General features: G+C 39.4%; 1 protein-coding gene across 1 annotated transcript; it reads right to left on the bottom strand.

Moving 5' to 3' along the window:
- Positions 1–34,022: 34,022 nt before the first annotated feature.
- On the bottom strand, positions 34,023–113,136 carry LOC149139908 (2-alkenal reductase (NADP(+)-dependent)-like). The gene is made up of 5 exons (XM_089446564.1): positions 112,627–113,136; positions 88,926–89,103; positions 66,812–66,978; positions 66,476–66,558; positions 34,023–34,730 (listed from the first exon to the last, which is right to left on the bottom strand). The coding sequence occupies exons 1-5, from the start codon at positions 112,876–112,878 to the stop codon at positions 34,352–34,354; spliced, it is 1,059 nt and encodes a 352-aa protein (XP_089302690.1). The 5' UTR covers positions 112,879–113,136; the 3' UTR covers positions 34,023–34,351.
- Between the last annotated feature and the right edge of the window lie 31,043 nt (positions 113,137–144,179).

Here is a 144,179-nt window from a genome sequence, read left to right as displayed (position 1 = left end):
GTGTGGCATGAGGGAAAGATAGATCACATGAACTATAAACATGTAAATATAAATATCTTCAATCATGCATAATGCATCATAACATATATCTAAGATCAATTTAAAAAAAAATCTAACGATTTTATTTGATATTATTAATAATGGGCAATGTTTAATTAAATATCATGATTGTGACTTAGAATGCTAACTGAAATAAAAGTAAAATCAGAGTATATAACAACAATAAAATTCACATATTTATATGTGTTAAGCATGCACATTTATCATTAAATGTACCTTGAGAATATATATTGTTCCCTATTGGTTGTGGAATATAACAAGAATTGAATTTAACTTAAAATGTCCAATTATGATCCATATTTATGTGCATAAAGTATTACTATGTTTATAAATTTCACACCATAAAAAAAATATGAAATTCAACACGTTAATTTGAATAAAATCAGCAATAATTGTTATAGTATTGTAATAAATTGACAGAATTTAAAAATAACCATTTTATTCCATATTATTCACATTTGGCCATTAAAATTATACTTTGTTATTCAAATCCATGCGTAATCATTATTTTTTTTGTTCTTTTTACTGGGAAAACAAAGAAAAACTCGATTCTAAGTTAATTTTAAGAAACCATCAACATTGTTGGGACAATTTGGAACCATCATTAAGTCACATAACATCCACTTAAATTTACCCATGAAGTGTGGAGCAATTGGTTTGTGCGGGGTTTAGTCCCCACCAAGTTTCAAGTTCAAACCTCATGTAGATGAGTTGAGGATGGGAGCCACCTTTGGGGAAATCAAACTATCCCTAGGGGCATCCAAACTCATTTGAGTTTTTCACAATCCTTTGATAGCATCCCGCTAATGGGCAGACTATTCTTGCATCAAACATTAGGGTTGGCCCAAACTAGTTCTGAATAAAAACAAAAAAAATCCACTTAACGATATTTATGAATTTTGAATTAATTATATTCTCCAAAATGTGAGTTTTAACAAGTTCAAGTTAGTTGATCTATCTTCAAAAATTTACCAAGGATAAAACTTTACATCAAGTTGATTTAATCTTTCAAGTAAAACAAAATGTAATTAAAATTTAAGAATGATTAATTTGAAATATATGTCTAAACTATATTAAAATTTAAAACCTTATTTTTACTACCTTAAATAAGCAATTTTATTTATGAAATTTGAAAAAATACATTAAACTTGCTCAAATAGAAATTCAAATGAAAACTTGAAAAAATAACTCAACTTTAAAATTTGATCTAAGATGCTTCCCTTCCCTGGATGGCTCCCTTACTCAAAGTTGAGTTACTTATTACCCTAATGCATACACAGTGTTTCAAGTTTGTTGATTCAACCACAACACGCACCACAAGAAGGTTTAAATCATAAACGGAAAATTAATCAATATTCACAACAAGAAATCAACAAATCATTGAATTAAAGAGCAAAACCCTAAGGATATCTAGATCTAATAATTCAATAAATTTAAATCTAAATAAGAGGTAAAAGGTAGTAGTCAGGCCAACTCTTGAAGACCTTTACCTTCATGTCAAATTCCCGAGGGGTATACAAAAATATAAATCTTTAAGAAAATCCTTGAACAAAGAAAACTAAGAAAAAAATAAAATATATCTCAAAATTATTTGGCAAAAATTTCTTCAATTATCTCTCACAAATGAAATGGGTGAAATGGTCTTCCACGTATAAAAAGGGAGCCTCTGAACCACTAATTATAATACATGTGTTAATCGAAACTAGATATTAAATACAATTGGTAAATAACTAAGCATCATCCACATGAGGGAACATCTAGTGAAGGTCAAGATTCATGAGGTCAGAAGGAGTGGAACACGTGATCTTCAGAGACTAGGAAGAGGTCAAGGATGGGAGCACTCCACTATAAATGGGTCATGAGTGTGTGAGAGATTCAAATAAGTTTAGTACAGAGAAATATACTTACCCAAATGACCAAGTAGCAAAGTGATGTGTATGGAAGAAATAATGGTGGTCCGAGGTGGTTAAGGTGAGAAAAATACTTAGTCAAATGCTATAAAAATGAAATGAAAAATGAAGGAGAGAGAAATATGAGTAGAGCACTCTGGTAAATGAGGTCAATTAATATGAGAGGAGAGACTAAAATATGATCAATGATAGTTTGATGAGGTGACACATGTAGAAGCGAGAAGATAGAGCACTCTAGCGAATGGGAGGAGTTAAAAGGGTAAATCACTTTAGTAATGGAGGATTAAAATAATAATTGCAAGTGTGAGCTAAGTCATATAGGCAAGTAATAAATCAAATTAAATCCAATGTATGAGCTGACATTTGGAACGAGTGTCGCCTTCTAGAAGATGTGGAAACTTCTAGAAAACTACAATATCTCCATCAAGTATGAACATATACATCAAAGAGGGGATTCACCCCATACATGCATTGATATACAACATAAAATTATAATGATGTTGAGTGTACATAATTGTTGATGTATACCTTTGGTGATGATGTTGCAATGAAGTCATCATCACCGTGAGCATGACATGGGTCCCAATGCATGGACACACATCCCAATAAAATCTTACACATATCACAATGCGATCAAATATGGTTGTATAGGGTGACATCAATCCCAATGCTTGTACATGGATCATGAGGCACTATGTAAACACCTTGAGGCATGGTACATAGATCCCAATGCATGGATTTCAACCTATAACGACACACCATCTTCAACTAGTTGTTAGGCACTAATATGGATAATAGAATGTAGTACAAGTAACATAAAAAAAATGTAACCAATTTACTTAGAACAAACCAAGGGAGGCAACCTTACCCCCATTACATGTGTCTATGGCTAGGACATAAGACATTTCCCATGTCCTTTTGGTTAAAGTAGGTAAATGATGTTAACTTATGGAAAAGGGGACATAAGGGAAATCCATGGATTAACTTTCAAAATCAAATTATGATGTGGATGGTCTATATTTGGTCTAACAATATGATTAGACTATGGCTGAAAATCTTCATTTATTAGCAAAATCTTTTGAGGGGGACTTTTTCCCTACTTTGTCCTACACATGTTTCCCCTTTCTTTTCTTTTCCTTGTTTTTCCAAGTCATTTTTCTTTAGATAGGCTTTCTACTCTTAGGAATTTGAAAGGGGAGGGGGGCGGGGGGCGGGCATAGTGAAAAGTTGTACTTTATTTCTTTTTTTACATTGTTTTGGCTAGACTTAATTAAGGTTTGCAATTTTCTTTTTTTTTTTCATCATTTCTAACCCTTTTGATAATATTTGATAAGTTAATCACAAGTTAGGGTATTTATTTTTTTATGGATAAGATGAAAATGTAGAAGAAATTGATGGAAAATTTTAAACATGGGAAGGATGTGACTATGTTATCCACCTTAATTTCCTAGTAATACCTAGTGGCTAAATTAAGGCACACCTATCCAAAAGTAATTATGTCTTCACATGGTTAGATTTAAAAATTAGGTAACATATTTACTCAATTATAAGAATAAAATATCCATATAATGCTAACACTTCGCAAAAAATTAAAAACCTTAGCCCACTTCTAATCAAGGAACCCACACAATGAAAAATTCTACCAGCTACAAGTTGAAGCATCATGGGACTGTTGAGAAATAAATAGGCTTATAGATTAAGGTTGATTTCTCTGTCATGATAATTACTTGTGAATGTTTGTTGGATTTATTAAATTTTATGTTCTTCTTCTTCATCAAGCAATTACCAAAAGTATAAAACATAAATATCACAAGAGACAAAGAACACAAAGATGTAGGCTCCAAGCCAGATCAAAAACCCCAAAAGGGGGAAAACCCAAGAAAAACTATCTTATTATAGAATCAAATCAAAGTGATATTTCCAAGACCTAAGACCAAGACCAAAACTTCCACAGAGAGCCAAGCCATCCCTCCTCTAAGTTATCTTCATCAAAACACAGTCAATAAATGTCAACACCGGTTAATTCTATGAATTTTGGTCCATCCCTGAAAATTCAACCTCCCTGAAATCTCAAGCCCTAAAATTTCGGCCCTATAACAACCTTAGAAAACCACTAGAGAATCTCACACATGTGAACATAAACTAGGGCAGAAATCAATTCATTTTTCTCTCTCCTTTTTACCTTCTCTTCCCTCCCACTTCGTTGATTCTTCTTCTTTTTCTTGCACATAAATCGAGTGATTGGTTACCAAAATGTGGAGCACAGTTGCCAATATATATTTGTTTTACCATATGAAGAGACACACCTTATGGGCTAGCCGACTTGTCCATCTGGAGGGCCAACTTGGTCTTGTGGTGACAAAATTGTCTCTTTAACTCAAAATAAAAAAATTATTTTCTTACAAATAGTCCAAAGGGGACTTTGACTTATGACAAATTTTCTTATTGACTGAATAAACCCTAGAAGCATGAAGAACATGATTTGAATAGAAAATAATAATAATAATTTATTTTTATTCTTTTTGTTTTTACATGAAATACATATTGATACAAGTACAATGATAATTATGAAGACCAAACCTAGTTACACTTTTCAACAGAGACATCATCTAGCACATCAAAGATTGAGATAATAAGGCACATGAATTGATATATCTTTGAATATTAAGGATTAACGAGCACATAAATGCAATTGATGAATGGAGAATAATACATCCAAGTTGATGAGCAATAATTTCAACAAATCACACCCATATGAGTGTGTCTTTGAAGTATTTTCCTAAAGAAAAACATGATTGAAGCAATGGTTTCCAATAAAATTGTTGACTCTGAATCTAGTGATGCACCTAAGAATATTCCTCATGTAAATTATGTGATAAAATGATATGCTTGTCCTGATAAACATTGGAAAAAATGTTGGCCCATTGAATACATTGTTGATGATCAAATGAATTATCTGAAAACTAAGTATTATGTTGTTCAATAGAAACCTTTTGGTATTGATACCAAGCAAGTAAATCTTCACCGTCTGAAGTCTATTGAGTATCTTTGTGATCTAAGTGGATATTGGTGTCCACCTTCCTATTCCACCTAGACCTCTAGTGGGTTTAGTCTATTTCCTTGATTATAGCATCATTTACTATTTTTAGCATTTTCTCAGGTCCTGAATTCCCAGATTTGTTTTGACCCCTTAAACAGTGTTTTTTATGTCTGCAATCAAGGGCCTCTAACAAATCCTGCAGTACTTCGAGAGATCTTTCCAACGAGGCATCAACGCATCAAACGAAGAACGTAAGGCCAAGTTATGACCCAAGGAAGTTGGTTGCCCAACTAACCCCAACAAACCCCACAAACTCTTGGTGTTTCATCTTTTGGGGTTAGGGTTTTGTTTGTTTAGGATTTTCCTTTGTTGTTCAATAATAAAAATTCCATTGAGCCTCATTGTAACACATTTCAAAGGCATGTGGCTGCCTCATCTCTTCTTAGAGATAAGTTACCATCATATGATCTAGTTTATTTCCATTCTGTATGTAAGAATATTTCAGTTCTTTGATATTAATGAAATGAAGTTTTATTTCTACTGCATATCTATGTTTATGTTTATATCTATTTCTTTGTGTTCCTGCATAAGTCTGGATCAGTGGTATCAGAGTGGTTTTCTCTTTCTATGTTTTTCTTTGCATGTCCCCAACGAGGTCAAGGTACAAGGAGTTAGGGATCGAACTGTTTGAACCTTTGCAAGACCATCCTGGAAAAACCCAATGGCCTCCCATGGTGGAAGAAAAGAAAGACAAGGGAGTAAGAGATCCTTTCAAAATATTGCTTAAGTAATCCCTCGAGCGACAGAGGAACACGATGATGGATAATTTTGTCCACATCCTTCGACGGCTACACATAGACGACCCATCTTCATCCAGCAGCCACTCTGGAGGTGCCACTCCTTTTAAGGTACAAGTTAACTTTTAAATTCCCATATTTGAAGGCCAGATAGATGCAAACAGCATAGATAGATGGTTAAATCAGTTGGAAGGATATTTTCGATTCATGAATTTTCCAATTGGGAAAAGATTTCTTTTGTGCTCCTCAAAGTCACCCCTAATGTCAAGGACTGATGGGAAACCTACTGTGAACAAAAGGACAAGATGGAATCCTCATTGTTTTCAGCCATACCCACTTGGAATTATTTCAAAAAAGACGCCATCAAGGAACAATATTACCCTGTCGAGAGCTATGAAGATAAATACATAAAGTGGACCACATTGCGGCAAGGAAGGGACCAAGATGTGTCGGAGTTCACAAATATTTTTCATACCCTTCATACGAAGTTAAGTATCAATGATTCTAAGCAGCATTTGGTACTCAAGTATCGCAATTGTCTACACAAGTACATCCAGGACGAGATGGAGTTCCTAGACATCTCCTCGCTTGACACCTCCTATTGATACGCTGTCAAGATTGAGCATAAATTTAAACAAAAGAAGACATACTTTGGATCTGCAAATCAGAAGCAAGGGAAAGGCACCCCCAAACTGCAGAACAAAGGACAAATCCAAGGCGGGGAGACCCAGGACAACACGCCGATGCCACAAGAAAAGAACAACACCACAAATACAAAGAAGTACATAGGAAATGGTGTGAGTTCCATAAGAGCCCCACTCACAACAAAAGTGAGTGTTGAGCCAAGCAGTCACTAGTGGCTGAGCTGAAGGATTCTGAATCAGATGCATGTTCTAACTCTGAGTCAGAAACTAACAAGGGGAATGAAAAAGGGAAACATCTTATTGATGTGAAGCCTAGTGCCACCGTTGCCACGATCAAGATCCAGAAGGTTGAACCCGAAGATCCAGAGGAGGGGGAGCGGCCTTTCCACTCACATATGTGGGTGAAGGGTTCTCCGTTGTAGTTCATTGCCTACAACAGAATCCAAAAGAACCTCATTTCAGTAGAGGTCATCAATTGGTTGGGCCTACCGACCACACAACACCTGCAGTCATACACCATCAGGTGGCTTCACCAAGGGTGAGGTCTCCACGTCAGCCAATAGTATCGCCTTCCCTACAACATCAAGCCCTTCACATATGAGGTATTGTGTGATGTTTCTCCTCTTGAATTTTGTGATGTATTATTATTCCAACCATACTTGTGGAAGCGTCATGTTGTGTATGAGTCTAGGCCTCGCACTGTTATTATTTCTTTGGGAAATGAGTTATACAAGATATTGAAGGTAGCACCGCCTAATTTCATCTCTTTGATCTCTGCGAAGCAATGCAATAAGATCATTTCCCAGACTGGGAAATTTTTCTTCCTTATGATTCACCCTCAGAGAAAGAAGAATATTGTGGCCACATCCACAGCCTCCAGACAGGGCTCCTCTCCATGGTAGCAGCAGATGAACAAGGTTGTAGAAGAGTAAAAGGACATCTTCACCTCACCCACAAGGGTACCCCTACATTATCAGGTCAAGCACTCCATCGATCTAACCCCGGGCCACTAACCAACAGACCAATCTACCAATGCTCTGTTCTAGAGAACGATGAAATTAAGAGGCGGATTCAGGAGTTGTTGTAGAAAGGGCACATCAGGCCAAGTTCATCACCCTGTGGGAGCCCGATCGTGTTGGTACAGACAAAATATGACACCTGGAGACTTTGTATTAACTATCGAGCATTGAATAAGATCATCGTCTGGAATAGGAATAAGATCATCGGGCCACTAACCAACAGACCAATCTACCAATGCTCTGTTCTAGAGAACGATGAAATTAAGAGGCAGATTCAGGAGTTGTTGTAGAAAGGGCACATCAGGCCAAGTTCATCACCCTGTGGGAGCCCGATCGTGTTGGTACAGACGAAATATGACACCTGGAGACTTTGTATTAACTATCGGGCATTGAATAAGATCATCGTCTGGAATAGGTATCCAATCCCATGGATTGATGACCTTCTGGACCAGCTCAAGGGGCCCAAATATTTCAATAAGATTGACTTAAAGGCTAGTTATCACCAGATACCAATTGAACCCTCTGATGTGTGGAAGGTTTCCTTATAATCCAAGGAGGGCCTTTTCGAATGGTTGGTCATGCCTTTCGGGTTGACGAATTCCCCCCACAACCTTCATGCGGTGGATGGACAACATCTTGCGTCCCTTTACCAACTTGTTCGTGGTAGTGTATCTAGACGACATCTTGATCTTTAGCCAGAGTTGGGAAGAGCATATACACCATATCCGACAAGTCCTCCAAACCCCACGACAGCACAAATTGTGTACTAATTTGGAGAAATTCACTTTTGGTATGACTCGGGTTCAATATCTAGGGTACATCATTAATGTAGAAATTTGAATAATATAACACTTATTCACAGATATTATCCTGATTATACACTATTTGCGGAATGCATGCATAATACATAACCTCCTCTACCATTGATCATCAATTTGCATAATTAAAAAAACAATCGCATGCGCACATTGAAACATCAATCACACATATCAACACAGTATGTAATGGGGAAAGCATACAGCTGAAAACCCCCAACTATCTATATATTATAATGATAGAGAAAATGTAACAATACATAGTACAATACTCCTCACAAGTACTTAGTACTATCTCCACATGCTACACACAAACTAGCTTAGATCTGAACAAGTCACAAGTTCAAATCTCCTCCATTGTTTGCCTGCCTCTACTGCGCAATCCAAGTTGAGAATAGATCGGATCCAAGTTCGAATTCCCTTGGCTTGTACTACGCAATCCTCATTGGCAATCTCAATCAATGATTGTGCAAATCTCATGCACAACTATAGTCACAACTGATAGTAGTCTCACCCTTTCACCCACCTCTAACAATTGTCTCCACTGAACTGTCCATGCACTGAGTTAACTGATGTATTCTTTAGTTGATTTATGAGTTAATAATTAGTGAATTAATTAATAATTAATTCACATCACTCATCACTAGTGTATTTGGCAGTTAGACTAAATACAACTAGTTCAACTAAGTCAAATTGAACACAACTCCATCAACTCCTCAATTAACTCCACCAAACTCAATCACTTGAGTTCTAATTGAAGTCCATCATGCAATAGCTCAACTAACCCATAGGAAAAGCGTATTTCCTTCTGGCAGTTGCATGTGCCACATCCGTAGCTCGAACTGAAGTGTTGCAAGAGGATAAGATAATGTTTATAGTCCAAATATTATTAAGAGCTAATAATATTCCATTATTCTATTTTTTGACTGGCAATCTAAAAATAGACTCTGCCCATATGTCTAAAAATAGAGGTCCATCTATTTTTACCAACATGACCAATCATCCATAAATAGCATCCTGCAACTCATAGACCATGATCCATATGTCTAAAAATAGACTTTGCGCCAAAAATAGCATGTGGGCCCACTTAGTGAAGGCAACTTCTTTTCACTAAGCTCCATCATCTTGTTGCATTTTCAACAATTAATGAGTGGGGTGTGCATGTGGACCTAGCCAAGATACAAGTTATTCGAGATTGGCCAGCCCCAACCACTCAAACATAGCTCCGCAACTTTCTCGGTCTTGCCAATTTCTATCACAGGTTCATGCTGGGATTCTCTCATATCACTTGGCCTTTGAGTCAAGTCACCAAGGGCAGAGCGAAAGAAAAATTATTTTGGTCTAAATCCCAACAGAAGAATTTTATCGAGTTGAAGCATTACCTCTGTTCTACACCAATGCTCACATTACCAGACCCACAAAAACCATTTGAAATTGAGATAGACACCTCCGACTATGTTATTGGTGTAGTTCTTACCCAGCAGGAGAATCCAGTGGCATATCACAGTGAGACACTTTCAAATACAGTCTGAAAGTATCCCACTTACGACAAAGATATGTATTCTATTGTGCACACCACATATCTAAAAAAATTCCATTTGAACATCAAGTACAAGAAGGGTAACACCAATAATGTTGCAGATTGTCTCAGTCGACCACCTGTTATGGTGTTGACCACTGTGCTCGACTCTTTTGGACACGAGACTTCGGGTGGCCACATATTTACAATAGCGATCCATAATTCATCAACACATACCAGATGTTCTTGGAAGGCAAGTAAGTTCCAACTTTTCACCTCCAGGACGCACTGTTATGCCACCTGGGACACCTCTGTGTTCCTACAAGCAAGTGTGCCAAGATGATTTGGGAGGTGCACTACAGTCGAGTCACTGGACATTTCAAAGTAGAGAAAACAGTGTCAGTGTTGCAGAAATATTTTTATTAGCCAAACCTTCAACACAATGTTTGGAAGTACATCAAATCCTGCACCACCTACACCATTACCAAACCAATAATCAAGAAGCAAGGCATATATACTCCTCTGCCTACTCCTAGTCATCCTTGGGAATCCATCTCCATGGATTACACGTCGGGCATTCCTTCTATTAAATATGGCAACGAATGTGTGTTTATAGTCGTCGATAGATTCTCTAAGATGGCCATTATGGCGGCCTGCAAGAAGAGTATCATAGCAAAAGCCACTACTAAGCTCTTATTTGAACAAGTTTGGGTATATTTTGGGATCCCACAGTCCATTATCTAAGATCGGGACAACAAGTTCCTAAGTACATTTTGTTCAAGCCTCTAGTCGATGCTGGATACCAAGCTCACTAAGTCCATGACCTTCCACCCCCAAACGGATGGCTAAACAGAGGTCGTGAATAGGATGATCGTACACATTTTGTGCATGTACAACTTGAAGCATCCATGCACATGGGTTGAAAGCCTCCCCTATGTCTAGCACAACTACAACAGATCTCTCCATAGTTCAACTGACCACAACCCTTTTAGGTGGGGTTGGGATTCCAGCCACTATGTCCCATTGACGTGGCCATACCATTTGCAGCTACTCAAGCAGATTCTGCTCATGTCTAGTCTGAATTTGATTGAATCAACAGATTCATTTAGTGCATTCAACACATCCACCAGCAGGTCCATGACATATTGGACACAGCCAATGCTAAGTACAAGCAGCGTCATGATCAACATCGAGTGTCACACAAGTTTCAGGTGGGCGACAAAGTTTGGTTACATTTGCAGAAGGAAAGCCTCACTAGGCCCCACCACAAGCTTCACCCGCTCTGATATGGGCCATAAACCATCACCAAGGTTGTAGGGGAAAATTCCTTCGAGCTCACCATTCCACCATTCCTTGGTATGCACCCTGTATTCAAATTGGATTGTTGCACCCATACTTTCCTCCGTTGTTGGACGCATCCGACGTTGTTGAGTAGCTAACACCAACAGAGCTCAACCCAAGCTGCATTGAGCAAGCCACAACTGACAGGAACATGGACACATAGATCAAGAACACTCACCCGTAGAGGATACAACTATATGGAGCTGTCAAAGTAGGCCAATGCCTTCACTAGGGCAAGTGGTTCATGTTGAAGCCTCGAAAATCGCTGCAACAGCATTGGGGATAACCACCTAGTCCGGACCTTAGTACAGCTCCTTTTCCGTTTGGAATAGTGGCTCCGACTGGGGATAATGGGACCAGTTTCCCAAAAGTGGATAAACGGGATGAATGGATGATTTATTAACTAGGCTAGTGATGGGCGAATAACTAAATCTATTAACAGGAATACAAGAACTATAACCTATCCCCGGAACCTATTGAGCTTTAAAGTGTAGCGCTTGATGGTCTGTGTCTATAGATAGGCATATAGATGACTCCATCTAACAGACATGGATATTATTTCATTCAAGATTACTGTGCCTAAATAGTTAAGCAAAGCGGTTAAAGTGATATTACTACACTCATCATTTATATCATCGACACATACATGATTAAAAGAAAAGCATACCATAAAACATCCAATAGTGGAAGGAATATAGAACTGTTCTTAAAGCACATGCATATGATCAATAATAGCAAGGATAATCAAATAACAATTCACATGAAAGGAATGAATTCAGACATAGATAGAAATACCATATGAGCTGCTTTGACACTCCCAATATCAATCGCTACTTGTAATTCTTCCTTCAACGCAGAAACATTTTCCATACAAAGACAATAGTGCACAATTGCATAAAAAGCTTCCTTATCGAATTAAGAACAACTGGTCCAGTTTCATAAAAGAATATGACTGAAGCACAATAGTGCAACTTCAGCCTTTAAGTCAGGTACAAAACTTTACGACCCTTTCCAAAACAATGAAAGGGTCTATAAATACTTAATTAATCTACCTATCTATAAAACAGAAATCCTACTTAATTGGTATCAATAAATCTTGATCCTATTTTTCTTCAGCGATCTGGCAGTCGGCGGCATGATTCATCAAGTAGGTTGCTTGCCTTTAAATCTGAGCTGACTTATCGCAAGCATTGGCTCTACTTCAGGTGGTTTGTTGAGGCGCGAGCTGAGCTGGGCGGCATAGGTGGCATCCTGAATATCGGGAATAATATACCCGATTGCATCTGTTAGGCACTTGAGGGCGGCTCTCTGTGTGTGCGACTTTACCAGGAAGAACCAATATGTGTCCCAGGTTAAACTGTTAATCCCAGCAATTAACCTTCCCTTTTCTTCCAGATCTGGATAACATGATTGCTCCAACATTTTCATTGTTGTCAACTTTCCTGGTGTGCATTGGGAAATCACGTTTGATAAGTAGAGAGTGTTATTGACCAATTCAACTAAATTGCTAGAAGTTGATTTACATCTTGAAACCGCCCTCTCTGCTTTCATTAACTGGGACTGCCATTCAGTGAAGAGTATATCTTTGTGTGATTCTAAAATCCTGGGTAAATTGGCCGCTTGTCCTTGGTCAGAATCTTGCCAGTTGAGAAATGCAGCTATCGTTTCTTCAGCTTGATCCAATTCAGTCCTGGCCATGTCTACTTGCTTACTTATAGATGCTGTTAATTCACATAGTGGCTCTACCTGGGCTATTTGTTGACACAAAAGCTTAATTTGGGATATTAATGCAGTATTTATTTGTAATGCTTTTGCTCTAAATTCAGCCACTTGTGGAATTCCCTTTGTTTTCTCGAGCTGTGATGATAACTGAGCAAATTGCTCATCTTTTGTTTTCATCATTTGCTCGTTCGCTGCCTTCAATTGTGCCAATGCCTCTGATAATTCTTTCTGCTTCTGGATTGCGCTTTGGTCGATCCTTTGTTTTTCTGCCTGCAATTGTTGAGTTAGTTGACTGTTCACTTGATGTTGTGTCAACAATTGCTGCTCTGCCTACTCCGCTTTCTGCTTTGTTTCAGCTAACTGCGCCTGTAATGAGAAAATCTCTTGATCCTTGGTTTTCATTAAAAGGCTTACCTCTGATGCCTTATCTATTTTCGCTGCCGAATAAGCTCCTGCATACTGTGACATTTTTGTCAGGTCATCGGAGGGGTCAAATTCTTCCTTCCAAACTACATTGCCTGTAACAGTTTGCTCTAGGAAAAGGGAAGGTTGATCAGTCCTTCTTCTTTTCTTTTGTCGTTTAACCACCGCTTTATGCCTTGGGCTGTAGAAGACATCCAGAGGAGGAATATCTTCTACCTGAAAAATGATTTGGTCGGAGGGGTCCTTTGGTATTACCTCTACCTCTTTAGAAATGGGTGGGCCGTTGGTTCCACTTAGAACCTGTGGTGAAGTGATATCTTGTGTGTTCGTTACCTTAGAAGTGTCTGTGTCCTTTGAACATTCCAAACCACTGATAATGGAATCAAATTGCTTCCATTCCTGGAGAAATTTAGGGTCAATATGAGTATCTATATTGACATCAATGGTGGTTTGTTTTTCCTTTTCAGCTTGGGTCTCCTTCCGCACTTTTTCCTGCTCTCTCTTCTGCCTTTCCTCCTGCTCTCTCTTCTGCTTTTCCTCCTGTTCTTTCTTCTGCTTTTCCTCTTTTTCTCTTCTCTGCTTTTCTTCTTTCTCTCTTCTCTGCTTTTCCTCCTGTTCTTTCTTCCGATTTTCCTCCTGTGGCTTCTCTTGTTCTTTCGTTATAACTGGAGGTTCCTTTGACTGTTGCCGATCAGGCTCGCTTGACGATGTCGCTGGGGTTGTCGCTAGTAAATCTAGAGGCAGAGTTTGCAACCTCTGTTCTCTAAGTTTATTAAATTCAGTCAACCCTTCATCATTATATTTCACTTTGGCGAATGCTTTAACTTGATTTATTGTCTCAGCTGAAGAGAACAGGTCGTCAAACATATCTTCTTTATGATCAAATTTTGTCAATTTGGCCTGTTCTAGTGCAGTATAGGCAACTTTGTTTGGATCAAACTGCCTATTTGGGAGAGTCGCCAGAGTTAATGATTTAATCTTCGTGGCTTCCTTTTCTGCATGTTTGAGATCATGCAGAGTATAGACACCGCACCTCAAGGGAAAAGAGGGCCAGCCCTGCTTCTTATTTTTCTTGAGAGTCTGTGTAACACTCTCAGCCATAATCTGGTAAGAGATTTCTCTTGCCAATAGTTTATCTGGTATGTATAAAGGGAGAACATGAGGTTCGGCTTGGCTACCGAAAACTATTATATAAGTGAATTTCTCCTCTCCAAACCATCTCCCTACCGCTGTTAAATCAATCACAACTTGGTAGGAAATCTTGGGAATGGGTTTATCAAAAATAGAATAATAAATAGGCACCATAAAGCCATTGCAGACTTGGTACAGATGGTGCTTGGAAGAGGACTTCCATAATTTCTGATGGTATATGTGGATAGTCGTGGGGTCTTGTGGCGTCCACCTCTAGCCGAGCACGGGAAATTCAGAATTGAAACACAATGTATCTAAAATTTATGCACTGTAATAGAATGGGGGGATTATCCTTTCAGAGATGCGAGTCTTATTCCTAAACTCAAGAACAGCTTTGGCTAGTTTGTCTGAGAGAATAGTAGCCCAATCCATTATTACACTGTTGCATGCAGCTTCCATTAAAGGAACCATTTCTATAGTGAAATTAGAAGAGTCATGCAATCCCCACAATCTACACATCATTATTCCAGCGTAGCAATAAGGAGAAGCTAGGGAATCAACTGAGTACTTACCAGAAGACTCATGTTTGTGCTTTGCCGGATTTTGTCTCCAATCCCGGATGGGTTCGAATTCAACTTCGTTCTCGTTTGAGAATTTTTCCAGGAACGCCTTATTGTATATCTTCTTTGGCTCAGGAAAATGATACATTTTCCTCAAATCATCAGCTTTGAACGACCCGAAAATTCTCCCGTCTCTGGTGCTGAAGGTTCTATCCAGGATTGGGATTTCTTCGATTGCCCACCGCACTACATCTGTGTATGGGAGAATTTGTTCCCTGGCTGCTATCCGGTGAAGGAAGGAGTCAGCTAAATCCTTAAGAGTACCCTCAGATTTCCGAGTAGAATCTGCAGTAGCTTCTACTGTTGTCACTTTAGGTTCTTCGATTTCGATCAAGTTGTAGGTACTCTGCCAAGTAGTTTTGCCAAGACCAGAACATGTTGTATCTGAAATTAATCCTTTCTTTTTGTCAGCGACAGCTTGTCCTGCAGCTAGCGTAGTGGAAGCGCCTGTGGTCTTCTTGGACTTCTTCCCCATTTTGCTTGAGCTTTCTCCTTTGGATGAATTCTGCACAGAGGCGAAAATAAACGTAACACGGAGAAATGGCAATGAAAACTTCAAAGCGATGAGATATATTGACTGATGCGTAATAAGGGATTAGCTTTTAAAATGGGCGCAGATAAAATCCATGGGAGGATTTTAGGACTTACGATCACATTAAATGGTCGTTTAAAACCTGCCAATCTTAAATGCCCATTATATCATTAATCGGCCGAATGATTCATTTAAGCATGTTGTGGATGTTTTGGCGGTTGTGCGCAGGTGAATCATTGTTGGACGGATCAAGCCTTTAATATGAAATAAATCGTGATATCCCTTTATTCCAACGGTTTTTTGAAATCTGCGCTTTATCGCAATCGGCGATCGGGGCAAACTTAAACCTTTTATATTGCCATCTTTTGGAAATCCCGATAGCCGATAGCGATATCGCATCGCATCGGGAGTATTGGCATCATATGAGATATGTATTTTATATCGCCGATTACGCATCGCATCGGGGTCAATGGTATCATATGAAACACATATAATATATCGCCGATCGCTGATCGCCGATATCGCATCGCGTCGGGGCCAATGGCATGGGGCGCTTTAAAATATGCATAGAGTATTGCCGATAGCCGATAGCGATATCGCATCGGCGGAGACCAATGTGCCACTTATTTATGTACCTTATGTCATTGCGATATGCGATCTTGCGATCGCTTTATCGCAATGATAAAAGATTGATTTATTTGCATAAATGGGTTTTTCAAAAAGGTTTCTTATAGTGTTTTCTTTAGGTTTTCGGACCTTTCTAAATAATAGAATATTGATACCAATCAAAATCTAAAGGGACCCATTTCATAGGATAGTTTTGGGAATAAAATGATAAGAAATGGGGGGTTGTTGTAGAGCACAACAGTTCACTAGGGACCAAATTCAACATAAATTTCCTCACCTCATGGGGGCTATGCACGTAATGGGTACCATTGCTTCCTAAGGAGGGGGGGCTAATCTAAGTGTATATTGGTCGCAACCCACTTATTCCACCTAGACCTCCAATTGGTTTCGTCTGTTTCCTTGATTATAGCAAAATTTACTATTTTTAGCAGTTTTTTAGGTCATGAACTTCTGGAGTTGTTTTGACCTCTTAAACGACATTTTTTTGAGGTCTATATCAAACCCCTAGTTTTTGGCAAGGGCCTGCAGCAAATGTTGTAGTACTTGGAGAGATATTTCCAACGACGTATGGTACACACCAAACAAAGATCATATGACCAAGTTATGACCCCGGGAAGTTGGTTGCTTAACTAACCCCAATGGGGCCCACAAACTCTTGACGTTTAAGTTCTTGGGTTTAGGGTTTTGGTTGTTTAGGGTTTCCCTTTGTTGTTCAATAATAAAAAGGCCTTGGAGCCACATTCTAACATAGTTCAAAGGCACGTAGCCGCCACATCTTTTCTTAGAGATAAGCTACCATCGTCTGAGCTAGTTTATTTCCATTCTCTATGTAAGCATATTTCAGTTCTTTGATATTAATGAAATGAAGTTTTATTTCTGCAACATCTCTATGTTTATCTTTATCTCTATATTTTGTTGCATTCTTGCATAAGTCCGGATCACTTTGGAGTTTTTTCCTATTGATGAAACAAGATGATTATGGATTTTAGGAAGCGCACTCCATAGCACAATCCATTCGCTGGAATCTTGCATAGTTTGATCTAGGAGCTAAGGTATGTATCAAAATATTTAGGAGTGAATTACCTACTATGATTCTAGATATCCCCTAGTGCCTTGGACAAGGGTTTTGGAACACTAATCCCCATTCTCTTGCATGCTTTGAAAGATGGAACCTATTTCACTATGAATCAAAAGAACACTGGAATTAACAATGTTAATATTGATAAAACGTTTTTAACATGTGCTCTATATGCCACATAAAGAGGTAGGACCTACTTGGAAATCAGAATGGTACTCCTCCTTGGTTGGAGGTGCTTGAAAATTGAAATGGATCTATCAATGACGGTTATATGCACAATGAATTGACCTTTAGAGAAAACCTAGTGGCCAAAACAATAGACAATAATGATATTTATCCATCACCTATATTCTTCAATGCAAAATTGCCAAGAATATTGGGACAACAACAAGATTTTTGGTGGCTTATTAGTAGACACACTAAATATAGGTTTGAAAATTACGGGATAACCCCATGATGAACCTTCAACCATATCTTCAACAATAAAAAAGTTAAACAACACTTGGTACTTCATATAGCAGTCAAGGAGGATTTCTAAAGTTGTTTTAGGAAGATAGGGTATGGTTTAATAATCATTACTATAGCCCCATTCAAAATTGGATAGACGGGTCTTGAAACATCCTACACTAACCTTTGCATCTACTTAATGAAGTGTTTGGTAAGTAGATACCCCCATCTACTTTCATCCCAATAGTGACAAATATTCAAACCTATTGTCCCCTGAATTTTGGCACCTTTGTTTGTGCGATGACCAAACAAAGAGGGACATATCATTGTACTAGTAAGTGTTTAGATGGATGCATTAGCACACCATTTTCACCTCTTTCACATGCTACAGTAGAGTAGGAAAATGAAAAATCTCATTTGAGCAATAATGTAGCTTGAATAAGCTCCATTGAGCACCAGACTTGATTTCATGAATGATTCGTCTTTTTTCTTTCTAAAAACCAAATTTCATTGTGTTTGTTGGATGTGGAGGTGATTCTAATATGTAAATATGACAAAATTACGAGGATTTCATGCATTCCCAATAAAAATTCATGCCCCAAGTTGGAGCCTATGTTGCCCCTTGTTTTGGCATAAGGGTACCCCAATTAAATTTCTTCACTTGATGAGATTTTGATGAAATTGAAATTGAAATTTGAAGTAAATTTGGTTGCATGGAAATTTATGATATTTTGATGACAAGTTGATTGATCATGGGATGACACATAATTCCTTTTGGATTAGCCTAGGGTTTGAGCATGATAATGGCTTCATTCAAGTTGTAGAGCATATTCATAGTGTCCAATGTAGTCCAAAATTTCTAGGGCACCATCATGCATCTCAAGGTAGTTCATAGTTTCAGAGGCATTGCTTAAAATTATTTTGAGTTATCCTTCATGTATTAGAGCTTCCCATGCTATGTGATGTTCTTTATTTTGGATTTATTGCATGTCCATGGTTTTCATATTTTGAGGCATTAGTCACCCAATTTGAGGGGACATCCACCTTGGATATTACATTTGGGGTTCCATTTGACATATGTGGAATCTTCTGGGTCTCCCTTGACTTGGGGAAGTTTTGGCATGATTTTCATGGGATTATCCCACCTTGGAGACATCAATATGACTTCTTGGAGCTAATTTTGAGCGGTTTTCCATTCATGAGGGTTATATTCATTGCTTATGAGCATCTTTCACTATTAGAGATTTATGTCTACATTGGAGGAACCCTACAAGTATTGAATTGCATGCATTGGGGAAGCCTTTTGACCTTGCAAGTCTCACACATGGTCTTTTATATTAATTTGTTAGGACCATCCCTTTTTGAAGGAAATTGACTTATGAACTATGGGAAGGTTTCATCTTGGAGGACACACGTCCACATTTGGAGGAGACCTAGGTCAATGTACTTGCATGATTTGACGATCTAGGTGAGGAATACTCGTTTGATGCTTGTGGAGGCTACATGTGGGCACTTGACTCACTTTCCCCCCTCTTTATTGGAGATGTCCCTCTCTTGGGGATTATTTCACCTTGATCATTGTACATGTGGCTTGACCACTTTATTTTTATTTTTATTTTGACTAGTTAGTTGGAGGAAATTGTGTTTTACTACCCCATAAGCTATATTTGAGGATTTCACACAAGATAATATCATTTTATTATAAAGGAAGATGAGAAATACCATAAAATAAATTTATTTCCTCATTCATACTCATGTTTTCTGGAAACTTGACTATATTGAGAGGTGGGGGGGGTGAATCAATATAGTTCATTCATGGACATCACTTTTTGTTTAGTTTACTTTTCAATATTTATTTGACTTATTAAATGAGCAACATAACATCATATAAATAACATATTTAATATGTAAACAAAATTCCCTGACTTCATAAAAATTAGCACGCAATACTAACACATATGGACACCAGATATAAGTGGAAACCCATAAACGGAGAAAACCATGAATTTGTTGTTGTTGTGATGCAAAGGCAAGCTCCTACTTCCTCTATTACATCAGCTTTTGGAGGCTCCAACCCCTCTGCTATTTTGCAAGCTACAACTTGCAAGGTGTTGGCTTGTTGGGGCCTGACCTAGGTTCGGAGTTAATTAGCCAAACAAATCGTTGTACTACTGGCCCTTTCGGCAATAGTCTGCAGAGCGCAGATTGAGGTCTCACCCAAAGCAATATGGGGGGATTCTGGAACCAGGTTTCCGCACCCTTGAGATGTTCGAGGGGTTGATTTATTCCAACTGTGAATACCTTTGCGCAGGTTACTTCGCACACCTCCCTGACCTATGAGGCCTTCGCACCCTGTTATATTCGCCTTCGCGCAGCCCTAACCAAGGGCTGAGGAGCTTTCGCATCAATCTGCACTATTTCCCCGAGTCCCCCCGCGGATCTTACTTATCTTCTTATAACAGTTAGTTATCTTCACATAACCAGATACCTTATATTATATTCACTTATTCAACACATTCATATAAGTTCGCATAGTAAATAAATAGTAAACTTGCAATTCATACCCAATATACTTCAATGCATAAAACAAGAAAAGATACACAAAAATATGGTAAAAATTCTCTTTATTAATGCTTCCAACGGTTACAGACTCAACTTGCCTTGCGCACTCAGCTGCAGACTACTAGGCCTCTACGCACTCAGCTGCAGAGCCTTCTCCTACTCTACGACCCAAAGACATGACTCTACACTTAGACTCAATGCTCCCTCATTAGATCTTCTATCTTCGATTCCTTAGATCTCTCTTTATACTTAGAGCCTCGCTCTATTTATACAATCCCATGGTCCGCGGACCATGGGTAGATCTCTCAAACCAACATTACATTACAAAAGTAAGGGCGAACAACCCTATGACTCCATTACAACTTCGCGCTCTGCGCCCACAGATCGCGGAGTATTTACAATGGACTTAGTCAAAACTTGGGCTTTAAGCCCCAAAACTTGCCTTGTGGGGATCCCACACCCAACACAAGGAAGCTCCTACTCTCTCTTTTACATTAATTTTTTGCAGGCTACAACCTATAAGAGGATCCTACCTCAATTTGTTCTACAATGTACAACTTGCTTGGAAACTCCTACTTCCACTTCAACAGGACCCAACCTACTCTTTTCAGGCTACAACCTAAAAGAAGACCAAAATACCCTGATACATAAAAGAACCAATGTGATGGTTTACCTAGTCTTTATTTTTGCATACCTCCATCTCATTGTCTTTGCCTTCTCTTCCTCAAATCAACTTCACATAAGCTCCTCTTCTTCTTTCTCTTTCAACCAGGTAACTCTTTAACAATGTCTCACAACAACTCATTCAACTCATAATATCACCAACCACTTCTACCTTCCAAAAGCACATTAGTATTCCATGCAGGAATGTGAAGTGAAAAGTTTGCCTCTTTGCATTCCAAGGTTGTTTCTTCATTTTCAAACTCTTTCAACTTTTGAATATTAAAACACACAAAATAAATTTCGAAATATCCAAATCATGCATTAGCATAATCCAACTTTAATGATTACAAAATCCAAAGCATCACAGCTTTAACTTGCATCCTCTTGCATCACAACATTAACTTGCATCCACTACAACGGCTTTTTTCTATAACACCTTAACCAAATACTCCAATCACCAAGCATTTCCAAGGACATACCTATGTTCATCTGATCTCTATGGTTGCTCACAAGCAACTGGGTTGCAATAACATATGCACAACCTATGCAAGTATCACATATGCAACAGGCAAGCATACCTCTGAGCATCAAACTTACAACTTTGTAGGAGTATTGAAAATAATAAAAACACAACCATAACACAATAAATCAACAAGCATAACAAGCATAGCATCAAATTAAACTGTGGGGTGCATACATCAAATGACACCCTTTGCCATCAATGACAACTTCGCCAACAATGGTTGGATTTCTAGAGCTTCCACTCCTTGGAAATTAATTGACATATCTTTCTTGGAGCATATGGTTGAGTAAAGGGTTATTTCTTTATGCATAAGTGTTGTCAATTCTTGAAGCGTCTCTATCTTGGTTATTATTTTGTGCATAAGGATTAATGGTGAAATGCTCAAGACTACTACAAGCCTTCAAAAATTGATCCATTTGAGGGTGAGTTTACCACTTGGAAAAAATATGTTATAGGGTTTTTTTCCCTTCCTTCCTTTGTTGGTTTCGTGATTATTTCATGTCATGCTTTGTTCTTCCTTGTGGATCCTTAACAAAAGTATTAACTAAATATGTCAAACCTTAGTTTATCTTGGTGGAGGTTTTTTCATTAAGGTTCCCTTCTTATAGCCATTAAATATTCATTATTGATCTTGATTGGGTAAATGATTATTCCTTTGGTTCTGATCAGTGTTGCACTTATCATGATATTATTGAAATTATTGTGAAAATATCACCAAAACCTACCTAGGTAATAATATTATTAATATATAACACAATAATTCACCCTTTTGAAATTATTGCAATAATTTAAATTTATCGTGATAATTAAATAAATTACCATTGTCTTTGTCATTACCACATTATATTCAATTTCTTGGTCAATTAACTCTCATTTTTAAAAGTAATTTAGGGGATTGAGCTTCGAAGATATTGTGATCATTTTCCATCAAGTCAAAGTGATAACATTTTCCAACATATGCAATGATTTTTATGTTATGTAGCTATTTGTTGTAGCATATTTTTTTGGGGGCTCTATAAGCCATTTAGAGCCTCTTTGTTGATGTATTTTGATTAAAAAATGGATTGCACAATGTATAATGTTGGTTCTATGCACTCTAACTTGCTATATACATTAGAAACTTTGCATATTTGTGTAAAATCGTTTGGATTCATTTGGATGCACATGAATTATATGTTTTTTTTTTTTTTTTTAATTTCAATGTCTTATGTATTTTTCGGTCAACCAATCTTTTGGTCCAATTCTGATAACATTGCTAAGAATGTTGTGATCCTTTTCCATCAAGCAAATAAGAGGAAATTTGTCTAATGTATGAATTGACATCTTATACATCAATTTTATTTTCATATTAATGTAGCAATGTTTTTGTTTCATGTTGATGTTACTTTGGAAGTTAACAATTTTGAAAAGAGACAAAAAAAAATTAAGACTACCTTTCTTAATTTAACAATAATTTTTTATATTGGTAATAATTTAAATTTTGACCCCCAACAATAAATTGTCAATAATGATAAATGTAACATTGGTTCTAATATTAGGCCCGAATCCTTGAAAGAAATAAGCCAATTCTTCAAAGGGTTTCTTCTTCACCTCATAAGCCATTTGATTCACCTTGACTCCGTTGTCCTTCTTCAATTTGGCTAATCGCTACTTCCTTCCATCACTTATTAAAAGACCCTAAAGCCCCTAAAACTCTTTTACTAAGGCTACTCTCAATTTCACCTTGTGCCTCATTGTTAGACATTTTTGTGCCTTGCAGCTCCAAGCATGAAATGTCCATAAACCAAGGGCTCCTAAGTCCCTAAAAGTGTTGTTCTAACCCCTAAAGGAACAAGGTCAACAAATTACAGCTTCTCCCAGAAGTTCTCCACCAGAAACTGCTCAGAATAAGTCAAAACAGGATCATTTCAGCTGCTCCACTGGCTAGCTGCGTTGCATAGCACCTAAACACACTAGCTAGGTGCGTTGCAACGCACCTAAATGCACTATCAGGGTGCGTTGAGCGGGAAATGACAAATGGCAGTGTCATTCCGCGAGGTGGAGAGACAATGGAAGCTTCCAGAATCTTCTCCTATGACACTTGCCTCACTGAATTCGACCAAGGATGAGTAAGAGGCCTTCAGTCTCCAAGTGGAAGCAAGAACTGACAGAGAGAAGCCACTAATCAAATCACAAGATGACTCATCCTCCTTGCATACATATATATATGGATCCCTCATCCTAGAGATCCAGAGGCTGGAATTTTGTACATTGTAAGGAATTGTTGTTGGTTTTGAGATAGAGATCGGAGTATTAGGTGATTTATGCTTTGTTGGAGGTGAAGAGGGGCTTCTTTGCTGGGAGGTTGATGCTGGGTCAAGAATCATCGGTTGTAACTCCTCCTGGATCTTCTTGTTATATCAATAAAACTATTTGAGTTTTTCCTCCATTCTTGTGTATCATTGATGCTTGTTACATTTGTATGGTTAGCTTAAATCTGATCCTAAGCTGTTTATGAATATAGATCCATGTCTTTGTATAGTTTTCTTCTTCTATGATCTTACAGGTACTTGGTGAATCTGGGCAAGTACGAGAGCAAGTAGCTGGAAGCTGTCAAAGAAGAGAGGGATTGGATCAAAGGACTAGCGCAAGACACAGGTCGGTTCTTTCTATCCCCCTCTATCTTTAATTCATAAAGGAAATAAAAAAGTAGTTTTCTCTGTTTGTTTCTAAGGCAGCTGTCACACCTTAGTGGGATAGAGCAATTCTAAATAGACACTTTTCCCGGTAACAAAATGGCGACTCCGCTGGGGACGATTGTCTAGTTAGTTTGTTTGTGTATCTTTTTGTTGTTTGTTTCATAAACTTATAAGTAGCATTCGAACTGCATTTGCCATAACAAATGCAAAGTAGACATCTGCTGCTTCAATCCATTCACTGGATTTGTTTATGATTTGAACAGCTGATTCACAAATGATCTGATTGCCCCTTGTGATAGCTCTTAGACCCTCCTTAGATCTACCCCCTGATTGTGCATTACTGATTGCTTTTACTCGGCCAAAAACCAAAGACTAAACTGCAAACTGTGACCCAGAACCCGGATAGAATTCTCGTTTCTGCCCCAGCGCAGGTACTGTGAAGAGATCCTGCATTTCAGCGCACTTCCCGAAAGGGCAACCTGCGCTGCAATCCAGTTTCTCTGTGTTACAGGTGCGCTGATCAGACTAGCCCTGTGCAGCTGAGGTTCTTGTGCTTCATCCTTTCCTGTTTTGTCTCTGATTTTTGCAGCCTGTGATCAGTGTATGTGTCTATTTAAAAACCCCTTTTCCTTGTTGTTATTCTGCCTCCTTTGTACAAAAGAACTGTAGATGTTTTTGTGTGTTTGTTGAGTCGTTTACAGTTTTCCATTGCAAAAGTAGAATAGTCGTACTGTCGTCCTTTGATTTAGATCTGTCGCAAGTGTCGATTTCGATCATAGGGGAAAGTTTGATTACTGTTGATGGTCGATTTTACTTTCACTATTGCCTTTGGTCTGAATTTGTGACTTTCTAGTGTCAAAAACGAGTATTTATTTCAAAATCTTAAAGTGTCGTAATCGTCTTTATCTTTTGATTTCGAAAAGAAGCTTGTTTGTGTTTGTCGCTTGAAAGCAAATTCAGATTTGTACATCAACTTTCTTTTTAGCATCAATACTAAGAAAGTCGAAAACAAATACATGCACATGTGCATTTGCATATTGACAGTCTGTTTGGCTTGATTTAGGAAAGTGCATTTACAGTGTGCTCTTTGCTCTTTGTGAAAAGATTGTGTCTTTCTTTTCCCCTAGTAGCTAGGATTTTCATTGCAGAAAAGAGATAAAAGTTTGCTTATCATCTTTAGATTGCATTTTAGGAATTACATCTACATCTCGTGGTGAACCCAAAAGGCAAACTTCATAAGAAAGATCAACTTAAAATAAATTCAATGAATCTAACAACGCTTTGGAACTTAACGCACAACATTTAGAGGTCTAGGCTAGAGACGTATTCCAGCATCGTAAAGCCTGGTAACTGTTGTCCTCACTGATGGTTGGGTGATTCCTCCACTTTGAGACGATAAGTGCCAGTACGGACTTGTGCTCCCACGTACCGTCGAGTATATTTTGGGAGACCCCTATAGGCTTAAATCCTTTATCCATAGGAAGCCGTGTCTGTCGCCCTATCGATCGCAATGCACTGAACACAGCATTCGGGAAGATTGACTACCGTACTGTAAAAAGTATTCTGCAGTTTTGCGATTGGTTTGGTACTCCCTCTACCTAGATCTCCAGAGCAGTCCCTTTCGTTCCTTTTCAGACTCTTTAACGGAAAAGGTCCATCTGAGCACTTGTCACTTCAGGCTCATTAAAAATCGAAGGAGACTAGAGTCATCTTTTGTTTTTTCTCGACTCTTAAAAACTGAAAAAACAAGTTGTGTCAAAGCGTCTAAAATTTATTTTAAACGGAATATTCATTACCCTTTCCTACGTTGATCTTGGGTTGAGAAAATGGAGTCTACCAACCAAGGAATTCCCCTTGGAGGAAATCCTAGTCCCTTCTCCTCTTGGGGAGATGTTGGTGTGCCCCATATGGCCACATTGTCGCTTCCAGGATTGACAATTGGTTTGCCTGTATGGCTCTTCTCAACCTCTATCGTTCAGAACACCACTATTCCTGAACAATTGAATCAGCGATTAGACGAGTCCAGAGTTGCCCACCAACCTTCTACTTCCTCTAATTCTTCCTCTCCTCCTTCCTCTTCGCTTGATGGGGCTGATAAAGCCAAAAGTCAAGTTCCTAAGGAGAAGAAGGAAAAAAAGAAGAAAGAGAAGAAGAAGAAGGAGCCAAAGGGAATGGGGGAAAATGAGTGTCGTCTAACGAAAATCCACACACTGCACCGACCAGGCCTAAATCGCCATGCGTCATTTGCAAAGGAGACCACTTTCACAGAGATTGTCCTTGCATCCCTCGGATATTAAGGGACTGGTCTCCTAGATTGCACAACCCGGTGTCGTCAACCTCTGATAATCATGTTGAAAGCACACCATCGACTAGTGAAAGTGAAGTCCCAGGACAGAAAGGAAAATATAGATTTCCTTGTAAACTGTGCGAAGGCGACAATGCCGTCCACTGTTGTCCCTTCTTAGACGAAGCTAAAAGAGTTTTGGATGATTGTCCGGTTTCACCGTTACGACTTCCTCTTGGATATAAAAACTCTTGCCGAGTCCATCACTAGTTGAAAATCCAACTGGCCCGCTCAGGTGGTCAGCTGAAGCACCTATCATTGAAGATAAACCATTTGGATCCATACCAGACGAAAATCAAAAGGTCGAGGCGGCAGTTGACCCGGTCTTGCCTCCAGAGGTTTCATCTTCAGATGATACACTCACTGAGGAGAACAAGGATGACACCGTCCAAATTCTCTTCATAAGCACAGACTCCAACGAACATGGGGGCAATTTACCCGTTCCTTTACCGCAGGAAGGAAGTTCGTCAGAGTCGTACCCGGCCGTCTATTCGGTCCCACCTCCAAGCAACCTAGTTGTCTCCTTCGACTGGAATCAACTAGGCAAACCCCGTTTACCAGCTAGCATACCATTCCGAATTATCGTCCAAATATATAGAATGGTTATGGCTGGTACCATCATAGATGAGGGGGCTTCTGTGAGTATCCTTTCCTCGACTGCTTGGAAAGCGCTTGGTTTGCCATCGCTTTTGCCTGAGATGAGAAATCTAACAGACTTTGATAAAGGAACCAGTCGACCTTTAGGGATCCTTCCCGATGTGCCCATAACATTGAGAGGGAAAACCGTTCACCTGAACGTAATGGTAGTTCAAGGACCCCTAGATTACAATCTATTCCTTGGACGAGACTATATTTATTACATGGGAGCCATTGTCTCCTCACTCTTTAGAGTAATGTGTTTTCCGCACGAAGGAAGAGTGGTTAAGCTCGTGGACCAGCTTTCATTTCTTGGATCATATAGAGCAAATAGTCATATACCATCCCTGAATGGTCTTTTCACGCAAGAAATGTCTCAATCTCCAGTCCGTCCTCCCGGTGAGCGCGAGTAATTCGGAGGGATATGACTGAAACCCAGGGGGCATTCATCCTGGTCTGCTTCGGCAGGAAAACTTCGGGTATAGGGTAGGTTTCCGCAGGAGAATATGCCTAGTCTATACCCCCGTCCATGAGTGGAAGAGGGGGTTATTCTAGTACAGGATTCTCTTGTCAAAGTTATGAGAATTGGCGAGCGCCGCCACTCACCTTTGTTTATCTAGGTAGACATTGCCAAAGAAGTGTTTTGTTTGCGGGGTGAATAGAACAATCTTTGGGTAACCTGTAAGAGGTAGGCCTCTCTCGGTAAAACAAATGTTTTAGCGGAGTGAAGTAGAGGTAACCTTGAAACTCTTTTTTATACCTGGGGGCATGCAAACCTTTTGGAGTGCAAGCAAAGAGCGACTATTTATTTTTTTAAATTTTAAGGACCTCTATCCCTTTAAACTCGTAGGATTGATCGTCTCCTAACTTGCATAAAGAAAGGATGTGAGGCAAAACTCTAAAAGTTGTCGTTTTTATATGAGACATTCTTATCATATGACTGGATTAATCGAGCAATGTTACCGCGAGGTTCAAGCTCGTTAAAAAATAAACCCGAACAGAGCAAATGTTTCCACCCGCGTTTAAGCTCGTTAAAAAATGAACTATTCCCCAGTAAATAACCACCATGAATGTAGTACTTCAGCCATTAAAGCCTTGGTCGTGTTTGCACCGTCACCTCCACTTTTACATTGGCCGATCATTCACCTCCATTTGATTGTTTACCCATTTTGAGGAACAGCTGCGAAGAGTGATTTCACTAGCCATCCTTGTGACACTGTCGTGATTGGAAAATTCCAAACCTTACTGGAATCAGATGCTACCCATTTTATCACTCGTTCCTCAAAAGACGAGTCTCCTTTAAGCTCTTTTCAACTGACTCGTAAAATATGAAAAGATTGCCAAGCCATTGGCCTCTCCAGCTCGTTAAAGGGACAGGAAGTTCTATCCCTCCTCTAGATTTTAATCTTTTTGGACCTGAGGGATTATTACACAAAAAGATCGAGCGCTTGTTTTGTTCGGCTCGTTAAAACTATCGAAAATTCATCCCTTCTGTATTGTTTTATACTTTTTCGGACTTAAGGGATTAGATGACGAAAAAGGAATTTTGGAGTTACCTTTACGTACCTTTTCAGACTCTCTAAAAATGAAAAGAACCGAGTTATCTTTGTCGTTAAACTCATTAAAAAGATTAATAGCAACAAACTTGTCTTTAGACGAGAACGAGTTTCACTATCGCTAGGCTCGTTAAAACATAGCGATGGGTTTGCCCGAAGGGCAAATTATAGAACAAACATATGTTATCCTCCTCAAGCTTGACAAAAATAAAGAGGTACTGGTCAGCAATGACAGGGGAAAAATTGGGAAGAAAACTCAAAGAATCTTTATTGGTAGCAAGTCGCTCTTGAACATGACACTTCCACTCCGTGTCCGAGTCGGGTTGGGTTGTTTCATTCACCGGTCACATCGCCATGGTCACGCCATACCATCCACATTTGGGGTTAATGCTACCAATCCATCACATAAAGTGTCACCGACATGTTCAAGAGAAGTCATCCAAAGAAGTCACCTGTGTCCCACCCACTACCATACATTATACTCCATTCTTTCATGACCGCCATCCTGAACCGTATATCATCAGATTGTTTTCACCTCCATCAAAATCATTTGCTCCGTTCCGTGTCATTGATGTGGGATTCATTAAGGCCCTCCTTTGACAGATCACTTCTTGTCGACATCAGCTCATTATCCAAGAAGTTGGTCTAGGAACACCCCATTCAGTACTTTGAAGCTTGCATGCCTCAATGGCAAGTTTCTCACTTCCGGTGACAGGTTTACATCAATGGCCTTCGACCGAAAGGTTTTGCGTGGTGTTCGACGCCAAGTCCTTTATTCACACCACGTGAATTGTACTGCAGTACCTTGAGGGTCATTATCATTATCGGTGATTCCTCTCACGCTTGTTAACAGTTTACATCATTGACTGGTAATCAAGCGATGTCTTTCCATGTTCGACTTTAGAACATTTCTCACATGGATCGACTTGTACTTCGAGTGAAGATCGGACGAGATTGAAGACCCCGGATCTAGTTTCATCCATCCGGGCTGCGATATATATTCAGGAAAATAAAGACATTAAAATGTACAGCATTGCAGCACAGATAATCATCCTACCAAAAGGATGATGGCTCTATCAGAATCATCAGTCTACCATCAGACGATTGTTTGTCCTATGTACATGAAAATGAATTTATAAAGCTGAGCATGGGAATGCCCGCCTCAGCTAGATCATGAAAACAGTATGAAGATAATGTATTGTATTGTATCTTATTACAGGTCACCTCCCAGCATTGAAAGAACTTCGGATCCTCATAATAAAGCATTTCACCCGATTAACGGCCTCATACTTTAGGGGGCAACTGCTATAGACATTTTTGTGCCTTGTAGCTCCAAGCATGAAATGTCCATAAACCAAGGGCTCCTAAGTCCCTAAAAGTGTTGTTCTAACCCCTAAAGGAACAAGGTCAACAAATTACAGCTTCTCCCAGAAGTTCTCCACCAGAAACTGCTCGGAATAAGTCAAAACAGGATCATTTCAGCTGCTCCACTGGCTAGCTGCGTTGCATAGCACCTAAACACACTAACTAGGTGCGTTGCAACGCACCTAAATGCACTATCAAGGTGCATTGAGCGAGAAATGAGAAATGGCAGTGTCATTCCGCGAGGTGGAGAGACAATGGAAGCTTCCAGAATCTTCTCCTATGACACTTGCCTCACTGAATTCGACCAAGGATGAGTCAGAGGCCTTCAGTCTCCAAGTGGAAGCAAGAGCTGACAGAGAGAAGCCACTAATCAAATCACAAGCGGACTCATCTTCCTTGCATACATCTATATATGGATCCCTCATCCTAGAGATCCAGAGGCTGGAATTTTGTACATTTTAAGGAATTGTTGTTGGTTTTGAGATAGAGATCAGAGTATTGGGTGATTTATGCTTTGTTGGAGGTGAAGAGGGGCTTCTTTGCTGGGAGGTTGATGCTGGGTCAGGAATCATCGGTTGTAACTCCTCCTGGATCTTCTTGTTATATCAATAAAACTATTTGAGTTTTTCCTCCATTCTTGTGTATCATTGATGCTTGTTACATTTGTATGGTTAGCTTAAATCTGATCCTAAGTTGTTTATGAATATAGATCCATGTCTTTGTATAGTTTTCTTCTTTTGTGATCTTACAGGTACTTGGTGAAGCTGGGCAAGTAAGAGAGCAAGTAGCTGGAAGCTGTCAAAGAAGAGAGGGATTGGATCAAAGGACTAGCGCAAGACACAGGTCGGTTCTTTCTATCCCCCTCTATCTTTAATTCATAAAGTAAATACAAAAATAGTTTTCTCTGTTTGTTTCTAAGGCAGCTGTCACACCTTAGTGGGATAGAGCAGTTCTAAATAGACACTTTTCCCGGTAACGCTCATTTCTTGGTCTTAGTAATACCCTCACCTTATGCCTCATTTCTAGAGATACCCTCTTGAGCCAAAGGAAAGCTAGCCTGAATTGCATCCTAACAATTGCCTCTTGAGTTGTACCCTGTGGATTAGGGATTTTATCATTAAGTACAATTTGAGTGGTAACAAGTTCCATAATATCTTCTCCAGACGTCCTTTTTGAAGGGCATCTATTTTGGCAATCCTTGGTTATACAAAAATTCAACTGGTGGCTCTAGTGTATTCTTCAACTCACTTCTCTCTTTGATTTATGAAAAAGTAAGATGTGATGTGACTTTGGTTGATGACCTAACAATATAGAAATGTGCTAAGCACCATTGCTTATGAAGTATACTTCTTGTTATATAAGTTACTCAATTAGAGATGCTTGCACTCGTCACTAGGATGGGAAAAGTATTGCATTTTTAGTTCCTCTTTGTTTCTCTTTATGTATATGGTGTTTTTTATGTAAACCATAGATAATTTTCTCGCAACAAAAACACATTTTTTTGCTAAATTCCAGCATTCTAAGAAATATCTCACTTCTATTAAGCTAAGAACCTAAGGAATCAGTGAAAGATCCCTTGCTACTTTTCCTAGGGAGTGAGAGGAATTAAACATCTACCACCAGCTCATTCTATACGTTATTGCTTGTGTCTAATTGTACCAGGAGGTGCTCTCCAACTCAATATGGTAGAGTTGTAATGTCATGTTATGTCTTGTCCCGTCCTATCCTGTTTAACATTTTGACTCGGTCAAATTACATAAAAATTCAAATTCAAATTCAAATAAAATCAAAATTAAATTAATTAATAATTAAAGCAAAATAGTTAATTTACCATTGGTAGTTTTTGGACTCTAGATTTTGAATATAATATATTATTTTTTATTTTTTAAATAAAATTTTATTAGGGCTAGACTGGCCCAATATGATAAAGATATTGTAATATAATGTAATTTAAACATTTTAGCTCGATAAAAAATAAAACAAAATAAAAATAAAACTAACCCATGGTATACATGTGGAATATAGCCTATTTAAAGGGAGGAATTAAACCTGTTTGGATTTATATGATCTTGTATGTCTTTGCATCCTTGGAAGACTGAGTATGATTTTCAGCTACATCCAAACTTGAATCAACTAGCTAATTTATACATTTGCAGCCGAAAAGAAACCTATTTTTTTGTTTTATTAATTTTCTTTATACAATTTAAATGAACCTAAAATACTTTGACGATAACAAATTTATGATCTTGATTGTGAACCTGTAATTTATTCCAAAAAGATCAGAGCTTTTCGAGAAATACAGCATTCGCTACGACATTAAGAACAAACAATGGAGGATGAATATCTTAGTTTATCGGCTTTACTTAAAAAAATAAATACAATTTTTGTTCAAAGTATTCACAACATTCAAGGAATATATAAGTCCCTGAATCACTGCACTTTTTTGAGAATGAAAATGGGATTTCACCTTTTTATCTCCACTTTTTTGTTTAATATGTAGCATCAAACATCAATCATCCTGAGAAGTATATTGATTGTATGGAATTTTCGAATTTATCTTAATGAAGAAATAAGACATCAGTTTGTCGCATTCTTAATGATTTACTTCAGTTTGTCGCATTCTTAATGATTTACTCCACCCTGTATGTAGGTGGTGGAAAAATACCCTCCAAGGTAGCGTAAAGCTTTAAATATGTCAGCAAGAGTCTGAGAATTTGTTGGAGATTGTTACCCAGCGTTTATCTTCCATTATCTATTGTTTATTTTCCATTATCTATTGCACGCGATGTGAATGACAAGACGGTTGGGGCGGTTGGCTTTCGCATTCCCAGTCGTGTTCGAATCCTGCGGCGGCTTTCTCTGCCTCTTGCTTCGGCGATTTGTAACGGCTTTGTTGTATTCTGCTGGCTTCGGTCGTAAAATCTTTGCTGGCTTCGGCCATATCGATTGTAAATATCTGTAGGCTTCGGCAATATGAGGATTTCTCTCTAAAAAAAAAAAAAAAATCTTCCATTATCTATAACAAGTGTAGATATTATTTTGATATTTTCATTTCGAATTTATGTTATCCATATAATGAATCTAAAAAGTTGAATATATTACTTTGTGGAAGGTTGTCACACAATATTTTGAATATTTATCTTTGAATATTATCTTTGAATATGGCTCTTCTTTTTTGTTTTGGAAAGGGGTATGGATATTGAAAAGGGGTATAAATTATTTTATTTTTTTATGTAAATATTTTTATTTATAAGGTTATTGAATTTTAAGAATTTTATAAGATAAGTTTCTATATAATAATAATTTTAACTAATTACTAATAATTGTTTTTAAAAATATCATATTAAAAAGGAAAAAAATTGTAGAATTTTCAAATTTGTAAATTAAAATTTAATTTCTAATAGATTTGGTAATTATAATAAGTTTTAACAAATAAATAAATAAAAATCATTATTCTCCTGGTTTTAATATTCGTAGAAATTTCAAATTTGTTACTTAAAATTTGATTTTTAAATGGATTTTGTGACTCAAACAAGTTTAACAAATAAAAAAAACCAAAATTCATTATTTTTGAGGTTTTAATTACTTTTTAAGTTTGATAAATTTATTATTAAGATGGACATAAACCAGTCTAGATTCATCTTATCCCCAGATTTATCAAGCGCCTAGAGGGATCAAAACTCGAAGTGCAAACCTCTGTTTTGAGTGCAAAATTTGAGAAAATGTTTGCACCTCAAGAGATTTGATCCCTCTCAGCACTTGATAGATCCAAAGATAAGATGGATCTAGGCTAGTTGATAACTCAATTTTCAAGAAAAAAATAATACACATAATGCAGCTATAATCTTAAAAAAAAAATATGAATTATAAGTACATAAATCACAACTAGAAAAAAAGTAAACATCTTTACTTTAAGCTATGGATGACTGGATATCTACAAAATACATCAGCATTCATTTGATTAAAATAATGCATTTCATTATATTTTTTCCCATGTACTTATCATTCAATACTTTAGAAATTACTTGTCCACATACAGCACAAATACCACTTGAAGTTCCTAAAACTGAACATGAGCGAATCATGCGAAATAATTATCCTTTAAGTTGCCCTCAAATCCACAATAGCAAAGAACACATTTGCATGCCTTTAATGTACACAATAGGATATCAAAAAACTAAAAATGGAATATGAAATACATAGGCCGTAGCTGAAACTGAAATGCTGCATTTGTCAAACAATGCACTCTTTGCGCAACAGCAGTTTGCCATTCTTCCTAGCTCCAAAGTTTCTGTTCCATCATTCATCACAAATGCGAACTACTTGCTTGCCGACATTTTTACCATGGAAAAGCCCCACAAGAGCTGATGGTGCATTTTCAAGGCCTTCAGCAATGTCTTCAATGTATACTATCTTCCCTTCTTTAATAAAATTGATTGTAGACTCTAGAAACTTAGGGTATAGGTGCAGGTAATCTGACTGAAGGAAACCTTTCATGCTTATGCGCTTAGGCACAAGCTGATACAAGTTTTTTATACCTTGTTCACTCTGAACACCAGTTTGAGCAATCATACCACAAACAGCAATGCGGCCATGGACTTTCATATTCCCCAGCACTGCGTCGAGCATATCACCACCAACATTATCGAAATAGATGTCGATCCCATCTGGAAAATGCCTGACAGTGAACAGAGATCATAATTAACTAATTTGTGTACCACTCTATCAACAATAGTTTAGGCTGGCATTGCACACCCAACAAATCTTACCAACGAGGAACTGGTAACATACAAGACCAACAAAAGGACGACATATGTAGTATGCTGAGTCCAGACTCCACATTGAAAGAAAGAAGCATGAAAACTTAAAAGCAGGTAAAAACAACAGCTGGACCATTTTCTTGACTGTGCCAATGTATCTGCAAGGGACACAGTCTGACTGCACTGCAAAAGATGATATAAGATATCTACATGAATCATGTAAGTTATCCTCAGCTCCACATTAATGATAATGTATTTTCCTATTATTTAGAGAAAGCATAGTAAATGCTTTTCGTGATAAACAATCATGAGGTTAAACATCATATAATTATAAACCACTCCAAACAAAAACAAGAATCTCTGAATGATCTAAAGAAAATCACATGCATAACATAAGTAGGACTTTCATTCGTTTAATCTAAGACATATATAGAACAAGAGTATTGACATCTTATCTAACGTCACATGCACAATTTCTCACTGGATAATATTCCCCATCTGCCTCTGAATACTTTATACAAGACAATACGATTGCAGCCTTCACCTTTACTAAAGTCGGTCAGAACCACAGCCAATATATTTTGTATTGCACAATTATTTTTTTTCAATGAAACAGTTAGAGATTGTATTGAAAAAGAGCTGTGGCCACACTAGATAACTTGATAATACAAAGGTTTAGAAGTAAGATAATGACTTGCAGTTCTTTCATTCTCCCATTGAATAGCTGGGGAGAATAAGCCAGACATCCCACATAGACTTCTATCAGACTTCTGAGTACAAGGATAAATTCGTACAAATTGATTACATAATAAAATGCAGAAGCAATACATAATTATTATTTGCTAATTGTTCTGCCCAACTTTAAAATGGTCGATTCCAGGGTTAACTGATGACCCAAGAGAATATTTGATTCTATCTCATAATCTCTCTACTCCGAAGGGAGGGGTTTGGGGCTTTTTTAAGACTCCAGCAAAAGAAAGAGATTCAGATATCTTTGTCAGATGAGCATGTGGCACTGGGAAAGCGAAAAGGGTTATATTCGTTTTCTGCTCCACATCTTACTCCTCTACCTGATCTCCTTCATCCTCATTCTTCTCTATTTCCTCCTCATTCCTCTACTCCCACTTATTCCTCATCTCCCTCCTATGCTTCCATTTTTCCAATGAGGTATCAACCTTTGGATCCATTTGGGATACATCCACATGGCGTTCACGATGAGTTGATCTAGAACTGGAGTGAAAGTTTGTTGGATCTACACCATCTTCAGGATAATCAGATCCAGACTTGGGATCTCTCAACATTTTTTTTTAGGTTTTAACCTCATAAAATTAATTGCTGCAAACATATTCCTAATAAAATAGGAAAAATCCAATGACAAACACACACATAAATACAAAAATTTTATTCTGGACATTGTTACAATACAACATATATATCCCCTGACATCCATGAACTACGAACTCATTTACCTTGTATTAGAAATTAGAATACAGTTGTAGTTCCTTAACCAACACTACAAAACCATGTGAAAAACCACCATATGCCACAAAACCACTTTTAACAAACCATGTGTTGAAAACCACCACAAACGGATGCAACAAACCGCCCAAAAAAATTCCAAAGACATTGACTTCGAATCCCAACGTAGGGAGGGTTTTGCCCCCTTGAAAACCCCCCCAAACAGGAAGGGTTGTTGTGCATCATACATTGTACAACATGTGGGGATAGTCGTGCAAATAATATAACCTATGTTGCATAAGTTTCTAGAACGTGGGAACGTTGGGAACTTGGGTGCAGGTGTCCGGAACAGCTAGAGGTTTCCCCAAAATTTACAGAAAACGACTAATCGGGAGCGGTAATATTATATAATAAAAAAATTAAAAATATAAAAATAATTTATTTTTTTTAATTATATAGTTTATATAATAATCAAAATTAATATTGAATCAAAATATTCAAGTATTAAAATCAATTTAAATATATAAATATATAATCTCTCTTATATATAAATATATTCTCTAGGTGTCTATCTCCTTTATATATATATATATATATAATGTCAAGTTTATTATCAATTCTCTTAAGAGAAAAAACAACTCTAATGTTTAAGCATTGACTGCCACATACAATATGCACACACAATCTTGTGTGATATATATACATAAACAGCAAAAGAAATACTCATCAGCATGACATCTCAGATATCGCCCTTACGTCAAGGTGCCACATGCTTCCTTAACCCGTCAAAGGATTGCTCTAGTTTCTCAATTAAGGATATCGGTGTTAAGGATGTCTTTGGCCTTTTTCCCGGCGAGGGTTTCAACATAGGCTCATGTTTTGTGGGCAATTCAACGTATTTCTCTATAGGCTTTGTATTCCCCAACCCCAGGGAACGCCAGAACTCCAAAAAAATCAGTGTTCAAAGCTCCCGGAACTTTCCCCAGCTCCCATTGCAGCTCCCGCTGAAAAGTTAATTTTCCCATATAGTTCCAAAGCTCCCGAGAGCGCGAGAACCATTGGAACAGGTTTTCCATCTCTCGGGAGCGGTTTCGGTGTAACAGAGAATATAACAGATACCCAACATTCTCCCACTTATTGTTTTCTTTGCACACAAGGGATCAGAGGAGTACATGATCATCAATCTAGGGCAATAATGTCCATTGTTTCTCTACACCAAGAGAACTTCTCAATACTCATAGATTTTGTTAATGAATCTACAACATTCTTCAAAATGTCCACTTTTTCCAGCAGCACCTTGTCTTCAATCATATCTCTCACGAAGTGATACTGAACAACAATATGCTTTGTCTTCAATTGATACGTTGGATTCTTTGCCAAAAATATTACACTTTGATTGTCACAATCTACCTTTACAGCTTGTTGCACCAATCCAATGCCTAAACACAATCTTTGTAACCATACTACTTCCTTGCTTGCATGAGTGGTCACCATGTATTCAGCTTTTGTAGTTGAGAGTGCCACTACAGATTGTCTTTTTCTCATCCAACTAATTGCTCCTCCAAATAGGTTAAACACATACCCACTTGTAAATGTTTTGCAATCTAGATCTTCAAGCCAATCTGCATCAACAAAGCCATGTATGTCCAACACTCTATCCAATCTTGGTTTTCCTTTATAGCACAATCCATGGCTAGTAGTGCTAAGCAAATACATGAAAACTCTCTTTAATGTTATCTAAAGCTCATTCCCTGGTTTTGACATATATCTGCTCAATACTCCCACTACATGTGCAATGTGTGGTCTAGTACAGACCATTGCATGCATCAAGCTTCCAATCGCATTCGCAAATGGAACATGACACGTCCTCTTCCTCTTCCTGTGTCTTGGGAGTCAGGACATTGATCTGCAAATAACTTTACACCTGCAGGAATAGGCACATTTACTGGTTTACATTCCTACATATTAAGCCTCTGCAATATTGCTTCTACATACTTCCTTTGACATAACCAATGTTTCATGTTTTCCCGATCTCTTTTAATTTCTATGCCCAAGATAAAATTTGTTAATTTGGCATATAAGTGACAAATTCAAATCATGGGACTAGATTCCTCTTTTCGAGAGGGCCAATTTTGACTTTTAAAGCACTTGATTTGGACAAGCGAAAGTGTATTTTTGAATTGAAGCCCACATATGCACAAAAGGACCGGTCGGCCCAAAAGAGAAATTGGGCACCCTCAAATGGCTATTAATACAAGTCAAGTGACCCTCATTGGAAATCATCATGATATTCTTCTTTCTTTGGTTTGGCTCGCATAGGTCTGAGGTGGTTCACGAAGATTTGTTTGTAGAGGTCCCAAATTGCAAGGTCTGAAGCTCACACGTGAGATCTAGGGTTTTGGTTTCCAGTCGTAGGGATGACACAAGATTTTTCAGCTGCAACTGCAGGCACATAGGCTCATGAGTATGGTTGGAGGGTTTCAACCGCACGCAAGTACACTCTCTGTGTGCGGTTGGAAACTAGGGTTTGATTTTTTTTAGTTGACTACAAAATTCAACAGTTGACCACGGGCTTCTGAATCAGGGTTCTGATTATTAGCATTATTGGGTTCATCTCTTGGATATTGATTAGTTGATTTTGCTGGATAGTTTTGTGGTTGAAGATATGAATCATTGTACTCTCTCTTTGTTGAACTTTTATGACAATCTCATAAGAAGAGGAATTTGAAAGGGTTTGGGTTTTTCCCTGGCCTCTAACCAATCCTGGTGTCTCTATGTACGAATGGATTTCTTCTAATGTTCCTTTATGTTCCGCTGCATTGATGATGATATTGTTCTTCTATATAATTGCATATGTTGTTGAATAATGTTGTAAAACTGATTGATGTTATGATGTTGTGGTGTTAATTCAATATGTAAATGATGAAATTCAATTATCTAAAACAAAGAACAATATATCCCTAAGAAAAATTAACATGGAATCTAAAATAAAGTCATTGAGATCACCCCTATAAAGACAACATTGATGGAAGCGAGTTAAGATGGAGGAGACATAAAAGAATACTAGGGTTTGAAAGAAACCCTAGGCAATCTGGTTATTAGGGTTTGATGGATATTATGAGGTTAGGATTTGGAAGAAACCCTGAATTATGACAAAGATTTAAGATATGCAATCTAGAAACCCTTCCCTTCCTTGATGTTCTTATCTCCCGACAACCTGATGGTTCCCTATCCCATCAAGTCTAACGGAAAAAGACCCACATTGATCAGTATCTCCATGCCCGTTCTCACCATCATACATCACTAAAATCTGGTGTTCTCAAAACTCTCGTCCGTCGACCCCTTAAAATCTCTGCTCCTCAATTCTTTCCTTAAAAAAAGCTCATCTTTTCCAAGCTTTCAAAGCCAATGGCTACACCCCTTCTCAAATTCGTAAAGCCTTTCATGATGTTTCCCGTCCCAAATCCCAATCTATTACCCCCTCTCCTCCCCAAGGTAGGTCTCTCTTCCCTATATTAAAGGGACCACTGACCTCATTTCAAAAATCTTATCAAAAAGGAATATTAAGACCACATTTAAACCTCATAGAACTCTTAGGCAGATGTTTCGATCAGCCAAAGATAAGTCTGACCCCATGTTATGTTCAAGGGTTTACCAAATTCCCCGCTCATGCGGAAAATCTTGTATTGGTCAGACTAGTCATCCCTTCAAAGCTCGCTTAAAAGTCGATACTAACCATCTTTGTTTATCCAAGTCAGTCACTAATGAACATGCTTTTAATTCAAAACACCTTGATTACTTTGATCAATCCAAAATCCTAGCCTGAGTTCCTTTTTACTACACTGGCATTATCAAGGAAGCTCTGGCATTATCAAGGAAGCTCTTGAAATTGAGAAACACCCTGATAATTTCAATAGAAAAGATGGATTTAAATTAACTCAATCCTGGAATTCTGTTATCCATCACCTTTCTCATTCAATTTATTGATTTGTTTATCTTATTTATTTTATCTAGTTTATTCTATCCTTATTTAATATGGTCTAATCCCTTCCCAATTTTTTTTTATCAGATCCATAAGATATTTTATAGTATAATTTTATTAATTTTAATTAATTTATTTATTTTACATTAATAAGTACTTATTTCCTCCTCAAAAAAAAATCCTCTTTTAATTCTTTAATTTTTTATGTTTAATTTTTAAATTCCCTCCCCCGCCGCCCTTTTTAATTCCTTGTTTATTTAAATTATTAATATTATTTTCATTATTAATGTGAATTTTATTAGTTTTATTATATTTTTAACTTAATTTCCTGTTAATCATTTTAACCATGTGTTTCTTTATTATTATTTGTTTGATTCTAATCCAATTTATTTTCTTTATCCTTTTGTCTTAGTTCTATTGTCTTATATATATATATATATATATATAACAAAAAATCCTTGTTAATTATTTTTAATAATTGATTTCTTTTAATTTTTCACCCCCTTTGTTCTTTAATTAATTGATTATTGTTATTGATTGGAAAATTAATTAAATTTTTTATTTTTTTATTTTTATTTTTCTTCTAAATCTATAGTTTTATTGTTATTTTTTGTCAATTTTTAAATCAATATAATTTCCTTGACTTTGATTTTAAACTTAATTATGTAAATCTTTAAATTAAAATCTTTTATTATTAATTAAAATCTTTTTAATTAATGAAAAATAATAGTATTATTAATTAATCTTTTATTAATTAATTTTCTTACATATTCCCTCTCATTTTGACTTGACCTTAACGGCTATTTTTGAATAATTTCATTATTTTTCCTTTATGACTAATTCATTCTTTTCTATTTAAGGCTAACCAACACTTGCATGTTATCATTCAATATTCTCTAGTCCCTGATGATGGGTAGAGGGTAAACCCAAAACATTGGACAGGATATTAATCTTATACACAATCCCATCTAGAAATCTTCTATGAACCCTAGCATGATCAATGTGAAGATGTTCTAACCCTTGTGACAGGTTTGATGTAGCACTATATGGGATAGTCTCAATTAGGCCTGGTTGCTGATGAAGTTGGTTGAAATATAATGAAAGCAACAATGTTATATGGACAATGGACAGTCATGACTCTTGAAGTCTAGTTCAAGAGGGAGATGATCACCTCTCATTAAAGATAAGTACTTTTTCGATTTATGTTACTCCTTTATGTCTTTACTTTTGTTTAGATTTATTGATTTGATCATTGATTATACTTCCTGCATGTATATTTGAGTATTTGGATACTTCTAACCTCCTAATGAGATGTGATAAGTGGATCCTTCTTGAGGATCATCCGAGGTGCAGGAAAAGATAGCTAGTGCAGGAAGAGAAGAGCTACAGTTGCCCATGACAAGTAAGTGATACAAAGTGCAAAGGTATCTGAATGTTATAAGGTATGTATAGTATATTGTTTCAGTTGCAATATTGGATGGCAAGGTAAGCCCTAAGGCATGATGGGAATATCACCTTCATGAATGACTCATATATGCATATGAAAGTAAGTTTGATTTATGGTACATGTGATATATTGGTGCACTTGATATTTGACAAGTATCTTACATTTTAGACATGATGGATTTCTTGATTTTATGAAGCAAGCTAGATACATTGTTTTTTATATATGGTGACTTGATACTATAGTTAAATGCTTGTAATAAGCATGGTAACCTTGATGATGAAAGTGTAACAATAAGATGGATACTCAAGATCTTCTTGTTCACCTTGTTTAGTTTTCGATAAGCTTAGAAAGTATGAATGGATGCCCTAACTTAAAGAAGTGATGTAGTGATTATGATCCTTGAAGTATGATGATACACTTGTCAGTGGCCCAGTTGCCCTAATTATATGACACTAACCCTTGATGAAAGTTTGATGTCATATTCATATGTGATGATAAAGTAGTTGATGCTAACATGTTATGACCATGATGAATATATGTTTTAGAACCTGATATAGTTTGATTTCATGATCTAACAGTTTTGTTGATGCATGACAGTATTATGATAAACAAGTTGATGTTTTGAATGATGATGACTAATGACAGTATTATGATAAACAAGTTGATGTTTTGAATGATGATGACTAAAGTGGTTTCCCATTTAAAGGGAAAAACTTTTCATGAGATTTTAACACCTATTATTATTTGAAAAGAAGACTATTCACTGTCGGAAGAAGGATTCTAGACATGAATAAACATCTTATGTTGTGGAAAAAGGTTTTGGTGGGTTCTAATTTTCGTAGAGAAGGGTTCTCCTAGTCTAAGCCCCAACCATACGGAAGAAGTCTTAAGGGTGCGGTTATAAGCCTCCCAACTGTGAAAATTCCTACACTGGAATCCCTATTGCAGCAAACTGATGTTACTTCTCCTACTTGATTAAATCATACAAGTTATTTACTGTCTTCGACGGTAAATTTCGAAGTAAATACATCTGCAACCTTCACTTAGTTAATATATTTGTGGAAACAAAATATTGAGCAAGAAAGAACAATGCAACACATAGGACAGTTATTTTTTGACAAATAGTCCGCAAAAAAAACCAATGCGAGAAAAACGTTGCAGCAACTCTGAGGGTTTATTATTATGCAGCAGAAAATTCTGAGTACAAATCTAGGATGCTCAACTAGCAATTCTTTACAGAGAAAAAATTGGACAAAAGACTAGTGAAATGATCTCACCCTAGCACTGGAGAATCGGTGACTGATCCTTCAACTCTTGAGGCTCTGCGTCAACCTCTGCGTCGCCTCGGCGCAAAATTGTGTCACTCTAGGCAGCTTCTATGTCACCCCTCCTGGGTATTACACTGCCTCTCTGCTCCGGATCCTCTGTTGGCTGAGAAATCGACTTTCCTACCTCCCAGACTCACACCCTGGCTTCCGACAACTGAACTTTGAATTCCCTCAACAAAAACTCAACTTCCCCTCATTGACTGTGTTGCCTTCCTCCAGACGTCTTTCTATCCTCTCTCTACCTTGTACTCTCCAGGAATTCCTTTTCCCATATTCTCACTACCCCTCTACTACAAGATCTCCTCAATCAATTTTCCTCCTGAGAACTTCTCACTTCAAAAAATCAATTTTCTCAATCTCTCTATGTGTTTTCCAAATGACCTGCAAGTCCCTTCTTATATCTCCCTGTTGGACAACCAACGACCTAGATTAAAACATAATCAAGGGCTCAGATCGATTTGACTTGATCCACGGCTTTTTCTAAAAGTTTCACCCCTGATTAGATTAATACCCATTAATATTTTAATTATCTAAGTTTAGACTTAGGAACACCGTTAAAAATATTAATTATTTTCATAAAATCACTTCTGGGTGGAATTTCCCAAAACGCTTTCTAGGTTCTTTGGAATACATGTGCCCAAACCTCCCTACAAAATTTGAGGTTTAGAGCACATCCGATGCTACCCCAAATCAACACTCCCTCTTAGCGAGGAATGTGCTCTAGCAATATACTGCCTCTCTACATACTGCTCTTACTCTGAAGCATCGTCTCTGCGCTGCTGATATCCGGCGTACTGTCCACCAACCACTACGTTGTTGTTGCTACTCTACTGCTGCCTTTGACATTTCCACTGCCAATGCTACATTTGTACTGCAGCTCCCTCTCAAATGTTTCATCTGCTATGTTGCCAGCACTGCCGCTATTAACACTGCATCCGTATTGCAACTCAGTTGTTGAGAGAAGCAACTGAAAACACCCAAAACTAGATAAGTATCCAGTGGATACTCCTTGATGCTGATATCCTGATTGCTGCTAGTCCCATTCTACCTCTGAAGCCACTGCGTTGCTAAAACTTTGCACTGTGCCTCCTCATACTGCTGCCTCCCTGCTCTGCATTGCTCAGTCTTTGGCTCTCCTAGCCACTGCATCTGTCGAATCAACACTCCATGGCACCAACTGAAATTCCACTACCCTATTACTCCTGATCATGGGCTCCTATAGCAAGGTGACGATCCAAGAGGTGGGCTCCTCAAGGTTCCTACCCATCTGCAGTCCTTCGGACTACAGCTCTATATCATCCCACCTCCCTCCTAGAGGTATCTCGGCTGTCATGGCGAACTCCTCCTCGTCAATCTTTGCGGCTGCAACCTTATGATCATGCTTCTCATCCTTGTCCTTTTTCTTCAAAGGACACTGCGATGCATAGTGGCCCATCTCGCCACATCTGAAGCACTTCACCTTAGAGACGTCCTTCTTTCGTCTATGTTGCCCCGGTTGTCCATTCGATGCAAGGGCTGCATTATCCTCTTCCTCCACTTTGGGCTTCGACCCATTGTTGTTGATGCTCCCGTCAAGCTTTACCTTGAGTAGGCCTCTCCTCAGCTCTTCTTGTTTCAAAGTTGCCCACATCTCGTCCCCATTTGGCAACGCTGCCCTGCTTAGGATACTCTAGACAAAGATCTGCCAATCATCTGCGACGGAGTTTAGAGCCAATCTCACTAACTCTGAGTCTTGAGGAGTACGTCCCGTAGTTGACAGCTCATCACAGGTCTCCTTCAGTTTCGTAAGGAACAGATCCACTCGCTCCCCCTTCTGCATCTAAGTAGATCTCAACTTCTACTCTAAGTACATCTTCCGCTATTTAGAAGTTCCCTGATATAATGTGGCCAAAGCATCCCACATTCCTTAGCGGTCCCTTTGCTTGCAACATGGCACACCACGTGATCCTTGACCCCATCCAAGATAATCCTTTTCGCCTTAGCCATCTCAGCCTTGTACCTTTTCAATGGATCTGCATCCGCAAGTTCAGCCACCACATTGTCAACATACATCTTGAGGGCATGCTCATCAAGTAGTAAGGTCATCCTAGCCTTCCAGATGGCATAGTTGGAAGCCCCGTCCAACCTGTCCTGATCCCTCAAGCCATTGGTTGCCATCTCCTCCAAAAACTATTGAACAGCTCCCTCTTTCTCCCTACTACGTAGCTCATTGGTTGACTTACGCACTCCCTGATGGAGATGGTAAGTTGTTGCTCCTCTGCTACTTAGCAATCGAGAAATGTTGATTTCCTTGGCAAGAAATCACTAAGGAAGTATTCCCTCACTATGCTTCGCTGCTTTTTTCTTTTGACATCTTTTCAACCCGGTTAAGCTGCCTACTGAAAAGTATGCATCCACCAGTTGCTCCTCACGTTGAGGCTCAGCGTTGCTTCCTCTAACACTGCAAAAATCAAAATGAAAGCTCTTTCTCTCCGTCAACTCACTCAAAGAGAGACTCCCTTGGACTTTCAACCCTCTGGCAGGAACTGCGCAAAACCCTCTGGGGTTTCAACTTCCTGCCTCCTGCAGCTTTTCATTTTCCCCTTCTGCTCAGCACTGGGGTTTCAACTTCCTGCCTCCTGCAGCTTTTCGATTTCCCCTTCTGCTTAGCACTGGGGTTTCTGGTTCTGCTCGTCTTGCTTCTCTTGCACTAGAACTGATACCATGTGAAAATTCCTACACTGGAAACCCTATTGCAGCAAACTGATGTTACTTCTCCTACTTGATTAAATCATACAAATTATTTCTTGTCTTCTACAGTAAATTTCTAAGTAAATACATCTGCAGCCTTCACTTAATTAATATATTTGCGGAAACAAAATACTGAGCAAGAAAGAACATTGCAACACACAGGACACAGTTATTTTTTGACAAATAGTCCCCGGAAAAACCCAATGCGAGAAAACCAGTGCAGCAACTCTGAGGGTTATTATTATGCAGAAGAAAATTTTGAGTACAAATCTAGGATGCTCAACTAGCAATCCTTTACAGAGAAAATAATAGACAAAATACTGGTGAAATGATCTCACCCTGTCATTGGAGAATCAATGACTAATCCTTTAGCTCTTGAGGCTCTGTGTCAACCTCTACGTGGCCTCTGTGCAGAACTATGTCACCCTAGGCAGCATCTGCGTCACCCCTCCTAGGTATTATGTTGCCTCTCTGCTCTGGATCCTCTGCTAACTGAGAGATCAACTTTCCTACCTCCCGACTCACACCCTAGCTTCTGACAACTGAACTTCAAATTCCCTCAACAGAAACTCGACTTCCCCTTACTGACTACGTTGCCTCCGTGTCAGCACTGTGTAGGCCAGTGTCAACCTTCCTCTAGATGTCTTTTTGTCCTCTCTCTGCCTTGTACTCTCTAGGAATTCCTTCTCCCAGATTCTCACTACCCCTCTACTGCAAGATCTCCTCAATCGATTTTCCTCCCAAGAACTTCTCACTTCAGAAAATCAATTTTCTCAATCTCTCTGTGTGTTTTTCAAATGACCCCTCAAGTCCCTTCTTATATCTTCCTATTGGACAACCAAAGGCCTAGATTAAAACATAATCAAGGGCTCAGATCAATTTGACTTGATCCATGGATTTTTCTAGAAGCTTCACCCCTTATTAGATTAATACCCATTAATATTTTAATTTTCCTAAGTTTAGACTTAGAAACCCTATTAAAAATATTAATTATTTTAATAAAATCACTTCTGGGTGGAATTTCCCAAAACGCTTTCTGGGTTCTTTGGAATACATGTGCCCAAGCCTCCTTGCAAAATTTGAGGCTTAGAGCACATGTTATTCTACCCCAAATCAACACCAACTGCACAGAAGAAGACTTATGGGTGTGGTTGTGCCTATAGGACACAAAAACTGAAGACTTGTGCATGAGATCAAGAGTGCACCAAGAGTATGACAGTCCTACAGATATGGAGCAGACAATAGAAAGTCCTATGAGTAGGGAAGTTTGAATGTTTGACTTACTATAGAGAATGTGAACATGTTGACTATGTTACCACTCAATCTAGCCAAGTGGCAACAATAGAGCAATAGCCCACTGCAACCTCAGCTAAAGCTCCTTGCTCTTTATGGACTTTCACCGATTAGAGGAGTCCCCGTATTAGGGAAATCACTAAGAATGTTGTATCAATGGTGTGGAGGTAGTGATTTCAGTAGCCTATTCAAAAGAGATACTTTATTGATGGGGTTTACTTGCTCAAGAAACAAGATGAATGGCTCTCTAAGAAGGGCTAGAGGGAGACCTAGACCTAGGGATGAGGAGTATTTCTTGATATGAAGTGCCCTAGACCTAAGAATCCTAGGAGAATAGGATTCTCTATGTAATCCTTGTGGAAATGGAGTGACAAGGTTACATGACCACAAAGAAACCGTAGGGGACCCAAATGAGGTCAAGGGTTTAGGGTGAAACTTCAAAAAAAAGATCTTGACCAAGTGAGGGAAAGGAAAAAGGATCAAGAGATCGGATTTGACTTGAGAATTAAATGCAATGATCATGATAAAGTCGTTAACCAAAGGAAACCTAGGGAGAATGGTTTTTGAGCTAAGGCTTGGCAAAACTTGAGATTCCACGGTTGGAATAGCTTCAAAATTGGAGGACCTCTCAAGGACACACTTGCGCAGCTCTAGACCAAAATTCACCAAGTTTGGATGGCTACAATCAATTTCACTTGATGCCCTGGGGTACCTACTAGGGTTAGGGATTTATTTGGAAGAAAAGAAGAAAGAACTAGATTATGGTGACCACCAAAATAATTTGAGGCTCAGTGTCTTGTCTTTGGGCTTAATGGAGTCAAGATACACCAAGATATCGAATTTTGATATGCTAAGGGGCCCTAGATGACTTTCGTTAGCCTTTCCCAAGTGCAACGGCTAGGTCATAGGGATTTACACTTCGATTTGCAAGATAAATGAAGTTTAGAGGTTTGTGAAGCTCTTAGGCCACCTCTAGGAACATTCGCTCTCCCTCCCAATGAGTAACACATACAATATATCGATCATTCAAGACTCATGAAAAATTTCGCATCATTTTAGGAAATGTACAAAAACAATGATAAATATTCCATACGTTAGACAAATAACAAGAGAAATATAGTATTAAAGTGTACTTACAAGAGAGAGAATATATCCATTCATCATGCTCGCAAAAACAAAAGCTCCAAAGACAATAGCGAAAATCCAAACATCATAGTGCATCAAGATACTCCAATTTCGTCCAAGAAGAAGAAGTGCCAAAATCTTTTAGAGATACCAATCCAAATCCATGTGATGATGAGAGGAGAATAAGCCTCTCATCAATTTATATCATCCTCTAAGGGTTTGATTTTCGTAATTAGACCTAATGATGCCCCAACTAATTAAATAATGTGCAAAAATAACATTACTTGGTGACAAGCCCACCAAGATGGCTCCATAATACAAAATAAGCCTCTGAAGAGGGAAAAATGATAGATACAAGAGGTTGAAGGGCAATTGAAGAGGCCCAATGGAGTCCAATGTGTGCCAAAATGAATGGATGGGCTCCAAACATAGTGATAAAGGGGGTGGCCCCTTGATATCCAAGAAAATGACCTATGGTGCCTCCAAGTGGCTTATGGGGGCACAAAACATTCTCATGGGTCTCCAAATGGATCGAACAAGTCTGTACCCCATCTGTAAGGGTTGAAAGAATGATCCAAGCCCTCCCATTGTCTCCCATGGTGAGACACATTCTCATTAGTGTGAAAATTCCTTAAACTCGAGAATTCCTATTGCAAGTAGTAGCACTAATGATATTTCTCCTACTTGTTAGATTTACATGAACAAGTTATTTGCAGTTTCCTACGGAAAACATCGAAATACATACATTGTAGCCTACACCAATTAAATAATATGCCGAAACAAGAAACTGAACAATAGAGAAAGATACACACAAATGACACAGTTGTTTTTGGATAGTTGTCCCCGGAAAAACCCAATGCGAGAAACCGGTGCAGCAGATCTGAGGGTTTTTATTATTATGCAATAGTTTTCTGAAAACAACTCTAGATGCCCTCACAGCAATCCAATCACAAAGGAATACAATTGGTAGAAGAAATTTGTGAGATTACCTCACTCTACCTGGCAAGTCCCGACTGATCCGGCAGCTGAACCAACGTGTCCCCGGCGATTTCTCCGTTGCCCCTACGAGCCTTTGAGGCTCTGTGTCAGCTCTGCACTGGGTTGATTTGCTCTCTCGGAGCTCTGACGTCAACCCTCCCAGCTCAGACGTCAAACCCCAGCAAATTTTCAGACTTTTGCTTGGGAAGACTATGTTGCCTCTGCGTGAGCCCTTCTGGCTCAGCGTCAACCCCTCCTGGGTCCTGCGCTGCCTCCTTCTGGTGTCTCTCTGCCTCTCTGCTGCGTATCCTAGCTCAGGAGAAGATTCTCCAACCAAACTATCCCTGCCCCTCATTGCAAAAGCTCACTATCGATATTCTCCTGGTAGTTGCTCTGCTTCAGAAAATCGAACTTTTGAACTCACTTTGTGTGTCTTTCCAAATGACCCTCAAGCCTCCTTAAATAATCTCCTCGTTGACATTCAACGACCCAGATTAGAAGCTAATCAATGGCTAAGATCATTTATGTTTGATCCTCGTCTTCTTCTAGAAGTTACACCCACAGTTAGATTAATATCCATTAATTATTTTATTTTCCTAAGTTTAGACTTAGGGTCCCATTAAAAATAATTAATTATTTTAATAAAATTGTTTCTGGGTGGAATTTCCCAAAACACTTTCTAGGTTCTTTGGAATACATGTGCCCAAGCCTCCCTGCAAAATTTGAGACTTAGAGCACATCCGATGCTACCAGAAATCAACAATTTCGGCACTAGATCAGCTGTCAAGTGTGTGGTGCAAGCGTGTAGTCAGTTGGGCAAGGTGGTCCAAGTGCATCATCATCCTCAAATAAATGGAACACGAGCAAGCAATGAGTGGAACTAAAGGATCCCATGAGGTGGCAATCTACTCTCTACTATCGTGGAGGCCCATGGCTCTCAACGCTCACCTTACAAATGCCCATATGACCCTCTGGAGGGCTTGGACCCTGTATAGGAAGACCAAACCCAAGATGAAGACCCACTTGCAATCCTGTATAAGATCCAATGCGCCCTGTCACCTTCCAATACAACCAAACATTAGTGCAATTGAGTAAATGAGCTTACAAATCGTGGAACTAAGTGAACACTTCATAGTGGCATGCCCTTCCATAGTGAGCTTTAGAACAAGTGTCTCCAAGTTCAAGAAGAAGGTTAACCAAGGATCCTATTAGGTGGTTTCAGCCTTTAAGGGAAGTGAAATGTCCATGGTACATCCATCAAATGGCAAGTGGTATGTGATATAATGATGGAACAGAGTGGGGCATCAGGGGAAGGCTCTAAGCGAGATGCCACAGTACAAGGGTAGCTATGATAGGGGAAGCCCACACCTGGGTGTTTAAATGAAGGAGGAAGCAATCATGGTACATGAGTTACCCTGGCCATTGCTTCTCCACCCTTGTTCATATGCAGTTTGCCTTTTATTGATTTTTCTTTTATAACTGCTCAAGGCTTCAGGGGATGAGAGCATGATGTCTAAGATATAGCAGTGAATAACCCCTTAAGGTGGGGCAGTTCATCGCCCACTAGGGGTTGGAACAATCATGGGTTCCTTAATGATGAAAGGGTCTGATATGAGGGGCCCTAGGTGTTGATTTTGGGTAGCATCGAATGTGCTCTAGCTCCAAGATTTTGTGGAGGGACTAGAATACATGAGATCACCAAAACCCAAAAATCGTTTGGAGAAATTCCACCCAGATTGAAAGTTATTAAAATAATTAATATTTTTAATGGGGTTCTTAAGTCTAAACTTAAGAAAAGAAAAATATTAATGGGTATTAATAAGAATATGGGTGAGAAACTTCTGAGTGATGAGGATCAAGTCTATTTTAATCTTAGCCATTGATTAGGGACTTAATCTCGGTCGTTGATTCATCAATAGGAAAAGTATAAGAGGAGGCTTGAGGGTCAGTTGGAGATACACCAAGTGATCAAAGAAGTTTGATTTTTCTAGGGCATGGTTTGCGGAGAAAAACGAACTGGTGATCTGAGTCATAGCAGAAGGGCAGGGATAGTTGGGGTTGGAGGATCTTCTCTGGGACCCCGAATACACAACAGAGAGAGGCAGACATAAGTCGAAGGAGGCAGCACAGACCAGGGAGGCTAACGCTGGGCCAAGAGGCCCACACATTGCTTGATGCACTGCCAGCGCAGGGGAAGAGTTGCCCTGCTGCAGATGTCCGAATTCAATCGTGGAGCAGCAGGATCAGCCGAGAAGGCTAACGTCAGAGCTCCAAGAGGCAGAGGAGGCAGCGCAGAGCTAACACAAAGTCTCCGATTGCTCCACGCAAGCCCACGCAACTAATGCGAAGGGGCAACGCAGTTGTAGCCACAGATAGTCAGCCCAATTACCGAATCAGAGGGATTTTTCCGGGTAAAGTGAGGTAATCTCACTTAGGTTTCTGCCAGTATATTTTATCTCTGTAATTGGATAGTCGAGAGGGAATCCAGAGTTGTATTCAAAACTACTGCTTAATAGTAGAAAACCCTCAGAGCTGTTGCACCGGTTTTCCCGCATTGGATTTTTCCGGGGGTGTTTGTCCAAAAACAACGGTGTCCCTTATGTGTTTGTCTCATATCTATTTCAGTTTATCATTTGTATGTCAGTGTAGTCTGCAGTAGTGTTTTTCATCAGTGTTTAAATAATTAAATAACTTGTTGAATGTAAAAAAAACTAGGAGATGATAAACCAGTGATTGCAGTAGGATTTTTGACGTGTAGATTCAGAAAGTTTCACATGGTATCAGAGCATTACAGATCATAGGACACTGAAGACATCAGTCAGGGGATCCAGTGAATTTGCTGCAGAGAAGTAGTTGTACTGAGTGACAGTGTTGTTTCAGAGGCAGAGGAGGAGCTAAAGGAGTTACACAAAGCCAGAGAAGTGACGCAGAGGCTCACGCAATGCCTGCATCAGTGTTTCGAGCCTATAGAGTGTGACGCAGTACCCGAGAGGAGCTCACGCAATGACTGCTTCAGCTCTCTGGGCCAGCGCAGAGCCTGAGAGGCTCAAATCAGTCAGTTGTCGTGGCGGGAGGAGCAGTGCAAATTCGATCTGAGGAGCTGGTGGGACGCTGTTGTTGTTGGTACAGAACAGTGTCTATGGAGACAAAGCCAAGGTAGAGGGAGTCACTGCCTTGACAGATTTCTAGCCAAAGAAATCTAGATCTGGGTTGTTGAGTAGCAACAAAGGAGGATTAGAGAGGAGTGATTCGACATTTGGTCGAAGGATTTCCGTGAAGGAAATCAAGACTCAGAGGGAGTCTAGAGGCGCTTGTTCCTTAGTGGATTTCTAGCGCCGAAGAAATCCAGATTTGAGTCTTGTTGGATTAACAGCAAGAGAGGGAGAAGAGAACCAATCCTATATTTGTTGAGCAGAGATGGCAGTCAATGGACTGAGGGATCAGGACAGATTGGATGGAGCATCCAATTTTGTCATCTAGAAGGCCAAGATCCTGGCAGTCCTAGACAAGAATCGCATCAAGGACTATGCCTTGAAGGTAGTTGTTGTTCCGGTCGACATTGATCTACTGAAGAAGTACAAGGAGGCCCAGGCAAAGGCTAAATGCATGATTCTAGACGGGGTCAAAGATCATGTGGTCCCACACATTGCTGAGAAGGAAACAGCAAGGGAGATGTGGGAGACGCTGACCACCTTGTACTAGGGGAATTTCGTTCAATGGAAGATGCTATTGGAGAATCAGCTGAGACAGTACCAGATGCAGAAGGGAGAAGAGATCAATCCCTTCCTTCTCAGGTTGCAAGGGATTCGAGACCAGCTGACTTCCGTGGGGTCTACACCAGATCCTGAGTTCATGGTCAGGACTGCCCTGAATGCAGTCACCGAAGACTGGGAGACATTTGTCCAGAGTATCTTGGGCAAAGCTTCTCTCCCTAGTTGGGAGGAAATGTGGGCAGCTCTTCGACGGGAAGAGATCAGGAGGCTGACCAAGGCAGGAAGTAGCGACAGAGGAGCCTGGGTCAAGAAGGAGGAGGAGGAGGATGCAGCTCTCGCATCATCGAGACAGCATGGGCAGCAAAAAAGGAAGAAAAAGGATATATCCAAGGTCAGATGCTTCAGGTGTGGTGAACTAGGACATTTCGCCACTCAATGCCCCCAGAAGAAGGGCAAGGAAGAGGTTTCTGACTCGAAGGTTGCTCCAGCGAAAGCGAAAAAGGAGGACGATGACGAGGATTGTGCCATGAGTGCTCATGCACCTCTGGAGAAGAGGTGAGGCAACATAGAGCTCTTGTCGGGAGGACTACACGAGGGCAGGATCCTTGAGGTGCCCAAACTCTTGTATCACACACAGCTATGAGAGCCCTTAATGACAGTATCGTTAAGCAAAATGACTGGTGTCAGTTGGTGCGAGGTGTGATGGAGCAACAATGGCAGAGCTAGAGTGCCAAAGTCTGAAGCAGCGCAGTGGATGTTGTAGCAGTGCGAGAGGCACAGAGCAGATTGCAGCAACGCAGTAGCAGCAGAGGGTCAGCACAAATTAGCAGCAGAGGTAGCTTCAGCATCACGAGGCATCCATACTAACCAGCATGTCAGTTTTTGGGTGAAGTTTCAGTTACTTACTTCTCAGTAACTGAGTTGCAGTGCAGCAGTTAGCAATGGCAGTGCTATGGGCAACATGATGTAGCATTTTGAGAGGGAGTTGTAGTACAGATGCAACAGTGGCAGTGTCATGGGAAGTAGTACAGGTTGCAGCAGCGCAGTGGATGAAGGGCAGCAAGCCAAGCATTAGAAGCACAGAGGACCGATGTCGTGGATCAGTGAGATGCTTCTATTGGGAAGTATTGTTAGAGCACATTCCTTGCTAAGAGGGAGTGTTGATTTTGGGTAGCATCGGACATGCTCCAGCTCCAAAAATTTGTGGAGGGGCAAGAATACATGAGATCTCCAAAACCCAGAAATCATTTGGAAAATTTCCACCTGGATTGAGAGTTATTAAAATAATTAATATTTCTAATGGAGTTCCTAAGTCTAAACTTAGGAAAATAAAAATATTAATGGGTATTAATAAGAATATGGGTGGGAAACCTCTAGGTGACGAGGATCAAGTATGTTTTAATCTTAGTTGTTGATTAGGGACTTAATCTCGGTCGTTGATTCATCAACAGGAAAAGTATAAGAGGAGGCTTGAGGGTCAGTTGGAGACACACCAAGTGAAAAAAGAAGTTTGATTTTTCTGGGGCGTGGTTTGCTGAAGAAATCGAACTGGTGATCTGAGTTGCAGCAAAGGGGCAGGGATAGTTTTGGTTGGAGGATCTTCTCCAGGACCTTGAATACACAGCAGAGAGGAGGCAGCGCAGACCAGGGAGGTTGACGCTGGGCCAGGAGGGTCCATGCATTGCTTGACGCAGTGCCAGCGCAGGGGAAGAGTTGCTCTGACGCAGTGCCAACACAGGGGAAGAGTTGCCCTCCTGCAAAAGTCTGAATTCAGCCGGGGAGCAACAAGATCAGCCGAGAAGGCTGACATCAGAGCTCCAGGAGGCAGAGGAGGCAACACAAAGCTGACGCAGAATCTCAAAGTGCTCCACGCAGGCCCACGTAGCTAATGCAAAGGGGCAGCGCAGTTGTAGCCGAGGATAGTCAGTCCAATTGCCAAATCGGAGGGATTTTGCCAGGTAAAGTGAGGTAATCTCACTTAGGTTTCTACCAGTATATTTTATCTCTGTAACTGGATAGATGAGAGGGCATCTAGAGTTGTACTCATAACTACTGCTTAATAATAGAAAACCCTTAGAGTTGCTGCACCGGTTTTCCCGCATTGGGTTTTTCTAGGGACGTTTGTCCAAAAACAATGGTGTCCCTTGTGTGTTTGTCTCATATCTATTTCAGTTTATGATTTGTATGTCAATGTAGTCTGCAGTAGTGTTTTTCATCAGTGTTTAAATAATTAAATAACTTGTTGAATGTAAAAAAACAAGTAGGAGATGATAAACCAGTGATTGCAGTAGGATTTCTGATGTGTAGATACAGAAATTTTCACACTAGGAACCAAGGTGATGGCCATAATGATAGGGGTAGAGCTCATGTTTGCTCTTGCCCGCATGCTAAATTTGTATGTCCCAACCATCTTTTGCATTTTGTGGTACATTTCCTATTGAAAGTAGTCAAATTATGCTTTTTCCTTTCTTTTTCGCTGCATCATCCTCTGGGACATTGTTCCAAGCCCGACCCAAAGTGTAGAGAAGGGGAGGGGGGAGGCTAACTCCTTGTGGACCCAGTGGACAAATGTGGACCCAGGCAGGAAATATGGCGAAAGGGGTTATAATGAGGGGAAGGGAGAGATGTATATGGTGTCGAGAAGTGATACCACTTGGTAGAGAGGCTAGAATACATGAGATCTCCATAACCCGGAAATCGTTTCTGGAAACTCCACCTAGAGATGATTTAATTAGATTATTAACCTAGTTTTTAATGTTTCCTAAGTCTAAACTTTAGGAAAATTGGTTAATTAATCATAATTAATTAAGTCAAAATGAGAATAATCTAGAAACTCACACGAATCGACTTCGATTGATCCTAGCACTTGATTAAGTTTTAATCTTGGCCGTTGGAGCCCCAACAGAGGATTATAAGAAGTTAATGGACACTTGAGATACTTGAGAGGTTTGATTTCCTTGGTAGTTCGATTTCCAGAGCAACAACAGTTGTCGAAAGGGCCATAGATCGACGCAGAGACAGTGAGGGGCAGGGACAGTAAGCCAGTGGAAGTTTTCCAGATCCTGTGAGGCAGCAGCAAGTGGCAAAGCATTCCACGCAGACACTGCACAAGGGCTACACAGAAGCATCAATAGAGAAATTCGATTTAGTTGGGGAGGAAGTCGATTCAGCTTCCAGAGGCAGGGAAAGTCATCCAGTGGCCCGGAGAGTCACTTCCAGCAGCAAAGGCAGGCAAACGGCTTGATCAGAGGCTGAATAAAGCCACACATGCGAGGGGAAGAGCTGGGACTGCATAGAGGGCCCACGCAGGGGTTTGGATGGCTAGTTTTTCTAGAGGAGCCAGGCTGGGATTGCTTATGGAGTGATAGAATTTTCTCTCTAATTGTTTTCTATCAGATACTTGCTGATTGGATTGTCAATTGGGTATCCATAGATTGTACTGAGAATTTATGCTGCATAATAATAATAAAACCCTCATCCGCTGTGTTGGAAATACTGGGGGGGAATCAATATTTCTTTTTCCCACTATTGTTTCACCAGTTAAAACATATATATTCAGAACACACGATGAATAGCAAGAATAAATGCTTTTATTAATATAAACTGTGCAGCAAAATAGATACAATATATAGATGGTTACAATCAATTGCCAAGCTCCAACTTGGACTTTGGTGAGGCTCCAACTTCCAGAGCACCAACTCTATTTTGCCAAGACACCAATCTCGATCTTAGGAGCACCAACTCCCAAGGAATTCAATCCTTCCTACTTCTGAGGCATCAACCCCAAGGACTCCAATCCTACTTACTTCTGAGACACCAGCTCCCAGGACTCCTATCCTTCTTGCTTTTGAGGCACCAGCCCCAAGGACTCCTATCCTTCTTGCTTGTCAAGATTCATTTGATAGTAATGTTCTGCTCTCAGAACTCTTCTCTGCTGAGTTCTGTCTATTTACAGCTTCACTATAGTCTCCAAACTACAGTATCAATGACAACCAGTCTTCTTATGAATGAGTCTTTACAACTCTGCACACTGCCCACACATAGTCTCCAATAGCCTTCATGCTTTCTGATAATGTCTTCACACAGCTCTAGTCAGTCTACTGTTAGCTGCACTAAGCTCTACATAAAGAACAACTTCTTGTTCAAGCTTATGTTCTCTGCTAGCTACTTCTCCCCTTCGACTGTCTGTTGTCTTGTTAGCCCTGCGGCCCTCTTTCTGTTATTCTGGACCCTCTTTTTGTTCTGTTGTTTTCTCCAACTGCTTCAACAGTGTTCAACAGCTGCAGCAGCGTTCACCGGCAACTTCATACAATGCTTAACCACCTCTACTGCTTCTGCTACCTCATATTCTGGTTCTTCGCAACACCAACAGCCTCCACAGTCCTCTGTTTTTACTGTTTTATGCATTCTCGTGCCTCTGTCCATTCGTTTCCTCTTACACCGCCTCTTAAACTTCCTCAATGCTTGTTGTCATTTCCTCTGTGCTCGCTTGCTTCTTCAGCTTCCCATCTTTCGGTTTCCTTTGTCTATTCATGCTCACAGGACACGTTGAATCAATGGCCAGGTCCAAGTCATACGCAGAGGACACATATTCAGAAAATTGTAACAACGCTCATGTTTTCTCATGATAGCAGGCATACACAAGGATGGCATTATTTAACGGACCTGCCACGTCCTGATCGCAATCACCATCGACATTATTTCAGCCTCCTGAACTATCGGGAGCGTTATTGTATTCCATTTCTGCCTCCAAACCCCGCGCAGGCCAAATATCAACTACACAGAAAATATGAGCAAAAATGGGTGAAAGTGCGAAAGGGCGGACTTCAAGGATCATTGCACTCGTATCTATACCTATGTCGGGTCCGCAGTGAAATCGCAATCGGTAGTCACAGCATATGGTTGATGGCCGATCGCTGATGGACGCGATAAGACATTAAGCCAAATCGCAATATAGCATCAGGTCCGCTCTTGCAATCGCAATCGGTGTTCAAGACTTCTGGGGGCCCTTTATACATCGAGCTCATGACATTGTCGATGGCCGACGACCGATCCACCACTGGACGCGATATTATATTAAGCCATGTTATAATGTTTAATCAGGTCCACATGCTTTATCGCAATCAGTGCTTCTAGTCAGAGAACCCTCTGTGTAGCATTGCGATGGGCGGATGCGATAATAGATTAACGTATATTGCAATGTTGCGATGGGTCCGCATATATATGTATCGCTATCGGCGATCGCAAAGGGGCTGCTTACCACTGTATGACTTCCGCTCCGAATTCCCGATGCGATAATCGCTATCGGCGATCGCAATGGTCCACTTGACACACTGTAACGTCGTTCTCCTGTCACATCAGTCAAAAAACACATGAAGTTAAACTTGTCGTCCGATCATTCATCAGGCGATCCGATGACGTTCGCTCCTCCTGATCCCGCAAACCGCCCGCGCGTTAACTCGCGATAAAGCGGTTTTCAACTGTTCCCTGCCGCCACGCGTCACAGTTCTAATGGAATCGCGAGCCCATGTACGAATACCACTTGACTCCCAAGGGCGGTGCGAGCATTACCGCTTACCGCTTAAGCCTGCTCTCCCCGCCCGATAAACCTTATGCATCTTCCGCGCCCCGCGACCATTGGATCTGCCCGTCATGCTGTATCTGTCGTCCATCTGCGCAATCCGACGGTCAGCCTCGTTCCTCCATTTAGTTCGTCTACCCGCCATAAAGACCGTGCTCCTTAATTTCTCTGTGCATCCGAAGGCTGTTTATAGCTATTACCTGCATGCATATAAGCTCTCCGATGACTTATTTGCATGCCTCCATTGGCTCTGTCTGCTCCTCTTCATTGGCATATATATCTGACATATACATATATATCGCTCCTCTGGTGGTGCTCTGTTAGCTCCTCTCGTCTCCATCTGCTCCTCTGGTGGCTCCTTTTGCTTATGGCTTGGCTATCCTGATGGCCTTGCTCCTGTCTCTTCATGAATCTGCTTTGCAGCCCCTTGGCTTCATGTCATCCTCTAGTATCCAAAATATTGCCATATTGACATCAATGACAACCTAGGTCAACACGCTATAGCGGTTTTCCCACGAGGACAATTGTCCAAAAATAATGGTGTCAAAATATCGGAAGAGCAGAGATACTTGGCAAATTTCTGGGGTTGGAGTTGTGATATTTTGAGTGAGATGAGAAGCTCTAATTTGCCTGTGAAGGGGCAGTTTGAGCATTTATGCACCAGATTTGGAAGTTGCTTATGTTGGGAGTTTAGGAGCTAGAAATTCATTAGATGATGAGGAGAAAATTTCCCTTAGGAATTCAGAGAAATTTGGAGGTGGATTTCAGGTCTATTGTAGCTGAAAATTTCTGTAGCTATTTGCGCAAACCCTTTTTGAGTTTTTGTGGGTTTGGTGAGAGGAGTCTGGGGCTAATTTAGCATAATTTTTTGGGCAGTATTTTTGGCAAAAATCAGTGTTCTAGTCAGTAGTTAGTAGCAGAAATTACTGAAAGAGGGAGAAGTTCACTCTAGGACCATTTCCACCACTTGGGTCCGTGAGATATTTCTGGTTTTAGTTGGGCTTATTGAGAAGAGGTGCCAGCTAAAATTTCAGGAGTTTCAGAGCACATTTGAGGGCATTCAATTTGCAACCTGGGTTTTGCCTTGCTTGCTGTAGCAAGCCCAAGTTCCTCTTTCTCTATCTATATTGTACTCATTCTGCTCCAATTAATAAGATGACTCAGAATTTTGGTGCCATTTCCTGTGTTATTTGATAATTGTGTGTGCATATAAAATTTGGTTGTTGTTCATCGTTTATGTTACTATTATCCACTTAATTATTCCATTAGGAATATTGCATTAGATTAGGCATTTAATTATAATTAATCAAAAACACTTCGCTTCACACACTCACCCACACACTCTGCATTTCAATTGGTTATTGTGTCATTTAGATTGTGAGCCATTTCTTCTTACTTGCAAGCATCTCATTTCGTTGTACTTATTTATTTTAATGCTCATGTAATTGTCCTTTATTGTCATATTTTGTTTGAGCATCTCTTTGAAGTACAAGTTTTATCTACCTTGCAAGTTTTACTTTCATTTATTGCTCATATTTCTAAAATGCACATAAATCTCTTGTGAGTTTTAGTTTACTAACGTTTGTCTTGCAGCATTTCCATATTTGTAACTTGAAGGATCATCTTATTATTGCAAGTATCATAATTTGAGCATTTGCCATTGTTTATAAGGCACCAGTCTCTCATCTTTTATCTTATTCGATGCCATATTGATTTAATCGAATTTATCCTATTAATATTTGCTCATCAATATTCGTACTTGCTAATCAATCTTAAATTCAAGTTATATTGAACAGTAATTGCCTTGCCCTTTATCTCCTAGAAATTGTTGTCTTCAACAAGTTTTCCTTGATAACCATACTCAGGGACTACCCCCCATAGCTTACCTAGGAGATAGCTCATATTTCTAAATTGCACATTAATCTCTTGTGAGTTTTACTTTACTAACGTTTGTCTTGCAGCATTTCCATATTTGTAACTTAAAGGATCATCTTATTATAGCAAGTATCATAATTTGAGCATTGTTTATAAGGCACTGGTCTCTCATCTTTTATCTTATTGGATGACATATTGATTTAATCGAATTTATCCTATTAATATTTTCTCATCAATATCCGTACTTGCTAATCAATCTTAAATTCAATTATTCAAGTTATATTGAACAGTAATTGCCTTGCCCTTTATCTCCTAGAACTTGTTGTCTTCAACAAGTTTTCCTTAATAACCATACTCAAGAACTACCCCCCATAGCTTACGTAGGAGATAGCTTAAACAGAAAGAGTTGGGAATAGGTGATAGCCCCTTCTCTGAGCATTGCGCCTTAAAGACTACACCTTGTGGGGTTAAAAACTTTTCCCACATTTAGGTGTACATCTTAGGCGACAACAAAACCTATCTATGTAAGTTATTCAAGTAGATGTCACTTTTGCTAGGTTAATAATTTACTAGTGTTTGGCTTAAAAGAAATTTAACACTTTATAGAGAAAAAAAGATTAACAACTTCTAGCCTAGAGGAGTGCTCCGCCTATAATAAGGATTTTGAAGGCTTCAAGGTATATTTTTGAGGAAAATTCCAGTTATCTTGAGGAGAAACCTACATTGAATGAAGGGATGAGCCTGTTTCATGTGAAAAGTTAGTTAGAGAGCCCTCCTACGGGTAAGCGGTTTGCATTTGACATGGAACCATTCAACCCTTCAAACAAAGGCGTTTTAAACTCCAAAAGAGAAGCACCTTCCTTGGGGAAGGTCCAAGAGCATTTTATAATACTTTATAAAGGTTTTGACACATTCCAATAAAGGAAAAGATGCATCTAGGAGTTTCTCGATAATATTTATTGTAGAGATATTGAGATGGAACTCTATAAAAGGAAAAGAGTTTTCATTTGTAAAGGTAGAAGCTCAGGAGGATGAAAATCCCCTAGGCAAAAACTTTGTAATTGCAAGTGAAATAAGGAAAAGCTTGACAAATTTGAGCTTCCATGTTCTTCCTTTTTCACTCATTTGTATGTAAGGGCACTGCCATTAATGTACTGCTGCCATATTTTTGTGTAAGGAGTTGTTCTTACTTATTGCAATGAGCTATTCTTTCCTAGAAGAGGAGGCTGAAATCTGGACTCTCAAATCCTCTTCGCTCCTTGGATATTGTTGATTTGTGTAGCTTGCGAGGTACTCCACAACCCTAGGTGTTGGGTTTGTTAGAATTTTGACCACAAAAGGGTTTTGTGGGCGAAGTACCCAAGCTAGGGGTTTTGCACCCAAGCTGTGGGTGTGAAACCAAGTGAAGAAAATAATTCTTTATTCATTGTTGCAAGTGGAGCACCCTTAAAGGAGCTAAGGGGACCTAAGGAAACCATGAAAGGTTATGAGCAAATGTAGCAATTAATTTTCCTTAAGTTAGTTGGGGTTTCAAGAAGAAAAGTTAAGTCAGCTAGGCTTAAGTCATGACCCTTGAGGGCTAACGTTCACCCTCAAAGAAGACTATAAGAAGAGGACTCAAGTCATTTGATATATCCATTCGGGTGCATCTCATCAAGAAGAGGTCTAATATAATCTGGCCACAGACCTATAGGAGCTCATCCAAGAGAAGAAGAAACCGCAGGTTTCATCTTCATCTTTCTTGTGTCTTTAGATAGCCTGAGTTAGGGCAGTTGCTGGTCAAGGTGTTAGGCAGAATTCTGGGCACTAGTCTGAGGTGGATTCTCTGTTACAAGGCCGAGGATCAGGTCTGCAATTTGTGGAAGGGCCGAGTCTTTGTTGGTTGCTGGACAGTGGTCATGTGACCTGCGTTAGGGCTGTGTTTAAAGGCCGCATTGCCTCAAGGATAAGCACAGGAGATCTGAGTCTTGAGGAGAGGTATTACACCTGTTTTGTGAAGTCTGAGAATGATGAATTAGGGCTGGTCTGAAGTGTTGCAGAAGCCCTAACAAAGGGCCGAAAACTTCAGTAGTTCTGTGCTCAGAGCCATGGGTTTCAAGGCTGCCAGGAGACGTCTTGAAGAGGTGAGTTGGTTCACCTTTTGTGGATGATTTGCTAGGAGATGGAGGTCTGTCCAAAGGTTTTGGACAGAGTTTTGAAGCCCTAGTTTAGGGCCACTTCAATGAAGGTTCAGTCACCCATAGTTCTGTTCTAAGTAACTGTGCAAGGAGCTGTGACAATTCACTTAGATTCTGTGCATGATTAAGAGAGGCCGAGACCTTGATGGACGTGACAAGAGGTCTGTCTTGTCACTGTAATTAGGGTAGTATACCTCTGTGATCAGTGCTGGTTCAGGAGTATAGAAAGGGCCGAAGTATGTCTCTTAGTATGGACAGAGTGATGTGTAGGATAGATGTGATGGGGTTGCACTGAAGTAAAGAAGTTTGGAGCTGATATAGAAGTCGGTTCATAGGTAATGAACAGCAATCTTGTTAAATTTAGGTATGTTCTATGCATAGAGCAATTTACTTCAATTTTTCATATTAGCCCAATGTCAATATTCAGATTAGAAATCACATCAGTGTGATACTAAAATGCAGATAGAACATAAACATAAACAGTATAAGACAAGCCAAGGCAAGAGGACACAAGATGTGGCACCAGCCAGGGACAAACCCTAATGTGGGGAAACCCTTGAATAATTCTTCTTATAATCTTCAATAGTTCAGCAGAGAGAGAGATAGTACAAATATACAAAACTGATATTTATGACGGCAGTAGAATACCCTTGAACAGAGAAGTCAATGCTGGTCAAACTGGACAGAATCTTCCTCTGAAGATCATTCATATGGCACCAACAGGATGATCATCAAACTGAGCCAAACATGGTCAAGCTTTGACCCAATATATCTCCCAGAATGCTGTTGTCTTCTTGCTGCACTAGCTGTCACTGCTTTAGTCCTTATCCTTCACATAGTCAATAATGTAGGCCTTCAAGGCTGCAATGTCCCATGCTGTCCAAGACTGATAGAACAGCCTATGCTGCTGGCTATGGCCTGCAGCCTAGCCCAGCAGCAGGTTAGGCCTATGATCCTCAAACAAGCAGCAACCAATAATATCAACACAACAGTATTTAGTCCTACATGGACTCAGCTTTACTGTCAGTACTTTCTCACACCCAACTGTATACATATGCTGATCTGATCCTAGACTAGGGCAGATTATGACTGTGGTTTATCAACAATGGCTCTGCCCACCTCTCATTACAGTGGCATCAGCCCTTAGAACAGGCCTGAGGCAGCCTTTCTGGATGACTGTTCCATCCTTTATGAGCTCTCAAACAGCTCCCTCTATCCTCTGCCTTCTAGCAAGATACACGGCCTCCTCTTCAGCCCTTCAGTCTTCCTGGAATAGCTTTATAACAGCCCTATTTCACCCACGCTGCACACCTCTTCTTGCTGTGAACCAAGGCTTCAAACTTCGGCCTTTCTCCCTCTAAGAACAGCACTCAAAGCAGCCTCTCTTCCACATGCTATACCTATAGCAAAACACACTGCTCTAGGGCTTTTCTCTGCTGTCTTATGGCTCCTTCTTACAGCGGCTAGGGTCACCTTTTGACTGCGGCTTTAGGCTTCCCTTGACAGCGGCTTTAGGCTTCTCCTTGATTGCAGATAAAGGCCTCTCTTTGCTGTGGCTGAACCTCCTTTTGTTGCTGCAGATTACGGCTCTTTTAACTGCAGCCAGATCTCTTTTTAACTGTGATTAGGGCTCTCCCTTTTGACAGCATTTAGGACCTTTTCTTGACAGCGTTTAGGGCTTGCACTTCACTGTTAATTAGACTTCCTTTTCGCTGCAAATAGATGTCTCCCTTGACTGCCGCTAGGGCACGTTTAACTGCGGCTAGGGCATCTTCAAGACTGCGGCTATGTCTCCTTTAGGACTGGGGTTAGGGCACTCCTAAGCCTCTCTTTCCACCAAACCCAAACGAGTGGAGAGAGATCAGAAGAGAGGTGTGTACCAAATGACTAGAAGTCACCTCTATTTATAATGTAACATTGAGGTTGAGCTGGGGTTATTAGCTTACTGGCCGACCTTGACAAATTGTCAAGTAATACAAATAAATTCATATCTCCATAAATACATGTCAGAATCGGATGATCTTTAGATCAATCCTACACCTCTTAAGAGGGAGGAATCCAAGAAAAATATCAGCTGCCATAAATAAGATGACCCACAAGGAGTTTGGCCCTAGTTGCCAATTTTAACAAATCTAGTAGCCCAAAGAACAGTGGATCCATTGTTGAGAGGGCTGCTAGGAAGAGCCCTAGATCTGTGTAATTTGAGGAGCGATTACAAGTGTGAGGGCTGTGTATTAGAGCCCTAGATCAGTCAAAGTGTTGACTCTGTGTGGACAGTTTTGCATGCCCTAAGGAGAGTGACAAAAGGGCTAATTTGTCAAAGTATGAGGGCAGATCTGTTGTGCCCTAGGAGCAGCATTCTGGAGCAGCCAGGACGTTGACAAGTGGGATGCCTAGAAGACGGCATGTACAGTGTCCATTGAAGGTGTCAATGGGCTGTTAGGAGGAAAGTATTGTGCCCTAGTTCAGTGTGTTGCAGTAGGGCAAACTCAGTGATAAGAGGGCAGTGTGACAAAGACCCTAAGAGCAGCGATTGCCAGTGGGCAGTTTGAGTGGGCCAAAGTTCAGTCATCTTGGAGCAGCCAAGTGTGGTTGATAGTTGCGGATTGGACAGCTGAAGATGCGGTTGTAGTGATCAGAAGATGGGAAGGCAAAATACCCACAAAACGTGCTCAAGGTACGTGGACTGAAAGGACTGTTGTGTGCACCTTCAGCAAGTAGGTCAAGTGCACTTTGTTCAGGGACAGATTGGTGGTCATAGTAGTTGACACCAAGCCCTAGTTGTGTCTTGTATCACGGCTGTATGTAAGGGCCATGATCCCTGGTACAGGAGCCCTAAGACTTGTTGTATTAAAAGTTGTAATATAACAAGTAGTGGATTAAAAGGTTTAAAATTGTCATGTGCACTAGTTGATTCACTGTTATATGTTTTCCACTCTGCAAAGTAGTAGCGTTGAGGTACTTCAGTGTGTTTATGATCGTGATTTAGACATAGACCTGTAGCTGAAGTGCCGTGGAAAAATCAACAGCTATCAGGTTCTATTGAGGGGTTGTTTGTTCAATAGAAGGTTGTCTCTATTACTCTAGTCTCATCTTTGAAACCTTATGTGGCTGCAAGAAATTGATTTATGTGTTGTTGTGCCTTTCTTGAACATTTCACATGGCTGTTGCCTATATATCAGATCTGTCTGTGACTGATAACACTTGCTGTTTGGTGTTTTATCAATTCTTTTTCATCCTCTTTCAAGCTCCATTCATTACCTAGACTCCATAGCCCAAGGACAAGGCACTAGGTCTTGCTTTCCTTCTCCCATATTATCTTAAAAAACCAAAAACAATTTCATTATATAGATCTGGTTATCATATCAGTACTTAAGGGATAAATTTGTAGTCTTATTAGGGATTTCCCCATTGCGCCAGACAAGATCTGGCTTAAAGTGAGAAGGACAATTACGGAGGTGAAAATGGTTGATGTCCTCAAATTTCCCTAGGGTTTGTACTCAAAGACTGGACTTATCTTTTGAAGTGAAGAATCTAGAAGATAACATGGTGTCTAGGTGGGTGTATTTAATTTTAATTTATGTCTTGCTATGTGGTGGATGCTGCAAATCCAATCACTATACCATATAATTATGTCTTTTGTCAATGAAGGAAAGTGCACATGTTATTCATTTTATGATTATGGCAATGGTCTAAAATCATTTGAATCATTACTGTATTCGAAAAATTTATTTTAAAGGAAATCTATGCTAACATCATGGTATTAGCCAAGTCTTGTCGACATAAAGAAAAATTCTAAAGAAATTATTGTTTTCATCTGGATAATGGATCAAGACAAGACCAAAGGGCTTGAAAATTGCACTTGAATCTAAGCTTCACATTATGATAATTTGTTCCATAAGACCAATATCATTGACCCAACAAAATCGATAGAGAGAATAAATCCATCCAGCCGTCAACATTGAGAATGACAAACCTTTTTAAAGCCACATCCAAGTCATGCTCCTCCTTATAGTTGAAAGCATCATCAAAACCCAGTTTATGTTTCAGCAGATCAACCTGAAATGTACCAAAAAAATTCAAACTTCAGCAAAAGTTCTGCAAATGCCACCACTGGTTATATAAGCCTCAGTGACAAGAAAAAATTAACTAATACTTTGACAACCTACAACAACCCTAGTGCAAATGTATTTGAGCCATATTTCTCTTTCAATCACCGTAAGGGTAATTATTGCACATACAATGTGAAATAAAATCAAGCAGATTTCAAGAAGCAAGAAATCTGAAGCAAAAAACCAGTGATTTGATCTACCTTCTGTTTATTACCCGCACTCCCTACAACATAGCAACCCATCAACTTTGCAAACTGCCCAACAAGCTGGCCAACAGCTCCTGAAGCCGCAGAGACAAAAACATGCTCCCCCTTTTTAGGAGAGCAAACCTCAAAGAATCCAGCATAAGCAGTAAACCCGGGCATTCCTACAAAAAGGCTTAAAGTGAGAATCAAATAAGATGCTTATGAGTTCAAACATCAAATAATATGCTTATGTTTGAAATATATGTATCTGTGAAGCCTGTAGAAAACATATAAAATACCAGCTTAAAAACGATATCTAGACTAACAGCAGCTTCTTCATATACAGAATTTGTAACTAGTTTAATTCCTTCCAACTGACTGTTGAATACTTAAAAGGACAAGCAAAAGAATTTCTTTACAAAACAGTTCAGTTGCAAACAACCTTTATAATATCAAACATGAAAGAAGCCATATCTTGTGAAAGCACTCAAACACATCACAAGAACCTCCAATTATGACAATTAGTTACCCAAAGCGATGTATTAGAATATCTGTTATAATGGTCATATCATGTATGTAGAGGCTATCAGTTATGAGGACTGTAACCAAAAAATCTAGCAGGCCTAGTGCAAAGCCCCACTAAGCAAATCCAGACCTTGTGGCAAGAAAATAACGGCCACCATTGTCACCTCAGCAGCCTTTCTCCACCTATTTACTGGCAAATAAACCACAAGGGATGCTTCCCTATGTATAGAATCATAGATCACCTAAAGGGTATTCAATAAGAAGGGTTTAAGGTGATGGATATGTCTAATGGTTGGAGTAAGGTACTGGCAGAGCCAGGATGGCTAAGATATTATTTACCAAAGTTCTAGCACTCTACCCTGAGACCAGTTAAGTAAATTAGAGAGCTGTTATAAGTTAAATTATGATAGATTTTCAATGATATGGAATCACAATGTCATATAACAGCTAGAAGAAATAGTCATATAATGACAAATCAACAAAGGAGAAAGACTATCAATTAGATATGCAAGGATTAGGGTTTGCAATTGAGTTTTTATAGCTGAAACATGCATAAAACAGCAATATAATGATAATGCCAGCCCTAGAATCAGGGTTTTATAGTGCAATAATGCTAGATTTTGCTTTTGGTCAATATTAAATGCAATCCCTACTAAAAGAGCACTAACACATCAAATAAAATTACTTTTTAGCAATATTTCAAGGAAACCCTCACCCCAACCCTAGATATCTAGAATTCTTGAGATAAGAAAGAGAACATATTTACAAACCCTAGCAGCTTCCTTTAAAAGGAGGATTTAAATTCAAGAGATGCACAATTCAGAGTTCTCATGAAGGATTCATGAAAAATAATTTCACATAGGATAAGGAATCAAGATTTCAAGATAAATATGGAAATTTTAACTATGGCACACATAGACACCCTAATTCACATAAGTTGGCATGCAAAATATAGAATATAAGCAATAAACTTACAAAATTTCCAAAGGAATCTCTTCAATCAATCCCAAGAAACCATCCTCAATAAAAATCCTTCTCCAAGACTAATTCACACCATAGAATCACACTGCAGCCAAGTAGAACAGAAGATAAGAGCTAGTGCACACTTCGAGAGAGAGAGAAGTGTGATGATGAAATTGAAAAATGACTCCCGTCTATTTATAGATGGGTAACCAAGTCACTTTTTCCATGATATTAAAAGGAAGACCCCTAAACAACTTCACTTGAGCGTTCATCTAAATCAAAGGTCACAAGCCAACCTTGAAATAGCTTCAAAACATAACAAAATGCCAAACATAACCTACACATGTGGGAGAAAAATGGTCTCCACCATGACGTCACTCCCCAAAATAAGAAATAATGCATCAAGGAACTAAGGCAATGGTCCATGAGTACTCCTCGCTCCATGAAAGTCACAAAGTGCATGTGTACATCTCCAAAAGGCACCTCCTCCACTTTGATGTCATTTAAAAGAAAGTTCAAACCCTACGTCACACTTTTCATGCATGTAGGGGTGACATGGCACCTCTCAAGACAAGTGTTGGCATCAAAGAGGGATGTGCTAGTCCTCCCAAGTCATCTCAGTGATAACCATCCTCATCTGGGCTCCAAAAGAAGGTCCCATCCATCAAACAGGGTCAAGGCCACCCTGGGGCCATCCTGGATCCATTTGAGCACATCAACAAATAGTCCAACACCCAAGCTTTCAAGCTCAGTGTTTCAGCATTTGGAGGCTCATTAAGGGGTGTAATAGCATGGGAGAGTTGCTCAAGGCCCTGTTACCGCTCAAACTAGCAAGGGTCCTAGAGGGGCAACTACTAGATCAAGGGAAACAATGGAGCAATAGCCCATTCACCTCAGCTAAAGCTCCCTACTCTTATGGACTTTTTGTTGGGAAATGTAACTAGGTTCGGTCTTCATTAATGTTTTTGAGTCATCATGTAATGTACTTGTCAAAAGAATAAAGAAACAAACTTTTATTATTATTATTATTATGACTTATTAAAGCATGGGCTTCATGCTTGGGTCATCATGTTTTAGGTAAGTCCCAATTGAGGACTTCCAGGATTTATTTATTGTACATTTAAAGTGACCCTTCTTGGGCTTTTGAATCATGCAAAAAGGTTTAGTATTGAGTCAAAAATTAATTATGTTGCCTCCACACCAAGTCGGCCTTAAGATGATAAAGTCGGCCTTAAGGAAGGCTATTTGACCTCACCTAAAGGCTATAAATAAAGAAATTTGAATTCATTTAGAGGCCATAACTCGAGCAAGTTCAATATCTCCTTGAAGCTGGGAAAAAGTGCGAAATAGAGGAAGGAAGCAAAAGGAATGTGAGTTTGGTCTAGGAGAAGGAAGGAAGGAAAATCGAAGTTTTGGTGCATCTATCTCTCACTCTCGTGCCCTTTGGAAGATCAAAGTTCTCTTGTTGATGTCGTAGCCAGTTACTGCATGTTGTTCTTGTCGGATCAAAGGTATAGGTCAAAGTTGTTGTTCGGTGTTGCTGCCTTTAGAAGTTGTATTGGGCCGAAACTGAAGTTTCTAAGAGAAGATCGAAGTCTTTCAATGAAGATCGAAGTCTCCAAAGCAAGGTCAAAGTTGTTGGGTCCAAGAAAGTGTTGTTGTTGTTGTTGTTGTTGTTGTTGCCATGTCAAGTACGATCATCTGCAATCATAGAAAAAGGTTGACTTGGTGTGGAGGAAGGATTGTGTCAAGGTCTAGAGTCTTGGAATATCTCAGGAAAACTATTGAAGGAAGAATTATTGACTGGGTTTTCCCCTAGAGAGGGGTTTGCCCTAGCTGTGTGCCTATATTTGGTGTCCATTGATTTATGTGCTATTGCTTGGTAATTGCTTGATGAACTAAAAGAAAAAAGATATAAAGAAACGTAATAAGAAATCAAGAACATCACAAGTAATTATCAAGTATAATAAAATATTTTTGTCTTTCTTTTTTTCTAACATCGTATCAGACGTTTGGTGAATAAAGAAGAAAAAGGCAGTCTCAAGCACTTGATCAAAGGAATCATTCAAAAGGATTATTCAAGGGAAGAAGTCTACTATCTTCAAAGACAATGTCTAACACAATCAAGGGAGAGAACAAACTTGAAGGAACCTTAAACTACAGGTCTTGGAAGAAGAGGATTGACCTCATCCTTGAAAAGAACAAGGTACTAGTCTTGGTCAAAGGAAAAGTAAAGAAGCCTACAGATGACTCCAGTGATGCTGATAAAGTGAAGTTCAAAGAATTAGAATTACTGGCCATAACCCTAATGTTAATAGGAATAAAGGACAACCTTGTCCTGTTTATAGCTAATATTAATCATGCTCAAGAAATGTATGAGACCCTGTCAAAGTTATTCACTATTGAGAACATTGGTCAAGTAGCAAGCTTGAAGAATAAACTAAGGACCACAAAGATGACTAAAGAAGACATAGTGATCTCCTTCTTTGTGAAGATAGCAAGGATCAAAGATGATCTTTTGGCCTTTGATGAAATTGTTCCAAACAAAGAACTCATGATCACTGCTCTATTAGGATTGCCACCTACTTGGGGTGCATTTGTTGTAGGACTTTGTTGAAGAATCTAGGGCAATTAGGTGTAGGGTGATTCTTCGGGACTTGATAACAATTTGTGAAGTCTTTTTATTTTTCTTGTTAGCTTAATCTTCTTCTTTGCTTATTAATGCATGTGTGTGTGCTTCATCAAACGCTATCAAAACATAAAACAAGAACACAAGATGTTGGCTCTCTGCCAAGGCCAAAACCTCTCTTTTCTTGAGAGGAAAACCCTTCGGTAAGTTTTCTCTTATTGAAGCTTCTTTCTTGATTAATGCCAAACCCTAGACCCTTGACTAGAAGATCCTCCAAGCACAAGTCAAGTCCTTCCTTCTCTCTGCACTATGTTTCCCCAGCACTTCGTCCTTCCTTCCACTGTTAGTAGATCTTCTAGAAGGGATACTTTATCTTTCGTACTTAGTGATATCCTTCACCTAAGGATACTCCTTCCTTCTCTTGATCATTTGAGTTCCTTCTTGGTGTATATTGGTAGGCTTAGTGTCACAGCATTGTAGCCCTAATTCTCGCACATGTGAGAGGTACCCTAGAGAATTAGGGTCATTTTCCTTCGCTAGAGAGATAGGCTTCTTCGCTTGACTTGGGAGGCCTTGTAGGCCTAGTTTCAAACCTAACCAACACTAATTCATGGATTGTTTGTCCCTGTTGTCATACCGGCAAACTTAACCCCCCTTTCTTTGCATGTGTGGCTGTTTCTAGCCCTAGAAACAGTCCTCTTCACTTCGGCTTTTCTCCTCCTTCCTTCGTTGCACTAGGAGACCTCTTCTTCGTCCTTCGTTACCCTTTCTCTAGCCTCTTTTCTTCGCAGATTTCAGAGTTGCTTGGTTGACGTTGTAATGGAGTGGACAGCCTCTATTTATAGAGGATTGTCCCTCCTTTTAGGTCGACTTTTGAAGACTGTTTGTAGGCCAACTTGTTATGCTTACTTTGGATGGTTTCTTTGGTGGTGTCACATGCTTGAAGGAGACTCTTTGATGGTTCCTTTACTTAGGAGGAGACTTCACTTTGCTTGGAGGAGTATTCTTTGACTTCTATACAAACATATACATGATGCAACATGCCCTTAAGGTCTTCAACATTTTCTTTCAACTATTTGACTCACCTATAGCACTTTAACTTGTGCTAGACCTATTTCAATGAACAAGAAACTCATTGACATGTATTATAAAACTAATATTTCTTTTCTTGAATAAATACAAATATCAAAAGTACATTTATGAAGACCGAACCTAGTTACATTTCCTTCAACATTCCCTCTTAACTTGGGAGGTATTCATACAACATTACAAGGTGTTTGGCTATGTTTCAATCTTGAAGAATTCACATAAGAGAAATCGAATTTGCAATCCATTTTTGTAGCATCATAATAACCAACATTGTTTCCACAGCAAGGCCTTGACTGACAACTCTATCTCTCAATAGATCAGAGCACAATGTTGGCGAAACCAATGACTTATAGACACCTTCGTCATTGTCTCTCAAGGTACATACCCACCCGGGTGTTCACTAAGTATGACCTTCTAGGACTATTCTTGTCTTGGGTTCCCAGCCCTGAAAAATATCGATCGTCTTGCCTACTCCTGTCTCGAATGCCCTACACATCCTCAAAGAGTATCAGATGCCAGATGATTACCCAATCCTCCCATTCTTTCTTCCCAAGTGAAGACAAGAATGTTGTGTCTATCTTATGTCTACATTTCCATTCATGGCCTTCATCTAGACTTACAATTGTCAGTCCTAGTTTAGTGCATGACACATGAAATGGAAAAACACAATTGTCACTCCTTTGTAATCAGGGGTGATCCAAAACTCCCTCTTGATCAAGGACCTGTCAAAGCTCCCTCTTAACTAGGGACTCTTTCATTCATCATCAACTTCTTCTTCGTGGGTCCTTTAGCTGCTTGATCTCCTTCCTTTCTTTGATGTCATGAAGTCTTTATTCGAAATTCTCTAGTTAGGGCACCATACATCAATCACTTTCCTTCCTGGTTTGTCATGTCATTGCTTCCTTCGTGGAAAGTGCCTTTCTTGTCATACATCAGGTTTTCTTGTCATCTGGTTACTCCTTTGTCATTTGTCCATGCTTCGGAATACTCTTCTCATGGATGCTTTGTTGTACTTGCTTGTTTACATGCTTCGACCTAGTAGCCCATCATGACTTCATCCTGATATTGCTTCAACATTAAATGGTGCTTTTGTTGGATGGCTTCTTCATCATGACATCTTTGTAGAGTAGAATCAATTATCTGCATCTTTCATATCTCCAAGGCCTTCATAGGTGTCAAGGGTCCTTCCTTCCTTTGTCAGAGTTGTCCAACCTTCTTTCAGGAGATATCTTCAATGGTTCTTTGTCAGATAGTGATTCTTTATGATCATGGTGTTCTTCACATGCTTGATCTCTTTCTTCATTTGCTTCTTCTTGGATAGATTGGTCAACCACCTTATGCTCCTTGTGAGAGCACTTCTTCATTGCTTGCTTCCTGGACTAGTTAGCATTTCTTCTTGCTTCTTAGTCAGCAATCTTATACTCCTTATGCGAGCATATCCTTTTGTTGACTTTCATTGCATTGTAGTACATGCCTTCGAGCATGTCCTTGGTGAAAGAGATTCTTTCATACCTAATCATGTTATAGAACTATTCCCATGACTCAATGATAACATGAGTAAACTTTGATGCATACATACCTCATCTTGATTCTCCTTTGATCATCTCAGCTTCATTTGGTTGTCCTTGGTGTGGCCCTTGCTTCATCTTAGCTTGCCTACATATCATCCTTTTCTTGAATCCCATGAATGGGATTCCCAATGAGACATCTGCTTTGGTTCATGAACCTTCTTTTGAAGATTCCATCATAGGATCTTAAAGACCCTTGCCTTGCAAATGTTTCTTTTCTTTTGATGATGGAGGTCTTCTAAGATTCTTAATCATGATCAATTTTCTTTCATCGTGGATGAGGTCCTATACTAGGTATGCTCCTTCTACATGAATATCTTGAGCTATATCTACCATGCTCCTATATTCTAGAAGATATTTCTAACCATGCATTTTGTTCTCATTATAAATGCTACTTCTACATGAGTATCTAGAACTCTATGTACTTCATGCTTCTAGATTCTAGAAGATGTTTCTAGCCATGCAATTTTATTTTATTCCTACATGCTCCTATCCTACTCAAAACCTTGAAAGAAGACTTTAAGTAAAGAGTTTGACTTAGTCATAGTAGAGATCCAGAGGATCTTCCTTCTTTTGCTTCTTTTCTTCTTCTTTCACCTCTTGAGTCATGTGAACTACTTCCCTCTTTCTTTTGTTGTTGTTGTCCTTCTTAAGCTTAGGACAATTCCTTTTATAGTGTCCATATTCTTGGCATCCATAGCATTGGATTTTGGACATATCTTTGTTGTTTGTTCTTCATGGACCAAATTTGTCAAATTTTCCCTTTCTCTTAGCCATGGTTGCAAATGCTTGCTCCTTTGATCCCACGTCTTCCTTTGCTTTAAGTCTGGTCTCCTCTGTCTTGCATAGAGACCACATTTCATTGTGTGGTTGCTTCCTTCTTGGCATATATGCTTGATGTGAAGTTGCCCCAATCCCCAGGTACAGCATTGAGTACTACAGTTGTCATTTCTCTGTCAGACATGAATTCCCCAAGCTCTTGAAGTTGATCCCTCATCTCAGAGATCTTCATGAAGTAGGGAGATATTCCTTCCTTTGATATCTTCATCTTGTACAATTCATTTCTTAGAGATATCATTTCTCCTGTTGTGGATACCGAGAATAGCTCTACTAGCTTATCATAAATTTATTTTGATGTTTCAAATTTGGAGACATAAGGAATGAGAGAGTCCTTGATAGATTCTATTAGAATCCTTTGAGCTCTTGTCTCATCCTTATTGTACTTGGCTAAGGCTTGGGTTTGTTCCTTAGCAGGGATAGCGATAATCCCTTTGACATGTTCTAGAAGTTCATTCTCCTTGAGAAGTAAATCAGTTCTCTTCTTCCATGCAAGAAATTTATTGGTACCTACCAATTTGTTGTGTTCCTTTCCTTGAATCCTGATGTTCCTCAAGATGTCTTCGCCAAGTGGGCTTGCTTGAGGATGAGACTTGCTTGATGATTTGTGGCTTGATGTAGGTCCCTCTTTGATTTTCTCTTCTTTGTAGGTGTCTTTATGTAAGGCTCTTCTTCTCCTTGATGTGATAGAGACTTCTTGGCTTGATGCTTCAACTTTTGTAGATGTCCTTCCTTGATGAGTGTTCTTGAGATGCCCTTTCCCTGATGTGTCACCTTAGGTCTGATACCATGTTGAAGAATCTAGGGCAATTAGGTGTAGACTGATTCTTCGGGACTTGATAACAATTTGTGAAGTCTTTTTATTTTTCTTGTCAGCTTAATATTCTTCTTTGTTTATTAATGCATGTGTGTGTGCTTCATCAAATTGCTATCAAAACATAAAATAAAAACACAAGATGTTGGCTCTCAGTCAAGGCCAAAACCTCTCTTTTCTTGAGAGGAAAACCCTTCGGTAAGTTTTCTCTTATTGAAGCTTCTTTCTTGATTAATGCCAAACCCTAGACCCTTGACTAGAAGATCCTCCAAGCAAAAGTCAAATCCTTCCTTTTCTCTGCACCATGTTTCCCCAGCACTTTGTCCACCTCCTTCCGAGACTTCATCCTTCCTTCCATTGTTAGTAGATCTTCTAGAAGAGATACTTTTATCTTTCTTACATAGTGATATCCTTCACCTGAGGATACTACTTCCTTCTCTTGATCATCTGAGTTCCTTCTTGATGTATACTGGTAGGCTTGGTGTGACAGCACTGCAGCCCTAATTCTCGCACGTGTGAGAGGTACCCTAGAGAATTAGGGTCCTTTTCCTTCACTAGAGAGATAGGCTTCTTCGCTTGACTTGGAAGGCCTTATAGGCCTAGTTTCAAACCCAACCAAGACTAATTCATGGAATGTTTGTCCCTGTTGTCATACCCGCAAACTTAACCACCCTTTATTCGCACGTGTGATTGTTTCTAGTCCTAGAAACAGTCCTCTTCACTTCGGCTTTTCTCCTCCTTCCTTTGCTGCACTAGGAGACTTCTTCTTCATCCTTCGTTACCCTTTCTCTAGCCTCCTTTCTTTGTTGATTTCAGAGCTGCTTGGTTAATGTTGTAATGGAGTGGACAGCCTCTATTTATAGAGGATTGTCCCTCCTTTTAAGCCGACTTGAAGATTATTTGCAAGCTGACTTGTTATGCTTACTTTAGATGGTTTCTTTGGTGGTGTCACATGCTTGACGGTGACTCTTTGATGGTGCCTTTACTTAGGAGACTTGACTTTGCTTGGAGGAGTATTCTTTGACTTCTATACAAACATATACATGATGCAACATGCCCTTAAGGTCTTCAACATTTTCTTTTGACTATTTGACTCACCTATAGCACTTTAACTTGTGCTATAGACCTATTTCTTTTCTTGAATAAATACAAATATCAAAAGTACATTTATGAAGACCAAACCTAGTTACATTTCCTTCAACAGACTTAACAGTTGGAAGAAAGCTCCCACTTTTGAAGAACTATGGACTTCCTGAAGTCAAGAAGAATTAAGGATCTCACTAGTTGCCAATCTTGAAGGAGTTTCAAATGCCTACAATGTTCAACACAAAGGAAAATTCAAGAAATCGAAAGGACCAGATAAAAAAAAGTAGACATGTGCAAAATTGAATGCTATCTATGTCATAAGAAGGGTCACTACATGAGTGACTGTCCCGACAATCCAAGAAATAAGAAGAGAGAAAGACTATGACCCTCGCAAGAGGAATATTCTCATCTTGGGTTCCCAGCCCTCAAGAATATCGGTCCTCTTGCCCACTCTTGTCTTGGATGCCCTACCACATCCTCAAAGAGTGTGTCGGATGCCAGATGATTACATAATCCTCCATTCTTTCTTCCAAACTGAAAACAAGAATGTCGTGTCTAACTCTCCCTCTTAACCAGGGACGAGTTCCAAGTTTCTCTTCACTCAGAAACTTGCTCGAGTTCCTTTACTCATAGGAACCTCCCAGAGTTCCCTCTTACCCAGGGGCTCTATCATCAGTACTTTATAGGATCTTTTGGTTGACTGATGATCCAAGACTTCGATGTCATCAATTTCTTCATATGTAGGGTTCAGCCATCCATCACTTTCCTCCATCATGTCATCTCGAAAAGTATCCTTCTTGGCTTTACATCTGGGGCTTCCTTCATAGGACCATCTATCTTCATCTTTCCTTCAACGGTGATTGTTCTAGATCATGAGGTACATAGTTGTGACATCTTTCACAATTCTTCTTACCATGGCCCTGAACACATACCAGACTTCTCCAAGAGGTCAGACAGCAAAAACAAATCACAAGTTACCTTTTGGTGATGGCCTTTTCCCAGAGACATCTCCTTGTAGGTATCAACATCATGTATACATGTTGACACATCTCCCAACGATAAGGGTCTTCATCTTTTCAGACTTCCATCAGAGTCTTTACATCATTCCAAAAGATTTCCTAGTCAAGTCTTCCTTATCCCCTAGATGTTGATTACCTTCATCATGTTTGCATAATTCACAATCTCTTCCATCCTCGCATCTTTCATTCCCAAAAACTTTCAATCAGAGTTCTTTAATTGTGATCAACTACCTCATACTTTATATGAGGACATATTATGTTGATTTCATCTAGTGTGACTTAAGTCTTTCAGCATCCTTTCAGATAATATGAACCCTTTTCCATAATCTTCCCATAGCACTAAATCTTAGCTATTCTAAATTGTCTTGTTTGAGGGCCAAACCTCCTTTCTTGTGCTTTAGTCCTTCAGCACTTTTCTCCACAACTTATCTTTCTTCCATTTTGTACAAGTACCATAAGTTGTTAGATGAGCAAGCTTCCTTGTCCCAAGGACACATGACATCTTTCTTATAAAGAGAAAATAGATGATTGTCTTCTTATCATCTTACTCAGATCTCTCAATTGAGATCTCATGAAGATGACCTTCTTTATTGCATTTCAGAGAGTATGTCTTCTAGCATTTCAACTAGGTCACTGCTGCACCATGACTGCAATCATCCTTGTTGCTCCTTCACTGAGATCATCATTGCTACTTCTTCATTATGTCAACGAGGTCTGTTGAGATCTTCATCATTGCTTCGCTGCTACATTATTGAGATCCTTACTACTTCTGTATCATTGACAACATTACTTCTGCATCATGACTGCTCCAGAGATTACCACCAAGGTGATCTCTATACCTTCATCGAGAACAAGATCAGCTGCACCTTACTGCAGATTGAGATGATGTGTAGCATTACGAGATCATGATCCTTTGTCATCATTACTTTGCCAAGACTGTGCCTATCATGATTATTATTGCTCCCATTTAGGATATCAATATTGTAGCCCTTTATACTATATACAAACCTCGTCACTGTTCCTCGAGATGCTTGAGATGTGATTGTGATCACAGTCATCACTGAAACATAATTATGTCGAGTCACTGTGCATGACTGATGTAGTCTATGTATACATATGCTGACTTATCTATCCATAGGTAACTGTGTATAAGTGTCAAGATAATTCGTTGTAGTGAGAGCATTGATACACATGTATTCTAAGGCTGCTAGGAGACAGTATACACTTCACAGTAATGTCGTGACTGTAATGTATATTATGCATGAAGATTGTTGTGATTGCATCTTTAATTTCACCAAGTCCATCACTGCGCTAGAATCTGCTTAGGGTATGTCAAGACCATTAGTCATGCAATTGTGATATATCAAACAGATCCATATACCAAGAAGTGCCAAGACGTTATGACAGAGATGTCAAGATTGTCATCACAGAGTTTATGCTGAGATCATATCTAGCCCATATCTTAAGTTATAGCTGTGTCCTCTTTCGAAATCAATCCTTGCAACCGAGATCTATCCATCACTGCACCTAGTACCCAACCGAGGTGCAGTCAAATCCTAGGAGCGGATGCGAGATCTCATTTTCTTGATTGCGGATACCCGAGATTTGTTCCGTATATTTGATACATGACTATGCATAGGCAGAGATTATTATCACATTATTCAAATCAATCCGAGTTACTGTGGTTCAATAGGTTTAGGTTGCTGTGATGATGCCACCGAGATCTATATGACATAGTAGTACTGCACCCTTGTCCGAAGTATTCACTGCTTCATTTATCCCTTCATTTCACAGGTGCGCTGAGGGTATTTAGCCTAGGATACAATTCATTTTTGTGTTATCTGAGATTTGGTCATGACTGCACCTAAAACCCTAGCCAAGGTGCAGTCAGACCTTGATTCGGATCTCTGCTCCATACCTATCCGAAGCACTGTGATATTCCTTCATCCGAGACCCAAAAACATTAGCCTTCCTGTGGTGCGGATCTCCTCCATGCCCATATGAAATTTCAGAGAGGAAGAATTGCGAGATTCATCTTGTGCCTTTTTGCACTGACCCATGTCAACCATAGTCGAATGCTTGCCAACCACTGCATGAGAGAGTTGATCTTCGTCACGCCCTTTATTGAACTCCCCTATGATACCATGTTGAGAAAATTGAAGGGCAATATAAATATTTGATTTCTCTTTAACTATGACAACTGCTTGAGATATTATTTCTACTTCTTACTGTTTATATGAATTATTATCTTCAAACAGTTACCAAGACAAGAAGATCAGAATACACAAGTACACAACATATTGACAACAAGCCAGGGCAAAAACCTCTCCAATCATGAGAGGAAAAACCCTTTGAACTCTTTCTTATAGAATCTTTATTGAGAAATTACATGACCCAAACATTGACTCATAAATGCCTTCAACATCAAATGACAATACCTCCAAACATGTACCCAAACATAATGTATCCTCCTGCAGATCTGAACAGTATATCTGGTCTGAGCAAAATGCATGTCAGTCAACAATATTGGACTCGGATAGGCTCTTCTAGCCCCATGCTACCTTCGCACTTCATGTAGACCCATCACACACCTTAATAGGCTCTTGATCTGAGATTTGTGATGCCAATGTAATGACTGTTCTAGGGCAGCGAGAACAGAAGTTTTCGTTTCAAAACGTGAGCATATATGCTAGGAGAGTTAGGGCTCTTCTAGCCCTACGATGACTTCAATTTATTCGGTAATGGCTTCCTTCGTCCAACTGCAGCTCGTATGGACCTTCAACCCAACTGTATACACAAGAACTGAGATACCCTAACCCGGATCAGAATGCCGCAATAGAGAACAGGCTTGTGGATGAGGGAACAGACCTCCTCAACGACTATGGCTATCCTCATCATCGACCCTTTCACTTCACTTGTATTCACGAATGAGAAAAATGAAGTTTGTTGTGTCTTGAAGAGGTATCAACACAACCTATATATAGGCTTGCTTCCTTATCATCGAGCCAACGTGATATTTTGACATGATCCTTTTAGCCGACGTGATCCTTCATTTAGTCGACGTGATAATAAGAGGTTTCCATATTTATTCAAGCGGTTCCTTTGCATCAAATATGTGGGTACACGTTGGAGTATTCATTGATGATCTAGAATGACTTACATTCATTTACATTTACAAAAATAATACATGACTGTCTTCATTTTGTCTTGAGCTCTTTAATTAGAGCAAAAATAATGAAGACCGATCCTAGTTACACTATTTTCAACATCTCCCTTTATTGTCTTGATTAGGAAAACATTTGTTATATCCTCAAGGAGTATGGAAGAGAGAGCCTCCCAAGACAAGGTTTGTCAAGAAACAAAGGTATGCCTTAAACTTACAAAACATTAATTTCCTTATAATAAATGTTTATTCATTTGACGATCTATTACTAACATTGTTATGTCTGGCTATATTGAATCATAATGATTCTTGTGTTGGGTGATTCATCATTTGATAAATCGACACTCCTTACATCCTTGATTATTCTTATAGAACCCTAGAAAGGTTATCTAGAAAACCTTAACCTAAGGGTATGATAATGTTAATGTTTGAAACCCTAAAACTGCTTAGGGTTATTGGGAAATGCTATTTAAAGTTTTTGTCGCTAATGTCTCGTTTGGAGTTTTGGTATGATTATGGAAACCCTAACTTGTTAGAGTTGAATGATAATGTCTAAAATCTTGAACCTTTGAAGTAGTGGTAATTTAGGGTTTTCTATGTTCTTATATTGAAACCCTAGCTTGATTAGGGTTTGGTGGAATGCGTAAGCAAGATCCTTATAATGTCTTAGAAATGATTTCCTTGGAATGTGTGTGTTCGTCCAATCAAACCCTAGTCTAATCAATTTTCTTATCTGTCTAACTCTTATTGATTTTTGTGAAGTTGGGTTTGACTAGCACATGATATGAAATGCCTATGCATGATGATGAAGTCCTAGATGTATGAGTTGACCTATTTGTCATCAATCCTAGGTTTTGGAACTAAGCCCTAGTCGAAATTTGTTTCTCTAAGATGATAGTATTTATGCATTCTAGGGTTTTGAAGTTAAACCTTAGTAGAAGAAAAATCTCTGATATGTGACGAAAATGTGATAGTTTGAGATTTTTGTAAGATTGTTGCAATCTGAGTCTTAGTTATGATTGATGTTTAACTGTTTGAGAAAATCTAGAGTTTGCAACAAACCCTAGTGGAAGCTAGTCATGTTATTGATTGAGTTGTGATTGGTTTTGATTGTCAAATCTCATGTATGAAATCTAAGGTTTGTATGAAACCCTAGAGGGAAGTCATTTGTCATTGCCTACTGTTGATGCCCTCCTCTTCCTCCACCCTGCAACTGTCCCTCTGAAATCGATCTCCTCTACTTGAGAATCGATTTTTCTTGAGATACTGAGTATTTGTCAGTGTGTCTCCAAATGATCCTCAAGTCTTCTCTTATACTTTTCCTGTTGACAAATCAACAGCCGAGATTAAGTCCCTAATCAACGGCTAAGATTAAAACAGACTTGAACCTCGTCTCGTAGAAGCTTCTCACCCTTATCTTTGTTAATACCCATTAATATTTTTATTTTCCTAAGTTTAGACTTAGGAACCCATTAAAAATATTAATTATTTTAATAACTCCTCATCCGGGTGGAATTTCTCAAAACGATTTCTGGGTCTTGGAGATCTCATGTGCCTTAGCCTCTCCTCCAAATTTTAAGGCTAGAGCACATCTGATGCTACCAAAAATCAACATTTTCTGCCCCAGCAACTGCTGCAAAAAACTGTGTCTCACCTGAAGATTGCTCTGCGCTGAAGCTTCTGTTGCGTTGCTCCCTCTGCCGCTAACAGAGCTCGATCTGGAAATGTTACCTATTTGTCAACTCACTTAGAGAGAGATTTTCCTTGAGAATCTTGCCCTCCTGGCCTGGAATGCATAATCCCTCTGGGGATTCGATCTGTTGCCTACGCAACACTTCGATCTCCCTCCTTTTCTTCAACGTTAGGCTCTTCCGGTCTGTTCTCTTACTTCACCTGCGCTCTGATACCATGCAAAAAAGCTGGAAACCCCGAATCACTACTGCAACAACTGATTATATTTCTACTACTGAATCAAGTTATTTACAGTATTATACGGTAAACATCAAAATAAATACAACTGCAGCCTTCACAACTTAAATAATATGCGAAAACAAGAACTGATCAAGAAAGAAATAGCACACACAAGTGACATTGTTGTTTTTGGACAAATATCCCTAGAAAAACCCAATGCAAAATATTGATGCAACAGCTGAGAGTTTGAATTATTATGCAATAATTTCTGAGTACAATTCTTCAAATGCCCAAATTGGAAATCCTATATAGAGATCTAACTGGACAAAAAGGTAGTGAGATGATCTCACACTGTCACTAGGATATCCGGCACCGATCTGCATTGGAGATGAGCCTTTGCGTTGTCTCTGCGCAGTACTGCATCACACCCACGCAGTTACTGCGTCATTGCTACTGGGACTGCACTGAACCTCCTCTCAATCCTCTTCTTGCTAGACACTTACGCCCTATGGCCTCCCAGTCTCACACCCTAGCTTCGGCACTAGATCGCAACTGTTCCCCAGCAGAAATACGGACTCCCTCTGAAGCTCTCCACTACCACAGTGTAGCTCTACGCTGCATCTACGTGGCCAAGTGTTGCCTCTTTGAACTACTCTCTGCCCTCTCTGCCTTGCACTCTCCGGATCAGGAAAACTTCTTCCAGAAAATTATCCTTATCCCTCACTGCAAAAAACCTCCTCGATCACCTTCTCCGGCAACTACTGCACTGCTCTCTTGAGAAAATCGATCTCTAATCTCTCACCCAATGTGTTTTCCAAATGCCCATCAAGCCTCTTCTTATAATCTTCTCGTTGATCAATCAACAACCCAAATGATTCTAATCAATGGCTCAGAGCATTTTGGCTTGATTCTTGTCTTCTTCTAAAAGTTTAGACTTAGGCATCCATAAAAAATAATTAATTATTTTAATAAAATTGTCTTCGGGTAGAATTTCCCAAAACGATTTCTAGGTATTATGGAATACATGTGTCCTAGCCTCCTTGCAAATTTTGAGGCTTAGAGCACATCCAATGCTACCAGAAATCAACACATCTAAGTAAACCAAGTTTGTTAGTCAAGGGTAAATTAACACTTAATATGGGGCCTCCCTTCCAAATTTAGGGCTTTGATCACGTAATAGTGTTACCTCCCTAGGTAGGAGTGGCTAATAGGCGATCATATTAGGTGTTCCCAACCCCTAAGGGGAAGACATGTCCCTAGTACATCCTTCAATCAATAGGTGGCATGTGATTAATGATGGAATGGAATGAGGATAAAGGGGCTCAGGGCCAGATGCCATGGTCAAAGGGGTAGCAATAATGAGGGAGTCTACATTCTGGGCATACAGATGTGAGTAGGGAGCAGTCGCGAATGCATAAGTTACCTTGGCCTTTGTTTTTCCACCCCTCTTATTGCCTTTGCCTTTTCTTCATTTTTCTTTGTATTACAGCTCGAAGCTCTAGGAAATGAGAGCATGTTGTGTATGATGTATAGCAGTGGTTACCCTTTTAAAGGTGGGGCATTTTACTGCCCACCAAGGGTTGGGACGTGCAAGGTTTCCTTTTAATGATATAATAGGGCAACATTGGCCCCAGGAACTAAGTGATGGCCATAATGATAAGGGGTAGAGCTCATGCTTGGCTTTTGCCCACGTGCTAATATTAATGTCTCGACCATATTTTTCATTTTATAATTTTATTTCTTTCATTTCTTGCTTGTGGCCATGATATGCTCTTACTTTTCTTTTAGCTATTCGACCCCCGAGGCAACGTTTCCAGGCATGACCTAGATGTGTGGACAAGGGGAGGGGGTGTGCTAGCACCCTATGGACCCAATGGTCACCCAGAGAGTGGAGATGGTAAATGGGGCTCATAATGTGCAAAGGGAAGTGATAAATATGGAATGGGAAAATGGGACCATGCTACCAAAATCAAGGTTTCCCAAGTAGTGCCCATCCTAAAGCCATGGGCCAATTGTTGATTTTTGGAAGCATCGGATGTGCTCTTAGCCTCAAAATTTGCAGGGAGGCTAGGACACATGTATTCCACAATACCTAGAAATTGTTTTAGGAAATTCCACTTAGAGACATTTTTATTAAAATAATTAATTATTTTTAATGGTTGCCTAAGTCTAAACTTAGTAAATTAAAATAATTAAAGGGTATTAATCTAACTGTGGATGAAACTTCTAGAAGAAGACGAGGATCAAGCCAAAATGATCTGAGCCATTGATTAGGATCTATTATGGGTCGTTGGTTCTCAACAAAATGATTATAAGAGGAGGCTTGATGGGCATTTAGAAATCACATCGAGTGGGAGATCAGAGATCGAATTTCTTAAGTGAGCAACGCAAAAGTTGCCAGAGAGATTCAAAGTGATTTCTTGCAGAGAGGTGCAGGGATAGTTCTGGTTGGAGATTTCTCCTAATCAAGGAATACTCAGCAGAGGAGGCAAAGAGAGATCAAAGAGAGGCAGCACAGAGGCTATGTTGGCCAGCGTAGGCTGATGCAGAGGCAGTGCAAAGCCTTGTGGAGATCTGTATTTTTGCTGGAGAGATCGATTTATGAAACCGGAATGTGAGACCGAGAGGACAAAATCGAAGTCTCAGAGAGGCAAATCGATCAGCAGAGGAAGTGACGCAGTCCCTAGGAGTTGTGACATTGGGCCTACGCAGTGACAGCACAAAGGCAGCAAGGGACTAGCCATTTTGTGGTTGGATTAGTCAGGATCACCAATGATAGTGTGAGGTATTTCTCACTAATATTCTGTCAGTGATATTCTCTATACGGTGCAGCAACTAAGGGTTTTTCCGAGGACATTTGTCCAAAAACAACAGTGTAATGTGTTGTGTATTTCTTTCTTGCTCAATTTCTTGTTTTCGCTTATAATTTAATTGGTGAAGACTGCAGTGTATTAGTTTCGGTGTTCACTGTAGGAAACAATAAATAATTTGCTCAGTAATTAATAAATAGAAGGAACTTAATCAGCTGTTGCAGTGGTGATTCGAGATTCCGAATTTTCACACCAATAGGGAAGGTCCCACTGGACTAGGATTCAAGGTTAACCCTCCATTTAAGGCGAGGGACATGTTAAGCTCTTTCTACCATTTTAAGGCTTTGATTAAGCAGTTTGATCAAACTTGAGAAATGTCAACTAATGTCCCCAGAGAATCAAGGTAGAGGCAATGGCTAAAAAAGAGGAGAAGAATCTAGATTCTAGATGGTTGAGGCTCAAATAGTTAATCATTAATGTACTAGGGATGCCATTTCCGTCTTGATTTATGTACAAGTATGCATGCTTTAATATATTTTGCAACGAATTTGGTATTCTGGATGTTTTTTTAAGATAAATGCAATGACATATATACATATATATAGATGCTTCGAGGATAGTTTGATTCCAAGGATTTTGGGAAAATGGCGCTTCACTTCCAAAAAACCCACCCGCTTCATCCTTGCTTCATGCAACATTGTTTCTAGTTATCTTCCACACATTCTTCTAAAAATTGTTGTAATTTTTTCCTTAGTTTACTCTCTAATTTAGCCTTTATTTCTCATAGTTTAATCACTATTTTCATGGCTAGATATGTTGCTATTATAAACTATTGTTTTGCTGCAATTTGTTGGTTCAAAACTCTAGTTTTTAGCAGCCTCGAGTATTTCTTGATTAGGTGTGTTCAAGTAATCTATTTGAGACTCTTTAGGCCAACCCTAGGTTTTAGATTGACCCACAGATCCCTTGAACACAAATCCAGAGTTTTCCATCGACCTCAATCCCTAGTTTGTCATATCTTTATCTAGTGGATCTATGTTGTAGGATCCTTAGGGAGCACTCAGCTTACGATCCTTGGGTTACATGATCCCTAAGCCCTACCAAGGAAGCCTCCCTTGTGTTGGATTGTGTCCTTCGCTAAAGAGAGGGGAGTAGTTGCTTAGGTTATAGTGGTATCACTCCTGTGTGTTGCACATTGTATAGATTACCTAGCGAGGCTTTGCACTGGGTGCTAGATTTTGCTGCAACAGACACCTTTCAATATGCCATGCATCCAATTTTGCAACTTGAAGTCTGAAATTTGTACATGAGACAACCTGACCTATCTTCTTTATGATACCATAGGTGGCACTCAACTTGGACTTCACTTGCTTCGAATATCACTATTTTACCAAAACATTTGTTTGAGACTAGTTTCACGACTAAATAGAAACCCTGACTTGTATAGTATGCCATGCATCCAATTTAGCAACTTGGAGTTTGAAATTTGTCAATGAGACAACCTGACCTGTTTTCTTTCCAACACAATAGGTGGCACTCAACTTGGACTTCACTTGCTTCAGATATCACTATTTTACCAAAAACACTTATTCGAGACTAGTTTCATGACTAAATAGAAACCTTGACTTGTATAGCTCGTAACTTTGAAATTATAAATTTATGCCATAAATAGTTCACTCTGTCATCTTTTCAACCCCACAAGTCCCATGAGATTAGAACATCACAACAAAGATTTGTCATTAACATAGTAATATGACTCATTTGAAGGAGCCAAACCAAGGATCATCCACTCTAATACTAAATGTTATGTGCCAAACAACCCAATAATCATTGAAGACACCAATTTTGGTAGTGCCACATCTATAATAGGTGAATGAATGAATAAAACTTAAAAGCCTCTTTGTGGGGGCAACCTCCAATTACAAGATATCAAATGCACAATAAGAGATGATTATTCAAAAGGGTCTCCTTGATTTATAAATAGGAGAAAGAAAGAACATAAAGCTACACTCTATACCAACTTGACTATAACTAATATAATGATAGGGAATGACGGTTAGGACCCTAACATACATATGATATACGTATAGATGTGTGTGTGGGTAGATGGGTGTATGTCGTATCCCAGCCAACCCATAGGCAAAAGAAAATGATCCATAAAAATTCTAAAATACAATTCATAGATTTCAAATTTACAGATAAAGCTGAAATAAATACCATTAAGGGAGGCTCAAGTCCTCTATTCATAATTTTATTTATAAGAAATTAGGGTTAGCAGTCTTTTTTGTTTGTTTTTCATTGTAATGACCAAACATTAGTTGAAAGGGCTATACATTTGCTGAAACAGTCAATACAGCATTTAAAAAATATAAAATACCATTGAAACATTTCAACAGCATTTCAAAGGCATTGCATACGAGGGTCCATTTGTAAAATGCTGACACATTTCCAGCAACTAGAAGTGGTGTTCCAGTAGCACAGGTCTAAAGAGGACACTTGAACCAGTGTTAAACAGCACAGCTATGGAAAGTGTCAAAAAAACCTAAAGAAGACACCCATACAAGTCAAAAGAGGTCCATCTGACAATGGTCTAGCAGCAACTTTGAGTGGTCGTGAAAATGAGCTGAGTATAAATCCTGGCAGGGATGCTCCTCCGCTATGTGGGGTTCACCAAACACGGTTATTGATCATGGGCCTTGTGCCAATTGTAGCCTTCATGCAGAACATTATTGATGTACCCTTCAAGCAGAATATTGTAATGGTATTAGCAAGGTGTCAGCAACCCATTTCTCACACAGGTACGGGAGGGTGGGATGTGTTTATTTCCTGGTTCACCGTCCATAAAAAAGGCGGCTTTCCCTTTAAAGAAAGTGAGTCAGAAGAGATTGTTAAAAAGCAGACAAAATTGTTGTAGCAAAACGAGGGAAAATAGATGAAAAGCAGGTTATTGAACAGAAACCACTGTTAAGCTGCTTTTTCTGGCTGGGAACAAAAGCATCCTGCAGCAGGTGAGAACCTTAACCTCTAATCATTAAAGAGGCGCAATTCACCAATACATGGCATCCATGGAAAAAATGAATCTACTTCCTTTTGGAACCATTTTCTCTGCCAGTGAACCAGTAACTCTCCCGTGTTTCTTTCTGTACATTTTGTAAAAAATACATTCTAATCAAGAAAATTCAAGCCCAGTATTGACTAGTTTGGCTGCATTGAAGCCATAATGTCTTCACAATGCAAATGAAATATAATCTACATGAAATCCGACAAAGTAAAAAGCATTCATAGGGCACATCCATGATTTCATCAATTGCATGCTCATGCATGGCAAGGTCACCGCGTGCTATGTGAAACCAGTTAAAAAGAGCAACAACCTACTTGTCCAATGATCAATCACAATGGCTTCTGGATTAGGAAATTTCTCACTGATCATGAAGATGAAGAAAACAAACGGTATATCTATGTTTCAGCATATATGCATATATATGTCCTGCCTAACTAAATAAAGTATCAGAGGAATGGCTTTGAGAAAAACAAAAGGATGTTTATTCAAATAATAATGAAAGAGATGTCCCTGAATGAACCCCACTAAAAATGCCTCACTAAACCTTAGCTTGACCATGCAACAGGGAAAATTTATGTCAGTGTTTCTGCTTAAGTACAATGGAACACTACAAGTACATCTTATAAAAAGAGGAACATGAAATTTTAGCAATACCTAAAACACCCACAAAATATGAAAGTGGTACATCCGTATATTTGATCTTTGTTAAGTTACTCCCTTTTGGTATTATGCTGTACTCTTCCCATCCTATAGTACCAGATACAAAGTCACCCTCTCTGAAGTCTGGGTGATTTGAGAGTATCACTTTAGCCACCCCAAATCCTTGTATAACCTGCCAGAAAAGGATCGACATCAGTACCAGAACAAGCTCCAAAACTCTATATGAAATTACAAGCAAAATTATAAGAAATGTTACATTGATTAAATGGAAGAAAGGGGCTTGTTTATTATTTCCTGCCAAATCAGAGGTCCGGGCAATGAAATAAAATAGATAGAGATCCAGACTGCCAATTAGGAAATCTTCACAATTAACTCCAGCAAAAAGGGAAGGGTCAATCTGCCTATGAGCAGCCAAATTTTCTATAGAAAGCGAGAATCTTCATATTTTCCAGATGTGTGTGTGTGTCTTTTTTTACCTTAAATAATATAGCTGCAATGGAATATGAACGACAGCTTTTCCTCTTTTCGATCTATTATCTCAATTAAGAAATATGTCCACTGTTCAGAAATGGGAACAGAGAATCAATAGAATTTTGTGCCATTCAGCTTACTTGAAATTCATTATACATGAAATGCATCATGTATTCTGCCATGTGCAACTTTTCCAATCTTTCTCATTAGTCCCTGGGCTCCAGGATATTAGGCCCTAATTTTTCTTGTGTATTTTATAGCTAATAAGTTGATGAGTTTGAAATCATATACTTGTCCATTCATTGAACTCAAAGCTTCTTGAAGTCTCTCTTGGGTCAATACCATTTCTACAGGGATATCCCCAGGGTCCAGTTGATCTTTAGCTTTTGTCAACTACATCCTGAACTGCCTGTATCTGTGAATTTAAATTAAAAGTGTTGGGCACTCTTGCCGCAAAATCTAGCAGGCCTTGGGGAGGAAACCCTACAAGGTGTAAACAAGACCAAGAAGCAATAATGGGGTAGTGGCCCACTATCACCACAGCCAAAACACCCTGCTCTTTATGGACTTTCACCAATGGGAGGAGTCCCAGTAGGAAAGAGAGCACTTGTAATAGATATTTTATGGTTAATGTGTGAAATGATCTTAGTAGGAACTCTTTTAGAAAGATGCAATTTAGATTCAAGGCTTCACAAGGAAGCAAATTGCTTTCTATAAAGAGGCCTAGAAATGAGGGCACAAGACCTAGGGTTTGATAGATTTGATGTGTGTTCGAGTAACTCGAGGTCGGGCTAGGAGAAAAGATTTCTTACAATGTATACCAGCTAAGCCAAGGCTTATAAAACCTTGAGGAGGCCCTTAAGTTGAAGGAAGGAGAGCCATTGTTTCCCTCTTACGCAAGCAATTAGGGCAAGGAAATTTAAAGATGAAATTGAAGTGGATGCCCACCAAAATGATAGATTTAGTGGCAAATACTATCCTCTTGATGTTTAGCCTCTCCAACCACCAAAATTCCTCTTGCCTAGGGAATCATACCAAACCCTAGTTTCCTAACCCAGCCTTGAAAGGATCGAATTCAGAGAGAGAAAATATGGATAAAATTAAGATGTGATCACCAACCAAATGTACCAGTCCCTTGTTCCTTGGGAGTATGGACTCCTCAATGCATTAAATCAGCCAAAGAGCTTCTAAGGAAGCCAAAATTTTAATGCCCTAGCAAGCAAAATTTCAACAATTCCTATCCAATGGAAGATGCATTTTTCATGGGAGAGCTACCAAGAGTTCACCACTAAGGACATTCATTTTGTAAAGCCCTGAAATTTTTAACAGGATATAACTATTCAAAATATAAGAATTTATCAATTTGTTGTTGAGTACCTACCTGATGTTGATGTTGAGTACCTACCTGGTTGAAGATGCTTCTGATTTGCTCCAGTTCTCGCTCTAGTTCCCGCTCCAGTTCCCTCTCCCGTTACCAAAACACCAAAAACCTCCAAGCCAAACTAGGTACAGTCTCAGCACCCAGCCCCAAAATACTTCAAATTTGAAGTATTTTGGTCCCCGTGCCCAAAAGTCTCAAGAACAACTGCTCAAGCTCCATTATTCTCTATGTCTTCCTCTTGTTAGTTCCTCCTCTGCCTCCCTCTGTGTCAAAGAATGTCCCCCTTTCTACAATACCCTTCCTCCTTTTATGCCCTCAGAGACTCCTCCACTGCTTCCTCTTTCTTTATTGTTTTAATTTGATAAGTTCATAAGTTGTAGAGGCGGTCACCGCCTTCTCCCCTTCCCAATTTGCTGACCATGCACTCTTATTTATACAATATCTCCTTTATCATAATGTTATGTTTCACTTTTGTTTAAATCGAATTATTTTCATAGTATTATGGTTTTATATATTCTTCTCTTTATTACATTCACTATTTAATATATATATATATATATATATATATATATACTTTCCTTTAATTTTATATGGTAGAATTATATATATGTATTATGGTGGTGGTACGTATATCATATACCCTACTATATTCTTGTAAGTTAGGTATTCATTTCAATAGTTAATTCGTTACCTAAATACGGACGTTTCTTTCAATATTAACTAATATATATACTAGTGCAATGCAGGCGATGCAAGCATATGTAGCTATCATATGCATGTCTCGTGTGCATGCTAATATCTCTATGTCTCCATTAATTTAAGATGGGTCCTTACACATTTACACATTATTTATGAGTAATGTATGCAATCGATCATCTAGATTGGCATTCAATAGATATTCAACAAATTAAGACACAATTACAATTGCTAGAATCAAAAAAATTCCATACATTAGAAATGTAAGAAACAAATTTTCAACATCTAGATACACTTACAAGATAACATGCAAAGAATCCATTCCATTCATCCAAATAATAGCTCCAAAGATAGACAAATTACCTCCAAATGTCAAAGTGCATTAAGATTACTCCAAATCCTCCAGAAGAGAAAAGTGTGAATTGCTCAAGAGGACTGAAATTCCAAGTAATGAGATGATGAAAGATCAAAAATAAATGATCTCTAATATATATGTGTGCTACTAATGTCTAATGATGCCTAGATGTTAAAATTGGCAACTACGGCCAAATTCCACCTTAGGAAAGCTCATATGATGGAGATGATTATTGCATTGGATTCTTCTTTTCGAGAGGTCCAATTTTGATATAAAGATCATCTCATTTTGATAAGCAGAAATGGAATTTTGAATTTATTCTCTCTCATGCACAAATTGTCAAGGTCGGCCTCAGTCAAATGTAGGCTCATAAGCCCAATAGATGTGACTCCTCACCCTCAACGAAGTGTATAAATAGGAGTGACCTCTCTCCTCATTTGGACATCACTCATCTCATCACACATCTCTCTCTCTCCTCTCTTGATTGGTTCGTACAGCTTGGAGGCAATGTTCTCTACTTCGCACATGTGAAAGGAGGACGAATTTCAGCACTGTTTTGGAGGCCGAAAATTTCAGGAAACAAGACAGAGTTGACCAGCATTGACTTGGGTGATTTTGACCAGCGTTTACTTCATTCTATAGGGCAGAATTTCGATTTTTCATAGCCGCATTGATTGGCATAGTTTTCAAGGTGATTGAGACAGTTTGACTAGTTTGACTTCAGCATTGACTTTAGCGTTTGACCACATAAATTACAGCAATGTTTGACTGGGTTGACCAAATTGTTTTTGGGTTGACTTTGACCCTCTTGGAAGGCCGAATTTATCTGCTGTTGACCGCGCTACTTGGAGGACATTTTGGAGCTGCTTTGACCACCATTGACTTTCTGGTCAGGGCTACATTTGACTATTGTTGACTGTTGATTTGACAAGATTGTTTTGGGCAGGTTAATTTGATATTTGTACTCTCTCTCTGCTGAACTATTGAAGAATAATAAAAAGATTTGATCAAAGGGTTTCCCCACATTGGGGTTTTTCCCTGGCATCCGCCACATCCTTTGTCCTCTTGTCTTGGCTTGTCTTCTGCACATATTTTTATGTTCTATCTACATTTATTGTCAATGTGTTTAAATTAACATGATTGCTATTGGATATAATTGGAAGTTGTCATTCGGCTAATAAGGAACATTGAAGTAAATTGTGCTAAAGCATACAACATACCATTGTTATCTAAAATTAACATGGTATCAGAGCTCAGGGGAAGACAAAGCCCAAGCAAGAGTGAGCAAAAGCAATCACTAAGGGAAGTTGTTGGACAAGGACTTGGACCTAGTCCCAATGACGACTACATCTTTCTTCAAATCCGAGGGCAAGGTTAAGGAAAAATCCGACTATCATGCATGGAAGATGACTCTAGATTTGACATTGGAAGAAAACGATGCTATGGACTATATCAAAGGAAGAATTGTGGAGCCTCCTTCAAATGCATCCGCAACTGCACAAACAAAGTACAAGAAAGATGAGGTTAAAGCTAAGAAAATTATTGTTCATTCTATTCACAAGCCTTTGGTTGCCTATATTTCTAATTTGGAAACATCTAAGGAGATGTATGACAAGTTAGTTGGGATGTTCAAAGTAAATAATGCAAATCAAGTTCTCTTTCTCAAGAACAAGTTGAAAGACATCAAGATGGATAGAGGAGAATCCATCGAATCCTACTTCATGAGGATTACCGAGATCAAGAATGATCTCCTATCTATTGGAGAAGTCATTGGTGACAAAGGGGTTACTCTTATTGCACTTGGAGGCCCTACAAGAGAATGGGATATGCTCAACACTACCATCCTCAACAACCACAGGATTCCGAGATTTGATGCATTATTGGCTAGATGCACTCAAGAAGAAATAAAGATGATGGAAAGAGACAAGCCCTCAAAAGGAAACAATCCTACCGCCTTCTCCGCTCATTCTAAGAGGAGGAACAATGTTGATCCAAGGAATCAAGGACAAGGATTCAAGCCGAGATATAAATGAGGAAGAAAAGAAAGATGCTTCAATTGCAACGGGTTTGGCCACTTCGCTAGAGAGTGTCCTCACAAGAAGGATACTCCAAGAGATGATGACAACCATAACAACAACTTCAAGGGCAATGGCAATCAAAGGAACAACAAGTTCAATAACAAAAGAAAGAGGAATGTTCTTGCTGCTCGAAATGGAAATGGTTGTCCTCCCAAGAAGTTGAGAAACTCCAGGTATGAAGAAGTTAATGTTGTAAAGCAAAAATAATTTTATCTTATTTCTTCCCTCACCACTGCCTCTCCTTCGAATACATTGAATCATTGGTTCATTGATTACGGTGCCTCAAGGCACTTCACTGGGTACAAAGAAGCTCTCTCTAACTTGATTGAAAAGAAGACGAATATGGAGATTATACTTGGGGATAATACCACTTATCCCGTGAAAGCCATTGGGACTATTACTCTTCACTTAAATCAAGGTCAAACCCTCCAGCTACAAGAAGTATTATATGTACCCGATCTGAAAAAGAACTTGGTCTATATTTCTGCGATGGAAGATAAAGGTTTCAAGGTGTCATTCATTGATGGGAAGATTCGTGTTTGGCAAAGGAACCCAAGAGATTCATTCACTCTTAGATTCGGGGTTGAAGATCTCTATTAGGTTGAAGGAAGTCTGTTGGAAGCAATGACTTGTGATACTTCTCTTCAATCCGAATTATGGCACCGGAGATTTGCTCACCTTCATTTCAAAGCCTTACCTGATGTAAGGAAGATGGTCACAGGTATGCCCAAATTCAACTTAGATCATGCAGGTGTTTGTCAAGGTTGTGAAGTTGAAAAACATACAAGGGGACCATTCCCCTCAAGTGAAACTCAAACCACCGATATTCTTCAATTGGTCCATTTTGATCTATCAGATATGTTGCCCGTGACATCTTTGGGTGGATATGTGTACTATGTTATTTTTGTGGATGACTTTTCTTGCAAAACATGGCTTTATTTCTTAAAGAAGAAGGATGAAGTGTTCAAATGGTTCCGCTCTTTCAAAGCCTTCGTCGAGAATCAAACAAGGAAGAAGATCAAAATATTGAGGACCGATAATGGTACCGAATATGAGTCAAATGAATTCAAAGACTATTGTAGAGAAGTTGGCATTAAGAGGGAGACCACTACTGCATATAATCCTGAACAAAATGGTGTTGCCGAAAGGAAGAATCGTACTATCATAGAAGCCACCCATGCCATGCTTCATGACCAAGGTCTACAGAAGTTCTTATGGGGAGAAGTTGCCAACATCGTTGTATATGTTCAAAATAGATGCCCACATCAAGCATTGGACTTCAAGACACCCGAAGGAGTTTTCACCGGTAAGAAGCCTGATGTTTCTCATTTTAGAATTTTTGGTTGTCCCATATATTTTCGTGTGTCGAAAGAGAAAAGAAACAAACTAGATGCATTTGAGAAAAAAGGAACGTTTGTGGGCTACAGTGAAACTTCTAAGGCATATAGGATCTGTGTGCCTGGTCAAAGGAAAGTGGAATTAAGTCATGATGTCACTTTCGATGAAGATTCTACTCTTAGAAAGATTTGAGATCTTGCTATCCCTAGGAAGGACAATGATGATGTTGATGCAAAAAAGCCGGATGAACCTCCATCTAATGAATCGATGCCCAATGTTGAAGGTCTTATGGATCCCATTGATCCACCTCCAAGTGAGCCCACTACTTTAAGAAAAAGAAATGTGTGGCTCAAAGACACTCTTGAAGATGCTGAGAAGCATATTGCACTGAAGGGGACATTTCGTGAAAGCAAGAAGTTGAATAGGTACCAAGGGTACTTAGCTGCCATGAGTACCATTGTACAATTTGAGCCTTGCACATCCGAAGAAGTCATGAAACACCAAGTTTGGAAGGATGCAATGAACGAGGAGTATGAGTCAGTCATGAAGAATGATGTCTCGGATGTGGTTCCTAGACCCAAGGATAAGTCAATGGTCACTTCAAAATGGCTCTGCAAGATCAAACATGGCGCTGATGGGAGTGCTGAGAAGTTCAAAGCCAGATTTGTTGCTCGAGGCTTCTCTCAAAAGGAAGGAGTAGACTATGATGAGATATTTGCACCGATTGCCCAATATACCACCATCTGTTTGATCATAGCCCTTGTCACTTCGCAAGGATGGAGCCTACACCAGATGGATGTCAAAAACGCCTTCTTGCATGGTTTGCTTAAAGAGGAAGTCTATGTGGAACAACTTGAGGAGTTTGAAGTTCAAGATAATAAGACACATGTATGCAGGTTGAAGAAATCCCTCTATGGGTTAAAGCAAGCCCCTCGAGCTTGGTATGAGAGGATTGATAGCTATCTTATGAAGTTGGGATTTACAAGAAGCAATGTTGACCCGAACCTATACTTCAAGGTTGAAAAGGACAAGCCTCTCGTTCTGGTCTTTTATGTGGATGATCTCTTTCTGACAGGGGATGACCCTCTCATTCATCAATGCAAGAGGGAGTTGGCTTCCAAATTCGAGATGAAGGACCTAGGACTGATGCATTACTTCCTAAGGTTGGAGGTCTAGAAAAAGCCAAGTGAGATTTTCCTTTCTCAAGGAAAATACATTGTGAAGCTACTTGAAAGATGTGGAATGGTGGATTGCAACTTCGTGACTACTCCAATGGAACTCAACTTTAAGAAGCTATGTGGAAGTGTTGTTGGCCCTGGATTAGTGAATCCTTCCGGGTATCGTCAACTTGTGGGGGGCCTGATGTTCTTGGTCAACTCACGTCCTGACATATGCTTCGTTGTGAACACGTTGAATCAATTTATGGTCGAGCCTCATCACATTCACCGGATTATTGCTAAGAATCTCTTGAGTATCTCTGAGGCACAATCCACTATGGACTGAGATACATTGTCGGAAACTTCAGGCTACATGGATATTCAGATGTTGATTGGGCTCGCAGTGTGGTGGATTGTAAGAGCACATTTGGGTGCTACTTCTCTTTGGGGTTTGTTTCAATACTTGGATGAACAGGAAGCAGAAATCGGTTGCACTATGCACCACCGAGGCCGAATACATTGTTGCGAGTATGGCCTATTGTGACGCTGTTTGGTTGAGTGAGCTCTTTGAGCACGTGCTAGATACCACCGTGATCTTATGCCACAACCAGAGTGGGATTCGCCTATTAGAGAATCCCATGTTCCACGACCGCTCCAAGCACATTGATATCAGGTACCACTTTATCCGAGATATGGTACAACGGGGAGCACTAAGGCTCCAACACATTAGAACAGATGAGCAGGTCGCAAGCATTTTCATGAAACCTTTGGGGAACGTCAAATTCTTAACCTTCTGAGAGAGACTTGGAGTTGCAGAATGACCCTCCTATGAAGGTCTCATATGTGTTGGACATAGAGCTCTAGGAGCTCCTGCAGGCTTAGGGTACTTCTTGGAGCTATGAGCGACCATAGGGTGAGTGGTTCACCTTCCCCTAGTGGTGCGCTAGATACAGGGTGAGTGGTTCACCTTCCCGTGTGATACCCCATTATGGTTGACATGTGTATAGGGTGAGTGGTTCACCTTCCCCTACCCGGACAAATGCATGTAGGGTGAGTGGTTCACCTTCCCCTACGATTGACATATGCATAGGATGAGTGGTTCACCTTCTCCTATGGCATATGAGCAAGATGAGTGGTTCACCTTCTCTTGTCGATGGCCCAGCACACATCCTACCCATGGAATCTGGGACTCATGGGAAGTACTTCTCATCTGGCCAATGAGTTGGAAAAAGATGGTTAGGGACCATAGCACTACCAATGGACGCATCGTGTACTGTCGTACTCCCAATGACTAGGATGCATGGTGTTCAACAACTTGATCTCGAATCAAAGACTGACTTTTGCCAATGGAGAGTGGTATGATCTTATGACTCACTCTCGATCACTTCTTCATTATTACTTTGTGGTTCAGCAAAGCAGAGCAGGGCAGTGATGACAGGGATGGTACAAGATGACAGGATGACATGATGACGGCAGATGGATTGGTAGGTGGAATTCTCCCTAATTGAGAGGGAGCATTAAAATTGGAAACTACGGCCAAATTCCACCTTAGGACAGCTCATATGATGGAGATGATTATTGCATTGGATTCCTCTTTTCGAGAGGTCCAATTTGATATATTGATCATCTCATTTTGACAAGCTGAAATGGAATTTTGAATTTATTCTCTCTCATCACAAATTGTCAAGGTCGACCTCAGACAAATGTAGTCTCATAAGCCCAATAGATGTGCCTCCTCACCCTCAACGAAGTGTATAAATAGGAGTGACCTCTCTCCTCATTTGGACATCACACATCTCTCTCTCTCCTCTCCTGATTGGTTCGTACAGCTTGGAGGCAGCCTTCTCTACTTCGCACGTGTGAAAGGAGGACGAATTTCAGGACTGTTTTGGAGGCCGAAAATTTCAAGAAACAGGACAATGTTGACCATCGTTGACTTGGGTGATTTTGACTAGCGTTGACTTTGTTCTAGAGGCCAAAATTTCTATTTTTGAAGGCCACGTTGATTGGCACAGTTTTCGAGATGATTGGGACAGTTTCACTAGTTTGACTTCAGTGTTGACTTCAGCCTTTGACTGCAAAAATTACAGCAGTGTTTGATTGGGTTAACCAAACTGTTTTTGGGTTCACTTTGACCCTCTTGAAAGGCCGAATTTCTCTGTTCTTGATCGAGCTGCTTGGAGGACATTTTGGAGCTAGTTTGACCACCATTGACTTTCTGGTTAGGGTTGCAGTGGACTGTTGTTGACTGCTGATTTGACAGGACTGTTTTGGGCAAGTTAATTTGATATTTGTACTCTCTCTCTCTCTCACTCTCTCTGCTGAACTATTGATGAATAATAAGAATTTGATCAAAGGGCTTCCCCACATTGGTGCTTTTCCCTGGCATCCACCACATCTTGTGTCCTCTTGTCTTGGCTTGTCTTTTGCATATGTTTTTATGTTCTATCTGCATTTATTGTCAATATGTTTAAATTAATGTGATTGCTACCGGATATAATTGGAAATTGTCATTGGGCTCATAAAGAACATTGAAGTAAATTGTGCTAAAGCATAGAACATACCATTGTTATCTAAAATTAACACTAGAAGCCCCTCAAACATTAAAATAATGGGCAAGAACTAATCAGGGTCACAAGCAAACCTTGTAGCTAATGTAAAACATAATAAATCTCCCAACGAGATGTTAATTTTTGTAGCACCGGATGTGTTCTAGCCTTGAAATTTTGCAGAGAGGTTAGAATACGTGAGATCTCCAAAACCCAGAAATTGTTTCTGGAAATTCCGCCTAGAAGTGTCTCAATTAGATTATTAGCCAATTTTTAAATACTTCTTAAGTCTAAACTTAAGGAATATGGTTAAGTAATCAGTATTAATTGAGATAAGGTGAGATTCGAGAATCATCTAGAAACTCACACGGATCGATCCAGAGATGATCCTAGCCATTGATTAAGTTTTAATCTTGGTCGTTGGTGCTCCAACAGTGGATTATAAAAGGAAGTCGATGTGGTGATGGAGATATCATCGAGTGGAGATACTCAGTTGCCTAGGCAATTTGATTTTCTCAAAAATAGCAGCTCAGCAGAGAAGATAGAGCCAGAGGGTGAGTAGCAGGTGGAAGAGGAGGGCAGTAGCATTCCAAGAGGAAGATTTTCTAGTTGCCAAAAGAGGCAAAGGAAGGAAGGTTGAAATCTCCAAATGGCTAGCGTAATCACTGCACAAAGGATGACGCCATCAGCTCAACACAATCGCTGAGGAAGCGATTTCGAAGGCAAAAAAATGTTGTGGGTGAGAGAAATTTCTCACGATATTTTTGCCAGTATTTTCCTCAATTAGATTGCCAGTTGGACATCTAAATTATTGTACTCATAATTGTTGTTGAATATTAATAATAAAACCCTCATCTGTTGCACCGGTTCTCCCAAGTTGGTTTTTTTCCGGGGACAATTGTCCAAAATAACTATGTCGAAAGTATTGTGTGTGTGCTAGAATTTCTCAGTTTCTAGTATTTCATTTTCCGCATTATTTTGATGGTGAAAATTGCAGCTGTGATTTTATTCGTTATTTGCCACAACAAATAAGCTGCATAATTAATTTTTGAGTTAGATAAAATTTCACATGGAATCAGAGCTTCATTAATCAACCAGAGAGCTCAAAAGAGAAAAAAAGGAATTTTGTTGCTCAGTGTGGGCAACAAGTCAAAATTCTCATGGAGTAGCGCAGTCCTTTTGTCAAAAGGCCGAATTACTTGAGAAAGATCGATTTTTCTAAGAAGGAAGAAGGAAAATAAATAAATAAATTTCATGAATAAGTGATTCCAACGGCAGATGGAGCAGCTCAAATTTTCTTGAGCAGATTTCTAGCTGGACGCAAAGAGTTTTTTTTGCAGCGGTTCGCTAGAGCAAGCATCAAGGTGGAAAAGAGGAATAGCACACTATAGCCATGGACAAAAGTAACATTCAGGAGACTTCAGATTTGTCTTCCAAATTGGAGAACGAATTTGCTTGCTTAGCAGGAGTTGCTTCACAAGGGGTCTGGTATATAGACAGTGGAGCATCAACTCACATGACAGGGGTTAGAGAATATTTCTCTAGCTACAAAGAGGAGCAGATGGAATTCCATATTACTATGGGAAACAGAACGAAATGTACTCCAATAAGGAGAGGTACCATAGAATTTCGGGGAGAGTCAAGAGAAAGCACCAGCACTACAAATGTATTGCATGTGTCAGGGTTGGGGATGAACCTGATTTCGGTATCCCAATTACAGGATAAGGGGTATGATATTCACTTTGTAAGGAAAAAAGTGTATGTCAAACACCCAACTGGAAAAAGGTAAGACAAATTGGAGTTCGAAGTAACAAATTGTACCAGTTACAAATCAATTCTCCAATGGCACTGATAGGTGGTAATAGTAGCAATGGGAAGGAGTTGAATGAATTATGGCACAAGATAATGGGACATCTACACCATGGAACACTCAGGATGCTCAAAGAAACTGTAACAGGGGTGCCTGAACTTGGAACTGAACACAGTGATGTGTGCCAAGGGTGCGTACTTGGGAAGTATGCTAAGGCGACATTTCCAAGAAGTGACAACAGAACTAATGGCGTGTTGGGACTTATACGCTCAAATATTTGTGGCCTGATGTCCATTAGAGCTCTTAGCGGTGCCGAATATTTCATCACCTTTATTGATGATCATTCTGGGAAAACCTGGATCTACTTCTTGAAGACCAAAGATGAGGTCTTCGATCGTTTCAGAGAATTTAAAGCTCTTGTGGAAAATGCAATAAGGAAGAAGATCAAGGTGCTTCACTCAGATAATGAGAATATATTGATAAAGACTTCACAAATTTTTGGGCAAAGGAAGGCATCAAGAGAGAATGGACGACTCCATATCAGCAGAATGGTGTAGCGGAGCAGAAAAACAGGACCATTGTTGGGCTGCAAAGGCCATGTTATATGACCAGGATCTACCCAGATTTTTATGCACAAAAGCATGTAACACAGCAGTGTATATTCAGAACAGGACTCCTCATAGAGCATTAGGAAGAAAATGTCAGAAGGAGTCTTCACAGTGAAGAAGCCAAAAGTTGGCCACTTCAAAAAATTTGGCAGCATTGCTTATTTCCATGTGTCAAATGATAAATGGACCAAACTGGATCAGACTGCAAAGAAGGGGTTCTTCATTGGGTACAACAAAACCTCAAAGGCATTCAAAATCTACATTCCTAGCAGTAGGAAGATAGTTGCAAGGCGAGACGTGAATTTCATGGAGGACTGAGCTTTCAGGAGATCTCGTGAGATGTCTGCAGATGATCAGAATCAGTCAGCAGAAGCTCCTTTAGTCCAGCAGCCAGTGGAACAGGCAAGAGGACAGTCGCAAGGGTCAAGTACTGTTACCAGCACCAGTATTTCCTCAAGTGCAAGAAATCCGGAGAGTTCTCAGCCAATGGAGCAACAGAGACAGGATGAGGAAGAGTTGGCAGAACCTCCCACAACTAGTGGTCGAGCCAGCAGAGAGGTTTGTCAAACATTAAGAGATGCAGAGATTATTGGAATTCCTAGGACGAAAAAGAGACAGCGCAGACAACCTGACAAGTACCAAGCATTGGTGGCTCAGGTTACAAAACCTTCCAGCGTTCAGGAGGTCGCACAACCTCAGGTGTGGGTAGATTCCATGGTAGAAGAATATAGCTCTATCATGACGAATGATGTTTGGGAGGTAGTACCAAGGTCGAAAGACAGACCAGTTGTAGGTTCAAGATGGATCTATAAGTTCAAATATGCAACAGACAACAGTGTGGAAAAGTACAAGGCTAGGTTTGTGGCAAAGGGATATGCACAAAAGGAAGGAATAGATTATGAGGTGACCTTCGCCCCAGTTGCCAGATACACTTCTATCTAGTCAATTATATCTCTCGCAGCTCAGATGGGATGGCATATTCACCAAATGCGCGTCAAGACAGTCTTCTTGAATGGGATGATAGAGGAAGAAGTGTACATAGAATATTCAGAGGGCTTTGAGACTCATGAGAGGCACACGCATGTGTGCAAATTGAAGATATCACTATACAAGCTCAAGCAGGCTCCCAAGGCATGGTATGGTAGAATTGACAGCTACTTGCAGCGGATGGGATTTGTCAAGAGTGATGCAAATCCCAACCTTTACTATCTGATGGTAGAGGGTGAGCCACTTATTCTAGTTTTGTATGTGGACGATCTCTTTTAGACAGGATCATCAGTGCTCATAGAGGATTGCAGGAGGAACCTGGCAGCAGAATTTGACATGAAGGATTTGGGGTTGATGCACTATTTCCTAAGATTGGAAGTGTGGCAGAAGGATGGGGAAATCTTCCTTGGGCAAAGAAGATACATTACAGATATTCTGAAGAGGTTTAGAATGCAGGACTGCAGACCCCTATCCACGCCCATGATCACCAACTGGAAGAAGATAGATGAATCAGATGACAAGGATGTCAACCCCACCTTGTATAGACAACTTATTGGGTCTCTCATGTATTTGGTCAACACTAGGCCAGATATCTGCTTCGCAGTCAATACCCTTAGTCAGTTCATGGTAGAGCCGAAGAGGGTACATTGGGCAGCAGCGAGGCATATTCTGAGGTATGTTCGCAGCACAGTCGGGTATGGATTGAGATATACTCGAGGGGATGATGTCAGATTTTGTGGGTACACAGATGCAAATTACGCAAGCAGTTCAGTGGACAGGAAAAGTAACTTCGGGTACTGCTTCAGTGTTGGATCAGGGATGATTTCTTGGTGTAGCAAGAAGCAGAAGTCAGTAGCACTGAGCTCTACAGAAGCAAAGTATATGGCAGTCTGCACAGCTACATGCAAAGTTAAATGGCTTCGCAAGCTACTAGTAAGCTTGTTCAGGTAAAGGATGGAGGCGGCTAGTGTCTATTGTGATACTCCAGTGTTTCATGACAGGTCGAAGCACATCAATATTCAATGTCACTTTATTAGAGATTGTGTACAACGTGGAGCAGTCCAGCTACAGTATGTTCCCATAGAGGTGATGCAGAGACAGGGTGTGCAGCAACACTAGAACACATTCCTCGCTAAGAGGGAGTGTAAAATTTTGTAGCATCGGATGTTTTCTAGCCTTGAAATTTTTTGGAGAGGCTAGAATACATGAGATCTCCAAAACCCGGAAATCATTTCTAGAAATTCCACCTAGAAGTGTCTCAATTAGATTATTAGCCTATTTTTAAATTTCATGAGTCTAAACTTAGGGAATATGGTTAATTAATCACTATTGATTGAGATAAGGTGAGAATCTCCTAGAAACTCACACGGATCGATCCAGAGATGATCCTAGCCATTGATTAAGTTTTAATTTTGGCCATTGGTGCTCCAACAGTGGATTATAAAAGGAAGTCCATGTGGTGATGGAGATATCATCCACTGCAAATACTCAGTTGCCTAGGCAGTTCAATTTTCTCATAAGCAGCAGCTCAGCAAAGAAGATAGAGCCAGAGGGTGAGTAGCAGATGGAAGAGGAGGGCAGTAGCATTCAGGGAGGAAGATTTCCAGTTCCTAGAAGAGGCAAAGGAAGGAAGGTTGAAACCTTCAAAGGGCCAACGTAATCATTGCACAGAGGATGACACAATGAGCTCAGCACAGTAGCTGGGGAAGCGATTTCGGAGGCAAAAAATAGTTGTGGGGTGAGTGAAAATTCTCACGATATTTTTGCTAGTATTTTCCTCAGATTAGATTGCCAGTTGGCCATCTAAATTATGGTACTCAAAATTGTTGTTGAATATTAATAATAAAACCCTCATCTGTTGCACCAGTTTTCCCAAGTTGGTTTTTTTTTTTTTTTTTTTTCACGGACAATTGTCCAAAAATAATTGTGTCGAAAGTATTGTGTGTGTGGTAGAATTTCTTAGTTTCCAGTATTTTATTTTCCGCATTATTTTGATGGTGAAAATTGCAGTTGTGATTTTATTCGCTATTTTTCGAAGCAAATAAACTGCATAATTATTTTTTGAGTTAGAAGAATAATTTTCAGTTGCTGCAATAGATAAAACTTCACACAAGAGGGTTGAAATGTTGACATCATGTCGTCGTAAGCCCTTCTAGGGCTTGCATTGAGTTCCTTTGGTGCCATGACAAGTGTAGAGGGCTCCTAAAATTAAGGTCTAGGGGTTGGCCCATAAATGTCTCTGAAAAATCAAAATGTAGCCCCCAAATGTGGGTTTGGGGCACAAATTTAGGTTTCATGGGTCTCCAAGTGAAGAATAATCCTGATTCTGCTCCAATGTTTAGGGCACGGAAGATGGTACTAGCCCTCCCATCTCTCAAGGCGTGAGACAAACCTCATTTGGGCCCTCATCTCTCAAGGCGTGAGACAAACCTCATTTGGGCCCTCATCTCTCAAAGCGTGAGACAAACCTCATTTGGGCCCTGGATCAACTACCAAACCATGTGATCACTGCTAAATCAGCTAGGGCCATGAGGGTCCAGGTGCACCATCTCATGAATAATAAAGCAAATGCAGCGGCGTTGTAGGTGTTGAAGATGCCCATGGGTGTGAATGATGCTCTACAACTGCACGAAGTCCCATGGCTCTCAATGCATCACCTGTGGGTGTCAATGTGTCCCTTTGGAGAACCTGTACCCCAGTGAAGTTGCCCAAACCTATAAATGGAACGACCTGCCAATTACACACAATACCCAGTGCTACAACTTTCACCATCAGGTACATCAATCATTATTGCATCTAAGTGAACCAAGCTTGAAATAAATGTGCAAAATAAAACTTCATGTGAGGCTTCTCTTCCAAAATTAGGGTCTTCGTCACATAATGGTGTTACCTCACTAGGTAGGAGTGGTTAATAAACCATCCTATTATGTGTTCCCAACCCCCAAAGGGAAGTGACATGTCCTTGGTCCACCCTTCAATTGAGAGGTGCCATGTGCATACTGATGGAATAAAGGGGAAACGACTTCATGGCCAAGTGTCATGGTCAAAGGGATCGACAATGATGGAATACCTCATCCAAGGTATATAGATATGAGGAGGGAGAAATCGTGGATGCACAAGTTACCTCGGCATTTGTTTTTCCACCCCTCTAAATTGCCTTTACTTTTTCTTATCTTTCCTTGTATTACTACTCATACCTCGAGGAATGAGATCTTGCTTTGTATGATGTATAACAGTTATTACCCTTTTAGGATGGGGCAATTCATCGCCCATCAGGGTTGGGACATGCAAAGGTTCCTTGTCTTCTATGAGATAGGGCAACATTAGCCTAGGAATCAAGTGATGGCCATATGATGGAGGTAGAGCTCATCCTTGGCTTTTGCCCATGTGCTAATTTGTAAGCCCCGACCATCTTTTACATTTTGATTTTCCTTTTGTTTTTCTTGTGGCCATAATATGCTTTTTTTTGTTTCTTTCAACTGCATCAACCTCCCAAGTTGCATTTCCAAGCCCTACCCAAGTATAAGGATGAGTAGGTGCCAAAACCCAGAGAAATAATGGTTAGTTGACCCGAAGGAAGAGGTGGAATAGGGGTTCATAATGTAATATGGAAAGTGGTAAGTATGGAATAGGGATAGATGGGGATATGCTATTTCAATCATGGTTTCCCAAGCAGTGTCCCTTCCTAAAGCCATGGGCCATTAGGGGAGGTTCCATTGGACTAGGATCGAAATTTAACCCCCCAATTAAGGTGAGGGAACAAGACTACAACCAAGACCCTTCTTTCTTCCAAGTTACAGCATAATCCATGTCAAATGCCCCAATACAAACAAGCATAAGCACCTGATTGCAAAATTAATAAAGTACAATTTGATCAGGAGCCCACCTTCCAACATGTGTTCTTGACAAATGGGGAAGGGGACATATGACTGATGCAAGTGGCGGATATATGAATGGAAGGTCACATCGGCTACAAGGTGGTTGTCAATGGTTGTTGGCTACTAGGTAGAAGAGATGAATAAGAGAAAAGTTTATCCCAAAGGTCACCCACTTTTGGTGGGTAATAGCCAAAAGGGGCTCACAACCTCATAGTGCTTAAATTGGGGGCATCCTAATCACTCTAGGGTGCATTCATAATAAAATACTTTTACAACCACTTCCTTGATATAAGAGATTATCCTTGGAAAAGTGCCAAAAGGTTTCTTCCGAGTATTTGTGAACTACATTAGATAACCAATTATGTTGAAAATGTAGAGAGTAAAGGTCTTTTGCCTTGTGCCTTAGCCAATGAAGACCTCGATTTGTCTTTCTCTCAATATGAGTGTGAGCTCATGAGTTAAACTTTAGTTAGGATGAGTTTGTTTCCAGTTTACTGGAATAATCATCAAGATGGCATGCGTAGAATTGGAGCTTAAGTTAAGTGGAGTGTTTAATAGTTTAACTACAAAACAAGGTGGCAGTTAGAAGTTTAGTTAGAGTGAGTTAGTCTTCAGTCTTGATTAAAAGAAGAACGAGTTAATACTCCAAGTGTTGATTGGAGAGAGAATCAGTTGGACTCTTAGTTAACAGGTTAGCTCAGTTGGTCGAGTTCCCTTTGCTAAGTATCTTGCCATTTGGGAGGTCACATGATCAAATCTCCTCGACGCCCTTGGGGTTAGGCCCTGCTTGTTTGGCCGGCAAGTAGATCCCTTCGAGTTGATCTTCTTGGATTTTACTGTGGATGTAGCAGACACCTAGTTTCTGTGAACCACCTTAAAAAAACTCGTTATTCAGAACTCGAGTTTCTAAATTGAGCTAGGCCCCTTTAATGCTCAAATTGGGTCTATAAAGAGGATGAAAGAACAGGAAATTATAAGTTTTGTACACAAGGTTTGTGAGACAAGACAGTTCACTAGTTTGTGAGATCATCCTTGATTGTGGAGAGCGCGAAGAGCTTGTGTCCTAAGAAATAGGAGATCACAAGTGTAAAAGGATTTAGGAGATTAATTGTGCACAGATTTGAGGAAGCTTGCATCCTAAGAAATAAGAGCCACAAGTGCGCTAGGAAATAGGAGCTCCTTGTGCACAAGGAAATAGGAGAAGTGCGCAAGGAAATAGGGGCTCCACTGCACAAGGAAGGAGTAGGATCAAGCAAGAGGCAGGGCAAGTCGAGGAGGCAGCAGGGGAACAGTTGCATGTTAGAGGGTTGAGATCAAGTAGTGATCAAGGAAACCCAAGATCAATTGTATCAGTTGAGATTAATGAGAAGAAGCAGAATGCTTTATCAGAGACAAATTGCTTTGTAATAGATCCAATTCCTCAAGAACAATCAATAAAATACCACAACAAAGATAGCAGATTTTTCCTTTTGGTTTTCTTAAGTAAACAAGCGTGTCAATTTGTGTGATTGTGTTTTTATCTCTAGTGTTTATTCCATTGTTTATAAGTTGTTAAGAAACTTTGTATCTTGGTGAAAGTAAATTTCATGACAATATTGTATGGCGTGACAATAATATATATAATTACAGCTACAATATTGTAATCCTTCGGAAGCATTAAAAAGAAAGGCATATTGTGGCATAAAGTCATGACAAGAAGTGAAGGACAAAATGCATGATGAATGATTCATTGAAGTAGCTCCCTGTAATCTTGAAAGTTAGGTAAAGATAATATGAGACACGTATCATACGTAGTAATGATATGATAATGGTAATCTTTACATGAGAGGTATGTCCATAGTTAGGGTTTTGTTGCATGTTTTTGTAGTCCCTTTGTGATAAGCCTTGATGACTTTGCTATGGCTTAAAATTGACATTTTTGCATCTAGGGTTTGTGGGATTTGCAAAGACTATGAAGTCTTGCAGACTATTGATATTGAACCCTAATTTAGATTGAATTAACCCTAGGAGAAAAACCCCTAACCGTATTCTGGTTGTTCCCTCTATAGAAGCCTTAGCACTTTAAATAAAACATCTAGGGTTTGCAAATCTAAATCTTGCAAGGATAATCTAAGGTATATGGTAAAACCTTAGCCATGGTTGAATTGAATAAACCCTAGGGTTGATGTTTCCACTAAAATCCTAATAAGGGTTAGATCAAGAAATATAGGGTTTGTAACTAGAGCCCTTGAAGTACACTTTCTAAGAAACCATGGAAACCCTAGATTGGCATAATTGACATCATGCTCTTGTCTTTGTATATTTTGCTTGGTTGTACTTGTCGGTGAAAATTGCAGGTACATTATAAAGGGAGCAAGAAAAAGATTGAAGAACAAAGAAATGCAAGACTCATGCTTGATAATGATGAACATGATGGAAAGAGGGAACTAACTGTAAGAACCCTAATGGACATAATGTTGAAGCTTCCATTTGATGAGTTCAATCTGGGACATATTGATGTTTGAAAGATGAAGCAGAACCTTGTTGCAATACGGAGACAGAACATGCAAAGGAATATTGATTTGAGAGGGAGCTAGTAAAGAATTTGACATGATACCTTAACTAAAAGGATATTATGATCTGGTAACTCTGATAGTGATGATCTGCTTGGAACATGACTTGGCTCCCTGATAGGACATATTGCAAAAGCATGTGAAGATGCTGGAAGGAGAGTTTGTTTGATGATATTGATTAACATCAATTATGGTGTTCTGAAGAAAGAGAGAGATTTGACATTGACAACTCCAAGAAAGAAGATATTGCAGCTTGTTGTTTAATTTGTTCCATGAGCACTTTGATTGAAAAAGTGAAAAACATGGAGAGGGATTTTTGTACAATATGCGGAAGGATGTTGATCAAGTAAGCAAAATCTAATATCTTGACAAAAGGCCATCATAATGAGGTAATTTATTGATATTGGTTATCTGGTCAGTATATGGTTTTGCTACCTAGAAAGATGTTGTAGAAATGCACATTGGTAGTTGAGGCAAGTATATCTACAACTATTTGTATTGAACTCGACTCAATGAATATACGGATTGAGCGGATGGCTTTGGTAATCCTTGGAAGATTATGTGGTCAAGATGTCTTTATCATATTGGGATGGAAAGGTAGCAGTACAAAAAGATAACTTGATGTTCATATGACAATGAAGATCATTGTCATGATCAAAGGAAGCTATGTCTAGCTATGCTTGAATTGGCTCAATATAATGCCTTTGTTGATAAAGGAAAGTGATATGAAAGGTTGATGGCCCGAATCCTGTCACAGTTTGGTTCCAAGAAGATGAAAGCTCAATTTGTTGGGATGCGAAGAAAAAGGAAGAACCATGCAGCTACTCGAAGATCTCCATGAAGAATTAGTAGCTAATGTATTGATAAAGACAAGCTAAAGAGTTTGTGGTTATGACTTCCCAATTAAAAGGAAGTGAGGAATCTTCTCTATGCTTAAGAGGGAGTAAGAAGTCTCCTTAAATTTTTGAAAAGGAGCAAGGATTTATTCCCTGATCAAAAGGGAATGGCGATCTCCTCTTTGATTGAGAGTGAGATGGACATTATATTCTCTTCTTCATGTGTCATACACTAGGCCAAGACTAACAGTCATATGTCTAGTGAAAGCCATGGAAGGAGAATGGGGTCTGGAGGATTGGATGAGCATTTGAGACTATTACTCCTTGAGGATTGGGAATCCAAGATAGGAAGTAGTCTTGTAGACCAACACACTTTAAGGACTGGATAGGTATCCAAGACAAGAGTGCTCGAAGAGGACCGATATTCTTTGAGGATTGAGAATCCAAGACAAGAATAATCCTAAAAGGACATATCTGGTGAACATATGGATAGGGTATGTGCCTTAAGAGGTAGTGTGGTGTCTCATGTAAAGCCTCCCAGCATTATGCTCTGATCTAGTGGAAAGATAGAGCTTGTTAGTCAAGGCCTTGCTATGTTGTCAATGTTGGTTATGATATTGATGCTTAAAGATGGCTTATCAATCCGACTCTTCTTATGAGAATATTTCAGTTTGAGAGTATCCATGTACCAGGTGTACAATTATGAATACCTCCCTAGTTAAGAGGGAGTGTTGGAGAATGTAACTAGTTTTGGTCTTCATAATTTGTACCATTATGTATTTTATGTAAAAAGCAAAAGAAAAGAAAAAGAAAAATTATTATTATTTTTCTAGACAAACATGTTCTTCATGCTTTTAGGTTTTTAAGTCAAAGTCCTATTTGGACCTATTGTAAAAGAAAAAGAACTTTTATGTATGTAATTTTGGGTCAAAAACCCCTCTCCGTGCTAGGTCGGCCTACATGTCAAGTTTGCCCTACCTCGATGGACGTGTCTATTCGTACCCCCTCTTAACTATATAAATAGAAGAAAGATGGAGCTCATTTGGACACACACTTGAAGAATTATGGTCTGAAATATCGGAGAAGTGGCAGAGAAGAAGTGGAGAGCCGAAGTCTGAAAGAGAGGATTTCTTCTTGGCACGTGTCTTGTTGTTGATCTCTTGTCGATGAATCTGCTAAAAAGAAGGAAGATTGGACTTGGCATAAGAGGTGGAAATTTTTGAGGTATTGGATCTTGGATATCTCATTTGATCTAATCCTATAAGAATATAATTTTCTGGGTTTTCCCCTTTGAGGGGTTTTGCCCTGGCTTGGAACCTATATTTTGTGTTCTTTTGTTTTTGTGATCTTCATGTTCATGTTATGGTAATTGTTTGATGAAAGAATCAAAAAAAATATTAATAAAGGAACAAACTAAATTCACAAGCAATTACTATGGAAAGGAAAATCTAAATTAAACTACAGGCCTCCCGATTTTTCCAACATGCCAAACAGCCCTTATCCTGCAAAATTCGATGGTCTTTTGACGCTACTTTAAGAAACATATTAGCTATTTCTTTGAATTTATCTGTTTTAGGTGATTTACTGTAACTACAATTCAGATATTTTCTGCCACGCTATGGTTTCGTAACAAGTTGGATCATTTGCAGTGATCATCACCAAAGTTCAAAACCAGAAAGCTCGTTCACTGTAATAACAGAATCTACCAAAGTCTTTCAAGTTAAGGACCATGTTAAGCCAGTAACGTTGGGAGTTCAAGATATGGATCATGTTAGCTTATTTATTTTTGCCCTTACTCTGAAGATTTCACTGGTACTTTAAGGATACTTGAAGAAAAATGTTTGGTATTGCTTTAATTTAACCCGTCTTAGTTGATTCACTGTAACTTAATGTCAGATATTTTCTGTCACGCTATGATGTAGTGGCAAGTTGGACCAATTGCAATCATAATGATCCAGGTTCAAAACTCAGCTAGATCATTCCCCGTAATAATACAATCGGTCTAAGTTTTTCACGGTATGGGTTATGTCACGTCAGTGACGGTGGTTCAAGTTATGGGTCATGCTAATTTATTTACTTTTACATATATGGTCTGTGTGAAATGGCCCTTATTCAGTGGTGTTTCAAAGGTACTTTGAGAAACATATTTGCTATTACTTTATTAAATATTTCAATCTGTTTTAGTTATATCACTGTAACTTCATTTCAGATGTGTTTTGTCACACTTTGGTGCATTGGCAAGTTGGACAAGCTGAAGCACTTGGAGTAAAAATGATCCAGATTAAAAACCCAGCAAGCCCATTCCCCGTGAGAATACAATTATTGAAAGCCTTTCAAGGTACAGGAACGTTTAGCCAGAAGATTCAAGGTAGGGATCATGTCAAGGGAGCAAACTAGTTCAAGGAATTGGTCATATTATGTTAGTCAGTTCTTTTATGGTATGGGTCATGTTAGGGCAGTAATGTTTTTTAGTGACTAGGTTAAGTTTAGACTGGGGCCAATTTGTTTATTAGATGGAAGAAGAGCTATCAATTTACACTGCGAAAGGCTCAGTTAAACCTACACGCTTTTTGAGATAGTTTAATCTATCATCGCTTTTCTTCCCATGACGTTTGAACCCAAACCCGAGACTTGGCGAGGAGTAAATCCCACTTGAACTAACTAGTCTACTAGCCTACGCCTCCTACATAAATTTGTAAGTGAAAAGTTGTTAAGGCAGTAATGTTGGTTCCAAGCCCGGGCGTAAGTTCTGGGTGACTTTGACAGAATAAAAAAACCCATAAGTTGCATTTTTATAGCTGCAAAAAATATCCAACATGTTGGTCCTAATCAAATGGGCCTAATTCAGATAAATGATTGAGACAGATGACCCTGATTCTGCTGAATGATATCACATGCTTCTGTTTTCGATTCCTTCGAGCTTGCCTATAACCACTCGTATCATTTCATTTCATACCAACCAAGAGGGAGAGATAAGAGAAAAGAAAGAAGAGGATTACCGATCCAGGGGTGAAGGGAGGTATGTAGGATTTGTGGTAGTCTCTCATGCGCCCTCGCATGTATGGATCGCACGACAAATACAGATTCTTCACCACCACCACCTCCTCTTGTCCTCCTGCCTTAGATTTCTTCAGCTCCTCCAAGTTGATTGTCAGCGTGCTGGAAATAAATTCCAAGTCCGACTCCTTTGGAAGCCCGGTTATGTAATTCTTCAATATTATTTGCTGGTTCACAACTTCGTTGGCGCCCATTTTCGAAAGTATTTTAGGAAATTGAGTGACAAGATAGGAGCAGGCAGCCTGGAACAGATGAACCCTTTTATATCATTGGTGCCATTTGGTGTATGGTGATATGAATGTATGCTCCTTTACAGGCATGTTGTCACATAAGAACTCGAATTTGAATTCGCTGGGTAGGTGGTCTCTCCTTCTTGCGTGCGATCCACCGTTCAATTAGTTTGACCTCAAACAACTAGAAGTTACCTATACCTTCGTGTCCAACGCTTCTACTATTATGGTAAAAGTTAGATGTGCTGCGCCAATATAGCAAATCCGCTGGGTAGGTGATCTCTCCTTCTTGCGTGCGATCCACCGTTCAATTAGTTTGACCTCAAACACCTAGAAGTTACCTATACCTTCGTGTCCAACGCTTCTACTATTATGGTAAAAGTTAGATGTGCTGCGCCAATATAGTGATATATGGTTTAACAATAAGTTTTGAAGGGCAACGAGACCATGGTTCAAATTTTATTGAGTATATGGTTTGTTATGATTTCGGTTCATGGAGTAGACTTCCTATTTTCGAGAGGGCTCAAGGAGGAGACTCTCCATTTCCTAGAGTTCAAGGAGTAGACTTCCCATTTTCGAGAGGGCTCAAGGAGTAGACTCCCCATTTCCCAAAGTTTGGGCTTCTTACTAAATCATAAGATTTGGTACATATCTTGGTGTTATAAGGTATCCATGAGGGTTGATATTGGACATCCCCTAGAATAGTCCAAAGAATTACCCTTTCACCATGGTTAAAAAAAAGATAGATATGGCAGCGAATTGACACTTTATTATATCTATCTATTGGCAGTGGCCTCTAGTTGCCATCATCTTTCAATGGGATTGGGCTTCTTGCTAAATCATATGTGGTATATATCTTGGTGTTATAAGGTATCCACGAGAGTTGATATTGGACATCCCCTAGAATAGTCCAAAGAATTACCCATTCACCATGGTTAAAAAAAAAAAGATAGATATGGCAGCAAATTGACACTTTATTATATCTATCTATTGGCAGTGGCCTCTAGTTGCCATCATCTTTCAATGGGATTATGTTCGCTTAGTGAGTTGTCTCTTCTATGTAGTTTGTTGTTGTATGTCTAGGTAGTGATCACTTTAAAGATTAATTGTATTAATGTTTTTTTTAATAGTAATAATCAAAATCTGTTGTCATTATTCATAAATGTTGTTCAAAAACTAGTTACAACATGTTTCCTAAGATTTGACCCAACCAACGTGGGAACAAATTGTTCGCCAAATCACTCTTGCTAAGATCCTTTGACAATATGTATATAAATGTTAAAAATAATAAGTAGAGTAATAATAATTTAATTTTAAAGTTATAGTCAAGTTAGACATAAATTGATATATGAAAAAGAATCTTGAGATGGAGAATATGGATTTGACTATTAAAATTCATGAAAATATATATACTTTAAGCCTCTAGATTTGAATTAGAGGAAATACATATTATATTTGTAACTTTATATTATTATTTAATATTGAAATTTATAAATTAAATAATATTAATTGTTAAATATATTTAAAAATAAATTATTTTTTATTTTATAATAGGACTTTGATTTAGCAATTGTTTTGTTGTTTTTAATGGTACTAAACTGTAATATATATATATAGTGGTTGTAATGTTTTGGCATTTGTTAATTTGGCCAACGGAATTTGGTATTACGTCATTATTTTTGTATGTTGTAGGGATCATTGCATCTAAATATGCAATGTTGCTCTTTCACATTAAGGATTTCTCTATAACATGTAAACATTATGGTAATCGACATATCAACCACAACACTCTCAATCTAACATAGAGAGTGATGCCTTGATTCTTCATCACACTCCTTCACTTTTAGCAACACCACCACAAGGCCACCATTTACACCATTCTTTTCACCACCCTCACAAGTAGCTCTTGCCTTACAAATGAGATAGATGGAATACCTAGACAACTAGGCATATGTGCAATGCATATTGAAGTGGTGGTTGCATAATGGGATCGTGAGACACCTCTACTTATTTTGGAAAGGCTCTAGGAACACTGCACACTAAGCCTTTCCACCTCCTCCACCCTTCGATTGATGCTCTCCTTATTAAATTCCGAACTTATCACCTCGCAATTAATTCCTAGCAAATTATCATAGATCTATTGAATGAAAGCACAACTAGGTTCTTAACAAAATATTTAATGAAAGCAATTAACCCATCTCAATCACACATTTGACAGACACAAATTCTTACCAATCAACAGTTTTTCATTAAATTAATAATCTAAACCTACTTGGGCTCTTGTCCTGGTATAATGGCCCAACTAAGAAAAATACATATACAACATATCTTAGATCTTATTCAATTTATCAAACCCTATATCTATCCTTAATTTGTTTGGTTGATCTGGATCTCCTACCTTGTAATGTTGCACCTTCCTTGAACCTAACACACTTGAGTATCTCACTCCTCACTTGAGAAAATTTCTTTCTCAATGTCTTATGTTGTTGTGAGCTGTGTCTTTCTCCTCTCCTTAGCCTTGCTCTTATTACTTCTTATTGAGTTAAATCCCCAACCCTAATCTCCAAATAAGTGGATGGTCAAGATTAGATTTCACCTCATTTGAAATGGGTGGTTGAGATTAAAACATGATGACTAAAGTAAATACTTTACTTTTCATAAGTTTATTTGGCTCAATAGCTAACATGATTAATTATGTGATTTTCCTATGTTAGACTTAGGCTAACTTACAATATCAACTTACTCAATACTCGAGCACATATCCTAAACAGACTTTAGGTAGCTTCTACATGTCTAAACACTTAAGCTTATGTGGAATTACTTCTGCCACCTGGAACTGCATCCGCTACCACATGTTCTCCCTTTGAACTAGAAGCCTTCCCTGCAACCTACTTTGGAATCATCCTAGAAGACCTGCTCCCTTTGGGCTTGTTTCTGGAAGCCTCTTGCTCTGAACATACTATATTGTAATCTCATACCATGAGACCTTATTGACAGACTTGGAAGGGTCTGCTAACTCCTCCTCCCCACCTAAACCTGGAGGTTGACGCCATCTATTGTGTTAAACCTTTAGAGCTTCTTGCTTCTTATTCTCTATCATTATTTGATTGCTTGCCATTGCTCGAATAGGTTAGCCCTCTAGCATATACAAGTTTCCTTCTCTAACTCCATTGATGCAGTCATCATCTAAGCTAGATCCCATGGGTCTAGTTAGTGCTTGTCAATCCTAGAACGTTACAACCCCTTATTCTCTATCGTAGAGATTGAGAGCAAACTTCTCTTGATTTTTTCCACCCATAGCACATCCTTCACAATCAACATGCCTCCTAACTCATGTTGGAACAACATTATCCCAACTCCCTTCACCACATTTCTAATATCAACACTTGACTCCAGACGCATCTCTGAGTCCCAATCTCTCAGGCTGTCAAACAACTCTGGTGCTCTTTCCATATGACATGTGGATCCACTATCCAATAGTCATGTACCCGTTGGTATGGTGCTTAAGGAAATGTAGGAAAGAATTATGAATTCCATCACAAATTTCTTGCTAAACCCTTCCACTTGAACTTTTTTCTAACTCTTCCACCTGAGCTTTGTCAACATAGCTACAGCCCATTGCATACCCTTTCCACCCTTCTTCCTTTATGGACATTGTGAAACATAATGTCATGTCTTATGACATGCAAAACACTTGACCTTAATCAATTCCTTCTTCTTCTTCAACTATGAGGATAAGTCGTCACTCCTGCTCACGCCCTTTCCTTTGCTCTTCATTATCTTACCAACACAAGATATGTCCTTGTCACATTCCTTCTTGTTCCCCATGGCCTTTTGACTTCTCTCTCATCTCCTCCTGGATGCATTCATCTACAACCTATCAAATGAGGGTTTGTTATCCCGAGCTCAAATTCCTTTAATGAATGAATCCCACATCTTTGGGAATTCATTCATCGTCGTGTTTACTAACTCTGTGTCATCCAATCCCCCCCCCCCACACTATTACAAGTTAATCACAAATCTATGTGATCTTCATCGGGTAAATTGTCACCGAGCCAAATCTAGTCACCTATGTAAATCGAAGCTTGTCCCTCAACACCATTTTCCTATTAACAGTCTTACTTTGGTATAGACCCATTGATCCGAACTTAAATAGGAACGCAACAACTTATAGGTATAATCATAAACACAGAGATGCAGCAGAAAAACACTTCATTTCATTAATAGAAAAATATTGAACTATGCTTACAAACAAAATGGAAATAAGATAGCTCGGGCGATGGTAGCTTATCTCTGAGAAGAGATGTGGTGGCTACATGCCTTTGAATTGTGTTATAATGAGGCTCAAGGGCCTATTTATTATTGGAAAACATGAGAAAACCCTAACCCGAGGAGATGTAACAACAAGAGTTTGTGGGCCCCGTTGCGGTTAGTTGGGCAACCAAATTCTCGAGGTCGTAACTTGGTCATATTATCTTCATTTGGCGCGTACGATACCTTGTTGGAAATGTCTCCCTGATTACTACATGTTTCGTCGCAAGCCCCTCCTTATGGCTATGGGCCTACGTGGACCCCAAAAAAACGTCGTTTAGGGGGTCAAAACTGCTCCGGAAGTTCAGGACCCGAAAAACTGCTAAAAATAGTAAATGTTGAAATGAACAAGGAAACAGATGAAATTGACTAGGGGTTCTAGGTGGAATAGGCGGGTGGCCACCAATATCCACCTAGATCATTCCTCCCCCCTTAGGAAGCAATGGTCCCCATTGCATGCAGAGCCTCCATGAGGTGAGGAAATTTTTGTTGAACCTGGTCCCTGGTGAACCACTTGCCCTGGTGAAGGAGTTGGCCTGCTTTGACAACTCGATATAGTTGTATCCTCTGTTGGCGAGTGTTCTTGATCTATGTGTCCATGATCTGATCAGTTGTGGCTTGTTCCATGCAGTCCGGGTTGAGCTCTGTTGGTGTGAGTTGTTCTGCAATGTTAGATGTGTCCAACAATGGTGGAAAGTATGGCCGAAGGCGATCTACATTGAACACTGGGTGCAGACCAAGGAACGATGGGATGTTGAGCTTGAAGGCATTGTCACTAACGGCCTTGGTGATGGTGTATGGCCCATATTGGAGTGGGTGAAGCTTGCGGTGGGGTCCAGTAAGGCACTCCTTCTGCAAATGTAGCCAAACTTTGTCACCCACCTGGAACTTGTGCGACACTCGATGTTGATCATGGTGCTGCTTGTACTTAGCATTGGCTATGTCCAATATATCATGGACCTGTTAGCGGATGTGTTGAATGTACTCAATGAAGTTGTTAGCCCTTTCAGCTTCAGACTGAACGTGAGCCGAATCTACCTGAGTGGTTGCAAATGGTATGGCCACATCAATGGGGCATAATGGCTGAAATCCCAGCCCTACCTGAAAGGGGTTGTGGCCTATTGAGTTGTGGAGAGCTCTGTTGTAGTTGTGTTGGACATAGGGGATACTTTCATCCCACATGTGTGGATGCTTCAAGTTGTACATGCACAAAATGTGTATGATCATCTTATTGACAACCTCTATTTGGCCATCAGTTTGGGGATGGAAAGTCGTGGACTTAGTAAGTTTTGTATCCAGCATCGACCAAAGACTTGACCAAAATGCACTCAAGAATCTGTTGTCCCAATCTGAGATAATGGACTGTGGGATCCCAAAGTGTACCCATACTCGCTCAAAGAAGAGCTTAGCAGTGGCCTCTACTGTGATACTCTTCTTGCAGGCCGCCATGATGGCCATCTTAGAGAATTTGTCGACGACCATGAAAATGCAATCGTTGTTGTGCTTAGTAGAAGGAAGGCCTGGCATGTAATCCATGGAGACAGATTCCCAAGGCCGACTAGGAGTAGGTAGAGGAGTATACATGCCTTGCTTCTTGATGGTTGGTTTGGCAATGGCGTAGGCGATGCAGGATCTAATGTACTTCCCAACATCCTGACGAAGTTTCGGCCAATAAAAATACTTCTACAATACTGCCATTGTTTTCTCTACTCTGAAATGTCCAGCGACCCGACTGTAGTGCGCCTCCCAAATCATCTTGGCACGCTCGCTTGAAGGAACACATATGTGTCCCAGGTGGCATAACAGTGCATCCTGAAGGTGAAAATTTGGAACTTGCTTCCCTTCCAGGAGTGTCTGGTATATGCTGCCGAATTCTGGATCGCTCTTGTAAAGATGTGGCCACCCCGATGTCTCGTGCCCACAGGAGTCGAGCATAGTGATCAGCGCCATGACCGGTGGTCAACTGAGGCAATCAACAACATTATTGGTGTTGCCCTTCTTATACTTAATGTTCAAATGGAATTGTTACAAATAGGTGGACCATTTCTGATGGCGATCGTTCTACAACTTCCCTTGTGTTTGTATGAACTGTAGAGGTCAGTGGTCTGTGTGGATGATTGTTTCCTTCCCCAAAATGTAATGCTTCCATTGACGGCAGGCCTGCACAATGGAATACATTTCTTTGTCGTAAGTGGGGTACTTTCGGACTGTGTCTAAAAGTGTCTCACTGTGGTAAGCCACTAGATGCCCATGTTGAGTAAGAACTGCACCAATAGCATAGTCGGAGGCATCTGTCTCAATCTCAAATGGTTGTTGCAGGTTTGGTAATGTGAGCATTGGTGCAGAACAGAGGTGATTCTTCAACTCGAAGAACGCTTGTTGTTGGTTTTCCGACCAAAAAAACTTTGCTTTTTCTCTGCCCTTGGTGACTTGACTTAAAGGCCAAGTGATATGAGAGAACCCCAACACGAACCTATGATAGAAATTGGAAAGATCGAAAAAGCTGCGAAGCTTTGTTAGAGTGGTTGGGGCTGGCCAATCCCGAATGACTTGTATCTTAGATGGGTCCACATGTACACCCTGCTCATTAATGATGTCCCCAGATATTGAACCTAGTTCAAGCCAAAGGTGCATTTGTCCAAGTTAGCACACAACTTGTGTTGGTGCAGGGTTTGAAGGACCTGTCGAATATGGTGGAGGTGCTCTTCCCAACTCTGGCTGAAGATCAAGATGTCATCTAAATACACCATCAAGAATGCGTTAATGAAGAGTCTCAAGATATCGTCCATTAGTCTCATGAAGGTTGCAGGGGCGTTCGTCAATCCGAACGACATGACCAACCATTTGAAAATGCCCTCCTTGGATTTGAAGGTAGTCTTCCACACATCAGAGGGTTCAATAGCCACCTAGTGATAACCTGACTTTAAGTCAATCTTGTTGAAATATTTGGCCCCCTTGAGTTGGTCTAGAGGGTCATCAATATGTGGGATTGGGTACCTATTCCGGACAATGATCTTGTTCAGTGCCGGATAGTCAATAAAAAGCCTCCAGGTCCCATCCTCCTTTTGTACCAATATAATCAGGCTCCCACAAGGTGATGAGCTTGGTCTGATGTGCCCTTTCTGCAATAGTTCCTGAATCTGCCTCTTGATCTCATCGTTCTCCAGAACAGAGCATCGATAGATCGGTCCATTGGGCAGCGATGCGCCCACGGTCAAATTGATGGAGTGTTTGACCTGACAATGTAGAGGTACCCCTGTGGGTGAGGCAAAAATATCCATGTACTCCTCCACGACCTTGTCCATCTATTGTTGTTGTGCAAAGGAGCCCTGCTTGGAAGTCGTGGCCATAACCTTATTCTTTCCCTAGGGGCGAGTCATAAGGAAAAAAAAAAAATCTTGGTCTAGGAAATGATCTTACTGCATTGCTTTGCAGTGACCAAAGAGATGACAATAGGTGGGGCTACCTCTAGTATCTTGTACAACTTATTAGCCAAAGTAATAATCACAGAGTGAGGTCTAGACTCATATGCAACATGTCGCTTCCACAAGTATGGTTTTCCTAACAATACATCACAAACTTAAAGAGGAGCAATGTCACACAGTACCTCATCCATGAAGGGCTTGATGATGAAGGGAAGGTGGTACTGTTGGTTGACACGAAGATCTCGTCCTTGGTGAAGCCACCTGATGGTGTATGGATGTGGATGTGTTATAGTCTTTAGGTCCATCTTCTTCATGACCTTTGCTGAAATGAGGTTCTTTTGGCTCCCGTTGTCGACAATGAAATGCAACGGAGAACCCTTCACCTACATTTGTGAGTGGAAGAGGCGTTCCCCTCCTCTGGATCTTCAAGATCAATCTTCTGGATCTTGTTGGTGGCCACAGTGGCACTGGGCTTCGCATCAATGATCTGCTTCCCTTTGTCAGTTCCTTATCAGGTTTTGATTCAAATTCGAAACATGCGTCTGACTCGGAATCCTTCATCTCGACCACCTGGGACTACTTGGCCCGACACTCACTTGTGTTGTGAGTGGAGCTCTTATGGAACTTACACCATTTTCCCGTGTCCTTATTCATCTTCAGGGTGTCGTTATTTTCTTACAGCTTAGGCGAGCTGTCCTGGGTAGCGTTGCCTTGGCTTGGTTTGGGGGCACATTTTCCTTGCTTTGGATTCATATATCTAAAGTCTCGCTTCTTCTGTTTAAACTTCTGCTCAATCTTAACAGTGTACCGATACTTCGTGCCGAGCGAGGGAATGTCCAGGAACTCCATCTCATCCTGGATGTACTTGTGTAGACAACCGCAATACTTGAGCATTAGATATCGCTCAGTATCCTTGATACCCAACTTCGTGCGAAGGGTATGGAAAGTATTTATGAACTCTGGCATGTCTTGATCCCTTCTCTGCCATAGTGTGGTCCACTTTATGTATTTGTCTTCATAGCTCCCAACAAGGTAATATTGTTCCTTGATGGTGTCTCAGAAATAATTACAGGTGGATGCGGCTGAAAACCGCGAGGGTTCCTTTTGTTCACAATAGGTTTCCCACCAATCCTTGACGTGTTGGGCGGATTTAAGAAGTGCAAAAGTAATATTTTCCTAATTGGAAAAGTCACGAACTAAAAAATATTCTTCCAATAGATTTAACCATTTATCTACGACGTCTGCATCTATCAGGCCTTCGAATATGGGAATATCAAAGTTAAATTGTACCTTAAAAGGAGTGGTGCCTCCAGAGTGGCTGCTGGATGAAGATGCATCGCCTGTGGGTAGCCGTCGAAGGATTTGGGCAAAGTTATCCATCATCGCGTCCCTCTGTCGCTCGAGGGCTTCCTCGAGCAACATTTTGAAAGGATCTCCTACCCCCTCATCTTTCTTTTCTTCCGCCATGGGAGGTCGTTGGGTTTTGCGAGGCTGATCTTACAATGGTTCAACCAGATCAAGCCCTAACTCCTTATACCCTGACCTTGTTGGGGACATGCAAAGAAAAATAGAGAAAGAGCAGACTGCTCTGATACCATTGATACGAAATTAAGCAGGAACACAACAACTTACAGATATAATCATAAACACAAAGATGTAGCAGAAAAACACTTCATTTCATTAATAGAAAAATATTGAACTATACTTACAAATAGAATGGAAATAAGATAGCTCGGGTGATGGTAGCTTATCTCTGAGAAGAGATTTGGCGGCTACATGCCTTTGAAATGTGTTACAATGAGGCTCAAGGGCCTATTTATTATTGGAAAACATGAGAAAACCATAAACAACCAAAACCATAACCCCGTGAGATGTAACACAAAGAGTTTGTGGACCCTGTTGAGGTTAGTTGGGCAGCCAACTTCCCAAGGTCGTAACTTGGTCATATTATCTCCATTTGGCGCATATGATAACTTGTTGGAAAGGTCTCTCTAAATACTACAGGTTTCGCCATAGGCCCCTGCCTACAACTACTCCCCTGCCACGAACCCCAAAAAAACGTTGTTTAGGGGGTCAAAACTGCTCCTAAAGTTCAAGACTCGAAAAACTGCTAAAAATAGTAAATGCTGAATTGAACAAGGAAATAGATGAAACTGACTGGGGGGTCTATGTGGAATAAGTGGGTGGCCACCAATAGCCACATGGATCACCCACTAAAGCATCAAGCATATCCTTGGTTAACTTCTTCTCAGACAAGTGAGGGGTCAAATGGTCCTTCACCACATCTAAGAGTGCCCTTTGTGCCTTTAACTCCTCTTTGTTAGGGAAACCTTTTTCTTGACATTTGTCGACCCCAAGATCACCTTCTCAACAATCTCCCAAAGATCATTTTCGTTGAGAACTAAACTGACCCGAGCCTTCCAAGGCAGGAAATTTGAGGCTCCATCCAACTTGTCTTCGAGCCAAATACCCACTACATTGATCTTACTAAATCTTGCCAAAGATTTTTGCTAAGTCATATGAAGCACACTTAACTCAAGAAAATTTGCCTACTCCTTTAGGCACACAACTAAAAATTAATATGTTGTGTGCTTGCTCTCTACTACGGTTGTTTTTCACATTATCTTGGGTTTTTGTTGTTTTTGTATGACCTAGTACATGGCTAGCTCTGTTGTGGCCATTATTGGTGGCTCCTCATGTGCCTATGGCACTAGGACTAGTCTCCTATGAGCTTCAACCTATTAGTCAACCTATCACAATTGTTGTTCTTCGCCCACACGCCCCCGACATCTCTCTAGTGTGTTGTTGAATATCTTAATTATTGTTCTTGCCAATAGCTCAATCTAATATCCACTTGCAACTTGGTTATGCCCTTGCTCCCTTGCACTCATGTCTCAGGTCTTGCTGCCCTAGCCTGTCTCCTCTGCATGAGACCACCCCGCAACTTATCATTGTATCTCTACCCCCTGCAACTCGCATTATGTGTGTTGCCTACCTTGTCACATCCAACTTATGACATTTTTTTTGTGCGTTGACAACTGACCCCGAACTCACACACCTATTGCATCGAGGCCCCTTCTTTGTCGCGATAACAAGTATGTTGCCTATATTATTGCCTACACATTCCTTTGTTGTGAACTTGTCCTCTCAGTTGTAGTTTGATCCTTTCCCTGTCCTCTAGTAGGTCCCTTCATTGCATGGGTTCTCAACACACACACCTTTCCCTTATGTCCATCATCTTTTTTACCAAATTTGGAAACGTTTTATGTGATGCATATGACATTGAAAACTAGGTATTATTATGAGTATGTGCAAATTGTAGTGGGAAATTTACTTTTCTAGTTATCATATTTGTCTTCAACTCTTAAGCATGGCTTTCCATAGCTTGTTCAAATATTATTACTAATCCATTTTACTTGTCCCGTTGATTTTACATCAAGAGACTTATTTTCCGGTGTGATGTCAAAGTGACATTTAGAAGTAAGTGAGGTTGACGAGAGCCGCAACTTAATTTGTTACAATTAACTTCCAAATCTGGTTGTCGATTATGTAAAGACCAAAAGCAAAATCATACATGTACATAATGGATGGAAATCCCAGTTGAATGAATTGAAAAGCTCTATTGAGTTATGCAGGTTTATAGGGGAAATGAGTAATTATAATGATTGATAAATCATTTACCTAGTGAGAAGATTGAGTCAGGTAAGTTTAACGGGATTAGAATGAAATAACATAAGATTTTTTCTTCCCTATTCAAGTAAAGATCACCGTCGATTTATATATATGCATATGCTAACAATGTATATATTCTCTATTATCTTATGGCTTTATCATCTATAGTTATATCGTGTTGTTTGTCTTCCTGCTTGTCCTTTATTCCAAATTTGTTGTCTCATAGATATTGGAGTTGCACAGATGATTTGAAATACGAATAAATCAAGGAAGCATTAAATACTTTAACACTGAGTAATAACTATAACAAAGTAATCAATAGTCATAGGAGAACAAATCTAGGATGTTCACTTTCTAAGGAATAGTTGTGTTGTGCTTATCGTGGAGTAATAGGTCATAGTGAATTTAGAACATATTTGAACGTGATTGCTAAGGGACAAATCAAAAAGCATATGTTTGCTAGAAAAAGGGAAGTTACATATGCAGTTATATACCAACATAATCTATTTTGTTTAAACAATTTTGCATATGTTGAAGGAAATTGCCTATTTGATGCTATACAAATTCTATTGTATTTTAGATTCATGTCAATAGAATTATGAGAAGGAATGATAAAACATTTCAGAATTTTTTAGGAGTGATAGGACACTAAAGAAACATTAATATGAATTAAACATAGATGAATTGATAGAAATGCATGATATACATAGCCCAAATGATTGTTTGGAAAAGATGACAAATTCAACTTCAACTTTTATAATTCCTAAACAACAAGGACTATGGGGGGACATATTTTGTATACATTGGTTATTGAATTGGCTAAAAATTCCGATAAGACTTTGGTCAAAGACAATAATTAAAAGCTATTTGCATTTTAATTCAAATTTATGCAAAGACAGTTACAACATATTGTTCCATGACGAAAATCTAATTATTGTACATTTTGAGCCACTTTTGTGCAAGAAAATGAATAAGGTTCACATTAATTTATCATGAACATATGATGAATATGGCACAATATGAAGAAACAAAACATAAATGGATGCAAATAGAGGAAATCACGAGGAGACATAGATTTAAGAGAATGTATGGGTTCAGGAATATTTAGGGTGAATGTTGTTTTGAAACAATATGTCAATTGACACAAAATGAATATGATGTGCCCTATCTATGACACATAATGGAAAAATAATTTTTTCATTGCAACTATGCATAATGATTCGTTTGCATCGAGGTGCAAAGAAAAATAAATAAACGAGAATGCAATCATGCAATTTTCTCGAATGGTAAATTGGTAAGGATACATTATGCAATTGGTGGTGCCATATGAAAAAGGGAATATAGATGGTGGCCTTTTTGTTAATGATTGGCTATGCTATATCTCGAATATAACTATATGCATATGGTCTGTTGATACATTGATTGTTGTTGCTAAATTTTGCTCATTCAACGAAGGCCTGATGATATTTGTTCACGTGATAAGGACAAAAAATCTTTGTGATTATTGCTAGTGATGTTGTGCCTTATTGTATCGCTATGCCATATTCGCTCTAGAAGTGAAAGGGCATGCACACTGTGTATACAAAATTCGTTGGCTCAATAATGTAATGCAGCGAAGCACAAAGTTTGATATTTTCATTGAGCTTGATTTGTCATCCATTTCAGGGTAGGACACACTATTTTAAACTACGAATTTAAAATTTTATTCTTTGTTAGAAATTAATTAATGGAGCAATGAAATATATAAAATATTGCAGAAACACAAATACATAAACACATAAACACAAGAGAGACACATATATACGTGGTTCACCCAATTTGGGCTACGTCCATGGAGAAACATCCAGTCCTTCCTTTTATATTATCCAGCAAAATGAAGAGATGCAACCTACAACAGATCCGCTGTAATTTTTTCTTCATTCTCACACAACCTCCCTTTCTCTCTCGCTCAAAATAATCATGCATAACCACAATACAATTTCCTCATATAAACCGAGGGTTGCCTTCTAAGGAAAAAAACCCAAAATTAACATAACTTCTACTGTCAAATCATTTGCCTAATGAACAGTATGGATTGAAAACGAAATCACCCCCTTGATAGTGATTAAATGGGTGTCATTGATGCCCCGTTAGGAACAGGGATCCAACATGATTGAAACAAAAAACCTATGAACAATCAGGAAGATAATCAGGCTCCACACCCAACAATCTCTCACTTGGAGATTGATTATAGCAACTTCATCGCTAATTCACTTGCCAGACAATGCTTCCACTTTGGACCTAGTTGTTTCCCATCTTCATCATCATACTTGAAGACCAGTTGAAATTGAGCAGAATCTCAGTTTCTCCTTGGTTACAACTTTTGTTAACACATCTGCAGGATTCTGGCTAGTGTGTATCTTTTCTAGCTTCAACTGTCCATCTTCCAACATTAGCCGTATGAAATGGTACTTGAACTGTATATGTTTAGTCTTAGAATGAAATGTTGAGTTCTTTGCAAGATGAATGGCACTCTGGATGTCACTATATAACCTTCCCATCTCCTGCTTCTTTCCCAACTCATCGATAAACCTTTGTAACCAAATCATTTCTTTACTATACTATGTAGCAACAACATACTTTACTTTTGTTGTTGAAAGTGCAACAATGTTTTGAAACTTTGAAACCCAACTAACAGTTTTTCTGCCTAGAGTAAACACATACACAGTGGTGCTCCTCCTGTTATCTCTATCACCTGCCATATCTGCATCAACATATCCCTGTAGAGCATGTTTGAACCTCCAAAGCATAATGCTTGATTTTTTGTACCTCTCAAATACCTAAGAATCCACTTCACTGCCATCCGATGCTCTTTTCTTGGATTGTTCATGTACCTGCTTACAACTCCCATTACATGTGCAATATTAGGCCTTGTGCAGACCATTGCATACATTAAGCTTCCAACTTCTGATGCATATGGAACTTTACACATATAATCCATCTCTTCCTGAGTCTTGGGATACATTTCCTTTGTTAGTTTGAAATGGATAGCCAAAGATGTACTAATTGGTTTTTCATTCTTCATATTAAATCTTTCCAACACCTTTTATATGTACTCAATCTTAGACAATGTTAATTTGTGTTTTTCCTGTCTCTAGTTATTCTCATACCAAGGGTTTGTTTTGCAACACCCAAATCCTTCATTGCAAATGAATTTGCCAATTTTCTTTTGAGCACATTTATTTCCTGCATGTTAGACCCTGCAACAAGCATGTCATCTACATACAATAGCAATATAATATAGTTGCCATCATTTTTCTTTTTAAGATAAACATAATGGTCAGAGTGACATCTAGTATAACCTTGTTCATACATAAACCTGTCAAATTTTAGATACCATTACCTTGGATCTTGTTTTAAGCCATACAATCTTTTCTTCAATTTTCACACTAATTTCTCCTTTCCTTTGACCTCATACCCTTGTGGCTGCTGCATATATATTTCTTCCTCCAAATCGCCATGGACAAAGGTTCTCTTTACATCTAACTGCTAAAGATGCAAATCTTTTTCTTCCAATAGACTGAAAAAGTTATGATTCAAGTCATTTAAACAATAGGAGAAAAAAGACATCAAAGTCTATACCTTTATTTTGTGCAAACCCCTTCATCAAAAGTCTAGCCTTATACTCTGTTTTATTCCACCTTCTTCCTTCAACCTGTAAACCCATTTATTCTGTAATTTTGTTTTACTTGCAAGCAACTTGACTAAGTCCCAAGTTTGGTTATGCATAAAGGATTCCATCTCTTCTTCCATTGCTTACTCCCACTTCTTCCTAGTTTCTATCTGCATTGCTTCTTCATATCTTTCTACTTCACTAAAATGAGTCAACGATACATAATATAACGAAGGAGAGTATCATTAAGGGGGTCTACTTATTGTGGTAGATCTTCCAACACCACTTTCAGGTGTTTGAGGTGCTTGTTGTTGTTGTGGTTTTTGATCATTATGATTTTCAAGCACCTTTACTTTTTTTGTGATCTCATCAAGCACTCTATATTATTTGTTTTCCTTTTTCTGTTTCATTTCTTGCATATGATCCTTATATAATACCTTTTCATTGAATATGACATCTTTGCTTCTAATGATTTTGTGATTTTCCTAATCATATAAGCGATAACCAAAATCATTAACACCATATCCAATAAATGTACATTTCTTTGATTTTGCCTCAAGTTTTGTTCTATTTTCTTTATTAATGTGGACAAAGGCTTCACAACCGAAAGTCTTTAAAAATGAGTAGTTTACCTTTTACTTGTCCATGCCTCCTTTAGAATACCACCATCCAAGGAACATGAAGGTCCTCTGTTTATTAGATAAACATCAGTATCTACAACATATGCCCAAATTGTAAGGGAAATGCTGCATGCAATCACATGCACCTCGCGCGCTCTATGATTGTCTTGTTCAACCTTTATGACACACCATTTTCCTATGGCGGCCCTGGAATTGTCTTCTCTCTGCAAATTCCATGTTATGAAAAATAGTTGTCAAACTCTTTGTTGTAGTATTCACCTCCATTATCTAATCTGAGACACTTAAACTTCTTTCGTGTCTCATTCTGAACCAAAGATTTCCATTTCTTGAAAGTATCAAATACATCATATTTATTATGAATACAATAAATCCAAGTTTTTCTACTTGCATCATCAATAAAAGTAACATAAAAGTGAGAGCCACCAAGAGATGATACTTGAGTTGGTTCCCATACATCTGTATGCACAAGCTCTAATTTTTATCTCTTCTTTTCCTTCCCAGCTGATAAATTTGACTATATTATGTTTTTTGTAAACACAATTCTCACATAAATCCAAATCAACATGGTTCAAACCTGGCAACAAATTTCTTGAGTGAAGAATCTACATCCCTTTCTCACTCATGTGTGTGAGCCTATGATGCCACAATGTCATATATGCTCATGTGGAGGTTAAAGCATTAACAAAATTAGAAACACCATTGCATAAATACAACATACCAACCTTTTATCCTTTTGTTACTACTAGGGCTCCTTTAGTGACCTTCCAGGTTTTGTTTGTGAATGTAGTTACACTGCCTTCACAATCTAATTCTCTTGTTGAAATTAGATTTTTCTTCAGATCTGGAACATGCCTTGCCTCCTTCAATAGCCATTGGTTTCCATTTTGTTGCTTTATAAAAACCTTAACCATTCCAATGATTTTACAAGGTTTATCATCACCCAAACGAATGTGTCCAAAATCTCCTTGAATGTAGTCATGAAAATGTTTCCTATCAGGTGTGGCATGGAATGAGGCTCATGAATCTACCACCTAGGAATCAATAATATTATATAATGAAAGAAGCAAAGCTTCTTGCAACACATCACTTGTCACATTTGCTTCATAATTGTTCTCTTGTTGTCCATCTCCTTCTTTTCCTTTGCGAGATTTGTAGTCTTTCTTTAGGTGTCCTTTCTTCTCGCATTTACAACACACTATCCCTGATATGGATTTGGATCTGCCTTTTCTTGACTTACTGCGATTTCCTGGGCTCCTTCCTCTTTCCATTTTTCTTCCCCTACTCTTTGCATTTAAAGCATTACTTGATGTCTCACCTGAGCTTTTTCGTCGCATTTCCTTGTTAAGGATAGCACCCAACATCATCAAACATTAAAGTACTAGATCCAGAGACATAGTTACTGATAGCCATAACATAGCCATTCTGATTTTCTAGCAATGAGCAGAAAAACAACAAAGCCCTAACTTCATCATCAAAATTTACCCCTGAAAAACTAAATTGATCGGTAATCGTGTTAAATTCATTTAAATGGTCTACAATAGATCCAATTTCTAACATCTTCATATTAAATAGATGTTTCATAAGAAATACCTTATTTGAGGCCGAGAGTTTTTCACATAGTTTTTCCAATGCCGTTATTAAACCTTTTATTATTGTTTCCTTTGAAATGTTGAATGCCACCGACGTTGCCAAACACAGTCGTATTGTTCCTAGTGACTTTTTGTCAAGAATCTCCCATTATGCGTCCGTCATACTTGTCAACTTCTTTGTTTATTCACTCAATGGTAGGTACAAATAATCTTCCATATGTATCTTCCACAACTGGTAGTTTTGGCCATTAAATTTCTCGACCCTAAACCTACCATCTTCCGCCATTGCTCCCACTCAAACTAGGAACCCTTCTCTCCGACAAGTTTATTACCCAAATAAACCTTCGAATCTGATAGCAATTGTTAGAAATTAATTAATGAAGCAATGAAATACACAAAATATTGCGGAAACACAAATATATAAACACATAAAACAAGAGAGACACAGATATACGTGGTTCACCCAATTTGGGCTACGTCCACAAAGAAACAACGAATCCTTCCTTTTATATTATCCAACAAAATGAAGAGATACAACTAATAATAGATCCACTGTAATTTCCTCTTCGCTCTCACACAACCTCCTCTCTCTCTCTTGCTCAGAATAATCATGCATAGGCGTAATACAATTCCCTCATATAAACCAAGGGTTGCCTTTTAGGGAAAAAAACCTAAATTAACACAATTTATACCGTCAGATCATCCGTCTAATGAATGACCCAGATTGAATATGATATTACAATATTTTACAACATAAATTTGCATCTATTTTTAGCTTCAGGAACCTTGCCCTTGAACCCCCGCCAGGGGGGCTCATAAAAGTTGTCATCACCCCCCCCGGGACCCCCCTGACGACAATTAAACGAGTGGCATTGCTGCCCCATTAGGAATAGGGATCCAACGCAATTGAAATAAAAACCTCTGAACAATCAGGAAGATAATTAGGCTCCACACCTAACATTCTTGAAAGTTGCACCTATATTTTCCTTTCTTTCTTTTTTAAATTTTTTGTTTTACGGATATTTTATGTTACCCTGGTAGCAAAATGAAAAAGCTAATTTTGCAACGGACATGTTTTAAGTTTTTTCGTTGAAATCTTTTCAGTTATTTTTCCTTAAAATAGATTTTAGAAATTGCAAGTTTTGTATGGCAAAAATTGCAATTGTGTGCCCAACTTTTTTAGTTGGGGATCAAAGAATAAAAAAGTCTATATGTACTCATAAATTTTTCAAATTCAGGATAAGGAGTCTATGTGTGTAAGAAAAATTGCAAAAACCTAATTTCTTCTCTAACTATTTTTTGGCAATTCAGTGATATGATATCTAACTCTTTTTGGGAACCCAACGATATTATATGACTTATGGACGTATAATTTTATATTATATTTTTTAGTGAAATTATGGTTTGATGTTGTTTATAATTTATTATGATATTCTAGTTTCATGTTGTTTTACTATGGGTTCTTGGAAGGGAAATGGCAATGGACAATACAAGTTATGTTAGGGCTTTTGCCTTCATTAGTTTACTGTAGGGTTCCACAGAGGCTCTCAAGCTAGGGAGTGAATATATTTTTCTCTGTATGAATCCACGAAGGGGGAACGTCTTGATCACTCCCACCTATGGCCATGGAAGGGGATCGCGTTGGATTGTGTATGTGGAAAGTCAACAATTTTCTCATCAGTATAAGACTCTAGATTTGAACTGACTAAGAGGGTGCAACCCTGTGGAAGGTTTACTAGGACAGACATATCTTGGATGGGAGTGCAAAGGATAAATTTCTTTGAAATAGTGAATGCAATTGGGTAAATAGGCTACAGTGGAAACCTCTGCGTTCAGTCATTGATGACATAACACTTCGTGGGGTGGTGGTTGGGTCAATCATGCACAATGGGGTTGTTCACTCTCTGCTTTTCTTCCAAATCTCATATCTCTAATTCGCGGGATATGGAGGTGCTAAAGGAGATACCCCCTATGTTGGATCTAGGGTTGGCTGCATCAAAGTTTGGGGTTTCTCTCTTTCCTAAGATACCCCAACATATTTTCCTCTTAGATCTAGCTGAGATACATGCAGGGAAGGGAAAATTCCAGATCTTCATGAAAAACTTAAATGGTATGAGTTTTGTTTATTAGATCCAAGGTTTAGATCTAGTGGAAATTTTGAAGCAGGCCATTTAGGACAATATGGGTATTCCTCTATTTTTACAATGTTTGATATTTGAGGGGAAATTGATGTAGGATGCCATTCATTTGAAAGATTATGGCATTGAAAGGAACTCAACCATAATATTAGATCTAAAGTTGTGTGGGGGAGCTTCAGGACACAAAAACCCTAAGGGATCATCTTCATTTAGAGATGCAGTGAAAGGGAATAATGTCGCTCCAGTTGAAAAGATCCAAAATATTCCAGGCCCTTACATAGTCGAGCAAATGGATAAGGTACCAACTATGGATGTAAAAACCCAAGAGAAAAAAATCATATTTTGTTGGTCTACAATCTAAGGAATTTATATGCAGTTTTAATGAGTTATGACCGAGACCTAAGAAATTATATTAGTGGGTGTTTTCTTATTGAACACTGAATTGTGATCTCTACCTATGCACTAAGGGTTTCTTCATAGCTAAATTTGATACACAACAAGATATGGAAAAAGTTCTAAATGAAGGGGCATGGTTTTGGGGTAGAGTTAGGTTTTTCATTACCCCATGGTTTCTAGAATTTGTTGCAACAAGCATGGTGGTAACAACAATGCCATTATGGGTGAGGTTACCAAATTTCCCTCTTCCCTTCTAGCACCATCAGGCCCTAGAGGATATTGGTAATACTCTAGGTAAATTAAAAAAAAATGGACTTGGACAAAACAACAAAAGACGTCTTTACATTTGCCATAATATTTGTAGAGATAGAACTTAGCAAAGGTATACCTGATCATATTCATTTAAAACATGAAAAATTTTAGTGGGCTCAGGTTTTAGATTATGAGAATATGACATTTAAATGCCTAACTTATTATCAAGCAAGACACCTGCAGAACACTTTCCCATAGGAAAAAAAAATCCCCAAAAAGAAAAAGAGGCAGGCCTCTAAGCTAAGCGGTTGGAAGTTTACTGAAACTTTTGAAGACAAAGAAGAAGAGCCCAAGGAAAACGTCCAAATTTAGATGCTCAAACAAAACCTATTAACCAAGCAAATGGAGGAGTTGGGGATCAATAAGGAATCGACACTCGCAGCCAAAAGGGCACTGAATCAACAAAGACCATAACATCAATGTAGTAGAAAGCAGAAACACCCATCAAAAAGGAATCAGGTGGCACAAAGAGATCCCATATATCCAAGGGTTCAAACTCAGACAAAGAAGTCCCCTTGCAGGCAGACGGAAATCAATTGGCAATAGTAACAGCTACTCCCAACCAAGGAGTTTGGAAAAAAGAAAGGAAAAAAAGGGGAAGCTAAGTGACTATTATCACATGACAATTTTTTGTAATTTGTTTTCAGATTTTTTTATTTGTTATTATGCACTAGTCGAAAGACTAACATGACCGAATGCTTATCAGCATTTGCAGAATGTAATTTTGTTCCTTGTTTTCAGGTTGAATAAAATTATAGTTTTTCCTTTGGAAAAAAATTATGGATTTTTGAATGTATAAATAATTTTTAATAGAATTTTGAATGTATAAATATATTTAGCGTTTAATGGATTTTTGAATGTATATATATTGTTTAATAGATTTTTGAATGTATATATAGTGTTTAATAGATTTTTAAATGTATAAATATTTTTTATTATGGATTTTTTTATTGTATAATTAATTTTTATTGTGGATTCTTAAATATGTAAATAGATTTAAAGTTTAATGAATTTTTGAATGTATAAATAGTTTTTAATGTTTTTTTGAATGTATAAATAGTTTTTATTATAGGTGATGAATGTACATTATGAAGTGTTGTGCGAGAGGTGCGGAAGTTTGTTCCTCACGTTCCTCCTTCCACACACATCACCACTTTCGCACATATAGATGACAAATGGTTGTGTAGCCAAAAGGGATGATTCAAATGTCCCATCAAAAGGTCTATCAGAAGCAATATCACCATTGTTTATTAAGCCACATGATTAATACATGGAATGTATAAATCCTTGATCGATGTCAACAGTTCGAAATTTTGCATTTTCAACAATAACAGGGGATGTCTGTTGTTTAGGAACTTTGACAATGACTTTAAAGATAAGAAGTCAATAAAATTGTTATAGACAACAAGTTTTGTAAGTTTAGGATTTTGATTCAACCACTCACACAATATCTCACCTTGCGTGGCATCCATATTTACAATTTCCTTCTAAGTAGATTTGAGCATTCAATAAAACTAAACAATAGTTCCAAGCTTTCCAGACCATTTTGCAAGCTCCGTTATGTGTGAATTTGATGAAAGATAAATTTTGGTGTGGACTATAGCATTTGACACACTTTCCAAATCTGTATTATTGGAGGAACTTAGATACTTCAACAAGGCATGTCTTGGAGGTAACTTGAAGGTCCCTTCAAATTTTCAATAAGAAAGCAAAGTAGTTCAACACACAAATCTTCAAGAAGGCCTTTCAACCAATGAGACAACCGAATACAAGGATAATTTTAATTATTAGACACATGAACTACGACCAAGAAAAAATATGTTATCAAATTAGTTATAGAGAAGATCACGTCATCCCCTATAGGCGAATGGGCCCAGCGCTATGTGGGATGTCACATTTTCTTTTTCTTTTTTAACAAAGTCGGTTGCTGTATTATATTTCCGAAAAAGGAAGGGAGACTAAGCTCCTGAAATACATGCTGAGATGCCATGAAGAGCAAGGAAAGAAGGAGTTACAAGTTAAACAAAATTCCTCCTTGATCCTTCCTTTTGGGCTTTTGAAAAACAAAGACCAAAGATAAATCCTAACAAATTGAAGTAACGAATAGCAGCATTTACAAATCATATTCAATCTATATTGATGTGGCTGATGTGCCGAGTAGTGGACTCTTCAGGATTGTCATCGACACCGACTTGCTCGATTCTTGACGAACTTGTGGGAATTGCATTTTTCTTTTCCATCATGTATTTCAAAATTTCAATGGATTCTTCCACATGACTGCACCTATTGGAGAGCTGGTTGAACTGTTCATGCAGTGAAGAGATTCTATGATAGAGCAGGTTAATGTCAGCTGCATATTTCTCATTGATAATACGATTTTGACTGTCAATCTTGTCTTCCAAGGCCTTTTGATGGGCTCGGACTTGCTCCAGCTCAGCCTGGAGATCTGCACAGTGAAGACAATCCTCACTTCTCACCATAGGAATAGAAAGAAATGAAGCGAATGAAGAAGGGCCTAGGAACTAGATCGCGCGACATCGGAGGACGAACTGAAAATAAGGAAGCCGAGACTATGAGAGCAGTGATCGGCAGAAGGGTAGAAACGCGGGAGAGAGACGCTGGAAATAGAGAGAGTCGGGGCCTCAAACCTGCAAGAGACAGAATGCAAGGGAAGGGAGGAAACAGAGTGCAAGATAGAAGAGAGGGGAGCGAATAAGAAGGAAGGGAGGCGCAAGGGAATCAACAGGGGAGAGAATGAAAGCTGGGGGGCGAGGGAAGTCACGGGAGGGAGACAACAGATGCAGTATGGGGAGAATGAGGTGAAATAAAACGACAGAAAGCATGATTACGAGAATGGAAATGAGATTTTCTGAGAAAAGACAGATATCAAAGCAGATTATGTCTTTGGAATGGATCAGGAGGATCTTGGACCAATTCCATTTGTCAGGATTCTTTGATTTGTAGATTTGGAAAAGACAGAGGTGACTCAAAATCAAGGCAAGTAGTGATGTAATTCCTCGTTATTGCAACGAAGGCTGCCCATTGTTCTATTACATGCCCTGTTGGCGAGAAGGTCAGCATCCTTGTTGAAAGTGCGTAGGATGTGGCGATAACTCAGGTCAGTGAAGGACTGGCTCAAAATTTGACACCTTCTGATGGACTGTTGTAAAAGAACGTTGGGCGATTCTCTATTTTGGGCCATAAGGCTGATGACAAATGTTGAATCTCTAAGGATCAAAGTAGTTTCTATACTGATTTTGCTAAGCTGGGTGAGACCTTGATAAAGGGCTAAAGCCTCAGCTCCATTGTTGGATAAGTGCCCAAGCCCCCATTCATACAAGACTATACGATCCCCATTGGCATTGAAAATAACTCCACCTGCTCCAGCAATCCCGGGATTCGATTTCGATGCACCATCGAAAAAAACATAGTAAATGTTGCAAATTTTAAGCCATATTGCAAATTCTTCCTCCTTTAGTCTGATTTTCCATTTGTGATATATTTTGTTTTGCCTGCTGCTGGTGATGGCACCAATTTGATTACTGTTATTTTTGTCCAGAATATAACCGATAAAATTTTTCTCTTCAACATCGAGATCAGTGATGTCTATGTTTCTGTGGTTTTTTACTGATATAGTTTCCAGAGCAAGAATCCTTGCTTTGTTGCAGAGATTCTTGTGATTGAATCCTTGTCCTTAAACACTTTACGGTTTCTAACAAGCCAAATGGACCACAACATAGTGTAAGGTAGGGTATCCCAGACCCTTTTTACAATGTTGTTCTTTCTTTGTTGCCAAGGACAATTTTTTTTTTCCATTGAAGAATAGCCTCTCCTATGGAGTCCTATTCGCTCCAAGGAATATGATTGGTATAGGATATACTTATCGAGTAGGCGATAGCAAAAGGACAAGTAATGAAGAGATGATGTATAGATTCTTCGACAGCTTGACAATTAGGGTAGCGTGAAGGGCCATTGATGCCACGCTTCTGAAGGTTTTCAGCAGTGAGAATTTTCCCTTTAAGAAGGGTACACAGGAAGAATTTAATTTTGGGTAGGGCTTCAAATTTCCAAACCATTTTCCAGTGTTTCCAAATGGACATGGGGTGATAGCTGTTACAAATATACTGATGTGCAAATTGGGCTGTATAATTTGAGCCTGATGGATCCCAGCGAAATCCATCAAGTTCATTCTTTTTTATTGGAGCTATACCGTGAAGATGGGATTGAAGAGCATGAAGGCTAACCATGAGATCATTGGGGATGGCTAGGAAGGTCCATCCTAACCACGAGTGGGATTGGGAATCCCACAGGGAGATCTGGTCCAAGAGATGGATGCCTATACTATTAAAATAGGTGAGAATGGGAATGACTCCATCTTGACTGTTTATTGGTTGCCTGCCCATTATTTTATCTCATCCAATGTTAATATCAACACCTCCTTTGGGGACTTTAGAGGTGTTTTGAATGATGAAAGTAATTTCTCTTTTGCATAAACGCCAAATTTTTGAAGAGTCTATGATAGGGATATCTTGATCAATAAGATGCTGCCTTGTGAAGTTCAAATATTTGACTTCCAACACCCGTTTCCACCAAGTGGAAAGGTCAGTGATAAGTCTCCAGAAAATCTTGCCTCTGAAAGCAAGGTTAAGAAATTTGGGAGATCTAATTCCAAGACCACCTCTGTCTTGGGATTGGATGACCTGCTTCCAATTAACTAGATTGAATTTATTTTTGTCATTTTTCCCTCCTTGCCAGAGGAATTGGCGGAGGATGACTTCCATTTTATAATGAAAAGAGGTCGGAGCTTGAAGGAGAGAGAATTGATATAGAGGCAAGGAGGAGATACCTGATTTGAGGAGGATGAGGCGGCCAGCTGGGTTGAGCCAAATGGTGCCCCAACGCTGCACCTTTCTCTTCATCTTGTCAATAACAGTGTCCCAAACTTCTGCCTTCAGAGGACCTACACTTACTGGCAAGCCCAGGTAAGTGAAGTGAGTCCAATCATAATTGCAAGAGACCCCAAAGATATTGGCAATGCTGTGAAGAACCTATGTTGTGGTATTCCATCCGTATATGCAACTTTTCCGCTGATTGACCAGTCCACCCGAGTATCTCATAGATTTGTCTAAAAGAAGCTTAAAGCGCCGGGCTATTATTGTGGAAGCTCCTCCAATTAACAAAGTGTCATCAGTGAATTGAGAGTGGTTAATATTCTTTACACCATTTCCAAATTTAATTCTAGTAATGAGGCCAACTCTCCGCTTGAAATCCAGCGCTTTGCTAAAATATTCGGCCATCAGAATAAAGAGATAAGGTGAAAGGGGGTAGCCTTGTCTAAGACCCTGAGACGATTGGAAAGCAGTTCCAGGTCGTCCATTAACAATAGGGGAGATCCAGGGCCCAAAGATGCAAGCTTTGATGAGATTTAAAAAGGCTGCATCAAATCCCATATTTTTTAAAACAACTAGGAGGAAGGAGTGCCTTACTCTGTCAAAGGCATTGGCTAAATCAAGTTTAAGGATAAATCCTTTCTCATTTCTAGTTTGGCTCGAGTGAACAACTTCTTGGACGAGGAGGATAGAATCAGTAATTTGTCTATTAGCCAAAAAACCCCCTTGGTTCTCAGAGATGAGAGAAGGGAGAAAGGATTTAAGGTGAGAAGCAAGGATTTTGGTTAGGATCTTGTAAGACGAGTTGCAGAGGGAGATGGGCCAGAATCGAGCAAAGGAGGAGGGTCGATTTTCTTTGGGAATGAGGGCTAAATGTGTGGCATTGGTGTAACCACCGATTTTGCCTTTCCTCTGGACCCATTTGAGCATTTTGATCAGATCTCTTTTGATGATTCCCCAGAAGGCTCGATAAAAACAAGTGGGAAAGCCATCAGGCCCCGGAGCTTTGTCCGGCTGGAGAATCCAAATAGTTCTTCTTATCTCCTCCTCATCAATTTCCTTATTCAAGGTGTCATTCATTTCCTTACTGATTCCATTAGGAAGATATTGAAGCAGGTCTGCATAATCTTGTTCATCTGTTGTTTTAGTTAGAAGATCCCGGTAATGGTCCGTGGCAACCTGTCTGATGGCTGCTTGGGTGTTGTGAAGATTGCCTTTCAGCATCCAAAATGGAGCTTAAAGTATTTCTTATTTTTCAAACTGTAGTCTGCTTGTGAAAAAATGTTGTATTCTTGTCCCCCCCATGCAACCAAAGTTGCCTCGATTTTATCCTCCATTTTGATTCCTCTTCTCTGTTTACACGGCAAAGTTGAGAATATAGATCACATTCTAGCTCTTTGTGCTCCTGAGAGAGGCCCTGTTCTTATATTATTTTTTGGATGCTATTTAGGGTGGTTTTGATCTCTTTTTTGATCTTCTTGGGCTCCTTATAGCTGATTTTCTCCCACTCTTTTAATGCTTGTTTGGTGTTTCTCAACTTGGATTCCCAAATGAATCCAAGAGAACCTTCAACATGCAGACTCCACGAATTTCCCACGATGTCTTTAACTGCAGGAATACAATTCCAGAGAGAACTATACTTAAATGGAATGGGTCCGAGTGGGCAGTGCATTTCCAGATTTAGAGATATTGGGTAATGGTCGAAAGCTGAGCAAGGAAGGATGTTGGTGTACCTAATAGAGAAGGAAGAAAGAAGCATGACGTTGATTAGAATTCTGTCCAATCTCTCCATAATGTTGCCTGTGCCTAATCTGTGGTTGTTCCAAGTATACCTCCTATTTTTTGGAATGATATCAACGAGGTCATGGTCATGCATAATGTCTTCCAGCTGAGTTCTAAATGGATCAGGGGAGAAACTACCTCCTCGTTTCTCATTAGCATGAAGAATAAGATTGAGATCTCCTCCTAATATGATATTAGGATTTTCTTCTGCATCCACGCTGACTTTGAGGTCCTCCCAGCAATGCTCCTTATCTCTGTAATGATTAGGAGCGTAAATGTTGTATATGACTATAATTTGATGGTCTTCTTTGTTTTCTAAAACTGTTTGGATCTAGTGTTGATTAATGATTTCCGATTTTTAATTCCATATGTTATGATTCCAGAGTGTAGTGATTCCTCCGGAGGCTCCTCTAGATTCATTGATGCTCCCTTTGTACTGCCTGTTCTGTTCAATGATTTTAATCATTTCCTGCTGGTCTTGCTTTGTTTCCTGTAATAAAAAGATTCCTGGTTTTTCACTATGAATTAGATCTCTCAGGGCTGCAACTTTGGAGGGGTTCCCTATACCCCTACAATTCCAAGATAAGATTTTCATATTGGGAATGTGGGGTGTAGAGAGGTGCTCGCCCCCTTGATCCTTGTGTGTTATCTCTTTTTCATGTTGTCCTAGGATGTAAGATTCTATTGGGTTTTGTATACCCATAGCTATGTCTGTCTGGGCATTCTCATATCTATGTTGCTTTGCTTCTTTCCTACCCAGACCGGGTTTCTTAAGGGAGTCACTGGGGGCTCCATGATCTTTGGATGAACTCCTAGTGATCCTGGAGAGAGGAGGTTCAAGGGAAATCTGAGAGGAGATAACCGGGGGAGGGGAAGGGTCAGAGGCAACTGATAGGATCAAGGGAGGGAGGGAGGGATCCAGCGAAGGAGCTTCAGAGGGGGATAAAAACGAGAAGGGATTGGAGGAAGAAGGGGGAAAATGAGGGGAGAGGGAAAAGGAGGGGTGGGCAATCTTTGAGATAGGAGGGTCAACTTCAGGGGGGGATTTGGACGAGGGAGCCGACTTATTTTTTTTTTTAACTGTTTCCCACTGTTCTTCTTGTGGGCCATTTTCAACATCAATAAGAGAAGGACAACGATTGGTGAAATGGCCATATTCGTGACATACCTTACATTTGAATGGTATTTTCTCGTAGTCCAGCTGCTGAATATGACTCCATTCATCCACTTTGAGCTTGATGGCTTCGGGAAGGCCTTTTCCAAGGTCCAATTCCACATAAATTCGTGCACATGCTTGCATATTATCCTTTGGCTCGCTGCGATCAATGTATTTACCCACAACGTTCCCGATAGCATGAACCAATTCATCTCCCCAGTAGTGAAGAGGGAGGTGAGGGAGCCTGACCCAAACTGGGACAACGCTGGGGACATCCAGTTTTGGATCAAAATCTGGGGTCCATTTATTTAGGTACAGGCCTCTGGAGTCCATGAAGTAAGGCCCGTTCCTGAAGATTAAATCCTTATCTTCTTTAGTTTCAAAGTGGAAGGTAAAGTACCCCTTCCCACAAAATCTGATGGAGATTTTACCTTGAATTTTGTTGGACCAGTTCCTTTCAACCCATCGTTGCACAGTTTTTGGAGATGGCCAGAGGCCCGTGAATTGTCCGATGAGACCTTTTTCTGCAAGGGAGAGGGCTGCCATGCGAGGAAGGGCTGGAGGTAAGTTAACTTCTTGTAGAATATCCAACTTTTTTACAAATTTTGATATTGCTGGACGAGGGCGTTGTGGGGGCAGAGATTTAACAAGGGCTGAGAATGCATGCTGGGGATCGGCCCCCTCCGGTGAGAAGTCCGGGGGGGGGGGCCATGGCGGAAGGCCGAGGGACAAGGATCTCTCGCAGCAGAAACTAGGTCAGGGCGCGCGCAACAGCAGCGGGAGCCCGAGCTCGATAACTTCTTTTTGTCTTTTTACAGGTTACAGAATTCTTGTTTTATCACTGCCATTGCTTTGATTACAGGTTGCTCACCGGATCCCAACGCTGTCAAATTCCAGCGACACTACCTGCTCGATCATTGTAAAAATCGGGATGTCACATTTTCTTTCCATCAAAAGAGGGAAACTATTTTTGTTTGCTTTTTCCTCTGCAAAATTTAAGTTGTTTGACCATTTCATGTTTCCAAATTTCACTTAAGTCTTCCTCTCCCAAATCAAAGTTGGTCTGGTTTCCCGTAACAAAAATGTTGTACAAAATTGAGACAGGAATGTTCTACTCTAGACAAGGCAGAGCTGCATAGACTTACATCTCATGTTAAATACTTAAAATTTGTGGTTAATGGTGGCTCTTGGCCTTATAAATCTAGTTTGTTGGGGTTGACTGTTAATTGGAATTAAATATTCAAAAAATAATATTAATTTGCACTTAAATATATATTGATATGAGTGATAATGCTTTGAGTTAAAGATTACATGCAATCATTTTTATCAAGAAAATAATAGAATCTTTTTCTCAAACCATCATAATATTTTATTCCAAAAATGGAAAATGATACTATTCATAATAAAAAGGAAGAACTTGGTTAGAGATCGAGCTCTACACTCTTTACTGCTCAACAACATATGGTTAAGCGAGTGCCATGTCCATCTTTCTGTTTCATGTTGGGCGAAGGTAATAAAAAGGAAAAAAATGATCGTACACGTGATGCAATCTAAGGCACCCTAGAGCGATCTATGGTGGATGAAGCCCCAATTTTTTTTCTCTGAGAACCATATTCCATTTGTACTTAAAAATACATGATGTATTACTGATCTACTCAACGCCACTTATCCTCTTGCCCCGCAATTAAAAAAAATTGGCGTTTTATGCGTGTAACGACTAAAAACTACTCTGGGAAAAAACAAAAACAAAAACTAAAATAAGAGAACAGAGTTGTCATGAATGATGGTAGCTATATTCTAGTGACACCTTGAAATAATAAAACACTGAGGCTACACCCATATTTAATTTAGTCCATATCAATATCAACAATTGATAAGATCGTTAATCATCCAAATTCATTGAACTATTTAATTTTCTTATTTTCCAATGAACGAGAAGTCCAAAATACTTTTTTTTTTGTCGGTAAAAGCTATGCTAATATATTATGTACAGTAGGCAAAATTTACATCATGACAAAACAGAGATAACCAGGCTCTGGGAATATCATCCATGAGCAGTTGAGGCCAATCAAAAAGCTAGCCCACGCAGGGGTGCCAACCAGAAAACCGAATTATCCCACACAGGGGAGACTAACAGTAACCAGCCCATTAACGAAGTTTCTAGGACACAAACACAAAGCACTGATGCCAAAACTAAGCTAAAACAGACAGCATTAGAGACCAGAAGACCAGACAGAAGAGCCATGTGAACCTTGAGCTCGGGCATCGCTATTCGTCCATTTGCACCTCCTCTACCTGGCACCAACCGTAAGCCTCCCTTTCAGCAGCAGTGGGGGCAGTGTCTTCTGCTTCGCTGGTCCTCTCCCTCTGATTTAGCCTGCTTTTCGAGACATTTTCCAGGTCTGAGGCAGGATCCTTTACTTCCTTCTCCGGGCTAGTTTCAGGAACCTTTGCTTCTTGCATCTTGCTGTCAGCTTTCCCCTGCCCATGCTCATCCAGGGAGTCATTGTCTTCCTGGGCATTTTCAATGAACAAGACCGAAACATGCGCACTAATTTGGGGGCTATTCACGGAACTGCTAAAATTGAAAATAGCAGAGCCGAAGGCAGGAAAGGAAGCCGAGCTCGATGCACCAGCGTCCATGAATTGACTGGAATGAAGGGGATTAGCTCCAGTGGAGCGTATGTTATGGCAATGACAGTAGTGGACAGAATTCTCTGCATCGTGACTGCGAGAGGTTCCTCCTCTGGAAGTGCCTCAACGACTGAGCAGACGCTGTCGAGGTCTCACCATCCTTACAGGGGTCGAGGAGAGGAAATTCAAACAGACCACGGAATAATCCAAACAGCCAGCTCGAGGAACCGACTGCGGAATAACCCAAACAGACAGCGAGGAGATCCTGGCGGAGACGGAGAGGCAGGGCAACCGGAATTGCAGAGACCTGCCAGAAGGAAGAACCACCAACATTCCCTGACCAGACGCCGCGACATGGTTTATAGCCTCAGCTACCTTACCTTGGAGCGCGCCCGCCATAACTACAACCTCCACTTGAGCCGAATAGCCGTGCAGGGCATTTACTATGCTCTGCTGCATAGCCTTATACCAGCCGCTTGCAACGCCTGTGCCAGCCTTGCCTCCGACGTCTGCCACGTGATGGCATATGGCCGGCATGTGGCCTGCCGCACACTCCCGTCCCATCCTATCTAACACCTGCATCCGGGGGAGCTGCATCTTTTTGGACCAGATGTGAGCATTCTTGAGCTTTGTCATGGGTTAAAATAGTATTCAGTTGCCCTGTGATT

The sequence above is a fragment of the Pinus tabuliformis genome, chromosome X (genome assembly GCF_031772625.1).
Source record: "Pinus tabuliformis cultivar Carrire ecotype Pingquan chromosome X, CPIR1, whole genome shotgun sequence".
Lineage (NCBI taxonomy): Eukaryota > Viridiplantae > Streptophyta > Pinopsida > Pinales > Pinaceae > Pinus > Pinus tabuliformis.
This window is presented reverse-complemented; position numbering and strand designations above follow the sequence as displayed.

Bases quoted from the DNA above. Each gene is read 5' to 3' on its own strand.
- LOC149139908 (XM_089446564.1), bottom strand. From the start codon at position 112,878: ATGGGCGCCAACGAAGTTGTGAACCAGCAAATAATATTGAAGAATTAC. The intron at 66,979-88,925 runs GTATTGCTAAAA...GCCTTTTTGTAG, and splicing joins ATATTTTGTGGGTGTTTTAG to GAATGCCCGGGTTTACTGCT. The intron at 34,731-66,475 runs GTTTGTCATTCT...GTTCACTGTCAG, and splicing joins TTGGATGTGGCTTTAAAAAG to GCATTTTCCAGATGGGATCG.